Source organism: Melanostigma gelatinosum (assembly GCF_949748355.1).
Source record: "Melanostigma gelatinosum genome assembly, chromosome: 7".
NCBI lineage: Eukaryota > Metazoa > Chordata > Actinopteri > Perciformes > Zoarcidae > Melanostigma > Melanostigma gelatinosum.
The window spans coordinates 14,729,257-14,873,435 of NC_136640.1; the positions used below are offsets into that span (position 1 = coordinate 14,729,257).

The 144,179-nt window shown below is 41.3% G+C and overlaps 15 protein-coding genes and 1 pseudogene across 16 annotated transcripts; 5 read left to right on the top strand and 11 right to left on the bottom strand.

Moving 5' to 3' along the window:
* Positions 1–4,604: 4,604 nt before the first annotated feature.
* Positions 4,605–7,766, bottom strand: LOC306779637 (extracellular calcium-sensing receptor-like; the record flags this gene model as incomplete). The annotated part of the gene is made up of 6 exons (XM_079271603.1): positions 4,605–5,518; positions 5,651–5,774; positions 5,854–6,084; positions 6,178–7,002; positions 7,147–7,432; positions 7,561–7,766. 6 exons carry the CDS (start codon positions 7,764–7,766, stop codon positions 4,605–4,607), a joined length of 2,586 nt encoding a protein of 861 aa, XP_079127729.1.
* A 5,683-nt stretch (positions 7,767–13,449) lies between these two features.
* LOC306779638 (extracellular calcium-sensing receptor-like) lies at positions 13,450–16,644 on the bottom strand (the record flags this gene model as incomplete). Its single annotated transcript, XM_079271604.1, has 6 exons — positions 13,450–14,357; positions 14,738–14,861; positions 14,956–15,183; positions 15,358–16,147; positions 16,275–16,310; positions 16,439–16,644. The coding sequence occupies 6 exons, from the start codon at positions 16,642–16,644 to the stop codon at positions 13,450–13,452; spliced, it is 2,292 nt and encodes a 763-aa protein (XP_079127730.1).
* Positions 16,645–19,811: 3,167 nt separating this feature from the next.
* On the bottom strand, positions 19,812–69,175 carry LOC306779639 (extracellular calcium-sensing receptor-like; the record flags this gene model as incomplete). Its single annotated transcript, XM_079271605.1, has 8 exons — positions 68,894–69,175; positions 68,509–68,798; positions 67,909–68,204; positions 67,076–67,281; positions 66,711–66,932; positions 66,107–66,230; positions 65,169–66,018; positions 19,812–19,917 (listed from the first exon to the last, which is right to left on the bottom strand). Exons 1-8 carry the CDS (start codon positions 69,152–69,154, stop codon positions 19,812–19,814), a joined length of 2,355 nt encoding a protein of 784 aa, XP_079127731.1. The 5' UTR covers positions 69,155–69,175.
* On the bottom strand, positions 22,314–25,840 carry LOC306780017 (extracellular calcium-sensing receptor-like; the record flags this gene model as incomplete). The annotated part of the gene is made up of 6 exons (XM_079272182.1): positions 22,314–23,221; positions 23,603–23,726; positions 23,821–24,048; positions 24,223–25,017; positions 25,144–25,441; positions 25,608–25,840. The coding sequence occupies 6 exons, from the start codon at positions 25,838–25,840 to the stop codon at positions 22,314–22,316; spliced, it is 2,586 nt and encodes an 861-aa protein (XP_079128308.1).
* Positions 28,925–31,926, top strand: LOC306779532 (extracellular calcium-sensing receptor-like; the record flags this gene model as incomplete). Its single annotated transcript, XM_079271496.1, has 6 exons — positions 28,925–29,133; positions 29,213–29,501; positions 29,582–30,331; positions 30,413–30,640; positions 30,744–30,867; positions 31,028–31,926. 6 exons carry the CDS (start codon positions 28,925–28,927, stop codon positions 31,924–31,926), a joined length of 2,499 nt encoding a protein of 832 aa, XP_079127622.1.
* LOC306779533 (uncharacterized protein) lies at positions 34,062–51,913 on the top strand (the record flags this gene model as incomplete). The annotated part of the gene is made up of 16 exons (XM_079271497.1): positions 34,062–34,222; positions 34,313–34,601; positions 34,784–35,590; positions 35,684–35,911; positions 36,274–36,397; positions 37,738–38,632; positions 40,169–40,454; positions 40,599–41,423; positions 41,517–41,747; positions 41,827–41,950; positions 42,083–42,194; positions 48,855–49,125; positions 49,781–50,047; positions 50,240–50,470; positions 50,725–50,848; positions 51,000–51,913. 16 exons carry the CDS (start codon positions 34,062–34,064, stop codon positions 51,911–51,913), a joined length of 5,889 nt encoding a protein of 1,962 aa, XP_079127623.1.
* On the top strand, positions 53,211–56,270 carry olfcn1 (olfactory receptor C family, n1; the record flags this gene model as incomplete). The annotated part of the gene is made up of 6 exons (XM_079271498.1): positions 53,211–53,329; positions 53,461–53,746; positions 53,846–54,670; positions 54,769–54,990; positions 55,086–55,209; positions 55,351–56,270. The coding sequence occupies 6 exons, from the start codon at positions 53,211–53,213 to the stop codon at positions 56,268–56,270; spliced, it is 2,496 nt and encodes an 831-aa protein (XP_079127624.1).
* A 1,750-nt stretch (positions 69,176–70,925) lies between the features above and the next one.
* LOC306779640 (extracellular calcium-sensing receptor-like) lies at positions 70,926–74,964 on the bottom strand (the record flags this gene model as incomplete). The annotated part of the gene is made up of 7 exons (XM_079271606.1): positions 70,926–71,830; positions 71,919–72,042; positions 72,521–72,742; positions 72,886–73,091; positions 73,719–74,014; positions 74,319–74,608; positions 74,704–74,964. The coding sequence occupies 7 exons, from the start codon at positions 74,962–74,964 to the stop codon at positions 70,926–70,928; spliced, it is 2,304 nt and encodes a 767-aa protein (XP_079127732.1).
* A 505-nt stretch (positions 74,965–75,469) lies between these two features.
* On the bottom strand, positions 75,470–78,466 carry LOC306779641 (extracellular calcium-sensing receptor-like; the record flags this gene model as incomplete). The annotated part of the gene is made up of 6 exons (XM_079271607.1): positions 75,470–75,544; positions 76,023–76,244; positions 76,388–76,593; positions 77,221–77,516; positions 77,821–78,110; positions 78,206–78,466. 6 exons carry the CDS (start codon positions 78,464–78,466, stop codon positions 75,470–75,472), a joined length of 1,350 nt encoding a protein of 449 aa, XP_079127733.1.
* Positions 78,467–80,277: 1,811 nt separating this feature from the next.
* LOC306779642 (extracellular calcium-sensing receptor-like) lies at positions 80,278–84,854 on the bottom strand (the record flags this gene model as incomplete). Its single annotated transcript, XM_079271608.1, has 8 exons — positions 84,706–84,854; positions 84,057–84,351; positions 83,675–83,964; positions 83,075–83,370; positions 82,241–82,446; positions 81,876–82,097; positions 81,271–81,394; positions 80,278–81,182 (listed from the first exon to the last, which is right to left on the bottom strand). The coding sequence occupies exons 1-8, from the start codon at positions 84,810–84,812 to the stop codon at positions 80,278–80,280; spliced, it is 2,445 nt and encodes an 814-aa protein (XP_079127734.1). The 5' UTR covers positions 84,813–84,854.
* A 1,215-nt stretch (positions 84,855–86,069) lies between these two features.
* LOC306779644 (extracellular calcium-sensing receptor-like) lies at positions 86,070–90,108 on the bottom strand (the record flags this gene model as incomplete). Its single annotated transcript, XM_079271621.1, has 7 exons — positions 86,070–86,974; positions 87,063–87,186; positions 87,665–87,886; positions 88,030–88,235; positions 88,863–89,158; positions 89,463–89,752; positions 89,848–90,108. The coding sequence occupies 7 exons, from the start codon at positions 90,106–90,108 to the stop codon at positions 86,070–86,072; spliced, it is 2,304 nt and encodes a 767-aa protein (XP_079127747.1).
* A 1,809-nt stretch (positions 90,109–91,917) lies between these two features.
* Positions 91,918–96,494, bottom strand: LOC306779645 (extracellular calcium-sensing receptor-like; the record flags this gene model as incomplete). Its single annotated transcript, XM_079271622.1, has 8 exons — positions 96,346–96,494; positions 95,697–95,991; positions 95,315–95,604; positions 94,715–95,010; positions 93,881–94,086; positions 93,516–93,737; positions 92,911–93,034; positions 91,918–92,822 (listed from the first exon to the last, which is right to left on the bottom strand). The coding sequence occupies exons 1-8, from the start codon at positions 96,450–96,452 to the stop codon at positions 91,918–91,920; spliced, it is 2,445 nt and encodes an 814-aa protein (XP_079127748.1). The 5' UTR covers positions 96,453–96,494.
* A 1,215-nt stretch (positions 96,495–97,709) lies between these two features.
* Positions 97,710–101,748, bottom strand: LOC306779646 (extracellular calcium-sensing receptor-like; the record flags this gene model as incomplete). Its single annotated transcript, XM_079271623.1, has 7 exons — positions 97,710–98,614; positions 98,703–98,826; positions 99,305–99,526; positions 99,670–99,875; positions 100,503–100,798; positions 101,103–101,392; positions 101,488–101,748. 7 exons carry the CDS (start codon positions 101,746–101,748, stop codon positions 97,710–97,712), a joined length of 2,304 nt encoding a protein of 767 aa, XP_079127749.1.
* Positions 101,749–103,557: 1,809 nt separating this feature from the next.
* LOC306779647 (extracellular calcium-sensing receptor-like) lies at positions 103,558–108,134 on the bottom strand (the record flags this gene model as incomplete). The annotated part of the gene is made up of 8 exons (XM_079271624.1): positions 107,986–108,134; positions 107,337–107,631; positions 106,955–107,244; positions 106,355–106,650; positions 105,521–105,726; positions 105,156–105,377; positions 104,551–104,674; positions 103,558–104,462 (listed from the first exon to the last, which is right to left on the bottom strand). Exons 1-8 carry the CDS (start codon positions 108,090–108,092, stop codon positions 103,558–103,560), a joined length of 2,445 nt encoding a protein of 814 aa, XP_079127750.1. The 5' UTR covers positions 108,093–108,134.
* Positions 108,135–114,153: 6,019 nt separating this feature from the next.
* LOC306779648 (extracellular calcium-sensing receptor-like) lies at positions 114,154–119,855 on the top strand (the record flags this gene model as incomplete). The annotated part of the gene is made up of 9 exons (XM_079271625.1): positions 114,154–114,401; positions 114,496–114,790; positions 115,053–115,139; positions 115,327–115,596; positions 116,319–116,534; positions 116,618–116,893; positions 117,290–117,517; positions 117,625–117,748; positions 118,942–119,855. 9 exons carry the CDS (start codon positions 114,154–114,156, stop codon positions 119,853–119,855), a joined length of 2,658 nt encoding a protein of 885 aa, XP_079127751.1.
* An 18,707-nt stretch (positions 119,856–138,562) lies between these two features.
* Positions 138,563–141,271, top strand: LOC306779649 (extracellular calcium-sensing receptor-like; annotated as a pseudogene). Its single transcript has 6 exons — positions 138,563–138,706; positions 138,800–139,074; positions 139,339–139,425; positions 139,703–139,972; positions 140,691–140,906; positions 140,990–141,271. The product of its transcript is annotated as an extracellular calcium-sensing receptor-like (transcript).
* The last annotated feature ends 2,908 nt before the right edge of the window (positions 141,272–144,179 follow it).

Genomic DNA, 144,179 nt, shown 5'->3' on the forward strand with positions numbered 1-144,179 from the left:
GTCACATGGCCCAATTACTTGCTAAATCAGGTGTGCTAAATGTCTTACTTTGATCACTTGTCAACTGTGTAGGATTAATTGCCAAATGCAAAAGTCATAAAAAAATATTTAAAATCTAGGTTGAAATAAAACAAAATTAAATGTTAATGTGCCAAAATCATACAGTAATTCATATATATATATATACAGTATTCATTATGAAGATGTCTGATCACTGTTGCATATGATAATGAGCCTCAGGTGTACTTCATTAGACTTAGACGTACTTTTGAGTTTGGTTAGCATGTGTTGGCATGCTTACACTTTAAACCCTTGCATGCTGCTGTTACATTTTGCATGCATACATTTAGTGCCATCTGTTGGACAACACAGACATTGTGTTAAAGTATTAGAATAGAACAGAATTGATACTGTTCTTTATCCCTTTAAGGGGGAAATTTTTCTATGCATTTACCCATCCCTGTATATAGGCAAGGCAAGGCAAGGCAAGGCAAGTTTATTTGTATAGCACATTTCAACAACAAGGTAATTCAAAGTGCTTCACATAAAACCATTAAAAGCATCAAAACATAAGGCAAAAGAAAAGGAGATTTAAAAACAATTAAAGAAACAGTGTAAGAAATCAAATTCAGTCATAAAAAGTAGAGGAGATTTAAAACATACATTGAAACAATAATTGAAGTAGCCAAGGCCTCTGCTCTGGACCTGTCCTCTGCTACTTTCTTTTAAACTTCGCCCGTTATCAACGATTCATCGGTTAACTCAAGATTTGCGCTCTCGTACAGAAACTCCGTCGAGGATACTCTAAGCAGAGATATCATGTTTTTTCACTGGACGCTACCCACAATCCTGGTGTCCGGAGACTTGATGTCTTGATAAGGTAATTTTCACAAAAAGTAGAGGAGATTTAAAACATACATTGAAACAATAATTGAAGTAGCCAAGGCCTCTGCTCTGGACCTGTCCTCTGCTACTTTCTTTTAAACTTCGCCCGTTATCAACGATTCATCGGTTAACTCAAGATTTGCGCTCTCGTACAGAAACTCCGTCGAGGATACTCTAAGCAGAGATATCATGTTTTTTCACTGGACGCTACCCACAATCCTGGTGTCCGGAGACTTGATGTCTTGATAAGGTAATTTTCACATGTCTCCCTGAGACATTACGCTGCACGCAATCAACCATACACTGCCGCAATTCTGCAATTACTCGCACACAAACCACGTCAGGAAAAGATCTCTGCCGATCTGCGTTTTATAGTGTACGCCTTGCACGAACTCGGTCCCGGAGGAAATGGCGATATATTGTGCAGTCCTTTTAAAACCATTAAAAGCATCAAAACATAAGGCGAAAAGGAGATTTAACAGCAATTAAGAACAGTGTAAGAAATAAAATGCAATAGTAAAATGCAGAAATGCAGGAAATTGATTAATATATTAATTGAATGTGGTTCAGTTAAAGGCAGCAGCAAACAGAAAAGTCTTCAATCTTGATTTAAATGAGCTGAGGGTCTCAGCAGACCTGCAGCTTTCTGGGACTTTGTTCCAGATATGTGGAGCAGCAAAACTGAACGCTGCTTCTCCATGTTTAGTTCTGACTCTGGGAACAGATAGTAGACCGGTCCCAGACGACCTGAGGGGTCGGGATGGTTCGTAAGGCAGCAGCAGATCAGAGATGTATTTTGGCCCTAAACCATTCAGTGCTTTGTAAACCAACAGTAGGATTTTAAAGTCAATTCTTTGTTGGACAGGAAGCCAGTGCAAAGACATCAGAACTGGGGTGATATGATCCACCCTCCTGGTCTTAGTGAGGACTCGAGCTGCAGCGTTCTGAATCAGCTGCAGCTTTCTGACGGACTTTTTACAGAGACCTGTAAACACACCGTTACAGTAGTCCAGTCTGCTGAAGATAAATGCGTGGACAAGTTTTTCCAAATCCTGTTGAGACATAAGTCCTCTAATCCTTGATATATTCTTCAGGTGATAGTAGGCTGATTTTGTAATTGTCTTGATATGGCTGTTCAGGTTGAGGTCTGAATCCATAACTACACCTAGATTTCTGGCTTGGTTTGTGGGTTTTAACATCAGTGACTGAAGCTGAGCGGTGATTTTCAATTGTTCATCCTTGGTACCAAAAACAATTACTTCTGTTTTATCTTTGTTTAATTGAAGAAAATTCTGGCACATCCAGATGTTTATTTGTTCAATGCAGTTACCCAGCCCTTGTATGGGATTATAGTCCCCTGGTGACATCGTTATGTAGATTTGTGTGTCGTCTGCATAGTTATGATAACACACTTTGTTGCGTTCCATAATCTGAGCTAGTGGAAGCATGTAGATGTTAAACAGAAGAGGCCCCAGTATTGAACCTTGAGGAACACCACATGTCATTTTAGTCAGCTCTGATGTGTAATCAGCTACAGACACAAAGTATTCTCTGTCCTTCAAGTAGGATTCAAACCAGTTAAGTGCTGTGCCAGAGAGTCCCACCCAGATGTTTAGTCTTTCTAGGAGTATGGCATGGTCGACCGTGTCGAATGCAGCACTGAGATCCAGTAACACTAAGACTGAACTTCTGCCATTGTCTATGTTTAAGTGGATGTCGTTGAAAACCTTAACAAGAGCAGTTTCAGTGCTGTGGTGCTGTCGAAAGCCTGACTGGAAAACATCAAAGCAGTTATTTACGGCCAAGAAGTTGGTCAGCTGTTGGAAAACCGCTTTTTCAATTATTTTACTTAAAAATGGGAGGTTTGATATTGGCCTATAATTTTTCATCGTTGTGGAGTCTAAACTAGCCTTCTTTAGGAGCGGTTTAATAACTGCTGTTTTTAGGGCTTGTGGGAAGACACCTGAGAGAAGGGATGTGTTTACAATATGTAAGAGATCAGTGGTCATGCAGTTTGAAATATTTTTGAAAAAGTGTGTTGGTAGAATATCCAAGCAGCAGGAGGATGACTTCAGATGTTGTATAATGTCTTCTAGGCTTCTACGGTCGATTGAGTGGAATTGTGTCATGATATTTGAATGGATGTTATTCAGAGATCGGGACAACACATATCCTGTGGTTGGTGTGGAGGCACTGACTGCTTGTCTAATTTTCTGAATTTTGTCAGTAAAAAAGGAGGCAAATTGATTGCATGCCCAAGTGGATTGGAGCTCAGCAGCTACCGACACTGGAGGGTTTGTTAGCCTGTCGACGGTTGCAAATAGGGCGCGTGTATTGTTCTTGTTTTTGGTTATGATGTCAGAGAAGAATGACTGCCTTGCATTTCTAAGTTCCAAATTATAATTGCGAAGTCTCTCTTTATAGATGTCACAGTGAACCTGGAGATTAGTTTTTCGCCACCTGCGCTCAGCTTTCCGACACTCTCGTTTCTCTATTTTGACCAGCGTAGCATTTCTCCAAGGAGATCTTTGCTTACCCGAGACAACCTTCACTTTAGTGGGTGCAATGGCATCAATAATATTTTTAACTTTAAAATTGAAGCCATCTACAAGCTCATTGACTGAGAGGCAAGAGAGGGCTGGTGTGGAGGAGAACTTCTGAATAAATAGTTCACTGGTGTTTTCAGAGATGTAACGCTTTGTCACAACCTTGGTTTGGACATTTGTGTGCAAGGAGATTGCACTCTCAAAGAAAACACAGAAATGGTCAGAGAGTGCAACATCAGTCACAGCAACCTTGTGAGCAATGACAGGCCACCGGGGAGCCGGGGGTTCAGTGTATTGCTCAGGTACACTTCAACACGTGACATGTCCCAGTCGGGGATCGAACCGTTGACCTTCCGGTTCCCAGACGACCTCTTAACCCAGTGCGCCACAGTCGCACCATATTCTGATTATGTATGACATATTCTGTACATATATACTTATAATATGTATCTAAGTCATTCCCTTGTTGCCTTTTACTCACCTGCATGACAGGACTGGTGTGCATGACCCAACAAATAAAATACATTTGTTTCTCCATGAGATTCGTGAGATACAGTGTAAGGTTGTAAATGAATGAGTGACAGACTAGGACCTGAGTATTTCAATATATTTATGTTTATTAGGAATTCCTGAAGTCATTCTAAAATAATTATGTAATTATGTCTCTGCAATGTGAGCTGTGTTATATAGTTTACTATGTGTGCCATCTTGTACTGTAATGTGAACTACTCTAGCGTTAATGAATATTTTTTCATAGCTGTCAAAAACGACACAAAAAAGAATGCAAATTTCGTACAATATTTTATTTTGAAGTTTGAATGCAAAAACAAACATTTGTTCATTTTAAAGTTAAATATGGAGGTTAATTCTTGACCTTTGGAACTCATCTACTGTACAGTGATACAACTATTAACAGTTGAAAAGGATGCAACATTAAATGATTATTTTCTGAGCCAAATACATGAGAAAACTTTGCTACATTAAAGGGTTTATTATTAATTATTAGTTTTGAGTTGTTGATACACAGACATTATCAGGAAAGTTTTGGGCAGAGCCATACATTGCTTTTACATTTAAGTTAAAGAGTTAGTGAGTTCATTTTAATAGTATAATTATAAAACAATTAGAGACAGAAATTTAAAATAAATCTACTTCTGTGATTTAACAAATGAATCAAAGGGCTCTTCTGGTCGCTTTACTCAACAAATGTTTCTTTGTATTGTTTTCAGGCTTTAATAAAATGATGTAGCACTTTGGCAAAAACACACAAAACAGCATTCCATAACTGGAGGCCAGAATAGCAAATATCTCCACAGCCACTGTGAACTTCCCAGGAGAGCTGGCATAAGCTGGGATAAATGTGATCCAGACTGCACAGAATATCAGCATGCTGAATGTGATGAATTTAGCTTCATTAAAATTATCAGGCAACTTTCTAGCCAAAAAAGCAAGTACAAAACATAACACGGCTAAAAAACCTATATATCCCAACACAGCCCAGAACCCTACAGGTGATCCCACTGCACACTCAAGAATAATCTTCTCCTTATAGTGGTTCATATTTTTGTAGGGAAAAGGAGGGTTGATTGTCAGCCATAGTATGCAAATAAGAACCTGTATAAGTGTGAAAGCCAGAACACTGAGTCTCTGCTGTGCAGGCCCAAACCATTTCATCACATTCCTGCCTGGAAGTGTGGCCCTGAAGGCCATTAACACCACTATAGTTTTCCCCAGAACACAAGAGATACAGAGGACAAAGGTGATGCCGAATGCTGTGTGTCGCAGCATGCAGGACCACTCAGTGGGCCGGCCTATGAAGGTCAGAGAACACAGGAAACACAGAGTCAAGGAGAAGAGCAGCAGGAAGCTCAGCTCAGAGTTGTTGGCCCTGACAATAGGAGTCTGCCTGTAGTGGAAAAATATCAGGGCTATAGTCATCGCCAAGCAGGCACCAACGACAGAACAGGTGACCAACAGTATACCCATTAATTCCCCGAAGGTGATGAACTCAATAGCTTTCAAGTCACAGTTATTCCTCTCTTCGCTGGACTTGTACTCGGGAAGGCATTTGTCACATTTCACTGCATCTGAAAGCATAAATATGTTTAGGCTGTACAGCACACACATCCTCAGATAGACCAGTAAAGTGCTCACAGTGATTTTACCCGACAAAAACATGATGAGTGCTAAAGTAAAGGCTAGGAATCCTGCAGTCTCACTTGTACTGTTGCTGAACTCCCCGTCAGCACAGGTGATGCAATCGAAACAGCAGATAGGCTTGCCCTTGACAAAAGCCCGGCGGGTGCCTGGCAAACAGCTCTCACTGCAAACAGACCTCGGTACCTGTATTTAAAAAAAAGAATATTGTGCTCAGAATAAATTCAAGAAAGCTCATTCGGACAGGCTTTCGAGATTTGCTTACTTCAAGACTCTCCCCTGCCCAGATAGCGTTCACATCCGCTTTCATCTTAAACTGCTGCCCCTCAGGCTGTGAGGCATCATAGAAACCAATGGTTTTAAAGACTATGTAATCTGTCTCATCCATCTGCCAGTTTACCAGTGCATAACTTGCCACAGGGTTGCCCAACTCATCGAAGAAAACCCTTTCACCAATCTTAGTGGTGAAATTAACCTGCGTTAGGTAATGCAGAACCTGCAGGGAAACAGAGAAGTTGTTAACTAACTACATAATAATTAACATATACAGTTTTTTGACCAAAGCACAGAATTTTATTTTTATGTTTACCTGCCATGGTTGAGCATTTTCCCAATCAGCACAAGTATTGTTCTCAAAAGGCCCCTGTCCATCTTTGCAGGTAAACAACATGTGCAAAGCTTGAGCGACAGCATATGTGGCCTTGTAAACATTGTTCAGTAAACTGGCATCTGAAACATCTGTGAAGCGTGTGCTTTTGTCCCACAGAGACTCCTTCTCAGTGCAGGCAGCGACTGAACCCTGAGCTTGAGTCTCTGCTTGGAGAGTCAGGGTGCAGCCGAACACCGTCTCCCACAACTCCACCAGTCCCTGGTCTCCAGGTGTTGTGGAGGGCCTGCTGTCAGCGAGGAACTCCTGCAGTCCAGGGATGTGAGCATTTAATGCTGAAAAGCCCACCGCCCCCTGCACCACAGCGTAGTTTACTGGAGAGGCAATATAGCGATAAGTGATCCAACCCTCACTGCCCACCCACTGCAGGCCTGTCACATTCTGCGCATGAAGCTCCTTAATAAGTATGTCAAGGTCTGTGCCATCAGCAAATGCCACTATTACCTTCGAGGTGGATTTCTTAATAATGTTCACTACCTCTAAGAACCACTTCCTGGGATCAGTTCTGTAAATAGCCACTGAGTACTCAACACACACACCTTCCGTTTCTGCTGCTTCCAGGAAAGTGGCCATGCCACCATTCCCATAGTCACTATTAGTTCTGATAGCTCCTACCCAGGTCCAGCCAAAGTGTTTCACAAGCTTTGCTAGGGCTTTGCTCTGGTGAATGTCACTAGGTATGGTTCTGAAGAAAGAGGGATAGTCTCTTCTGTTGCTAAGACATGCACAAGTGGCTGAATGACTGATCTGAAACACAAGTAAAACAGAGAAATAGCTATTTTTGAGATGCCTAATATGAATGACATGTCATAAAACATTTTATCATATTAGCTAACTTCTCATTCAACGACAAAGAAACACACTTGACAGTTCATGTGTACAGAGACTCACCACGGGTATTTTGAAGGGTCCCATGGTGCGTGCAATGCCTATTGTAGAGGTAGATGTGGTTTCCCCTATGACAGCATGCACATTTGAGAGTTTGCTACAGCTGCCGTCCCCACTATCATACCTATTCATCAGGTTAAGCGATGCCCTGATGGACAGAGGGATACTGGGGCAGGAGTCAAATATCCTGTAACCCAGTGTCACTCCTGGCAGCAGATCTGAGCTGTTGTTGATCTCTCCTATGGCAAATATCATAGTGAACGCGTATTGAAGCTCTCCTGGGTCCAGGCTTAAAAAAGAAGAGGGACCATATTTTTACAATTTGTGAAAAGTAAAAAAAGATATTCAAACACACACTGGTATAAACAACACATATTGTAATGAGATTTACAGTTGTATTTTTTCCATCCCTCTTACCCTTCACACTGGATTGCTCCCGGGTTAACTTGGTGAGCTGGATTGACACTGACTGGGTTCTGATGGAAGGAGAAAATGCCTCCAATGTTGATGTCTCCCTCCTTAGAAAACTGAGACTGTTCTTTAGTCCCATATGTTTGACACACAGGCTTCCCTCCTCTGACGGCCAGAAGGGAAAGAAGTAGCAGATCTGCTATCAGCAGCATTGTAGTTCACCTCAATAGTTACCACACAAGGCCGAAAGCTAAAATCCCTTAACTCTGAGGATTTTATAGGGTTTTTCTTCTAATTATCACAAAGCCTCAGGGGCCAGGTTGCAACCTATGTGAATATTTTGTTTCTGTCCACCAATGACAGTGCTTTTAGTGTGACTGAAAGATGGATGGGCCTATTAGAGGGACTACTACATTTGTTTCACGAGCTTAGGGCCCCACCTCGGCGATTTGGCCGGCTGGAGAGTTTTAGGGATGGTTGGTGGAGGGTATTGATCTATTTAGCTTAAATCTATATCTTCTATCAAAGGTTTTTATTACAGTCCCATCTATTTGTTTGTTTACAACAGAAAGTGAGGTCCTGACTCAAAGACAAACTGGAACCAGGTATAGGTTCAGGTTTTTTTTTTCTTAAGATTTTCCAACATTACAATTTTTTCATGTAATTCTAAAATAATTTCAATGAAAAAATAAATGATACATGTACTGATTGCCATTATTGTCTTTAAGTTGTTTGTTTTATTTGGCATTTTGATGCCAACCCATATCCATATCCAAATGTTGACAACACTTGAGATGACGCCATGTATGCAATATAAACATTATCACAATACATTGTAATCTACTTACTGCACTGTATAATGATTGTTATGAGCACTCATACTGTACATATTCATAATGCACTATTACAATAATCATAATACATTTTGACTAATGACTTATCAAGTATATTATACTTCATAAGGATCGTGGTGCATAATAAATCTCATAGTTGTAATACATTATAATATTCTTTACAATGCATTAAAATAATTTCATGATGTGATTATAAGTTCTTCTAAGTGGCCGTTGTTCCTTTAAGTGCTGTAAAAAATGTTTTTACAATCTTCTGTCTGTTGATCTTGTATAGATTAAATGGTTTTTTTTCACATTACTTAAAACACCCAACGCAATATAACAGTGATCATAAGTCATTACGAAAAGAGTATAATGTATTACAACTATGGGAACTATACACGATGATCCTTGGCAAAAAAAAGGAGTGAGCAGCAATTACGAAGTATTGTGATAATAATAATGCATTATCATCATTTAAAATAAGTGCTTACAGCTATAATTATACAGCGCTATAAGCAGATTATTATGCTTTAACAGTATATATATATATATATATATATATATATATATATATATATATATATATATATATATATATATATATATATATATAGTGTTAAAGGTTTTATATTAGTTATAAACAGTTTAGAATCCAACTTTTGTATTAGTTTGCTTTTTGGGCAAACACTGGCACAGCATACCTGATCTCAGAGCTAAAAGAAAAAAACAATAACAAAGAAGGATGAGAAAGATCAAAACAAACCCTTAATTAATTTAAGGTTTAATTAATATTACATGTTGTGACAAGGATGTTAATTAGCATTGACCCTGTTTTTCTGCTTGAAGCAATATGCCACATGTTGTTTATGTTGTTGAGCAAAAGGATGAAGCAATCTGCAATGTTTAATCTCTAGTGTCCACATGTTGGTGCCCTGCTGGAGCGTTCCCACTGGAGTCGAACCATAATAAAGTCGTGCTTACTTTCAGATGGGGACTTAGTTATCTTCCATTGTTTTCTTCTGTGTTGTTTTTGTATATGTACACATGTAACCATTATTTCTGTTGTATTGCATCATAGTATATTTAAACTTGAGAGTAGTGTGAAGAGAAACTTTTAATGTATTCCCCCTTCACATCCCCTTTATCCACTATTGTTGCATTTTAACTTTTATTGATTTACTTTCCATATTTGTTTCAGAAAACTTTAGCAAATCTGAAAAGAAGCTGAGAGGAAGGACAGTTATGGATGTTGAGCAGAGAGGTGCAACTTGGAGTTAGACTGATAAGCAGAGTCCAAGATGTGAAAGAAAGGCCACCATACATACCACTGTCAGTAATATTGACAATTTTGGTTATTTTATTCCCAGTATGACAGCATGGATGATAACAGATACTAATAACTCCTTCAATGTGTATATGGGCATGTGAGAAGTTAAACAAATGTGAACCGATCCTTTAATCTGATTACATGCAATTACAAAAGATAGAAATATAAATGATCAAAGGGAAAGTAGGAAATTATTTAAATTACAGCCAACATACTTTTAAATTGAATTGAAAAAGTGGTGAACAAGAGTTGTGTGTGCAGCTTGCATATGTTGCAATTATACAGTCATTTATATTAAAAAGTGATCAGCATGCAGCGCACATATGTGTCTAAGGCCATTGCATACTAAGTTCATATCTGTCTACATGTCGATATTAAGGATATAACCTCTTGACGTGTGCATTATATTTACATACCATTTCAATGTTATACATAATGTTCTTCCTTCATATATGTTAACGATTTAAGGCAAAGTCTCTTATCATGAATGAACTTTGGTTATAGAGAAACATTCTAAAGATAGCTGTTCCTTGATGTGTCCCCTTGAGAGGCAAACAATGAGTCTTCTTATGCCTTACATACATACTGTAATTGTTGGGAAATATCCTTAATATATATCCTTTGCTGTGTGGTATATGTCAGACGCTGCAATGGTCGCAGAAGTTTCAATCAAAACTTTATTACAGGGTCAAGACATTAAATGATATCAACTACATACGAATGCACAATAAAAACACATGGTTTAAAAATAATATAAATCAGTGTATATAATGTCTAAGATATTTTATTATATTACAGACACAGGATTATTACCAGACAATTTAAAGTCAGGACATTTTACACATTATCCTCACTACTGAATATGACAACACTGTTATTGACATTGTGTTTGATATAATTTTCCACATCACACACAGAACATATAGTAAGGAACTGCTCACGACTAGAGCTGGATGAACTTCGGACCAAGATCATCTGCATACATAATATGGTTCAGAAGACAATTGAAAATCATGCACCCAGTATTACAGGCTTCTAATTGTTCGGAAAGATCATCAATATGATTATTACAAATAATTGGGGACAACCTCACCCCGCCAGTCTGACACCATTGCTCACCCCAAATGGAGCTGAGACCATATTGCCCCATTTAAGGAGCCATACCAGTAAACCAAAATTCTCCAAAAGTATTTGGGCACCCCTTTTTGACTGACAGGTTACAATTTGGTTTTAAAACAGAAACAAAAACATTTTAAGCTGTTTGGGAAATGGGTAATAACGTATGTCATTATTAGATGTCTTTCCCATTATGTGCTTCTTAGTGTTCTGCTCAGGTCTGAACAAAATGATGGAACATTTTGGCATAAAAATACAGAGAAGTCCATAGCTTGAAGCCAGAATAGCAAATATTTCTACAGCAACAGTAAACTTCCCAGGAGAGCTGATAAATGCTGGGATAAAGGTGACCCAGACTGCACAGAATATCAACATGCTGAAGGTGATGAATTTGGCTTCATTGAAGTTATCAGGCAGCTTCCGTGCCAAAAAGGCAAGTACAAAACATAATATAGCTAGAAGTCCGATATATCCTAACACCGCCCAGAACCCAACAGCTGAGCCAAAATTACACTCTAAGATGATTCTGTCCTTATGGAGCCACATATTATTGAATGGATATGGAGGGTTGATTGTCAGCCATAGTATGCAAATAAGAATACAGTTCTTAGAGCCAAGGAGAAGAGCAGCAGGAAGCTCAGCTCAGAGTTGTTGGCCCTGACAATAGGAGTTTTTCTGTATCTGAAGAAAATGAGTGCCACAACATTAGTGATGCACATTCCAAATAAGGATGCTGCAGTGAGCAGTGCTCCCATAATCTCTTCATAAGATACAAAGTCTGCCTTCTTCTTCACACAGGCATCTCTTCTCTCATTTGACCAGAACTCAGGGTAGCATCGCACACAGGTAATAGAATCTAAAAAAAAGATATAAAAGCAGGTGTTGGATTTGCTCAGTATATTTGTCTTACATTGTTACATTGAAAGAGAATATTCCCCCTAACATGATGTCCCCATCCTTATAAAGATGGGGGCTCTCAGGATCCCCTCTCCGCCTGCACACCAGCTCCTCAGTCTGAGAGAAAGACACAACCAGCAAGAGCTGTAAGATTGCCCATCCCTGCTCTGGCCACCTCTGTGTGGATGGCATACTGTCTACGAGAGCTAAACCACTGGGTGGCATCATTTGCGCCTTAATGTTAATATAAAGCTTGCACTGGTATTTATACATTTTGGTGCAGCATGGCAAATAATAATAGAACAGTGATGTTTTATCTCGCTGGACTGTTGCAAGAGGAAGGAGGTTCCCAAACCAAAAAAATGCTTTTGGGCCTTAACAAACATGCCAAGTATGAAAGCTGATACCTGGCAAACTACAAATCGATGGCCGAAGAGCAAAACCTCCTATCTGAAAAATGCCTGGATCATTTTGCAGATAGGATCTTTGCAATCTTTCCATCATTTGGTGCAAGTTGGAAGAGGTTGTACAAAATTATGTTCTAAATTAAATTTCAATAAAGGGCGGGATTATTTTAAAACAGACTGAATATGAACAGCCTTCCTTGTTCTCATCATCCAAAATGAAATCCGGCAATCAGAAAATTCTGCAGATAGGAGGTTTTGTGATTTGGCCCTCGAAATTACCATCCATGCCATCTCCGTGGATTCTCAGCCAGATCATCTGTCAACCATCTCCGCTGACGCACAATAAGATCACCAGTCCCCCATCTCCACCGTCGCCCGTCTATGTCCTCCAGATCACCAGTTGGCCTTCTCTGCCGAAGCCCAGTGAGACTTAATAACTCAGTAACTCTTTGCCGGAATTGTGAACGGCACACAACTATCCTAATCCAGGTCAAAAACTAGGGCTTCCTGCAGAAAGACACATAGTAAATTCCCCACAAAACCAGGAACTAGAGCAAAAACAATGAACCAATCCAGCGCTGGTCACAAAGCACGCAGCCAAAACAGCACAGAGTTGGACCAACTCAACTAGTCAGTCGAGTAATCAACATCATGCGCCTGCCGGCACCTGCATTACCAAACAAACTTTTTTACCAGACTAGGATTAATAGATGAGGCCCAATTTGTTACGACCTAGCTCAAGTTGCCACAACAAAAGGGACACATACTATATGAACATTGAAAAAGAGACATTTTATTGCACAAGACAAACCAAATGTCATCAGTTGAACCAATTTAAACTAAATTCAATATGCGCTGAATAATTCAAATATGAAGTGTGGACGTCAGTGAAACCTGAAGTATGTGTGAGGGTTTGACGGTACGTGAAAGCAAAAGTAAGTAACTAAGGCAGCATAACAAAACCAGACCAGAGCGGGTGCCTGATGAGACAAGCAGAGAAAGAGAGTGAAAAAGCTGCAGCCGTGGCTTATAACGTTACAAAGGTTGGCGGGGAAAGGGACATGTTGGACAACCCTTCTTAGCCTGCTGCCACCGCAACCACGCCAAGTGTAAGGAAATGGATGAATGGATGGACTGTTAATGAAACAAAACAGTAAAGATGCAGTTGGTAAAACCAAAACAGAGCAAATGGGATAGGTTGGATTGGTGAAAGGTAGACACATTAATATATCTCTTTGTTAAAGTCTCTAATATGGAAGGCATAACATGTGTAAAATGCCATTAGCCATCATATTATTTTAAGCTTTCATAATTATTTTGGTGCCCCCTTCCCCATCATATTCTTTTTTGTATTCTTCTCAGGTTTCAGTAGTATAATATAACATTTCGGAATAAAAATACAAAACAGCAGTCCAAAACTAGAGGCCAGAATAGCAAATATTTCAACAGCAACACTGAACTTCCCAGGAGAGCTGATATACGCTGGGATAAAAGTGAGCCAGACTGTACAAAATATCAGCATGCTAAAGGTGATAAATTTGGCTTCATTGAAATTATCAGGCAGTTTACGGGCAAGAAAAGCAAGAATGAAACAAAACAAGGCCAGAATTCCAATGTATCCAAGTACAGCCCAAAAGCCTACAGCTGAACCCAGAGCACACTCGAAGATGATTTTGTCCTTGAATTCCTTAAAATTCTTAAATGGAAAAGGGGGAGAAATTGTCAACCAGAGGACACATATAATAACTTGTATGAGAGTGAAAGCCAGAACACTGAGTCTCTGTTGTGCAGGCCCAAACCATGTCATCACATTACTACTTGGAAGTGTGGCCCTGAAGGCCATTAGCACCACTATAGTTTTCCCCAGAACACAAGAGATACAGAGAACAAAGGTGATGCCGAATGCTGTGTGTCGCAGCATGCAGGACCACTCAGTGGGCCGGCCTATGAAGATCAGAGCGCACAGGAAACACAGAGCCAAGGAGAAGAGCAGCAGGAAGCTCAGCTCAGAGTTGTTGGCCCTGACAATAGGAGTTTTTCTGTATCTGAAGAAAATGAGTGCCACAACATTAGTGATGCACATTCCAAATAAGGATGCTGCAGTGAGCAGTGCTCCCATAATCTCTTCATAAGATAGAAAGTCTGCCTTCTTCTTCACACAGGCATCTCTTCTCTCATTTGACCAGAACTCAGGGTAGCATCGCACACAGGTAATAGAATCTAAAAAAAAGATATAAAAGCAGGTGTTGGATTTGCTCAGTATATTTGTCTTACATTGTTTCTCTATTTTGCATATTTTCTTTGCATACATGACAGACACTACATGAGTACCAGATAACAAATAGTGTTGTGATGGTTGCATGGTATCAATATGAATGATCTGGATTGTATGAGTACAATTTTCAATGATACTGCACAAACACAATTCAATCCATGCAATGAATGCATGTATTGCAGTTTCAGAGAGAGAGAGAGAAGGTCAAATGTCAAAACCTCAGTAAGTGAGAACAAAACTATTTGCATATTCATCTACCACAATGAGGAGGTGAGAAATGTGCTATCGGCCTTTTTTATTTTCTACCTGTATAATATCACTACACCTGTAATGTTGCTTATTTCTCCCTCTGCACATCTTAAACAGTCATAGCAGCAGACTGGCTTTCCTTTCTGGAGAACCTTGTGAGTTCCTGCAGGACACTTCTCACTGCAAACTGACGAAGGCACCTGCAACAAAACAACCATGAGAAAGAAGTATGAGTAATTATACCACTTCAAATAGACCGTATTCAACAGCTTCAATGATAGCATTGTATCATACCTGTTGGGAGTTCTGTGCCCAAATCAAAGACTTATTTTGCAGATTCAGCTGTTTGTCTGCAGGTAAAGATGCATCATGAAGACCAACTGTGACAAAGTCCACAATGCCCTTTTCTGTTGGCTGCCAGTTTATAATTTCATACTTTGCTGCTGGGTCGCCATTCTCATTAAAGTAAACCTCCTCTCCTTCCTTTGTTTTGAACTGAATCTTTTTCATAAGCTGTAAAATCTAAGAAGATATGCATAACTGTAGATCATTATCTGACAAACATGCTATAGGCTTATTGGCTCAACACCATGATAGAACAAGTGCAAATGTGTATCTTTTAAAATGATTACAAAATATTTTCCTCGTTAAAGCGACTTAAAAATGATAATTCAAGTCGTTGGTAGTTCAACTCACCTTATATGGATCAAGCTGCATTGTGTTGTTGCAGGTTTTGTTACAGTTGAGAATGCTATGAAGCGTGTGAGCCACAGCATACACTCCTTTATAGACATTGTTAAAGATTGGCATGAACGACATATCCGTGAAGCTGTTTTGCACTCCAGTCAGATCTTCATGTCCAGTACATTCTCTCTGATTCCCTGATGATGACTTTGACTGCCTGAACTTACAGCTAAATAATGCCTCCCAAAACTCTGTAAACATTTCATTACTAGATGAATTGAGTGGCTTTACATCCAACATGAACTCTCTAACGCCACTGACATGTGCTTTGGGGATGGACAGGCCTATGGTACCATCCAGAATGTGATGCCTATCCATTGCTGCAGTTTGGGGATCAAGTATCCAGCCCTCACTGCCTACCCACTGGTATCCAGTCAAGTTGTGGTGAGAAAAGTCATGTAATATCACATCCATATCCATGTGGGAGAGGAAAGCGACAATAACCTTGGACGTAGAAGTCTTGATAGTGTCAATTATCTTTTGTATTTTATCTGGTGGATCTGTTCTAAAGAAAGATACAGAGTACGCCAGACAGATGCCGAGCCGCTTGGCGGTTTCTGTGAATGTGGCCATGCCATTATTGCCATAATCATCATTTGTTCTTATAGCTCCAACCCAAGTCCAACCAAAATGCTTGACCAACTGGGCCAGGGCTCTGCTCTGGTAGTAGTCACTGGGTACTGTTCTGAGGAAGGATGGGTACTTGGTTTTATCACTGAGACAAGCACAAGTAGCAAAATGGCTGATCTAAAAGAAAAATAAATAAGTATTTCCCAAGATAAAGATATGAAATATAATGCTAGACCAGCTGGAAGATTTGAAGAATCATAATATTGTTTTCACAAGTATTAACAATTAACCAATCTTACCCACCATTGGCGTATTGAAGCTCTCCTGGGTCCAGGCTTAAAAAAGAAGAGGGACCATATTTTTACAATTTGTGAAAAGTAAAAAAAGATATTCAAACACACACTGGTATAAACAACACATATTGTAATGAGATTTACAGTTGTATTTTTTCCATCCCTCTTACCCTTCACACTGGATTGCTCCCGGGTTAACTTGGTGAGCTGGATTGACACTGACTGGGTTCTGATGGAAGGAGAAAATGCCTCCAATGTTGATGTCTCCCTCCTTAGAAAACTGAGACTGTTCTTTAGTCCCATATGTTTGACACACAGGCTTCCCTCCTCTGACGGCCAGAAGGGAAAGAAGTAGCAGATCTGCTATCAGCAGCATTGTAGTTCACCTCAATAGTTACCACACAAGGCCGAAAGCTAAAATCCCTTAACTCTGAGGATTTTATAGGGTTTTTCTTCTAATTATCACAAAGCCTCAGGGGCCAGGTTGCAACCTATGTGAATATTTTGTTTCTGTCCACCAATGACAGTGCTTTTAGTGTGACTGAAAGATGGATGGGCCTATTAGAGGGACTACTACATTTGTTTCACGAGCTTAGGGCCCCACCTCGGCGATTTGGCCGGCTGGAGAGTTTTAGGGATGGTTGGTGGAGGGTATTGATCTATTTAGCTTAAATCTATATCTTCTATCAAAGGTTTTTATTACAGTCCCATCTATTTGTTTGTTTACAACAGAAAGTGAGGTCCTGACTCAAAGACAAACTGGAACCAGGTATAGGTTCAGGTTTTTTTTTTCTTAAGATTTTCCAACATTACAATTTTTTCATGTAATTCTAAAATAATTTCAATGAAAAAATAAATGATACATGTACTGATTGCCATTATTGTCTTTAAGTTGTTTGTTTTATTTGGCATTTTGATGCCAACCCATATCCATATCCAAATGTTGACAACACTTGAGATGACGCCATGTATGCAATATAAACATTATCACAATACATTGTAATCTACTTACTGCACTGTATAATGATTGTTATGAGCACTCATACTGTACATATTCATAATGCACTATTACAATAATCATAATACATTTTGACTAATGACTTATCAAGTATATTATACTTCATAAGGATCGTGGTGCATAATAAATCTCATAGTTGTAATACATTATAATATTCTTTACAATGCATTAAAATAATTTCATGATGTGATTATAAGTTCTTCTAAGTGGCCGTTGTTCCTTTAAGTGCTGTAAAAAATGTTTTTACAATCTTCTGTCTGTTGATCTTGTATAGATTAAATGGTTTTTTTTCACATTACTTAAAACACCCAACGCAATATAACAGTGATCATAAGTCATTACGAAAAGAGTATAATGTATTACAACTATGGGAACTATACACGATGATCCTTGGCAAAAAAAAGGAGTGAGCAGCAATTACGAAGTATTGTGATAATAATAATGCATTATCATCATTTAAAATAAGTGCTTACAGCTATAATTATACAGCGCTATAAGCAGATTATTATGCTTTAACAGTATATATATATATATATATATATATATATATATATATATATATATATATATATATATATATAGTGTTAAAGGTTTTATATTAGTTATAAACAGTTTAGAATCCAACTTTTGTATTAGTTTGCTTTTTGGGCAAACACTGGCACAGCATACCTGATCTCAGAGCTAAAAGAAAAAAACAATAACAAAGAAGGATGAGAAAGATCAAAACAAACCCTTAATTAATTTAAGGTTTAATTAATATTACATGTTGTGACAAGGATGTTAATTAGCATTGACCCTGTTTTTCTGCTTGAAGCAATATGCCACATGTTGTTTATGTTGTTGAGCAAAAGGATGAAGCAATCTGCAATGTTTAATCTCTAGTGTCCACATGTTGGTGCCCTGCTGGAGCGTTCCCACTGGAGTCGAACCATAATAAAGTCGTGCTTACTTTCAGATGGGGACTTAGTTATCTTCCATTGTTTTCTTCTGTGTTGTTTTTGTATATGTACACATGTAACCATTATTTCTGTTGTATTGCATCATAGTATATTTAAACTTGAGAGTAGTGTGAAGAGAAACTTTTAATGTATTCCCCCTTCACATCCCCTTTATCCACTATTGTTGCATTTTAACTTTTATTGATTTACTTTCCATATTTGTTTCAGAAAACTTTAGCAAATCTGAAAAGAAGCTGAGAGGAAGGACAGTTATGGATGTTGAGCAGAGAGGTGCAACTTGGAGTTAGACTGATAAGCAGAGTCCAAGATGTGAAAGAAAGGCCACCATACATACCACTGTCAGTAATATTGACAATTTTGGTTATTTTATTCCCAGTATGACAGCATGGATGATAACAGATACTAATAACTCCTTCAATGTGTATATGGGCATGTGAGAAGTTAAACAAATGTGAACCGATCCTTTAATCTGATTACATGCAATTACAAAAGATAGAAATATAAATGATCAAAGGGAAAGTAGGAAATTATTTAAATTACAGCCAACATACTTTTAAATTGAATTGAAAAAGTGGTGAACAAGAGTTGTGTGTGCAGCTTGCATATGTTGCAATTATACAGTCATTTATATTAAAAAGTGATCAGCATGCAGCGCACATATGTGTCTAAGGCCATTGCATACTAAGTTCATATCTGTCTACATGTCGATATTAAGGATATAACCTCTTGACGTGTGCATTATATTTACATACCATTTCAATGTTATACATAATGTTCTTCCTTCATATATGTTAACGATTTAAGGCAAAGTCTCTTATCATGAATGAACTTTGGTTATAGAGAAACATTCTAAAGATAGCTGTTCCTTGATGTGTCCCCTTGAGAGGCAAACAATGAGTCTTCTTATGCCTTACATACATACTGTAATTGTTGGGAAATATCCTTAATATATATCCTTTGCTGTGTGGTATATGTCAGACGCTGCAATGGTCGCAGAAGTTTCAATCAAAACTTTATTACAGGGTCAAGACATTAAATGATATCAACTACATACGAATGCACAATAAAAACACATGGTTTAAAAATAATATAAATCAGTGTATATAATGTCTAAGATATTTTATTATATTACAGACACAGGATTATTACCAGACAATTTAAAGTCAGGACATTTTACACATTATCCTCACTACTGAATATGACAACACTGTTATTGACATTGTGTTTGATATAATTTTCCACATCACACACAGAACATATAGTAAGGAACTGCTCACGACTAGAGCTGGATGAACTTCGGACCAAGATCATCTGCATACATAATATGGTTCAGAAGACAATTGAAAATCATGCACCCAGTATTACAGGCTTCTAATTGTTCGGAAAGATCATCAATATGATTATTACAAATAATTGGGGACAACCTCACCCCGCCAGTCTGACACCATTGCTCACCCCAAATGGAGCTGAGACCATATTGCCCCATTTAAGGAGCCATACCAGTAAACCAAAATTCTCCAAAAGTATTTGGGCACCCCTTTTTGACTGACAGGTTACAATTTGGTTTTAAAACAGAAACAAAAACATTTTAAGCTGTTTGGGAAATGGGTAATAACGTATGTCATTATTAGATGTCTTTCCCATTATGTGCTTCTTAGTGTTCTGCTCAGGTCTGAACAAAATGATGGAACATTTTGGCATAAAAATACAGAGAAGTCCATAGCTTGAAGCCAGAATAGCAAATATTTCTACAGCAACAGTAAACTTCCCAGGAGAGCTGATAAATGCTGGGATAAAGGTGACCCAGACTGCACAGAATATCAACATGCTGAAGGTGATGAATTTGGCTTCATTGAAGTTATCAGGCAGCTTCCGTGCCAAAAAGGCAAGTACAAAACATAATATAGCTAGAAGTCCGATATATCCTAACACCGCCCAGAACCCAACAGCTGAGCCAAAATTACACTCTAAGATGATTCTGTCCTTATGGAGCCACATATTATTGAATGGATATGGAGGGTTGATTGTCAGCCATAGTATGCAAATAAGAATACAGTTCTTAGAGCCAAGGAGAAGAGCAGCAGGAAGCTCAGCTCAGAGTTGTTGGCCCTGACAATAGGAGTTTTTCTGTATCTGAAGAAAATGAGTGCCACAACATTAGTGATGCACATTCCAAATAAGGATGCTGCAGTGAGCAGTGCTCCCATAATCTCTTCATAAGATACAAAGTCTGCCTTCTTCTTCACACAGGCATCTCTTCTCTCATTTGACCAGAACTCAGGGTAGCATCGCACACAGGTAATAGAATCTAAAAAAAAGATATAAAAGCAGGTGTTGGATTTGCTCAGTATATTTGTCTTACATTGTTACATTGAAAGAGAATATTCCCCCTAACATGATGTCCCCATCCTTATAAAGATGGGGGCTCTCAGGATCCCCTCTCCGCCTGCACACCAGCTCCTCAGTCTGAGAGAAAGACACAACCAGCAAGAGCTGTAAGATTGCCCATCCCTGCTCTGGCCACCTCTGTGTGGATGGCATACTGTCTACGAGAGCTAAACCACTGGGTGGCATCATTTGCGCCTTAATGTTAATATAAAGCTTGCACTGGTATTTATACATTTTGGTGCAGCATGGCAAATAATAATAGAACAGTGATGTTTTATCTCGCTGGACTGTTGCAAGAGGAAGGAGGTTCCCAAACCAAAAAAATGCTTTTGGGCCTTAACAAACATGCCAAGTATGAAAGCTGATACCTGGCAAACTACAAATCGATGGCCGAAGAGCAAAACCTCCTATCTGAAAAATGCCTGGATCATTTTGCAGATAGGATCTTTGCAATCTTTCCATCATTTGGTGCAAGTTGGAAGAGGTTGTACAAAATTATGTTCTAAATTAAATTTCAATAAAGGGCGGGATTATTTTAAAACAGACTGAATATGAACAGCCTTCCTTGTTCTCATCATCCAAAATGAAATCCGGCAATCAGAAAATTCTGCAGATAGGAGGTTTTGTGATTTGGCCCTCGAAATTACCATCCATGCCATCTCCGTGGATTCTCAGCCAGATCATCTGTCAACCATCTCCGCTGACGCACAATAAGATCACCAGTCCCCCATCTCCACCGTCGCCCGTCTATGTCCTCCAGATCACCAGTTGGCCTTCTCTGCCGAAGCCCAGTGAGACTTAATAACTCAGTAACTCTTTGCCGGAATTGTGAACGGCACACAACTATCCTAATCCAGGTCAAAAACTAGGGCTTCCTGCAGAAAGACACATAGTAAATTCCCCACAAAACCAGGAACTAGAGCAAAAACAATGAACCAATCCAGCGCTGGTCACAAAGCACGCAGCCAAAACAGCACAGAGTTGGACCAACTCAACTAGTCAGTCGAGTAATCAACATCATGCGCCTGCCGGCACCTGCATTACCAAACAAACTTTTTTACCAGACTAGGATTAATAGATGAGGCCCAATTTGTTACGACCTAGCTCAAGTTGCCACAACAAAAGGGACACATACTATATGAACATTGAAAAAGAGACATTTTATTGCACAAGACAAACCAAATGTCATCAGTTGAACCAATTTAAACTAAATTCAATATGCGCTGAATAATTCAAATATGAAGTGTGGACGTCAGTGAAACCTGAAGTATGTGTGAGGGTTTGACGGTACGTGAAAGCAAAAGTAAGTAACTAAGGCAGCATAACAAAACCAGACCAGAGCGGGTGCCTGATGAGACAAGCAGAGAAAGAGAGTGAAAAAGCTGCAGCCGTGGCTTATAACGTTACAAAGGTTGGCGGGGAAAGGGACATGTTGGACAACCCTTCTTAGCCTGCTGCCACCGCAACCACGCCAAGTGTAAGGAAATGGATGAATGGATGGACTGTTAATGAAACAAAACAGTAAAGATGCAGTTGGTAAAACCAAAACAGAGCAAATGGGATAGGTTGGATTGGTGAAAGGTAGACACATTAATATATCTCTTTGTTAAAGTCTCTAATATGGAAGGCATAACATGTGTAAAATGCCATTAGCCATCATATTATTTTAAGCTTTCATAATTATTTTGGTGCCCCCTTCCCCATCATATTCTTTTTTGTATTCTTCTCAGGTTTCAGTAGTATAATATAACATTTCGGAATAAAAATACAAAACAGCAGTCCAAAACTAGAGGCCAGAATAGCAAATATTTCAACAGCAACACTGAACTTCCCAGGAGAGCTGATATACGCTGGGATAAAAGTGAGCCAGACTGTACAAAATATCAGCATGCTAAAGGTGATAAATTTGGCTTCATTGAAATTATCAGGCAGTTTACGGGCAAGAAAAGCAAGAATGAAACAAAACAAGGCCAGAATTCCAATGTATCCAAGTACAGCCCAAAAGCCTACAGCTGAACCCAGAGCACACTCGAAGATGATTTTGTCCTTGAATTCCTTAAAATTCTTAAATGGAAAAGGGGGAGAAATTGTCAACCAGAGGACACATATAATAACTTGTATGAGAGTGAAAGCCAGAACACTGAGTCTCTGTTGTGCAGGCCCAAACCATGTCATCACATTACTACTTGGAAGTGTGGCCCTGAAGGCCATTAGCACCACTATAGTTTTCCCCAGAACACAAGAGATACAGAGAACAAAGGTGATGCCGAATGCTGTGTGTCGCAGCATGCAGGACCACTCAGTGGGCCGGCCTATGAAGATCAGAGCGCACAGGAAACACAGAGCCAAGGAGAAGAGCAGCAGGAAGCTCAGCTCAGAGTTGTTGGCCCTGACAATAGGAGTTTTTCTGTATCTGAAGAAAATGAGTGCCACAACATTAGTGATGCACATTCCAAATAAGGATGCTGCAGTGAGCAGTGCTCCCATAATCTCTTCATAAGATAGAAAGTCTGCCTTCTTCTTCACACAGGCATCTCTTCTCTCATTTGACCAGAACTCAGGGTAGCATCGCACACAGGTAATAGAATCTAAAAAAAAAGATATAAAAGCAGGTGTTGGATTTGCTCAGTATATTTGTCTTACATTGTTTCTCTATTTTGCATATTTTCTTTGCATACATGACAGACACTACATGAGTACCAGATAACAAATAGTGTTGTGATGGTTGCATGGTATCAATATGAATGATCTGGATTGTATGAGTACAATTTTCAATGATACTGCACAAACACAATTCAATCCATGCAATGAATGCATGTATTGCAGTTTCAGAGAGAGAGAGAGAAGGTCAAATGTCAAAACCTCAGTAAGTGAGAACAAAACTATTTGCATATTCATCTACCACAATGAGGAGGTGAGAAATGTGCTATCTGCCTTTTTTATTTTCTACCTGTATAATATCACTACACCTGTAATGTTGCTTATTTCTCCCTCTGCACATCTTAAACAGTCATAGCAGCAGACTGGCTTTCCTTTCTGGAGAACCTTGTGAGTTCCTGCAGGACACTTCTCACTGCAAACTGATGAAGGCACCTGCAACAAAACAACCATGAGAAAGAAGTATGAGTAATTATACCACTTCAAATAGACCGTATTCAACAGCTTCAATGATAGCATTGTATCATACCTGTTGGGAGTTCTGTGCCCAAATCAAAGACTTATTTTGCAGATTCAGCTGTTTGTCTGCAGGTAAAGATGCATCATGAAGACCAACTGTGACAAAGTCCACAATGCCCTTTTCTGTTGGCTGCCAGTTTATAATTTCATACTTTGCTGCTGGGTCGCCATTCTCATTAAAGTAAACCTCCTCTCCTTCCTTTGTTTTGAACTGAATCTTTTTCATAAGCTGTAAAATCTAAGAAGATATGCATAACTGTAGATCATTATCTGACAAACATGCTATAGGCTTATTGGCTCAACACCATGATAGAACAAGTGCAAATGTGTATCTTTTAAAATGATTACAAAATATTTTCCTCGTTAAAGCGACTTAAAAATGATAATTCAAGTCGTTGGTAGTTCAACTCACCTTATATGGATCAAGCTGCATTGTGTTGTTGCAGGTTTTGTTACAGTTGAGAATGCTATGAAGCGTGTGAGCCACAGCATACACTCCTTTATAGACATTGTTAAAGATTGGCATGAACGACATATCCGTGAAGCTGTTTTGCACTCCAGTCAGATCTTCATGTCCAGTACATTCTCTCTGATTCCCTGATGATGACTTTGACTGCCTGAACTTACAGCTAAATAATGCCTCCCAAAACTCTGTAAACATTTCATTACTAGATGAATTGAGTGGCTTTACATCCAACATGAACTCTCTAACGCCACTGACATGTGCTTTGGGGATGGACAGGCCTATGGTACCATCCAGAATGTGATGCCTATCCATTGCTGCAGTTTGGGGATCAAGTATCCAGCCCTCACTGCCTACCCACTGGTATCCAGTCAAGTTGTGGTGAGAAAAGTCATGTAATATCACATCCATATCCATGTGGGAGAGGAAAGCGACAATAACCTTGGACGTAGAAGTCTTGATAGTGTCAATTATCTTTTGTATTTTATCTGGTGGATCTGTTCTAAAGAAAGATACAGAGTACGCCAGACAGATGCCGAGCCGCTTGGCGGTTTCTGTGAATGTGGCCATGCCATTATTGCCATAATCATCATTTGTTCTTATAGCTCCAACCCAAGTCCAACCAAAATGCTTGACCAACTGGGCCAGGGCTCTGCTCTGGTAGTAGTCACTGGGTACTGTTCTGAGGAAGGATGGGTACTTGGTTTTATCACTGAGACAAGCACAAGTAGCAAAATGGCTGATCTAAAAGAAAAATAAATAAGTATTTCCCAAGATAAAGATATGAAATATAATGCTAGACCAGCTGGAAGATTTGAAGAATCATAATATTGTTTTCACAAGTATTAACAATTAACCAATCTTACCCACCATTGGGATGTGAAAGGATCCGATGACAGTAGCTACAGCCATGCAAGGAGAAGAAGAGCTTTCTCCCATAATGGCCTGCACTTGGGAAAGTCTGGTACATGGTGCCTCGGAAACGGCCGATGCTGCGTCATTACCATTAGCCAAGGCCAGTGCAACCCTCACACTTCTGGCAATGGAGCCACATGTATCATAAATCTTGTATCCCAGAGAGATTCCAGGCAGTATGTCTGTGCTGTTATTGATCTCCTCAATGGCAAAGAGCATAGCCTGGGCAAATTGGAACTCTCTGAAATTCAGACTTGATGCAGACAGTTATAAATCTTTGTAATTTGAAATATCTTTGAAATAGAAACAATAACATCATAGATAACAGTACAACAGGGGATATTTCTCATTTTAAATACTCAGTATGACATCCTCTTAGATATTCCTAAATCCAAATATATTTACTGGGTATAATTTACCTGGTGCATTGCAGTGGCAGTGGTTTTTGAATGTAGGTATCCTGTCTATTTTTCCAGCTGGTGTGGAAAGAGAATATTCCCCCTAACATGATGTCCCCATCCTTATAAAGCTGGGGGCTCTCAGGATCCCCTCTCTGCCTGCACACCAGCTCCTCAGTCTGAGAGAAAGACACAACCAGCAAGAGCTGTAAGATTGCCCATCCCTGCTCTGGCCACCTCTGTGTGGATGGCATACTGTCTACGAGAGCTAAACCACTGGGTGGCATCATTTGCGACTTAATGTTAATATAAAGCTTGCACTGGTATTTATACATTTTGGTGCAGCATGGCAAATAATAATAGAACAGTGATGTTTTATCTCGGTGGACTGTTGCAAGAGGAAGGAGGTTCCCAAACCAAAAAAATGCTTTTGGGCCTTAACAAACATGCCAAGTATGAAAGCTGATACCTGGCAAACTACAAATCGATGGCCGAAGAGCAAAACCTCCGATCTGAAAAATGCCTGGATCATCTTGCAGATAGGATCTTTGCAATCTTTCCATAATTTGGTGTTTGGTTTTGGTGTTTGGTTATGGTATTCATTGATTCTTCCCTATGGAATGTTACCATTTATGCTTTTTGTGGGAGCCTAATCCAAAAATATGTAAAAACAAATCTCCAAATTAGCTGAGGTTCTCCACAATTTGTCCATGTGCCACCTGCAGTAATACCCTACAAGGTACTAGAACCCCTGGTTGGGAATCAGTCTTTTAACAATAATTTACTTCCAACTTTGTGGCAGTTTGGTGAAGACCCTTCACTCTTTCAATATGACAATGACATCCTACATAAAACCACAGCCTTGTAAATGGCAGGTTGAAAGACTGACAGAGGGCTTGGGTTGAAACGAAAAACAGACTGAGCCAGGACGTATCACCCAACATCAGTGCCAAACCTAATCTATTTCTACTTGTACAACACACTTGTGGCTGAATGGGAGGAAATCCCTGCAGCCAACTTTCTAAATGTTGTGGACAGTCTTCACAAAAGAGTGTTACAGCTGCATTTCATGACCATGGTTTTGGAGGGAATCGTTCAGAGCGATATGTTCAACAGTTATACAGATGTGTAATGTTTGGGTAATCACATGATTTGGCCTTGTCTTGTAGAAATATAGACTGATCATCTTTAATGTGCAAATACACTGTTACAGGACAATCAGGAGCATAGTGAGAACAGGTGAAGGTTGCAGGGTTGGGTCCTTTCTTCTCTTTTTTCTTGTTGTGATTTACTTCATGTGAGCCAAATATTCAGCCATTGTGCCGAACCCTGCGATAAATGTTTTTGTCGTATTCATTAGAACTCGCCATCACAGTTTGCACACTTGTTGAATCTTGTAGATCAAGAAAAAATATCTCTACTTTTCCATGTACTGTTCATTGTGAAGTTATTGTCTAAACTAAACTGTCTATTTTAGGAATGGGTCTTACATCTAACTGGATGTTTTCTGTAACCATTCAGCACATCACATTGATTCCCATTCCCATGGTTCAAAAACAACAACCTTAATTCTATGTCTTTATTTGTCATATTCATGAGTGAAGTTTATTAAGTTCAATAAATGTTCCAGGCCACACTTTTGACATAGGCCTAATATTCTCCAGTAGAGATCATAAGGGGATCATGATGCAACAGCCCTGATGGAAATGTTCCAGTGTAAACTGAGGGGACAGGTGTGGTGTGGAGGAAGACTGGAGACACTGTGAACTCTGGAGGGAGTTTATTTGTTTGTTAGCGCACTTGTGAGTGGGAAGAGCCTGAGGTGTAAGTCATAGTCAGGCCGGAGGCACCTGTACTTTACCACATGTGTTCCAATAAGCTCCCAAAGGAGAGGTCGAAAGTGTTTCATAAACTAACAGTCATCTCTACAAACATACAAACAACAATTTATTTTTAATTAAAGAGGACCTAAGAGGCATATCAGCTGGCTATTAACATCCCTTTGACTGAAAAATAACAATAACACCAAATTAAATTGCACATGGCCCAATGACTTGCTAAATCAGGTGTGCTAAATTATTTGTTTTGATCGCTTGTCAAAAGTGTAACTTTAATTCCCTTATCCAAATGCAGAATTCACTAAAAGTAATGTGACATGTATGTTAAAGTAAAAGAAAAGAAAAGAAAAGAAAAGTGCCAAAATCATTGAACAGTAATTAATGGGTGCATTATGTAAAATACACAAATGCATTTTTTTAAATACATATTTTACGGCCTCCATTATTTACACAGTAAAAGCTTACTGGTATACTGATACAGATATATTTGAAAAAAAAGAAGAAAATTTCAGAATATGAAAAAAATAAGCCAACATTTGTAAAAGATTTATCTGATCACATGGTGTGTTGATATTTGCATCACATGTCAATATATTGTCTTAAAAGTGCATTGACTAAGGTGGTGTGGGTAGTAAATGTTATGGACCAATGTTATACAATGTAGTGAACAGATTGCACAAAACAGCATCATTTTTCAGGAGAGGAAGTTAGTATTCTTCCTCGCCTGCATGACCCGTTCATCACTGTGATCTACCAGAAGATGTTTTCAATCATCCTAATAACTCCTAACTTGACTAGATAAGTATTTCAATAAACCATATTTTTTGTATACTGTACATAAAAGAAAAAATAAAGAAAAAAGAATGCAAGAATAAGAATTTGCATCAAAACACAGACAGAATGTGTACATGGAAGTACATTTAAAACTACCATCACAATTAAAAAAATATAATATTTCGTTTTGAATTGTACCACTTATAACTTTTCAGCGGCAACAGTGGTTGAAGCTGAATATATTCATGAATAATATTCATGTGTAATGTGACATAGTGTAGGAGCTGTGGCTTCAATCATGATTGTCATTGTAAGTCCATATTATGCTGACAATACTGTCAGCGTAATATTAGTTAGATATAGTTAGAGAATCCAAAGTAAAAGTATTTCATACAAATTACGATATAAAGTTGGTTACTGTGACGCTAATATTGTTTCTATTTCCTATACTGTATACTGATATTTTATAACTTATCATGAGTTTTGAACAGATAATTTGTTCTGCAAAGTAACTAGTAACTACACCTTTATTATTTGATTCAAAAGAATCATGGCAAGACCCAATCAAGACTGTCCTATCTCACTTATCTCTGATTGGTTAATAGGATGCCAGTGACCCCTACCGTCACCCAAGATAATAAAATGTCACATTTAAGATGCTTTGATCCCGACCTGGCTGGGTAGCTCTGCACAATCAGGATTTGGGAGTGGAAAATGTCACAAGTGATGATAGGGCTGCTTTTCTTGTGGCATCTGTTGACATTTGGAGCAGCCAAGGAGAAAGCTCCTTTCTGTCAGATCCTGGGGAGTCCAGAGTTCCCTCTGCTGTCTAAGGAGGGAGATGTCATGATTGGGGGAGCCTTTTCCATCCACAGCAAAATCACACAACCTCAACTTTCCTTTACAGAGAGACCATCACGTGTCACATGTTCCAGGTAATTTTGAGCTTTGTATAAAACTATGTACTCAAGAGTTGTGTCACAGTCAGGTATAATTTTGCTCTTTTTGTCTCAGTGTGAACCTTAGGGAGTTTCGATTTGCCCAGACCATGATCTTTGCAATCCAAGAAATAAACAAAAGCAAATTTCTTCTTCCAAATGTTTCGATTGGATACCGTATTTATGACAACTGTGGCTCAACATTAACGTCAATGCGTGCTGCGATGGCCCTGATGAACGGTGATGAGTGGACTGTAGGAAAGAGCTGTTCGGGTCAATCAGCTGTTCACGCTATTATCGGGGAGTCTGAATCCTCTTCAACCATTGTGCTGTCACGCACTACTGGACCATTTAAAATACCTGTGGTAAGAGCAATGTTTGTGTATCACTGTGTATATTATGTGCAAATTCTTCTTATTGGTTCTCTCTCTTTGTGTATTCTCAGATAAGTCATTCAGCTACTTGTGAGTGTTTGAGCGATAGGAAGAAGTATCCCTCTTTCTTTCGAACCATTGCCAGCGATCGCTACCAAAGTCGAGCTCTTGCTCAGATGGTCAAGCACTTTGGCTGGACCTGGGTCGGGGCGGTCAACAGTGACAGTGACTATGGCAACAACGGCATGGCCATCTTCCTTGCTGCAGCCCAGGAGGAAGGAGTGTGTGTGGAGTATACAGAGAAATTTCACCGGGCAGAACCAGAGAAACTCGTGAAAGTTGTAGAAGTGATTCGAAAGAGCACTGCCCGGGTCATTGTTGGTTTCCTGGCCCACGTAGAAATGAACAACCTTCTTGAGAAGTTAAGTCTGCACAACATCACAGGCCTGCAGTTTATTGGTGTGGAGGCATGGATCACTGCCGACAGCCTTGTAACTCCCACCAGCTTTAGTGTGCTGGGAGGTTCGCTGGGTTTTGCTGTGCAAAAGGCCAACATCAGTGGCCTGGGTGATTTTTTAATCAAAGATTTCTGGGAGACAGAGTTTAAATGTAAGGAGACAAACAAGGACACCAAGGCAGCATCATGCAAAGGAAACCAGGATCTAATTGAGCTTCAAGACAATGATGATGATGTTGCAGAGCTGCGATACTCCAATAACATCTACAGAGCTGTCTATGCTGTGGCCCATTCTCTGCACAGCATTCTAAAGTGCTCCAAAAGTCAGGGGTGTGACAGGAGGATAAAGGTTCATCCCTGGCAGGTAAAAAGGACAGATTACGGTACGGTTTATTAATCAACTCTATTAATTGACATGGTGACATATTGTCTTGTCGTTTTTTAGGTAGCTGAATCTTTGAAGCAGGTCAATTTTACCATTAATAACGGAGACCAGGTGTGGTTTGACAGCACTGGAGCAGCTGTGGCTAGGTATGAGGTGGTGAACTGGCAGCGTGGATCAGAGGACTCTGTCCAATTTAAACCTGTCGGCTATTATGATGCCTCCCTACCTCCTGGACAGAAGTTTGTCCTCAATACTGAAGCCATATTGTGGCCTGGAGGGAAGACAGAGGCAAATATAATTTTTGACAGTAATGCAATGCAAGGTTTTGACATATTTCGTCCTGAATGGTTGTTAATAAAAATGAACATCTATCATCTTCTTTGATTTAAAGATGCCTGTGTCAGTGTGCAGTAAACAATGTCGTCCAGGAATGCATAAAGTCCTTCAGAAAGGAAAGCCAGTCTGCTGCTATCACTGCATACCATGTGCAGAGGGAGAAATCAGCAACAGCACAGGTATATGTACCACAGACCTCAGATTTGGCAATTTGCATATATTGTTTTCTTTCCACACTCTATGTATCATGCTAAAGTTTGCTATTGTACAGTATCTTATTTACATTTTTAGGATGTAACTGATAGAATCACAATAATAGTGGGAATGTTCCTGTTACAGATTCTAATGACTGCAAAAAGTGTCCTGAAGATTATTGGTCCAATCAAAACAGAGATGCATGTGTACTGAAAAATGTCGAGTTCCTCTACTTCACTGAGGTTATGGGTATAATCCTTGTATTTTTTACTTTGTTTGGTGTGTTCCTTACTTTAATTGTGGCGACTCTTTTCTTAGTGAATAAAGACTCTCCCTTAGTGAAAGCTAACAACTCTGAGCTGAGCTTCCTGCTGCTCTTCTCCTTGACTCTGTGTTTCCTGTGTTCTCTGACCTTCATAGGCCGGCCCACTGAGTGGTCCTGCATGCTGCGACACACAGCATTCGGCATCACCTTTGTCCTCTGTATCTCTTGTGTTCTGGGGAAAACTATAGTGGTGTTAATGGCCTTCAGGGCCACACTTCCAGGCAGGAATGTGATGAAATGGTTTGGGCCTGCACAGCAGAGACTCAGTGTTCTGGCTTTCACACTTATACAGGTTCTTATTTGCATACTATGGCTGACAATCAACCCTCCTTTTCCCTACAAAAATATGAACCACTATAAGGAGAAGATTATTCTTGAGTGTGCAGTGGGATCACCTGTAGGGTTCTGGGCTGTGTTGGGATATGTAGGTTTTTTAGCCGTGTTATGTTTTGTACTTGCTTTTTTGGCTAGAAAGTTGCCTGATAATTTTAATGAAGCTAAATTCATCACCTTCAGCATGCTGATATTCTGTGCAGTTTGGATCACATTTATCCCAGCTTATGCCAGCTCTCCGGGAAAGTTCACTGTTGCTGTGGAGATATTTGCTATTTTAGCCTCCAGCTATGGGCTACTTCTTTGTATATTTGCACCCAAATGCTTTATTATTGTACTCAAACCTGAACTGAACACAAAAAAACATCTGATGGGGAAAACGTGATCTGATTAAATTCAAGTGAATGTCTTTTTTTTCAAAGTTAATTCAACATTGTTGACTGGCAGTTAAACTCTTGCTTTTTTGTTGTTGTAATATATATAAGTACATGATGTAATGACTAACACAGACAGTAAAATAATGCTTGAGTAAAAAATATAACTTTTAATAAACATGTTTTGTACTGTGTTAAACTTGTACTGTTACCACTTTATTGGACAATAAGAAAATAAAAACATTCCGTGAATCCCTGCCTTTTCATTTTTATTAGCACAATTAGGGCCTGCTAAGTAGAAGGCCTTCACATACACTGTCATCACACAAGCGTAACATGAACATGTTTTACAACAATGTGGGTGAAAAGGCTTTGTCATTAAAGAAATGCTTAAAAAGAACCTGAACCTATTCCAGACAGACTGTTCTGTCTTCAGTATCCTTAAATATACAGTAGCTAATGAAATAACAAAGATCATACCTCAATTCATTCATGAAAGTTCCATTGCAAACCCGTTTCTCTTTTTCAGGAAGATCCTATTCAAAGTCAGCCACCGATAAAAATGTACATCTTGAACCTTGCCAGTGCATAGCGCCACTGAATCAGAATAGGAGTTAAAGGCCTTTCCTAAGGACACATCAGTATGCTGTGGATTGATCAAACGAACAAAAGTCACAAGCACGCATAAGATACTTCATAAAATATAAAATATTTATTGAGCGTATTTTCAGGGTTTCATTCCAACATAATGAAGTGAGAATATAGGCTGTCATTAGTGCATTAACATTTATGCTAACAACAATTGAATCAAAACATGCTATGTTTAGCATAACATTTAGCATGTTAGCCTGCTAAATAAAAGAATGTTCTTCAGTGCCGCCTGCTGGACAGGTAATATATTGTAGTTGTGATCAATCAATTCAAATAAAACTACTTCTTTAATATGTACATAAACTATACATACGTATTGTAGCCATATTAAATAACGAGTGACAATTCAGTGAAGCCCCAGATTAATTTAAATTCCAAAGTGCTTAGAATTTACAATGCAAACAACATCTGCAAAACTTAAGGGAAAGACTGAGGATAAGGTTACTAAAAGAGTAAAAAGTAAATGGCATCCAAACTCTAGTCTCCTGCTTGAAGTCAGACTTGCTACATGTCCACTCACATGTATAACATCCACACAACTAAGTACAACCTGCATTGGCACCGAACAAGCGGCATTGTACTTATTAAGGTGTACAATCATCCAATATAGATGCAATTCTTTGGAATACTGGGCTGGAATATTATGTTTATTTTGTATTTGTTTATTGATTTTTCAACATAAAGATACATTGTTTCATATTAAATAAACAAATACAGTATGATAACACATGTGCCCATCACCACACTCCCATCACCACGCACACACATAAACACGCCCAAGATTGAAAGCACAGACAGAGGTAGAGGGACTTTATTGTTGGGTTTACACTGGGCCACTGCCACCTGATTTGTGTCGATATTCTGCTCCAAAACTGTTCAAACAACATAATCTATATCTATACACTCTGTCAAAAGCTTTCTTCACGTGAAGATCAAATGCAGTGTCAGGGAGTACACACTCATACGTATACTCCTTTTAGTATCTGGGTCTGAAACCTTTACAGTGAACTGCCCCAAACAAGCATGAATCAGAAGACCGATAACAGTTTTAGTTTTGGAGATACTCTTGTAGGTATATCATTATTTTACAATCAATCCAATACAATCAATGCACTTTCTTACATTTTGGTTCAAATACTTTTCTGGATATATTAAGTAGTGTTTCTCGAGATCATCTCCTGATAATTGAGTTAGATTTCAAGCTTTTCTTTTTTTCCTTTTCATTGTTGTACATAAAGACAAATGTAAAGACAAAGGAAGAGGAGCAAATTGATCTGACGTCATCAAACAGTGACGTGTTAAGAGGCCCTCAATCATCATCACATGCAGGATTATAAAGCTCTGCCCATTAAAGGAGATACATGTTATGGTCAGTAATACCTTATTACAGAGTACAGGTTTATGTGCACATGTCACGTGTGCCTGTTAGCAGCAGATGTGGGACTGTGTCGATGTAATGTTACTCTTTGTTCTCTTTGTGGGTGTCTGTGGAGCAATGGATGACACTGCGCTCTGTGAGCTGTTGGGGAGCCCAGAGTTTCCTCTGTTATCTCAGGAAGGAGATATCACTATTGGAGGAGCGTTCTCCATCCATACCCAAATATCAACGCCTTCGCTCTCCTTCACAAATGCTCCAGAATCTCTCATGTGTTCCAGGTAATGTTTGTCGTCTCCTTTCTCGATTGTTGGTTTCTTAACCGAAAAAGTCAGAAAACTGTTGATCAAAACTGTTCTTACTCTTTTCAGAATGAATTTTAGAGAATTTCGCTTTGCCCAAACGATGATGTTTGCCATCCAGGAGATCAACAATAGCAGCTCTCTGCTGCCTAATATCTCAATTGGTTATAAGATATTCGACAGCTGTGGTTCAACACTGCCTTCAATGCGTGCAGTGATGGGTCTAATAAATGGGCAGAAAAGGACTTTGGGTAAAACCTGCTCAGGACAATCATCTGTTCATGCCATCATTGGGGCCTCTGAGTCCTCCTCAACCATTGTGATGCTACAAATTTCAGGGATTTTCCAAATACCGGTGGTAATTATTTCTCAGCAATTGTCTGTTCATTTTTGACTGATTTCACCTTGTTCCCTTTTAAAATAGGTTTGTAATGATCTTCAAAAAGTCAGATATTGAGTCAACCAACATTTTGCCAAAGTTTTACTTATACTCAAATGTTATCAGTTATGTTTTGTTTCCCTCCTTTTCTTTTTTATTAGATCAGCCACTTTGCCACTTGTGCATGTCTGAGTAACAGAAAGGAATATCCTTCCTTCTTCAGAACCATCCCGAGTGATTACTATCAGAGCAGAGCCTTAGCAAAACTGCTAAAGCACTTTGGCTGGACATGGGTTGGGGCAGTTAGAAGTGACAATGACTATGGTAACAATGGCATGGAAACATTTATCACAGCTGCGAGCCAGGAGGGGGTCTGTGTTGAGTACTCAGAGGCCATCTCGAGGACTGACCACAGATGGCAGGTTGCCAGGGTGGTCAGAGTGATCCACAGTGGCAGTGCAAGGGTCTTAGTTGCCTTCCTCGCCCAGGGAGAGATGAACATTCTGCTTGAGGAAGCTCTGAAGCAGAACTTGACTGGGCTGCAGTGGGTGGGCAGTGAGTCCTGGATTACGGCAGGTCATCTGGCCACTGAGAGGTACTCAGGAATCCTAATGGGGTCTCTTGGCTTCACCATCAGAAAAACAAAGATCACAGGCCTGCGAGAGTTTCTTTTGATGGTTAACCCAAGTCAAAACCCACATAATCATCTGCTGAGAGAGTTCTGGGAAGCCACATTTGGTTGCAGTTTCCAATCCAATCTGAATGGTCAGACCCAGTGCTCTGGCTCTGAGAGACTAGAGGACATCAACAATCATTTCACAGATGTATCAGAGCTAAGGATATCTAACAATGTGTATAAAGCTGTGTATGCTGTGGCTCATGCAATGCATAACATGTTAAAATGTGGACAAAATGATGAAGCGGTGAATCAGTCGCGTAACTGGAAAGATAATTTACAGATGAAACAGGTAAGTGGTTGCCTTCATGGTTTATGTAAATAATTTTTAATAATAAACAATTCCCCGAAACATAAGTTATTCAAGCTTGTTCTCTTTTGGTAGGTTGTGAAACACCTCCAACGAGTGAGTTTCACTCTTCAGTCAGGAGAAAGAGTGAATTTTGATGAAAATGGAGACCCTTCGGCAACTTATGAGCTGGTGAACTGGCAGAGAAACCAAGCAGGAGATACTGTGTTTGTGGCTGTAGGGAGCTACGATGCCTCTCTACCAAATGGAAAACAGTTTATCATGAACGAAATAAACAAAACATGGGCTGCTGAATCCCCAAAGGTATCATTGTGTTTAGTATTATATACTAATTGTGGAGGTTGTTTTTCAAAGTATTAACTTTTGTCTGAGCCATTTCCAACATGAAAAATAGCTAAATTCTGCATTGTTGAGGAAATCATATCAAAGTAAAAGAACGATAAAAAAACACATTCATATAATATATATTTTGCAGATTGAAACAAAGTGCCAAGAGATTTCCTTGTGATGTAGATTGATGTGTAAGAGGCATACAGCTTGAACTAGAGTTTTTGGAGACCCTAAAAAAGACCCCAATGCTGATTCAATTAAAACAAATTAAAGTAATACTAGGATGACGAGGGCAACAAACTATGAGTAACTGATGAGTGGTGGTGTTGTTACAGAGGCCACAGTCTGTCTGCAGTGAGAGTTGCCTGCCAGGTTTTCGGCAGGCTGTGATTAATGGCAAACCCATCTGCTGTTTCTCCTGCATCGCCTGTACTGCTGGAGAGATCAGCAACTCCAGCAGTGAGTAGAAGCTTTCCTATCTGTAATTTAATGTGTAATATTTGTACTAATTCAATGCTCTCCAGTTTATTATAAGTGAGTAAATATAGCAAGCAATACCCCACAGTATATACGGCAGCACACCCCGCCGCTAAATGTATACTCTCTTTTCAGTGAGCAGCGGCAGGGCAGCCTGTGCTTAAAATTAAAGTTATAACATTGAAACCTTTGCTTTAACTCAAACAGGCTCTCTGTTTGAGTGTGGACTCTATGGGTACAGTTGGTGGAGCCTGTTGAATGCACGCCCTGCCGATATAACATCGACCCAACCACATTGATCCAGAAAGACTAAAGGCTAGTCACCACAGCCCACTTACTTCTTTAGAAATAGGCCACTACAGCAACTAAGTAAGGGGCCCCAGCCAACTCAGGTCGTCCATTACTGAGCTGGGTAGAGCCCTGGCGTAACCCTGCAGTGTGCCAGTGTGCCCTGGTCAGTGTGCCTAATGGGGGCCGTGCGATCAACATAACATGCCAACGCACAAACTGTCCAAAGCAGATGTAAATTTGCCTCCCTCTGCCCTATATTGGAAGGAATAGCATCCAGCTGTATAACCCTCCACCTGAAAGAACTCCTTAATTTTTAGGGAACAAAGTAGGGATTTGGTCTGTCACAACGAAGCAACAAGCAATTACGGTGCACCGACAGGGGGGATAGTTCACACAGCAGAAAAGCAACGCAGTAAAACAACGCAACAAAGCAACGCAGCAAACCAGCACAGCCAAGCAGCGCAGGCAAGCAATGCAGCCAAGCAATGCAGCCAAGCAACGCAGCCAAGCAACGCAACCAAGCATAGCAGCCAAGAATAGCAGCCAAGCATAGCAGCCAAGCATAGCAACCAAGCATAGCAGCCAAGAATCGCAGCATCGCACAGAACCATCGCACAGAACCATCGCACAGAACCATCACACAGAACCATCGCATAGACATGCCGGAAGTAATCCCACGACTGCTAGCTTAGAATATTGGGCAGTTTAGAGATCCCAATGGATGTGAGGTTGGGACATGACGGCACTGATGGGGTTCTTGAAGCGGTGACTCCACTGGGCAAGTCAGAATTTGCTGAAGAGAAAAAGGATAGCTGAGCAGTGGGATGTGCTGCCTTATACTGGAGAGTTTGCACGTATTTTGGTAGACACATCTTGATTGGGCAACTACACTTATGCACATTATTTGTGCAAATGTGTGTTTAATTTGAGGAGAGTTACCACAGAGTCCAGTAGAGGGCAGAGGGTGTGTGAGTTTGAACCAACATATTACACCATTAATACATTTTAGTGTTCCATGTTTTTCTATTCAGGTCCGGGAGAGTGTTCCCGCTGTCCACTGGAGTACTGGTCAAATGAAGATCACAGCCAGTGTGTCCCAAAGGTGATCGAGTTCCTATCTTTTGAAGAAACTATGGGCGCCCTTCTCACCGCTTTCTCATTGTTTGGAGCAAGTTTAACACTGGTGGTGTCATGTGTCTTCTTTCGGTTTCATCACACACCACTTGTCAAAGCCAGTAACTCTGAGCTGAGCTTCTTGCAGCTCTTCTCCTTGACTCTGTGTTTCCTGTGTTCCCTTACTTTCATAGGCCGGCCCACTGATTGGTCCTGCATGCTGCGACACACAGCTTTTGGCATCACCTTTGCCTTGTGCATATCTTGTATGCTGGCTAAAACTTTAGTAGTGGTGATTGCCTTTAAGGTCAAAAGGCCAGCAAACCCAGCTCCTCTGTGTTCTGCTCCACTTCAGAGAACAAGTGTCCTGAGCTGTACATTACTGCAGGTGTTAGTTTGTGTGCTGTGGTTAATCCTTGCCCCACCATTCCCCTACAAAAATACAGCTAATGCCACTGAACGGATACTTCTAGAGTGTAATGTAGGTTCACCTCTATGGTTCTGGGCTGTGCTGGGGTATATAGGGCTCCTGGCTGTTCTCTGCTTTATCCTTGCCTTTCTGGCTCGAAAGGTGCCTGATAATTTCAACGAAGCTAAGTTCATCACCTTCAGTATGCTGATATTCTGTGCAGTCTGGGTTACTTTTATCCCAGCGTATGTCAGTTCTCCTGGGAAGTTCACTGTAGCTGTAGAGATATTTGCTATTATGGCCTCTAGCTTCGGGTTGCTCTTTTGTATATTTGCTCCAAAATGTTATATTTTACTGCTAAAACCAGAGATAAATACTAAAAAACATATGATAGGGAGAAACCAGTGAAAATCCCCATGAATTACTTTACAGAATAGTAACACTAAAAGGTCTGAATTCATATTTTAGTCCTAATTTAATAAAGGCTATGGGTTACCGTAATTATGATCTTTGGTTTAATTATGATCTTGCCGGACATGCGCCGAGCAGCATTCAGACTGGCCACATTTGCAGTTGTTTAAATGCAATTAACAATTTCACTGCATGACCATCCCTGAAGCTTAATATTCTGTATTGAATGTTGTCAGCTGCTGTGAATTAAATACCTGAAAAAGTCATAATAATAATGCATTCCATCAAATTTATTAGTGTCCAAAAATGTATTTTTCATCATTTAGTTCAAAATTAAAATCAGAAATAAAATATATGTAATACTCAAGAGCTGAGATATCCCCATGAATGCTGGTTTCTGAAATCATTATTGTCAGTCATTGTTGCTTATGCTAAAAACAATGATGGCATACAAATGTAGTAGTCCCTCTAATAGGCCCATTCATCTTTCAGTCACACTAAAAGCACTGTCATTGGTGGACAGAAACACAATATTCACATAGGTTGCAACCTGGCCCCTGAGGCTTTGTGATAATTAGAAGAAAAACCCTATAAAATCCTCAGAGTGAAGGGATTTTAGCTTTCGGCCTTGTGTGGTAACTATTGAGGTGAACTACAATGCTGCTGATAGCAGATCTGCTACTTCTTTCCATTCTGGCTGTCAGAGGAGGGAAGCCTGTGTGTCAAACATATGGGACTAAAGAACAGTCTCAGTTTTCTATGGAGGGAGACATCAACATTGGAGGCATTTTCTCCGTCCATCAGAACCTGTTGAAGAAAATCATCATATAACTTGTGAATCCAACTGTTGTTACAATCATAATTTCCATGATTGCAGTAAACACGACTATTCTTATTTCTGTAAAAGTATCCAGAATCATTTGGGACGTAAAACCTCATATCACAAGCAACAGTTTCATAATGTGTTATTCTGGTTCTCAGCATCGTTTTTGGGAAATGATTGTCAGGGCCAGACAAAAAGTAATTAATCTCTCAAGTGCACCAAAACATTTCCGTACATGGAGCTGTGTTCTGTTTGTTCTGTGTGCCCAGAACAAAATAAGAACATGCCCTAATTAGGAGTCCAGATGTGGACTGATACTTGATTCAACAGACTGGTTTGATTGGTAGAACAAAGCTAAAGGGGGCGTGAATTTTGACTATAAGAGTGATCTGTGTAAAGCAGTACATGGGAGTCGTTTCAATATACTGAACTGGTTGATGTTAGCTTGATCTTATTAAAACACTACCCGCTGGTTGCAAACTCCAGTTTGCCGTCTTTTCTCGTCATTTTGCCACAACAAACCCAGTCAGTGTCAATCCAGCTCACCAAGTTAACCCAGGAGCAATCCAGTGTGAAGGGTAAGAGGGATGAAAAAAATACAACTGTAAATCTCATTACAATATGTGTTGTTTATACCAGTGTGTGTTTGAATATCTTTTTTTACTTTTCACAAATTGTAAAAATATGGTCCCTCTTCTTTTTTAAGCCTGGACCCAGGAGAGCTTCAATACGCATTCACTATGATATTTGCCATAGGAGAGATCAACAACAGCTCAGATCTGCTGCCAGGAGTGACACTGGGTTACAGGATATTTGACTCCTGCCCCAGTATCCCTCTGTCCATCAGGGCATCGCTTAACCTGATGAATAGGTATGATAGTGGGGACGGCAGCTGTAGCAAACTCTCAAATGTGCATGCTGTCATAGGGGAAACCACATCTACCTCTACAATAGGCATTGCACGCACCATGGGACCCTTCAAAATACCCGTGGTGAGTCTCTGTACACATGAACTGTCAACTGTGTTTCTTTGTCGTTGAATGAGAAGTTAGCTAATATGATAAAATGTTTTATGACATGTCATTCATATTAGGCATCTCAAAAATAGCTATTTCTCTGTTTTACTTGTGTTTCAGATCAGTCATTCAGCCACTTGTGCATGTCTTAGCAACAGAAGAGACTATCCCTCTTTCTTCAGAACCATACCTAGTGACATTCACCAGAGCAAAGCCCTAGCAAAGCTTGTGAAACACTTTGGCTGGACCTGGGTAGGAGCTATCAATACTAATAGTGACTATGGGAATGGTGGCATGGCCACTTTCCTGGAAGCAGCAGAAACCGAAGGTGTGTGTGTTGAGTACTCAGTGGCTATTTACAGAACTGATCCCAGGAAGTGGTTCTTAGAGGTAGTGAACATTATTAAGAAATCCACCTCGAAGGTAATAGTGGCATTTGCTGATGGCACAGACCTTGACATACTTATTAAGGAGCTTCATGCGCAGAATGTGACAGGCCTGCAGTGGGTGGGCAGTGAGGGTTGGATCACTTATCGCTATATTGCCTCTCCAGTAAACTACGCTGTGGTGCAGGGGGCGGTGGGCTTTTCAGCATTAAATGCTCACATCCCTGGACTGCAGGAGTTCCTCGCTGACAGCAGGCCCTCCACGACACCGGGAGACCAGGGACTGGTGGAGTTGTGGGAGACGGTGTTCGGCTGCACCCTGACTCTCCAAGCAGAGACTCAAGCTCAGGGTTCAGTCGCTGCCTGCACTGAGAAGGAGTCTCTGTGGGACAAAAGCACACGCTTCACAGATGTTTCAGATGCCAGTTTACTGAACAATGTTTACAAGGCCACATATGCTGTCGCTCAAGCTTTGCACATGTTGTTTACCTGCAAAGATGGACAGGGGCCTTTTGAGAACAATACTTGTGCTGATTGGGAAAATGCTCAACCATGGCAGGTAAACATAAAAATAAAATGCTGTGCTTTGGTCAAAAAACTGTATATGTTAATTATTATGTAGTTAGTTAACAACTTCTCTGTTTCCCTGCAGGTTCTGCATTACCTAACGCAGGTCAATTTCACCACCAAGATTGGTGACAGGGTTTTCTTCGATGAGTTGGGCAACCCTGTGGCAAGTTATGCACTGGTAAACTGGCAGATGGATGAGACAGATTACATAGTCTTTAAAACCATTGGTTTCTATGACGCCTCACAGCCTGAGGGGCAGCAGTTTAAGATGAAAGCGGATGTGAACGCTATCTGGGCAGGGGAGAGTCTTGAAGTAAGCAAATCTCGAAAGCCTGTCCGAATGAGCTTTCTTGAATTTATTCTGAGCACAATATTCTTTTTTTTAAATACAGGTACCGAGGTCTGTTTGCAGTGAGAGCTGTTTGCCAGGCACCCGCCGGGCTTTTGTCAAGGGCAAGCCTATCTGCTGTTTCGATTGCATCACCTGTGCTGACGGGGAGTTCAGCAACAGTACAAGTGAGACTGCAGGATTCCTAGCCTTTACTTTAGCACTCATCAGGTTTTTGTCGGGTAAAATCACTGTGAGCACTTTACTGGTCTATCTGAGGATGTGTGTGCTGTACAGCCTAAACATATTTATGCTTTCAGATGCAGTAAAATGTGACAAATGCCTTCCCGAGTACAAGTCCAGCGAAGAGAGGAATAACTGTGACTTGAAAGCTATTGTGTTCATCACCTTCGGGGAATTAATGGGTATACTGTTGGTCACCTTTTATGTCGTTGGTGCCTGCTTGGCGATGACTATAGCCCTGATATTTTTCCACTACAGGCAGACTCCTATTGTCAGGGCCAACAAACCCTGTTTAACCCTTTATAATAATTACACACTATGAAGCATTAGTTAAGCATTAGTTATAAAGCATTGTTCCTACATTAACAGTCATTAGTATGCACTTCATAACAACAGTTATAAATATTTTATTATCAGTATAAACTATAAGCTTGTCTATTATGTGTTTCGTGATTGCGTTTCCATTCTTTATAAATGATGGATTCCCAATTTGTAAATGAAGTATTTTATATATTACAAAGGAGGTATATGATTAATAAAATCATTTATAAAGTGTAAGTAAATGATTAAGAACTGATTTAGATGTCCATTATTCATGCATGTATTCTTATGCTGATTTAGATATGCACTAATGGTTAGGGACTATGTTATTGCATGCTTTATAAGCGCGTAAATATGTTCATTGTTTGCAAAAAATAATGCTTTGGACGGTGATGGTTTTAGGAAGAGATCAAAGAGGTTATGATCTGATCCGCGAAATAAGTGAAATTGGGAGAAATCCCGCTTTCAATACGTCATCAACATGGGACAAACGTTTATCTCAGGAACTGGTACAGAAGTACAGACAGTTGGCTAACTAGCTGTTATATGATAACAACAATGTTAGATGACCATCTGTTCATATGAGTGCAGTGAACGTTTTATATCCAGCCATGTTCTCCTGAAGCTGAATCTTTGTTTGTATTTGACATGAATGAATGGCGGAGAGTTATGTATTTAAGAGTACATTGTTTGCATCTTGCAATAAATATTAATATACTGCATATTGCATACCAATAAGTGTTAATGTAGGAAGAATGCTTTATAAATGATGAATTTAGTGTTTACGCATACTTAACTAATGCTTCATAGCAAGTAGTTATTATAAAGTGTTACCTATACATTTAATACATTTCATATTATAGTTGGTTTTCAATCACATCTTAAATTAAATTCTTGATTGATTCCAAACAAGCTATATGTAGTCTGTATCTTTTGACTGACTTACACTGCGTCATGTCTGCTGCCATTCTTCTTCGCCCAGACAGTTTGTTGGTACATTGTTGAAGTGGGATTAAAGAATTATGCACAAATTATATATTTTAAATTTACCAACTAGCTACACTCAGAATGAGCAGAAACTGAAAATTCTGTGTGTAAGTCATCTGCTCCCACTGTTTGTGTGACATCAGGTCTGACCTCTCCAGATAGCTATAGCTACATGTAGCTTCTCGGTTATGTGGTCGTGACAGACTGAACAAAAGTAGAATCTGTAAGCAGTTCAGTCCACTTGTTCTTCTTGTAGAGTTAAGCACAAAAGCACAAACCTACATTGACCACACATGCCTTAGCCATCGCCATGTTGAGCAACATGTTGAGAGCCTTGTTGAGGCAATAGATAAGCTAAAAACTTAGTTAAATTAAATTATGACATGTGTTCTGTGTTTATGAGCACATATACATGTATTCACTCTTCAGTACTGGCTTACAGAATATGAAATAAATACTTAAAGGCCTTCACCAAGTTGATCTCAGTAAACACGCTAAACGTGTTTGGATCGTTTGGGAACAGGGCCCATGTGTATTCTTGTCAGATTTACTCTTCATGCCTGACATGTCAAGTCTTACGTACGGAAAAAAAGAAGGAATTAGTGTGAACCTCTGCGAATGGACCACTAAGTTGCCTCCTACACCTGAGTAGCAGACAGGAAGCTATAAAACACATCTTTGCAAGCATCCTGACTGTGCCAAAGGCGAGGCTCTGAGATGTCAACAGTTGCATTTGCCATCCTAACACTGTTCACTTGGATGGTGTCATCTGAGACATGGCTCAGACTGGACCAGTGTACTGAGCTCAGTCAGTATGGATGGGATGACGAGACAAGGGGCAGCAGCTTACGTGCATCATATAAAAACACTGTCATTCATGACCAAACAGAACGGACATTGACATGTGAAAGGTGAGTAACTTGTTGAAAAATTGCATTGTTTCCTCTTATCTCATCGTATGCTCATTCATTTGCTGTTTGTTTAGTGAAGGACGTGGATACCTCAGTGTTTTTTCTCACAGATTCATCAGCAATTAGCTTGTAATTTTAGGATTTCCTCAACGGGGAACTAGTTTGAATTGTTGGGGCCTAAACACCATATTGAGAGACCCCTCATTAGACAATTAGATCTCGAGAGGAGCTTTTAGGAGTCAATTACAATTTGAAGTCACTTTAATTACGGGTCATTATGGTTTCGATGTTGCACTGTTGGATTTGCAAAAAAGGAGGTTTTACTTTATTTTTTTTTGCTTTTTAAATTCCAATTTAGCTTTTGTGTGACTATAAGTGCTGTGCAGTTTAGTGATTAATGCGATGTATGGCTGTTGTGAAGGGTGATTGATATGTAATACTTTGCTCCATGATATGATCATGAACTGATTGTTTTTTTACTTGTGTAGATCTCCTGAAATGAGTGTTGCCTCAGCGAGGATTTTCACACAGAACAAGATGAAGAAAGACTGTGCCGTGTTTCCTGGTGTGTCTTTGAACTACATGATCTTTCATGACTGTGTGCACCTGTTGCAAAGAGTGAAGGAAATTGTGAAGCAAAACAGGCCCGTCTGCAAGTGTAAATTTCAGCAGTTTTTGCTGCATATCCGGTCGAAGACCTGTCGGCTACTTACAATAGAGGTGAGCGCCATAGTTACATGATAACAGTGATCATATTCATCAAATTGCATGTTAAATTAAATCTGAATTCGAATTTAGAACAGTGCACTCAGTAATTATTGCCTTTCTTGTGCGTAGAACTTGCATTTCAGCTCACACCAATTTATTATGAAACGTATTAACAATATTTTGTGTTCGTCTGTCATTTTCCTCCGTACAGACACAGATTGATAATCACAGCACACGTTTGAATTACAGAAGTATCTGTATTTTATTTGTTTTTCCAGAGAAATGTGGCTTACTGCTCCTACGTCATTACCATTGTTCTACTAGACCACTGGAAAACATTGGATTGTATCTGCAGCTGTAAAGTATGCAACCTAGAGGTCAGAATCCTGCAGGTGTTTTTCTTCCAAAGAGAACTTCGAGAGGCATTTCCGTAATTCCTTATCTTACTGTCTGAGAGTCAAGTGAGCCTGATGTCCTCATCATATGGTATTAAATAAATTAAAATGTATGTCAGGAGCTGCAAAGGGCAGGTTTGCATGTACACTTACAGTATTTCTGCGCTGTGCCTTACTTCTGCCTCAGACTGTCCATAGTGGTGTGTTACAGCATCAACAGGGCTCATCACTGACTTAAGAATACATAGAAAATACAGTCAACTTCAACAGCGAAAGTATTTCAATCATCTCAGCTATTTATTAGTTAAATTAAGAACAGGTAATACATTTAACATTTTACTGTCAGATATGGTCATGAGAAATCTGCTGATATGAGAAAAATATGAAAAGACATGTGTGCACAAAAGTACAGAATTTTGTAGTTTGTACATAAGTGTGGGCATTCTGGATATAATGTCAGTAGAAATTCTTATTTATATATATATATATATATATATATATATATATATATATATATATATATATATATATATATGTGAAATGCAGTGATGACAGTTGAAAAATGTATATTATCTCTAACATACTTTATCGTGATATAGCCTATCCATATTTGTATGCATGGCTGTGTGATGTGTGTGCAGTAATAACCTTTCACATCTTGTCATCAGATGCCATCAAAGTTCTCTGCATCACACTATCTTAAAGAAGTTCTTCTGAAACAAGCAGGTGATACTGAAAAACAAAACAAAAACGCCATTCATTGCAAGAAAAGCATGCTTTCATTTTTTTTTACAAGTTAGACAGTAATCTAACACTTTTTTTCTTGTTTACACAGGCAGGGTGAAGAGTGGGATGCCTGTAGACACCAGCCGATGGATAGCAAGATATTTTCTGGCAGCTGTGTTACTGCTTGAAACCTACATGACAAGAATTAAGAGGTCATCAAACAGAGTCGGCTCTGCTCATGGTAGCAACCCCACGATGGCGATGTTTTTCACCATGACATTGTGCTGTTTTTCACCATCAGTTACCCTCCATCAGCCCTCTGAGTGGTCCCCGGTAGCTGTCAGGATCTCCTTTGTTGTCTTCCTCTCTTGTGGTCTGGGGAAAACTGTTCATGTGTTAATTGCCTGCAGGGCTGCTCATACTGTCATGACATTGTTGTGTCTCACGCAGCAACAATTTAGGGCTCTGCCTGTCACTGTGTTGTTCATCTGGCTGACCTTCAGTTCTCCTTTTCCAAGAAAGAACAGACAACTCTTGTTTGAAGACATACTTGTGGAGGGTAGTGTGGGATCAACACTAGGATCCTGGGCTGTGTTAGGGCAGATAGAGTTACTGGCTACATTGCTCTGTGTGGTCGTCTCTCTTTCCAGTTTGCTGCAATCAATCCTGACTAGACTGAATGTTTTGAGTGTCCTTTTACATGTGCAACTGGTAACCTGTCTGCAGAACTCAAGGGTACCAACAAAATATGTGCTGGTCATTAATGTCAACAGGTTCATTTAAAAATAAAACCATTAAACATACCTACTGTATCTAACTTTGACCAGTGTACCAGATCCATCGACATCCTCAGCAGCTGAAGTGATGGCGAATATTTAATTTCTCTTCTTTTTTATTTCACACAATATAGCATACACTTGACAGTGATTGAAGACCATGAAAGTTGAATTTGATAAGCCTCTGTAGCTACATTTTTATCAGCGCTACAACACATTTCACAAGTTCTGACTGTGATAAACACTTGTAGGGAGCTCTTTATAAGTTTATTAAACATTTTCTTTTTTTATGGAGATATTGCCTTCATTTATTGTAATCCCTTATCATGGCACAACAATGTAAAACTTTACAGTGCCCATAGTGAGAGTGAATATATTATAACACATTTTAAATGATTACTCTATTTAACTGTTTAAATAACTCAATCATGAATATGCGTATGTGTAACCGTTCTTAAAAATGTATTTCATTAAATCCTGTTGTAATGAAATTAAGCCCAATTACTTTAAATGCATTTAGATATACATTAGACCAAAGTACAGAAAGAAAGAGGACAAGAAAATAGATCAATCTAAGCTACCCTCTAGTGGGCTGAGATGACATTTCATGCCATGCGAACCACAACATTTAATAGAAAATAAAAACATGCAGCTAATTAGTTTAAGTTATTGGGGTAACTTAACAACAACACCTTAACCCTCTAACAAATGCTATCTTTGACACTAAATTTTTTATAATACAGTGTATATCAAACAAATTGGGGTTGGTTATGCATTTTAAGAATGGCTTGTATCAGAATGAACTCATTCATTTATATCCTTAAACACGACATTGAACCCTAATAGCTCCTGATGGGTAGGCCAGCTCCTCACTGCGCTGTCATTAGTGTGTGATTATGTGGATGAATAGGTGAATGAGAAGCAAACTGTTATATACTGGATATAACTGTATATAAATGCAGTCAAGTAGATTATTTAATAATATAATGATGCATGAGCGAAATTGATGTTGAACTAAATCTGTTATTTTTACTAAAATGTAAACTAAGCTTGAATAATTACCAAAAAAATACTATCTGTAGTTTTGGATTTCAATAATTAATTGTCAATTTGATACCAGAGTGTAGAATAAGGTGGTAAGGTCTCAGAAACCCGAGATCTCAGAGAGATAAAACACATACATACTCTGCAAATTGAGGTGATCAAATACATGATTATATGGCACAGCTCATACAACATCATACTGTCTATTATAAACAAAGGTGTACCAATTAATAAACAACTGGGTTTCATCAACTGGCTGTGAAGACTGCATGGTATATCCACACCATCTTAACAAGTTTATACTGTAAAGTTTAAACTCTATAAAGTGTATAGAGTTCCTGAGAAATGACTGAGAAGTACTGCACAGCATAGTATGTACTCACAGCCTATTCAATACTTCACTTCCTTACTTACTCCTTACGTCCATTTTCAGATAACAAAAATGTAAATCAGAACTTCTGTCTTCATGTCAATCAGCAGGATCAGTTTCTCAGAAGTGCAGTGATGCGTAGAAAATGTCTTTCGAGAATTAAGTGTGCTCACATTGGCTGCTGATGTTTCTCATATGGTATGAAAAGCTATAAAGGTCACCTCCCAGGTCAGAATTGCTTCACTGAAGGGGAGGGTGGCTCGTGATGGGTTGGATCACTTTTATCTTGTTCTCTCTGCTGGCAAGGGCAAGGTCAGAAAACCAAACTTGCAAAGTGATCGGGCAGACAGGGTTCATGGAATTTTCCAAAGGAGGTGATCTTATGATAGGAGGAGTTTTCTCTATGAGTAGTAGACGCAAACTGATTGATAATGGCTACCAGGCACTTCCACACACATACTGCATTAAGTAGGTGGTTCAAATATGTAAAAACTGTATGCAATGTATGAAAACAGCATGGTTTATGTGTCAGTTTGATGTGTTGCAAAATTATCAGCTATAATAACTTGTTTATTAGTAATTTGCCAATACACTTAACACTGTGTTTGCAGGTTGAATGACAGGGAATTGAAGTTTGCCCGAACGGTGATTTTTACTGTGGAGGAGATCAACAGAGATACTAAGCTCCTTCCCGGAGTGAGCCTGGGCTACAGGCTGTACAACGGCTGCGGGAGTGAAAACCTGATGCGAGCAGCTGTAGAAGCAGTAAATGGAGCGGATTCAAAGGGCTGCAGTGGTCAGATCCAGGCTCTCTTAGGCCATTCATCCTCTGGAGTGAGTGAAGCCATAAACATCATACTAAGCCCGCTATCTATTCCACAGGTAAGAAGAAATACCTGCAAACTCCAATTGTCATTGTATTTTATGTTTATTCGTAATCCATCTTTGAAAGATATGTATATATATATTGTTTTTAAGATTTTATTTTTTCTCTTTGAAGGTAAGCCATCTTTCAACCTGTGCTTGTTTGAGTGACAAAAGACTGTACCCCACGTTCTTCAGAACTGTGCCAAGTGACCACTTCCAAATCCTTGGTCTGGTGCAGATTATGAAATATTTTGACTGGCGCTGGGTGGGGATTATATACTCGAAAACTTTGTACTCAGAAGAAGGCACAGCTAAATTCAACATGGAAGCACAGAAAGAGGGCATATGTGTTGAATACAGATTACCGTACTCTAAGACAAATCGAGTCAAGTTGGATGCTATTGTACAGACACTAAGGGAGTCCTCTTCAAAAGTGGTCCTGTTGTTTATGTCCTTGTCTTTCACTAAATCGTTCCTTTCAAAAATTGAAAATTATAACATCACTGGAAAGCAGTGGCTTGGAGGTGAGGCTTGGATCACGCAAGCAGACCTGGCTTCTGTCAAGAGAAACAACATTTTGCAGGGAGCAATGGGCTTTGCCGTCCCTCTGGCATACATACCAGGTCTTGGTGAATACTTACTCAACTTGAAACCGTCGGATGAACCACAGAGCACGATAATAAAAGCTTTCTGGGAGAAGTTCTTTGACTGCAGCTTCTCTCCATCAAATACCACTACTATGTGCACTGGCACAGAGGATCTCAGGACGGTATCCAGTGACTACACAGAAGTGACACAATTCAGGAATGATAATAATGTGTACAAAGCTGTGTACTTGGTGGCATATGCCCTACATGCACTACTGCAATGTAAAAATGGCTCAAATCCCACCACTGGAAAGCCCTGTGTGAACAAGACCGAAGTTCAGCCGAAGCTAGTAAGTTCTTGTGTATTTATTCAGCCATAGCATACATATTTAGTATTTAGTGATTCTGTTTCGTGATGAATGCAAAGCAATACAATCGTATGTATTCATTTCGGGTACCATTTCAATACTAATGTCTCAAAGGTTTCTCTTTTGGTTGCAAGTTAGTTTGTTTGCTAGAATGTGCTGATTGTCTCTCTACAGGTGTTGGAACACATTAACTATGTGAACTTCACGACACAGAATGGGGCCAAGGTTTTTTTTGATGAAAATGGAGACTCAGTTGCACAGTATGACTTAGTTAACTGGCAAATGAAAGAAGATGGCTCTGTTGAGATTGTCAATGTTGGTCAATATGATACCTCGTACCCAGAGGGGGAAGAATTCAAACTAAAAGACAACACCAAAATAGTTTGGGGAGGAAACAGTCATGAGGTAAAGTGAACAGAAGGTTGCATTGTAACCCAGGACACCGACCTCCATAGGGACAGCTGATGAGAGTACTCTGTGGCCAGCACAGGTAAATGTCTTAAAGAGTATTCAGGTCAGCTGCCAATGTGGTCGTCAGTCCCCGCACATATGCAACATGTACAGTAAGATGGAGTCTTGACATGAATCACTTTAAAACTTTATACAACATTGCAATGTCTGACATACTAACATTTTTGACATGTGTTTTGTCTAATCAGGTGCCAAGATCTGTCTGCCGAGATCCATGCCCAGCAGGGACCCGTAAGGCCATAAACAAGTTTAGGCCCGTGTGCTGCTTTGACTGCTTTGAGTGTCCTGAGGGATCAATAAGTAATCAGACAAGTGAGTAACATATTTCAAATTGGAGTCATTCATGTATTGTATCGAGGATAAATGAAAAACAAAGTATTATACTGATAACAAATATAATTTTGGATTATATTTTATTTTGGTTTAATGATTGTATTTCTGTATAATTTCATTTATTTTACAGATTCTCCACACTGTTTGATCTGTCCACCTGAATTCTGGCCAAATGAAAAGAAAGACATGTGTCTTCCAAAACCGACTGAATACCTTTCCTACAAAGAGATCCTGGGAACCGTTTTAGCTGGATTTGGCTGTGGTGGCGTCTTTTTATCTCTTCTGACGTCGATCATTTTTTTGACTCATAAAGAGACTCCTATTGTGAAAGCCAACAACTCCGAGCTGAGCTTCCTGCTGCTGTTCTCATTAAAGCTGTGTTTCCTGTGCGCTCTGACCTTCATAGGCCGGCCCACTGAGTGGTCCTGCATGCTGCGACACACAGCATTCGGCATCACCTTTGTCCTCTGTATCTCTTGTGTTCTGGGGAAAACTATAGTGGTGCTAATGGCCTTCAGGGCCACACTTCCAGGCAGGAATGTGATGAAATGGTTTGGGCCTGCCCAGCAGAGACTCAGTGTTTCAGCTTTCACACTCATTCAAGTTATAATTTGTATTCTTTGGCTGAGAATTAACCCTCCATTCCCAAAGAGGAACATGAAGTACTATAAAGAAAAGATAATCTTAGAGTGTGCCCTTGGTTCAGCTTTTGGGTTCTGGGCTGTGTTGGGTTACATCGGACTTCTTGCTCTCTTGTGTTTTGTACTTGCCTTTCTTGCTAGAAAGCTGCCAGACACCTTTAATGAAGCCAAACTGATCACCTTCAGCATGCTAATATTCTGTGCAGTCTGGATCACATTTATCCCAGCATATGTCAGCTCTCCTGGGAAGTTCACTGTGGCTGTGGAGATATTTGCCATTCTGGCCTCCAGTTTTGGTTTGCTGGTATGCATTTTTTTCCCGAAATGTTACATTATTATCTTCAGGCCAGAACGAAACTCAAAAAAACATTTGATGGGCAAAATACCACCAAGAAGTCTTTAATCTGTGATCACGAAGTGTCCTGCAAAACAAATTACATTGGTAATTTGTGCAACAACAAATGAACCCCTGTTATTGCATATTAAGATTTAGAAAGGCAAGACATTCCAATTCATGTTTTTTTTACTTGTTTTGATGAGTTGAATAAATTTAATACTGTGACTCATGTCTTTTTTTCTCATTTTTATTTGATCATAAATACTGTTGAGTATATGATATATAAAATGTAGTTTGTAACTGTGATATATGTATTTGTTTAATTTGTGGTAAGAATGCCATTTCGTCCAAATCTATGCTGAATCCTGTTGTATACCCATTGGTTTCTTTAGTTTGCATGAGTAACTCATTTTATACTTCAATGTATGTAATGTCCAAAACGGCCAGCAACAATGCACAGACATCCCCCTGAGTTGTGAAATGACATCATCGTCATCCTGTGGGGTTTGTCTGTGCATTGTATTCACTAGTAATACATAGTAACTTCCAGTTAATATGTATTTATTTTGTGATTCATTCATTGTGCATCTGTCTATATGTAAATGTTAAATATTTCAGTTTATGTTAATACTATTAAAATATATATTCAAAATCAAAGGAAATTGACATGATAATCCTATTTAGGCAAGTTTCATAAGAAAGCAAGTTAATTTATAGCACATTTCAGCAACAAAGCAATTCAAGGCGCTTTACATAAAACATCAAAAGACAGAGTGCAAAATAAACACATTCATGTAAATACAGTCATGATAAAAAAGTGGCACAGTGATGAATACAAAGCAAGTGCACACACACACACACACACACACACACACACACATTTGTGCATATTGGTATATTTAGTTAAAAATAAACCTATATTCTTTTTCCACATCATGTTTTCACACTTCACAAAGTGTTCTTGGCCCTGCAATTAACTTAACAACCTCCAAAAATGTAAAGCCTCCAAATTTCTCCAGTATGCCACTAACTTTCTTCATTATGAAGTTCAACGCACATCATCAAAGTATCTTACAAAATGTAACTGTGCCCAGTAGGTATGTTAGCGAAGTGTACGTAGTGCACTGAATATAACAATCACCCTTCCCTGATATATTAATCCTAACCATCTAAGACTATCATGCCCTGTGGGAAATGAATCAACCTTTTATGAAGAGAGCAGATCAACCTAACGCACTTGTTGTAAGGGCTGTGTCCTCATCACTATTAAAACATGCATGAGCTGCAGAGAGCTATTCTCTTGTCTCTCTTTGTTCTCTGCCCGAACACAGTATCTGGCTGTGAACTGTTCAGGAAGTTTGACATGCCTAGTTTGTTCAAGCAGGGAGACATAATGATAGGGGGGATTTTCCCGGTTTTCAACAAAGAAATCAGTAGCACCCCCACGTTCGAGAGCGAGCCACCTAGAGTGAAGTGTGCAGGGTAAGTTTTAACATGTCTGACTTACTTCATACATGCTCCTTATCTTACAAGCTTGCCATTGTACGATCATGCACTGTACAGCTGTAGCTCTGTCATTTTACAATCTATTTCAATCACCAAAACCTTTTTAGATTTGACTTGCGGGCTTTTCGATGGACCCAAGTGATGATATTTGCAACTGAAGAAATCAACAATGATCCTGCTTTCCTGCCAAACATATCTCTTGGCAATAGGATCCTTAACTCTTGTGCATCTCCCACAAATACTTTACGTGCTGCACTAACACTGGCTGGTGGACCAGAGGAGAGAGAACTCAATGCCTCGTGTCCTCCCGCTATATCTGCACTCATAGCAGAATCAGGATCATCTCAGTCTTTAGCAGTGGCAGGAACTCTTGGACCGTTTCAAGTGCCAATAGTAAGAGATTAAATCAGATGTTTTATTGCATTCGTGTTTTGTGATATTTTGTGCTAATGTAGTGTTTGTTTTGTGACACTGTTGGTGTTCTTTTTATAGGTAAGTTACTTCTCAACATGTGCTTGTCTGAGCGACAGAGCTAAATATCCAACATTTTTTCGGACAATCCCCAGTGACTATTTCCAGGCAAAAGCTTTGGCAGCACTCGTAGAACGTTTTGGCTGGCAGTGGATTGGGGCTATACAGTCAGACAATGACTACGGGCGAGGTGGGATCCAAGCTTTTACTGAGGAGGTTAAGAAGCTTGGGGTTTGTATAGCATTTGTCGGGACAATTCTACGTACATATACTATGGATAAAATTCTGGATGTTGTAGAAATGATCAAGCAGTCAGCTGTCGAAGTCATTCTTGCTTTTGTTCCAGAGGGTGACTTTTACCCTTTGATGAAAGAGGTCGTGAAACAAAACATTACAGGAATTCAGTGGATTGCCAGCGAGGCCTGGATAACAGCAACTCGACCCTCCACACCCAAAATCTATCGAGCTTTTGGTGGAGCCCTAGGATTCGTGGTGAAGAAGATGGCTATTCCAAATCTACGACAATTTCTGACAGGCATCAGTCCTTATACTGATCCGAGTGCAGCCTTTGTGAGGGATTTCTGGGAAATTATGGTTGGCTGTCGTCCTCTCTTACCTGGGGAACAAACAGGGACTGAGGCAACAAATGAAATATGCACAGGCTATGAGACACTGTTGAATTCCCAGGATGTATTCTTTGATGTCACACAGCTCAGAGTGTCCTATAATGTGTATAAAGCAGTTTATGCCATTGCACATGCCCTACATCAGCTGATATTCTGTCAACCAGTCGGAGAAAACACAGTGAGGCCATGTTTGAATATATCGGAAATTCATCCCAAAGAGGTGAGAAATGGTGCAAGTTAAGTTAAGAATGTGTTTGTATCATTATCTTGTCAATATGAACATAGAATATGTAATACATAATCTGTTCCTTTTCTCAGGTCACTGATCACCTACGAAGGGTGAATTTTAAGAATCAGTTTGGGGATCATGTGTTTTTTGATGTCAATGGTGACCCTCCTCCCTCTTATGATATTATTAACTGGCAACTTATAGATGGGCAGGTGCAACACGTCACAGTGGGTCATTTTGCCTCTGCGGCTGATGTAAATTATAAGCTCAGGATCCAGAAGGAAGACATTGTGTGGAGGACAGGCAAAATGGTAAAAAAAAAACTTCTTTTATAAAAAAATGTTGTTGAAACATAAGATCAGTAGATCAGAACAATACATATATTTGAACCTTGTTCTTTTCTCAGGTTCCAACGGCGATGTGCTCTGATGTTTGTCCAGTAGGAACAAGGAAAGCTCAAAAAAAGGGAAAACCCCATTGCTGTTTTGACTGCATCCCATGTGCTGATGGAACCATAGCCAACTCAACAGGTATCAAAACCATGATTGCCAAATTTGAAAACATCCAAAATCCAACACCATAGCATGTTCTTAGTGTTTGCGTATATATTCTGTATATAATATATCATTGCCAGTGTCCCTGCACCAATTCTTTCTGATCATGTTCAACAGGTGCAGCAGACTGCACACCCTGTTCACGGGAATACTGGTCCAATGCGGGGAAAGATGAGTGCATTCCAAAAACAATTGAGTTCCTGACATATCACGAGCCGATGGGAATAGCTATTACAGTTGTATCCCTGCTAGGGGCCTCCCTGTCGCTGGCTACGATGATGGTCTTTATCCGCTACAGAGAGACTCCTGTGATAAAAGCCAGCAACTCTGAGCTGAGCTGTTTCCTGTTGCTTTCTCTTTGTTTGTGTTTTCTCTGTCCCCTCACATTCATCGGCAGACCTACAGTCTGGACATGCATGCTGCGCCACACAGCTTTTGGGGTTACGTTTGCACTTTGTATTTCCTGTGTCTTGGGAAAAACTATTGTTGTCGTTACAGCTTTCAAAGCGACATTTCCTGGCAACACATTTGCAGGAAAGTTTGGTCCTGCACAGCAAAGGATCATAGTTTGCTCCTGCACTTTGATTCAGATCGTGATATGTGTGTTGTGGCTTAAGTTAAATCCACCTTTTCCAGACATGGTTTTCAGAGACAGCAATAAGAAGATTGTTTTAGAATGCAATACAGGCTCTGAGGCTGCTTTCTATGCAGTGCTGGGGTACATAGCGATCCTTGCATTAATATGTTTGGTCCTGGCATTTCTAGCAAGAAAGTTGCCTGATAACTTTAATGAAGCCAAATTCATCACATTCAGCATGCTGATATTCTGTGCTGTCTGGGTCACCTTTATCCCAGCGTATGTCAGCTCTCCTGGGAAGTTCACTGTAGCTGTGGAAATATTTGCAATTTTGTCTTCAGCATTTGGCTTATTTACTAGCATTTTCGCACCTAAATGTTACACAATATTGATCAAGCCAGAGAAAAATACCAAGAAACATGTCATGGGAAAAAGTCTTCCAGAAATTAGGATTTCTTAATTTTTTAAGATAGTCCTGCTGTTACTTCCTTTAATGTATTGTTATGTACTGCATAGTTTTCAACAATAGGTCTAATATTTAATTAATGTCTTATGTTTCATACATATTGTGATGGTTAAAAATGCACAAGATGTACTGTGCTGTAGGCAAAAATCATGAATGGAGGCGATTACTTGTCTATATGGATATATATTAACTGAATGCATCATTACTAGAAATTGAATCATTGTATCTTTGTTGAAAAATGATTAAATGATGTGACATCATGCATTGTTCATTGTTTAATAATAGAGGATTTACGGTAAGTGTGTATATAAGTACTGTGTAAAGCTAATGTGCAAATGTTAATTACAAAAAATAAAAACCTTTGTGTGATAAGAATATGAATGACTCATATGTTTGATTTAATAAAATGCATAGTTCGATATTTAGTTTAAAAAGCACCTCAGTGTTCTAAACCACACAGGCTCCGCTGGCATTTCACATTCCGCTTGCCCTCTCAGATTGACATTCTTGCAGGACATAATATAACAGATGAGAAGCAATCATCTACCAGTCACTTTGTTAGATGCAATGACGGAACTGGTTGTGTACTAATGGGCAATGGTACGCACTACTGGGCAAACATTGCCAGAATAATTAAATGTGCAGACAAAGACTGTGATATGTATTTGACTGTACTCATTATCTGTCTCACCCACCCTGCTTGTATTCGCAATGTCATTATTTCGGTCACATCCCAAAGCTCACGACCACAGGTCAGGGTCAGAACCTAGATGGACTGGTAAATTTAGACTTTGCCTTCCAGCTTGGCTCCCTCTTTATCACAACGGTCCGGTACAACGCCTGCATCACTGCTGACGCCACACAAAACCGCCTGTTCATGTCATGCTACATTTTACCCTCGCTGTTGAACGAGACCCCTTCGTGATTGAACTCCCTCGCTTGGGGCAGTGACTCACTCTCAACCTGGGGACTGCCATTCATAATTTTACAGAAGAGACGCATTGGCCTCAGATTTAGAGGTAATGACTTTCATCCACTTCACACTCGCATGTAAACCACCCCAGTGCTTGCTGAAGGTCACGGTCTGATGGACCAGATGTGTACAGAACATCATCATCTACAAAGAGCAGAACTGCAATTCTGAGGCCCCCAAACAAGACACTCTCCTCCCTCAGTTGCGCTTTGAGATCCTGTTTATAAAAGTGAAAAACAGAATCGACGACAAGCTTGTTTAGGGATTGAACCACCAACCCTGTGATTAGTGGACAACCAGTTTGTCTGGAATGGTCAACCCATTGTTTGAAATACCTCAGTATAAGGCAATACCATTCAATATTGCCACAATCTATGTCCTCTAAAAATACCATAGATTTGAATTAACACTTCTATGAAACAGTTTAATCCAGATTGAATGAATATAACCCACAAGTAGGTAAGAGTAATCACATTTGACTAAATTAGTTTGAACTATTATGAAGTAGAAAGTAGTAAGTTGAAAGTCTTTTTTGATAGGAAATCCCATCTCTTGCATCAGTGCCCTGTTATATAATTTATTTGCATAATTTGCAGCATTACCTCTCTTTAGTAAATCGGGCGGGGCTGCTGATATCCAATCCAGTGCTACTTTGCCATTAATAAGATGCAAGAATAAGAGGGTCACATTCTGCATATATCTTGCCTAGTATCTCTCTGTCTCTAACTCTCTTTAGGGATGTGTGAACAATATGTCTCTACTTGTGTTATTTCCCTTGCTTTACTCTCTCTGTGCCCTCACTATAACTTGTAACCCAATTCCCAGCTTTACCTCTTCACCACCATCTGCAGCCAAAGTGTGCACACTTCAAAACAGCTTTCAGCCAAGCTTTGCGGCCAAGGGTGACTATGTTATTGGAGGGATCTTCCCACTGCACTATAACCAGGAGATGCCAGACCTCAACTGCACTTACAGAGCACTGCCAGTGAAGTGCAATGGGTGAGTTTGATAGATGTGGAGATCATAGTGGGTGTATGTAACTTACTTTTTCTCACTCAAATGGTGTCTGATTTTGTACTTTTGCTTCCAGCCCGGTCGAAGGCTGGCTTGCAGTCTTATCTGAATCGATCCGCAGTAACTCACATGGACAGTGTAGTCCGTCGCTCCGACTATCATTTGGTTTTATAAGAGTCCAGTATTTACTTGTCTCTTTTATTTACTTTTGTTTAGATTTTTCTTAATCCTTTCGTAATTGATAAGATCCTGCTTGAGAGCCCAAACAGATATAAAGCTCTTTCAAACGCAAGCGGGTCTCTCCCGGTTGTCCTCTCTTACACTAGAGCGAAACTAATTCGAATAAGTATCAGTGTGTTTGGAGCATATCAAGAATGCAATCAGTAGTGTGCCGTGCTGGAGGTCGCTCAAACTCACCTCAGGGGCTGAGGATGGTCCGGCGAGGTGTGACCACTTCCTTATGGCTTCTCTGGAAATTTGAAGAAATGGAGTCGGTCGAAAATACCAATTTGTTATTTATTTATTTGTATTCAAATCAAAGTATAATCTCTTGGTCCAAAATACAGAGAAAAAATTGTTAACTGAAAAATATACGGAAAAATCACCTAAGTATTCAAAACCCCTTCAAAGTAGTTTACAGACAGAGTTCAATCTTCTGAGAAAAGTTTAATCATCAACCAACACCGCTCTCTGGCTTCCCCAACACGCTCCGTTTGGTTTGAAACCTGTCACTATTTATACTCTTCTGGGGCTCAGGACCGTGAACACTTCACACATAACTTGATTGATGACACATAAATTCTCCCTTTCTCCCCCGTGACCTTAACCCCGGGTATGCTTTGATATAAGTACCCGCTTCTATATGATTAATTATCCTACATTCCTACGACTGCCGACTCGGTCTAGTGACTTTGTCTTTGAAGTCTCTACTACCCTAATGTCCCACACCTGTTCAAGGGCCTCTCTCATCTCCGGCCGCCTTGATGGCGCCTCAGTCCTCGCCCTCTGCTTGAACTTCAGGCTTCCCCTTGCCCTCGGCATGAACCGAGAAGCGTGCATGCGTGTGTGTGTGTGTGTAGGTGAATGAGACCATCCTGACCTTGATCTGACCGGGTGGGTGTAATAGTGTGTGTGTGTGTGTGTGTGTGTATGTGTGAGTGTGCGCCCACCCGTACACATCAGTGCATCAGGGGGTTTTGGACAACAGAAGCTTGTCTGTCTAACAGGTGCAATCTTATACGAGCCTTGTTTTAACTCTGGATAACCGGGACCTGGCTGTGTCGAGGCCTCACAACTTCGCAACACCTCCACCCTGTTCAACAATATATTCAGTATACAGAGACATTAGATAATCCATTATTAGTCCACAGTGAGCCCTGACATAGAGCTGAGATGGAGCTGTCATTAGTTGTGGGTGTTCTGTAGTTCTGCTAGTTTTAACCCTTTATTGCTCATACACACAGAAGATAATAATGTGTTTCCTCTCTTAGGCAAAGAGAACATTGATCAACATCTGTGCTTTGGCTGGTAAGTACGGACATGCTGTAACTGAAATTGACAATAGACCACATAACTTGATGTGTTTAACTGTTAAGTATCTTAAACTAGGGCTGCAACTGTTAAGAATGAAGAACGAGTTAACAGACTGAGATCGAGGCGTTTAGCTCAATTCAAGCAATAAGATTTATTTGTGACAGAAGTATTATGTCCAGCAGTTAAACGTGCACGGACTCTAGCAAAAGCAAAGAGTGCCAAAAGTGAAACCAAAGAGCGCTTATAGCAGAGTGCGCAGGCGTGTCCATCTGGTTCTCCTTGTGGAGCCATTGGTCAAAATCAAAGCAGAGGCGGATTTGTTTCTAGCATTCAAATGGCCTGATGGAGCTCTGGACAGCTTCATCCACACTGGCTCACGTCCGAAACCTGCCTTCTCTGGAACGTCAGTGTGTGTGAAATGTTGATCTACAGCATATTGTTAACACTTAAGGTGAAGAAAATGAAAGGAGTGCAGTTCTAAACTATTTCGAAGTCTCTGTGTGAATAGATAAAAAGAGCTCTTTTCTTACTCTAAGATGGCAGTTTCTGCCCTAATCTGGTGGTTTAAGCAAGCGTTACTTTCAGGGCCACTGTATCTGTTCCTATCGTACGAACGGGTGACGGAATGCCCCATTCTGCGTTTTTGACCTACTTACAGTGACCTCACAACTCCGCAATATAAGCTTTACAATTATAGCGCATATTATTTAACAGTAAATGAATATATTTTATTTAATAATCGATTAATTGGGTGATTCTTTTTTCGATTAATCGGATAAAAAAACAAAAGCATTAATTTCCAACCCTTTATTCAAAAGCAGAACTGATCTTCAGAAAGTGCACAAACAGGTTGCTTCTTGAATATCCCTGAGCTGTTAAAGTAATAATTAAAAAACAAAAAAAACAAATGGACTAACACAAAAAAACATACATGTTATGTATATTTTTGTTTAAAGGGACCTGAGCTGTCGGAACAATAAATCATTTATAAAAAATAAAGAAAAATACAAATCAGAAAACTTAACAGGATTTGTTTGAACGTCAGAACTTGTTCTCTACACTACACGCACAAACTGAATCATCGCCGTGGTGCTCCTGTGCCATATCATGTCGCTTTTGCATATCTTGCAATGAACACACTTTTTCAATTTATTAAGTGTGAAATGCTCCCACACCTTGGCCGACTTAGGTCGTACTGATTCCTCTGCCTCCGCCATTTTTCAGAACAACGTTACGGGTCCGATGGTCTTTCCTCTGTTGTAAATTGTTTGATCGCATGTTTACTTTTATTGTGAAGAGCATGAAAACGGAAGTGATTTTACTGTGAAGAGACAGGAAGTAGCATGATGCATGCAATGTGCTATGATACGACAACAATGATAACGATAAGTGAAAACCTAACGTATATGTCGGGTGCAAGAGCGCGGTCTGTTCACTGTAACAGTTGTTAAACTGCAGTTTTCAGGAAGTAAAGTGTTCCGTTCAAAACCAGACGTGTCTTGGTCGTCATTAGAAGCTCCACTTCACACAACAACTGCTGTGCTCCGCTCTTTTTTCCCCTTTTGTTTTTGTCAAACATCTCCGCGACTTATTGAGTGGCGTAATAATCGCGCGACACAACGAATCGATTATGAAATTTGATAATCGATAATGAAAACTATTTTAAAAATCGATTATCGATTTTATCGATTCGTTGTTGCAGCCCTATCTTAGACCTTTTCCTTTTGTTTAGATTGACACCAGATTAATTTATTTTGTGTGATTTATTCTCTCTAAAGCAACTTAAATATATATATTGAAGACTAACATAAGTTCCTGGGAAATTCTAGATCTTGAATGAGACTTTGATAATTAACAAGGAAATAAAATGAGCTGTAATGATGGTTTTCTGAAATTAAACTAAACATTTCACCCTCCCGCTCCTCCTTCTATCCCCCTCCTTTCTGTCTCTGATTGCAGACCATCACTGTGACTCCTTGCATCTCTGAAGTGTAAGTTCACACACATGAATTATGATTTTGCTGTTACTAAACTAATATTACATTGGTTTACATTAAGAATGACTTCCCATCCTAATGTAGTCTCGACAGGAATTACATCCATCCATTACGTACTCAACACTAAATGACCCACCCTGAATAACAGTTTGATCTAGATTGAAATGAGCTGTGACACACTGGTTTTCTGAGAGGAAAGTAAAGATCATTTCTTTCTCTCTCTCCACTTCTTCTGGCCTCCTCCTTCCCGTCTCTAACTGTAGATCAGAGTTGGTGTCTCCGTGGTAACTTGACACTAAGTTCACATGTGAATCAACACTTTTACTTAAAACACTTAATACTGCAGGTTTTAAACACACTGTAGTGAAGTTGTAGTTAGTGAAAATGTGAGACTTCTAAACAGCTATACCATCATTTCATACCATCATATACATATCATTTCATGATATTTCACATAAATCTGTGCACTATTACCTGTTATACTGTCATGATGTGTTTACATTATGATCATATGAGCAGACACTTCACTGAACTTTTCGCTTAGGGTAGAAGTTACTTAGTTTGTTATTCAGACTGCTGTCTAATGTGTGTCTTTATTGTGACTTACAGGTGTCCTGCTGTCTCCCCTCTCCTCTATCATATTGGCTCTCTGTCTTTCCTATACCTTCTATCAACTCTGTCTAAGCATTGGTTCCTCTAGCTTTCCTGTCAATCTACCACTCTGTCTTTGATATTGGAAAACATCTGAACAAATTACTGGAAACTGATTTCTGAAATCCTATATTCTGAAGTAAATTACATGGTTATCACAACCTGTCTGTTGAACGAAAACCTGAGAGTCTCTCATCTCGCCCACTCTCTGTCTCTCCACTGATCCTCTGATCCACTCACTTGCTTTGGGTTACTGGTACCTGATCTATCTTTTAAGAAATCTGAGAGATTCTCCTCTCTCACGCTCACCTCTTTCGATCTTCTATCTACATCATATACATCTATAGAATACTATTACTGTTTGTACAAACAGTACAAAACATTTGAAATATACTAAGAGATTTTTTCAACAAAATTGAACATATAATTGAAAAAGACATGCACATAATTGTGTTGTGATTGAAAAAGTTACACTTCTATCACAAACATTTGGTAAAATAAATTATAATTTCGAATTAAATCTGGTCAATTTCCAAATATATAATTTCTTGTAAAAGTTCATGATTATGTTAACATAATTAAAGGAAACTGCATTCTGGTTAATATACATAAAAAACAACTACCGGTAGTGAAAATCAACATTAGAGAATAAGTCTAGTTGTTCCTGATCTTTGTTGCTGTGGAGTTCTGTTGGTTTGTACCCAGAGGTTTGTTTTGGGAACAGATATTTCACATTTCACATTGTTGTTTACTTGACTAGTCTACATACGAGTAAAAGTAATACCACTACATACATTGTATTCATTATTATTTCATTTATTTAGATTATTTTCCATATAAATTATAAATATAATTGTTTGAATCATTCAGTGTTTTGTTGTTGTTTAACCTGTTCCTACTGAAATAAAATACAGACATCTATGAGGAACTGCATTCATTTGGAGGGGCTGTTTCCTGTCTGCAGACCAACGTTCTTCAGAAGCATTCATTCCACTATTTCTTCCGTCTCCCCTTTTTTGAAACTCTTCTTCATTATTTAAGCTACAGAAACCGTTCAACTATCACAATGTTCAGCTCCTTCAACTCATCTCTGCTATGACTTTTTCTATTTCTAACCTTTAAACTACTTGAATTATTAAGCTTTTAGCAACTTCTTTTGAATGGGTTTCTATGGAGAAGATTTTCAAATCCTCTTACACTTCAACTTTCAAATCCTTCAACTTCCTCATACTTTCAGCTAAAGACACCATTTCAACTTTCAAATGTTGAGAAAACCCTGAACTATTGCCGCATTATTCAGCTTTTTGATATATTGTATACTTTTTGAACTGCAGCAATTTAACTTTTATGATTTTTCAGCACTTTTCTGACTTTATAATGGGTGTGTATTGCGCAGCTTAGAGTGCGTGATGTCTCTAACTGAATTCTAATTGAAATGCTTGTGATGAAGCCTGTCATTTAATAACCTCTGTTTATGTGTGTCAAACATGATGATTATGTCTCCTCTCCCCCACCCAGCACCACCCTTTCAAAATAAAAGCCTCATGGATTAACTGTATTTAAACGCTGAGCTCAAAATTAGGCTTTTTTGTTGAAATAATGAATGCTCTTACTAATACTGCGACAACTACTACTACTGCTAATATTTCTAGTATTACTACTACTACAACTACTACTTCAACTTTTGCTGTTGCTACTATTACTGCTACTTTAATAATATTTGTAATATTTAAACTTTTTGAATTAAGCTTTTTGCAATTTTCTTTTGAATGGGATCTCTATGGAGAAAATCTTCAAATCCTGTTATACTTCAACTTTCAAAGCCTTCTTCTTCCTCATACTTTCAGCTACAGACACCATAGTTAGACATTTCAACGAGAAGGTTTTTCAGCAGTGCAGTTTAAATGCTTTCGGGCTTCAACATTTTTCAGACAGATAGTCTCCCATTTCTTAATTTTCAGCAATTTTTTCACAATTAATTTCAGCTTTCAGCATTCCAACGCATTTTCAGCAGGAAATGCTTTTTCTAGTATTTTAATTGTTTTACTTCATTTATTCACTTTCTTCTATATTTTCAGAACTTGATAAAAAAATGATTGTGAATTAAGAAAAAAATAATTTAAAAAATGACTTTCACAAAACATTACAATTAATAAAACATTTAATGTACAACAACTTAAAATGTAAATATTTAAACGAGGTGAAACTGAATGTTTTATCATGAACTTTATACTGAACGTTGCAATTGGAGCATAATCTAGTCTTTTGTCTTTATTGTATCCTTACCTAAAACACAGGGTGATTGTATACATGCAGTTCTGACATTGATCACAGATTGGAGTATAAATGTATGAAGTGCACATAGGTAAACTGCAGGTGATGAGAATCAGGTGTGTAGAACAGTTCTTTGATGTGTTGGAGTGAGAGCTTGACTGGAATGTTTAGATTCTGAATTTGATGAATTGAAACAGATTGATTATCGACAATGCTGATATTTACATTATGCTAGTGAGCATATATGTGAAACTGTACCAACTGGACATTGATTTATTTTTAGCCAAGAATACACATGCGAGACAAATTCTCCCTGTTTGGCCTCTGGGGCTTATGTATGTTTATTAAAAGTCCCTTCAACTGCCATCTTTGTTTTTACAAAAAGTCAGATTTTTTTAGAATTGACCTTTGTTCATTAAATATTTCTTGGTGTTTTTCTCTGGCTTAAACAATATGATGAAACACTTTGGAGCAAATATACACAATATGAGTCCAAAACTGGAGGCCAGAATGGCAAATATCTCCACAGCCACAGTCAATTTACCAGGAGAGCTGACATATGCTGGGATAAAGGTGACCCAGACTGCACAGAATATCAGCATGCTGAAGGTTATAAGCTTGGCTTCATTAAAATTATCAGGTAGTTTCCGGGCTAGGACAGCTAACACAAAGCAAAAGACAGCCAGCAGGCCGATATACCCGAGCACAGCCCAGAACCCAATCACTGAGCCCAATGCACACTCCAGGATGATCCTCTCCTTGTATGTGGTTAGGTTTTTCATTGGAAAAGGAGGACTAAGAACCAACCAAAGAGTACATATTACAACTTGAATGAACGTGAAAGACACTACAGTCATTCTTTGCTGTGGAGGACCAAACCATTTCATGACATTACGACCTGGGAGAGTGGCTGTGAATGCCATTAACACTACTATTGTTTTTCCAAGAACACAAGACATACAGAGGACGAAGGTGATCCCAAAAGCTGTGTGGCGCAGCATGCAGGACCACTCAGAGGGTGCTCCAATGAAAGTTAATGAGCATAAGAAACAGAGAGTCAGAGAGAAGAGCAGCAGGAAGCTCAGCTCAGAGTTGTTGGCTCTGACAATCGGGGATGTCCTGTGACGATGGAACACAGCCGCTGTTATAATGGTAAGACAGGCACCACCAACTGAGAATGCTGCCAGAATGATTCCCAGGGCCTCATTGAAGGAAAGAAACTCTACAGGCTTGGGGAGACAAGTGTCTCTCTTTGCATTAGGCCAAAATTCCTTGGAGCAAGGGAAACATTCAGGGGAATCTGAAAAAATACAAACAAAAAATGTCTTTTAGCTGTCGTACTCGTTAGTTGATGTTGTCCAGTAGATATGCAGTAGGAAAAACAATACCTGTAGCATTGCTAATCTCTCCCTCAGGACACAGAATACAATCATAACAGCAGATGGGTTTTCCTTTCTGCAGCACTTTACGGGTTCCTGCAGGACAGCTATCAGAGCACACTGACAAAGGCACCTGGCACATAGACACAAACAAATTCACACATCTTCAAGTGTGCTTCGAAGCGCCGATGATTAAAGGATAGGTTCAGATCTGTCTAAATACAACACTTGCATGTCAATATGTGTATTGTGTACATATGTTTTGTCAATGCAGCCACTGGTGGAAAAAATCCACAGTTGTGGAAAAATGCGTTGTAAAGTTCAACTAAAGCCAAAATGAGGCTTCAGCAGTCTGGCTTGGACAAAGCAAGTGGTTTTCTTCCAAAGTTCGTCTTTATGGATAAAGTCACGTTTTTTGTTCCTATTCCTCTGCCGCAACTCAGCAAGGGAACTCTTTAGTTGAAACTATTAAGTGGAATGTGAGACTGAAAATGCTGTAACTTTAGAACAGATCTCTTCACAGCCAGTATGGACTGGAGGAACAGGGACCAAGAACACTTATCACCAAATTTTAAATTGGAATATGTTATAACATTCATTTTGGGGTCCCTACTTGTGTGCGACCCTCCACCCAGGTGAGGTTCCTATTGATATGGAATTCCTGGCCCTCCGGCAGTGATGCATCGTAGTGCCCTACTGTCACCAACTCAATGCTACCACTCTCACTTTGTTGCCAGTTAATCAGCTCGTATGTGGCCACAGGATCCCCGTTGGCATCAAATGACACATCATAACCATTTTGGGAAAACTTTACTTTCTTCAACTCAGTGAGAACCTGTGAGGACGAAGTAACGGAAGACGGTGAGGGCGAGAAATAAAACAATGTACTGTATACTAAAATGAGTACTTCATTTAGGAAACAGTTCAGTATAGCAAAAAAGGGACATTGGGGTTGTTCACTTAATTGTTCTGACTGACCTGTTTGGACTTTATGCTGGTGAATTTGTCACATTGAGTTATAGAGTGTGTTTCCTGACACATTGCATTATGAATGGCATGTGCTATTGCATAAACAGCCTTGTACACCATGTTAGTGATTCGGAGCTGAGATGTGTCAGTGTACGGGCTCTGGATCATCTCTATGTCTTCAGTTCCATCGCACGCATTTTTATTTGTGGCTGATCCTAAAAACACACAAAGACAGGAAGGTTTTTTTTAGCCTTGACACTTACATCATTCTTTCTTTTGTATAATGTTCTTCTTTAGTTTAATTGAACCTGTTAAACGTGTTTTGTAGAAACTCGTATATATATTATTGTAATTCCCTTATAAAACATGCTTATTTTCCATTACATTTCAAAGCACTTTTAAATGTCTTTTAAACGAATAAATGATTTGAAATCCACGTCAATACAACAGTATATTTAGACCAACATACATATTTACATATATTGTAACTGATACATACTTGAAAGTACAATTTATTGGACTTTTTTTAGCTTGGTGGCCTAAAGATTGTCTATATAGTTTGTGCTTGTGTTCAGGACTTTAGTGTTGACATCTCCTTCAAGCCAGCAGAGTGCCTTAACTTGACCTGAAAGATCCTCATTTCAAGTTAGACTATTGACAGAGATGCACCTTATTTTTACTCCATGTCTTTGTTCCATAACAATAGATTTCCCTTTATATCACTCTGGGGTTGGGTTGTTAAAGCAGCTGCTGCTCCACTCAGACAGAATAAAAAAACACAACACAGACAAAGACCCATCTGTGAGTGTCAGTTATGTTAAAGATCAGCCAAACTTTCCTACTTTGTCCCAGCCTGCAGTTGAATTCATCCTCCCAGAACTCAGTAAGCACTGGAGAGGCCGCCACTTTAGAGGGAGACAGGTCCAGCAGGAAGTCTCTCAGACCAGGGATGACAGATTTCTCAATGCCAAATCCGATTGCTCCAGCACAGAAGCTGAACCTCAGCAAGTCTGGGTTAGTTACCCAGGCCTCACTGCCTATCCACTGGCGAGGTGGAGAGGGCTTGAGTGACAGCTCCTCCAGCAGAATCCTCATGTCTCCAGGAGCTGTAAATGCCACAACAACCACAGCTGTCGACCTGGAGAGAAATTACAGAAGATTGTATAATACCAATATAAACAAAATATATTGCAAAATATTTATACATATGTATGGAGATAGTTAAAATAGTTTTTGCTCCCACTGAGTATTTTCATAATAAAGATCATTAACAAATATGAGATAAATACACGTGACAGAAAAAAAAGATACATTTCCAATGTGCCTGTAAAATGAGAAAATGCTCTTCTGTCTTATATTCACAGAACATTGTTGTGGATTTGTGTCCAGAAGATCAGTGTCACCACAGGGAACAAGAGCACATAATCAGTGAATGTAGAAACCTGCGGATAATGTCAGCTACTCTCTGGATCCTGCTACGTGGGTGGGTCTGATGGAAAGATTCGGAGTATTCCACACAGATCCCCTCTTTGTGTGCTGCGTCCAGGAAAGACGCCATGCCATTGTTTCCATAATCCGAATCCGATCGGATGGCACCTATCCAAGTCCAACCAAAGTGTTTTACCAGTTTGGCCAGAGCGTCAGCCTGGAACTGGTCACTCGGGATTGTTCTGAAGAAACTCGGGTACTGCTGCTTATCGGACAGGCATGCACAAGTGGCAAAGTAACTCACCTAAAGGAACACAACAGTATAATGTTTTAACAGGAAGGGCAAAAAATAGCAGTGTTTTCTGTTCAACACGGTTTGCCGAAATACAAAATATTTACTTGAGGAATGTTAAAGGGCCCGATGATGCGTGACATGCTGATGGATCGTGTGGACCCAGACTCACCAACGATGGCCATCACCGTACCAGATTGTGAGCAATTGTCACCTGTGTAAAACACTGGGTCCAGGCCGCTTGATAGCTGGAATGTCACATGCACCGCAACAGGCATAGAGGAGCACGAGTCGTAGATCTGATAACCGAGTTTGATGCCCGGCAGCAGCTCCGTGTTGTTGTTAATCTCCTCGATGGCGAATATCATGGCGCGTGAAAAGCGCAAATGACGGGAGTTAATGCTGTACAAGGACAAACACACACACACACACACTGTGATATGGGGACAATACACAATTTTACCAAAACACATAATATGGGAGAACTGAACACCAACAAGCACAACACGGAATAAGATATCAGTCCCAATTGCACAGTAATCTTCATGCACGCATTAACAATAGTTTGCTATTTTAAACTCTAATTTTACTTTTCATAATGTTCTCAGTTAACAAATACAAAAAATCGACTCCAATCTTCTACTATTTTGTAAATATAATACGTTCTTATTTTATGGCCAAATACTAATGCATTACAATTAAAATGAAAGTATAAATACATTTCCATCCCCACAGAGTAACATCCTCTTAGCCCCCACTTCTCCCTCTTACTAACCTCCCTGAGCATCTCATTGGAACAGGCATGGTGGTGTAGTTATACTTCACTGTGTGCGCATAGTGGTGTATGGGCAAAACACCACCAATAACGTAGTCACCATCCATTGAGAATGCAGGCAGACGAGTGGTACCCTGGAGCTTGCATTTAACCGATGAAGCCTCAGTGCTGAGCCCAACACCAGTCCTCTCCTCTGTAAGCCCAGCCCTTTGTTTCACACCATCCCCAGAACCATTCAAGGCAACAGCTGAGTTCAGCTCACACAAACCCAGCGACAGCATCAGACCAATAAAGAGAGCTGACATCTCCATCCCTCAACTGTCCTCATGTGGGCATACTGTGTTTTCACAGGTTAATATAGATTTTCAGATTGAAGCTTCCATCCGACAGTACGTCAGCTTACTGTACGTCAGAGAGAGGATGCTCTTACCCAGTGGTCTTTGATTAACTATTGTCCAAGTTGAATTTTGTGAAATGTGTTCACAATATACTCTGCTCTCAGTGCTATATTTATTTTCTCTTCTGTTAATTTTACCATTGTAAACACTAAATATCTTCTTAATTATCCCTATACGCTTACACCTTTTTGCTGTGTTTTAGCTCATATTACAGTTAAGCCTAACAAATGGGTTGTTTGTGTTGTTAAATCACATATTCAATAATGCCAACACATAAAAATTAACAAGGTAGGACTGAGTTTATGAAAGAGAGAGAAACACACATTCATATTTTAATTGTTTTACTTCATTGATTCACTTTCTTCTATATTTTCAGAACTTGATAAAATAATATTTGTGAAATAAGAAAACAATAATTAAAAAAAGGACTTTCACAAAACATTACAATTAATAAAACATTTAATGTACAACAACTTAAAATGTAAATATTTAAACAAGGTGAAACTGAATGTTTTATCATGAACTTTATACTGAACGTTGCTGTTGAAGCTACAATCTAGTGTTGTGTTTTTTTTGTATCCTTACCTAAAACACAGGGTGATTGTACATGCAGTTCTGACATTGATCACAGATTGGAGTATTAATGTATGAAGTGCACATAGGTAAGCTGCAGGTGATGAGAATCAGGTGTGTAGAACAGTTCTTTGATGTGTTGGAGTGAGAGCTTGACTGGAATGTTTAGATTCTGAATTTAATGAATTGAAACAGATTGATTATCGACAATGCTGATATTTACATTATGCTAGTGAGCATATATGTGAAACTGTACCAACTGGACATTGGTTTATTTTTAGCCAAGAATACACATGCGAGATAAATTCTCCCTGTTTGGCCTCTGTGGCTTATGTATGTTTATTAAAAGTCCCTTCAACTGCCATCTTAGTTTTTACAAAAAGTCAGATTTTTTTAGAATTGGCTTTTGTTCATTAAATATTTCTTGGTGTTTTTCTCTGGCTTAAACAATATGATGAAACACTTTGGAGCAAATATACACAATATGAGTCCAAAACTGGAGGCCAGAATGGCAAATATCTCCACAGCCACAGTCAATTTACCAGGAGAGCTGACATATGCTGGGATAAAGGTGACCCAGACTGCACAGAATATCAGCATGCTGAAGGTTATAAGCTTGGCTTCATTAAAATTATCAGGTAGTTTCCGGGCTAGGACAGCTAACACAAAGCAAAAGACAGCCAGCAGGCCGATATACCCGAGCACAGCCCAGAACCCAATAGCTGAGCCTAATGCACACTCCAGGATGATCCTCTCCTTGTATGTGGTTAGGTTTTTCATTGGAAAAGGAGGACTAAGAACCAACCAAAGAGTACATATTACAACTTGAATGAACGTGAAAGACACTACAGTCATTCTTTGCTGTGGAGGACCAAACCATTTCATGACATTACGACCTGGGAGAGTGGCTTTGAATGCCATTAACACTACTATTGTTTTTCCAAGAACACAAGACATACAGAGGACGAAGGTGATCCCAAACGTTGTGTGGCGCAGCATGCAGGACCACTCAGAGGGTGCTCCAATGAAAGTTAATGAGCATAAGAAACAGAGAGTCAGAGAGAAGAGCAGCAGGAAGCTCAGCTCAGAGTTGTTGGCTCTGACAATCGGGGATGTCCTGTGACGATGGAACACAGCCGCTGTTATAATGGTAAGACAGGCACCACCAACTGAGAATGCTGCCAGAATGATTCCCAGGGCCTCATTGAAGGAAAGAAACTCTACAGGCTTGGGGAGACAAGTGTCTCTCTTTGCATTAGGCCAAAATTCCTTGGAGCAAGGGAAACATTCAGGGGAATCTGAAAAAATACAAACAAAAAATGTCTTTTAGCTGTCGTACTCGTTACTTGATGTTGTCCAGTAGATATACAGTAGGAAAAACAATACCTGTAGCATTGCTAATCTCTCCCTCAGGACACAGAATACAATCATAACAGCAGATGGGTTTTCCTTTCTGCAGCACTTTACGGGTTCCTGCAGGACAGCTATCAGAGCACACTGACAAAGGCACCTGGCACATAGACACAAACAAATTCACAGATATTCAGGTGTGCTTCGAAGCACCGATGATTAAAGGATAGGTTCAGATCTGTCTAAATACAACACTTGCATGTCAATATGTGTATTGTGTACATATGTTTTGTCAATGCAGCCACAGTTGTGGAAAAATGCGTTCTAAAGTTCAGCTAAAGCCAAAATGAGGCTTCAGCAGTCTGGCTTGGACAAAGCAAGTGGTTTTCTTCCAAAGTTCGTCTTTATGGATGAAGTCACGTTTTTTGTTCCTATTCCTCTGCCGCAACTCAGCAAGGGAACTCTTTAGTTGAAACTATTAAGTGGAATGTGAGACTGAAAATGCTGTAACTTTAGAACAGATCTCTTCACAGCCAGTATGGACTGGAGGAACAGGGACCAAGAAGGGACAAGGGACCAACAATTATCACCAAATTTTAAATTGGAATATGTTATAACATTCATTTTGGGGTCCCTACTTGTGTGCGACCCTCCACCCAGGTGAGGTTCCTATTGATATGGAATTCCTGGCCCTCCGGCAGTGATGCATCGTAGTGCCCTACTGTCACCAACTCAATGCTACCACTCTCACTTTGTTGCCAGTTAATCAGCTCGTATGTGGCCACAGGATCCCCGTTAGCATCAAATGACACATCATAACCATTTTGGGAAAACTTAACTTTCTTCAACTGAGTGAGAACCTGTGAGGACGAAGTAACGGAAGACGGTGAGGGCGAGAAATAAAACAATGTACTGTATACTAAAATGAGTACTTCATTTAGGAAACAGTTCAGTACAGCAAAAAAGGGACATTGGGGTTGTTCACTTAATTGTTCTGACTGACCTGTTTGGACTTTATGCTGGTGAATTTGTCACATTGAGTTATAGAGTGTGTTTCCTGACACATTGCATTATGAATGGCATGTGCTATTGCATAAACAGCCTTGTACACCATGTTAGTGATTCGGAGCTGAGATGTGTCAGTGTACGGGCTCTGGATCATCTCTATGTCTTCAGTTCCATCGCACGCATTTTTATTTGTGGCTGATCCTAAAAACACACAAAGACAGGAAGGTTTTTTTTTGCCTTGACACTTACATCATTCTTTCTTTTGTATAATGTTCTTCTTTAGTTTAATTGAACCTGTTAAACGTGTTTTGTAGAAACTCGTATATATATTATTGTAATTCCCTTATAAAACATGCTTATTTTCCATTACATTTCAAAGCACTTTTAAATGTCTTTTAAACGAATAAATGATTTGAAATCCACGTCAATACAACAGTATATTTAGACCAACATACATATTTACATATATTGTAACTGATACATACTTGAAAGTACAATTTATTGGACTTTTTTTAGCTTGGTGGCCTAAAGATTGTCTACATAGTTTGTGCTTGTGTTCAGGACTTTAGTGTTGACATCTCCTTCAAGCCAGCAGAGTGCCTTAACTTGACCTGAAAGATCCTCATTTCAAGTTAGACTATTGACAGAGATGCACCTTATTTTTACTCCATGTCTTTGTTCCATAACAATAGATTTCCCTTTATATCACTCTGGGGTTGGGTTGTTAAAGCAGCTGCTGCTCCACTCAGACAGAATAAAAAAACACAACACAGACAAAGACCCATCTGTGAGTGTCAGTTATGTTAAAGATCAGCCAAACTTTCCTACTTTGGCCCAGCCTGCAGTTGAATTCATCCTCCCAGAACTCAGTAAGCACTGGAGAGGCCGCCACTTTAGAGGGAGAGAGGTCCAGCAGGAAGTCTCTCAGACCAGGGATGACAGATTTCTCAATGCCAAATCCGATTGCTCCAGCACAGAAGCTGAACCTCAGCAAGTCTGGGTTAGTTACCCAGGCCTCACTGCCTATCCACTGGCGAGGTGGAGAGGGCTTGAGTGACAGCTCCTCCAGCAGAATCCTCATGTCTCCAGGAGCTGTAAATGCCACAACAACCACAGCTGTCGACCTGGAGAGAAATTACAGAAGATTGTATAATACCAATATAAACAAAATATATTGCAAAATATTTATACATATGTATGGAGATAGTTAAAACAGTTTTTGCTCCCACTGAGTATTTTCATAATAAAGATCATTAACAAATATGAGATAAATACACGTGACAGAAAAAAAAGATACATTTCCAATGTGCCTGTAAAATGAGAAAATGCTCTTCTGTCTTATATTCACAGAACATTGTTGTGGATTTGTGTCCAGAAGATCAGTGTCACCACAGGGAACAAGAGCACATAATCAGTGAATGTAGAAACCTGCGGATAATGTCAGCTACTCTCTGGATCCTGCTACGTGGGTGGGTCTGATGGAAAGATTCGGAGTATTCCACACAGATCCCCTCTTTGTGTGCTGCGTCCAGGAAAGACGCCATGCCATTGTTTCCATAATCCGAATCCGATCGGATGGCACCTATCCAAGTCCAACCAAAGTGTTTTACCAGTTTGGCCAGAGCGTCAGCCTGGAACTGGTCACTCGGGATTGTTCTGAAGAAACTCGGGTACTGCTGCTTATCGGACAGGCATGCACAAGTGGCAAAGTAACTCACCTAAAGGAACACAACAGTATAATGTTTTAACAGGAAGGGCAAAAAATAGCAGTGTTTTCTGTTCAACACGGTTTGCCGAACTACAAAATATTTACTTGAGGAATGTTAAAGGGCCCGATGATGCGTGACATGCTGATGGATCGTGTGGACCCAGACTCACCAACAATGGCCATCACTGTACCAGATTGTGAGCAATTGTCACCTGTGTAAAACACTGGGTCCAGGCCGCTTGATAGCTGGAATGTCACATGCACCGCAACAGGCATAGAGTTGCACGAGTCGTAGATCTGATAACCGAGTTTGATGCCCGGCAGCAGCTCCGTGCTGTTGTTAATCTCCTCGATGGCGAATATCATTGTGCGTGAAAAGCGCAAATGACGGGAGTTAATGCTGTACATGGACAAACACACACACACACACACACACACACACACACACACACACACACACACACACACACACACACACACACACACACACACACTGTGATATGGGGACAATACACAATTTTACCAGAAACACATCATTTGGGAGAACTAAACAACACGCCCAACACGGACTAAGATATCAATCCCAATTGCACAATAATCTCAATGCATGGATTAACGATTGTTCGCTATTTTAAACTCTAATTTTACTTTTCTAAATGTTTTCAGTTAACAAATACAAAAAATCTACTCCAATCCTTTACTATTTTGTGAATATAATACATACTTTTTGATGGCCAAATACGAATGCATTACAATTAAAATAAAAGTATAAATACATTTCCATCCCCACAGAGTAACATCCTCTTAGCCCCCACTTCTCCCTCTTACTAACCTCCCTGAGCATCTCATTGGAACAGGCATGGTGGTGTAGTTATACTTCACTGTGTGCGCATAGTGGTGTATGGGCAAAACAAGGACAGCTATCAGAGCACACTGACAAAGGCACCTGGCACATAGACACAAACAAATTCACAGATATTCAGGTGTGCTTCGAAGCACCGATGATTAAAGGATAGGTTCAGATCTGTCTAAATACAACACTTGCATGTCAATATGTGTATTGTGTACATATGTTTTGTCAATGCAGCCACAGTTGTGGAAAAATGCGTTCTAAAGTTCAGCTAAAGCCAAAATGAGGCTTCAGCAGTCTGGCTTGGACAAAGCAAGTGGTTTTCTTCCAAAGTTCGTCTTTATGGATGAAGTCACGTTTTTTGTTCCTATTCCTCTGCCGCAACTCAGCAAGGGAACTCTTTAGTTGAAACTATTAAGTGGAATGTGAGACTGAAAATGCTGTAACTTTAGAACAGATCTCTTCACAGCCAGTATGGACTGGAGGAACAGGGACCAAGAAGGGACAAGGGACCAACAATTATCACCAAATTTTAAATTGGAATATGTTATAACATTCATTTTGGGGTCCCTACTTGTGTGCGACCCTCCACCCAGGTGAGGTTCCTATTGATATGGAATTCCTGGCCCTCCGGCAGTGATGCATCGTAGTGCCCTACTGTCACCAACTCAATGCTACCACTCTCACTTTGTTGCCAGTTAATCAGCTCGTATGTGGCCACAGGATCCCCGTTAGCATCAAATGACACATCATAACCATTTTGGGAAAACTTAACTTTCTTCAACTGAGTGAGAACCTGTGAGGACGAAGTAACGGAAGACGGTGAGGGCGAGAAATAAAACAATGTACTGTATACTAAAATGAGTACTTCATTTAGGAAACAGTTCAGTACAGCAAAAAAGGGACATTGGGGTTGTTCACTTAATTGTTCTGACTGACCTGTTTGGACTTTATGCTGGTGAATTTGTCACATTGAGTTATAGAGTGTGTTTCCTGACACATTGCATTATGAATGGCATGTGCTATTGCATAAACAGCCTTGTACACCATGTTAGTGATTCGGAGCTGAGATGTGTCAGTGTACGGGCTCTGGATCATCTCTATGTCTTCAGTTCCATCGCACGCATTTTTATTTGTGGCTGATCCTAAAAACACACAAAGACAGGAAGGTTTTTTTTTGCCTTGACACTTACATCATTCTTTCTTTTGTATAATGTTCTTCTTTAGTTTAATTGAACCTGTTAAACGTGTTTTGTAGAAACTCGTATATATATTATTGTAATTCCCTTATAAAACATGCTTATTTTCCATTACATTTCAAAGCACTTTTAAATGTCTTTTAAACGAATAAATGATTTGAAATCCACGTCAATACAACAGTATATTTAGACCAACATACATATTTACATATATTGTAACTGATACATACTTGAAAGTACAATTTATTGGACTTTTTTTAGCTTGGTGGCCTAAAGATTGTCTACATAGTTTGTGCTTGTGTTCAGGACTTTAGTGTTGACATCTCCTTCAAGCCAGCAGAGTGCCTTAACTTGACCTGAAAGATCCTCATTTCAAGTTAGACTATTGACAGAGATGCACCTTATTTTTACTCCATGTCTTTGTTCCATAACAATAGATTTCCCTTTATATCACTCTGGGGTTGGGTTGTTAAAGCAGCTGCTGCTCCACTCAGACAGAATAAAAAAACACAACACAGACAAAGACCCATCTGTGAGTGTCAGTTATGTTAAAGATCAGCCAAACTTTCCTACTTTGGCCCAGCCTGCAGTTGAATTCATCCTCCCAGAACTCAGTAAGCACTGGAGAGGCCGCCACTTTAGAGGGAGAGAGGTCCAGCAGGAAGTCTCTCAGACCAGGGATGACAGATTTCTCAATGCCAAATCCGATTGCTCCAGCACAGAAGCTGAACCTCAGCAAGTCTGGGTTAGTTACCCAGGCCTCACTGCCTATCCACTGGCGAGGTGGAGAGGGCTTGAGTGACAGCTCCTCCAGCAGAATCCTCATGTCTCCAGGAGCTGTAAATGCCACAACAACCACAGCTGTCGACCTGGAGAGAAATTACAGAAGATTGTATAATACCAATATAAACAAAATATATTGCAAAATATTTATACATATGTATGGAGATAGTTAAAACAGTTTTTGCTCCCACTGAGTATTTTCATAATAAAGATCATTAACAAATATGAGATAAATACACGTGACAGAAAAAAAAGATACATTTCCAATGTGCCTGTAAAATGAGAAAATGCTCTTCTGTCTTATATTCACAGAACATTGTTGTGGATTTGTGTCCAGAAGATCAGTGTCACCACAGGGAACAAGAGCACATAATCAGTGAATGTAGAAACCTGCGGATAATGTCAGCTACTCTCTGGATCCTGCTACGTGGGTGGGTCTGATGGAAAGATTCGGAGTATTCCACACAGATCCCCTCTTTGTGTGCTGCGTCCAGGAAAGACGCCATGCCATTGTTTCCATAATCCGAATCCGATCGGATGGCACCTATCCAAGTCCAACCAAAGTGTTTTACCAGTTTGGCCAGAGCGTCAGCCTGGAACTGGTCACTCGGGATTGTTCTGAAGAAACTCGGGTACTGCTGCTTATCGGACAGGCATGCACAAGTGGCAAAGTAACTCACCTAAAGGAACACAACAGTATAATGTTTTAACAGGAAGGGCAAAAAATAGCAGTGTTTTCTGTTCAACACGGTTTGCCGAACTACAAAATATTTACTTGAGGAATGTTAAAGGGCCCGATGATGCGTGACATGCTGATGGATCGTGTGGACCCAGACTCACCAACAATGGCCATCACTGTACCAGATTGTGAGCAATTGTCACCTGTGTAAAACACTGGGTCCAGGCCGCTTGATAGCTGGAATGTCACATGCACCGCAACAGGCATAGAGTTGCACGAGTCGTAGATCTGATAACCGAGTTTGATGCCCGGCAGCAGCTCCGTGCTGTTGTTAATCTCCTCGATGGCGAATATCATTGTGCGTGAAAAGCGCAAATGACGGGAGTTAATGCTGTACATGGACAAACACACACACACACACACACACACACACACACACACACACACACACACACACACACACACACACACACTGTGATATGGGGACAATACACAATTTTACCAGAAACACATCATTTGGGAGAACTAAACAACACGCCCAACACGGACTAAGATATCAATCCCAATTGCACAATAATCTCAATGCATGGATTAACGATTGTTCGCTATTTTAAACTCTAATTTTACTTTTCTAAATGTTTTCAGTTAACAAATACAAAAAATCTACTCCAATCCTTTACTATTTTGTGAATATAATACATACTTTTTGATGGCCAAATACGAATGCATTACAATTAAAATAAAAGTATAAATACATTTCCATCCCCACAGAGTAACATCCTCTTAGCCCCCACTTCTCCCTCTTACTAACCTCCCTGAGCATCTCATTGGAACAGGCATGGTGGTGTAGTTATACTTCACTGTGTGCGCATAGTGGTGTATGGGCAAAACACCACCAATAACGTAGTCACCATCCATTGAGAATGCAGGCAGACGAGTGGTACCCTGGAGCTTGCATTTAACCGATGAAGCCTCAGTGCTGAGCCCAACACCAGTCCTCTCCTCTGTAAGCCCAGCCCTTTGTTTCACACCATCCCCAGAACCATTCAAGGCAACAGCTGAGTTCAGCTCACACAAACCCAGCGACAGCATCAGACCAATAAAGAGAGCTGACATCTCCATCCCTCAACTGTCCTCATGTGGGCATACTGTGTTTTCACAGGTTAATATAGATTTTCAGATTGAAGCTTCCATCCGACAGCACGTCAGCTTACTGTACGTCAGAGAGAGGATGCTCTTACCCAGTGGTCTTTGATTTACTATTGTCCAAGTTTTTTTTTGTGAAATGTGTTCATAATATACTCTGCTCTAAGTGCTATATTTATTTTCTCTTCTGTTAATTTTACCATTGTAAACACTAAATATCTTCTTAATTATCTCTATACCCTTACACCTTTTTGCTGTGTTTTAGCTCATATTACAGTTAAGCCTAACAAATGGGTTGTTTGTGTGGTTAAATCACATATTCAATAATGCCAACACATAAAAATTAATAAGGTATCACTGAGTTTATGAAAGAGAAAGAAACACACATTCATATTTTAATTGTTTTACTTCATTTATTCACTTTCTTCTATATTTTCAGAACTCGATAAAAAAATTATTGTGAAATAAGAAAACAATAATTAAAAAAAGGACTTTCACAAAACATTACAATTAATAAAACATTTAATGTACAACAACTTAAAATATAAATATTTAAACAAGGTGAAACTGAATGTTTTATCATGAACTTTATACTGAACGTTGCTGTTGAAGCTACAATCTAGTGTTGTGTTTTTTTTGTATCCTTACCTAAAACACAGGGTGATTGTACATGCAGTTCTGACATTGATCACAGATTGGAGTATGAATGTATGAAGTGCACATAGGTAAGCTGCAGGTGATGAGAATCAGGTGTGTAGAACAGTTCTTTGATGTGTTGGAGTGAGAGCTTGACTGGAATGTTTAGATTCTGAATTTGATGAATTGAAACAGATTGATTATCGACAATGCTGCTATTTACATTATGCTAGTGAGCATATATGTGAAACTGTACCAACTGGACATTGGTTTATTTTTATCCAAGAATACACATGCAAGACAAATTCTCCCTGTTTTGGGGTTATGTATGTTTATTAAAAGTCCCTTCAACTGCCATCTTAGTTTTTACAAAAAGTCAGATTTTTTTAGAATTGGCTTTTGTTCATTAAATGTTTCTTGGTGTTTTTCTCTGGCTTAAACAATATGATGAAACACTTTGGAGCAAATATACACAATATGAGTCCAAAACTGGATGCCAGAATGGCAAATATCTCCACAGCCACGGTAAATTTACCAGGAGAGCTGACATATGCTGGGATAAAGGTGACCCAGACTGCACAGAATATCAGCATGCTGAAGGTTATAAGCTTAGCTTCATTAAAATTATCAGGTAGTTTCCGGGCTAGGACAGCTAACACAAAGCAAAAGACAGCCAGCAGGCCGATGTACCCGAGCACAGCCCAGAACCCAATAGCTGAGCCTAATGCACACTCCAGGATGATCCGCTCCTTGTATGTGGTTAGGTTTTTCATTGGAAAAGGGGGACTAAGAACCAACCAAAGAGTACATATTACAACTTGAATGGATGTGAAAGACACTACAGTCATTCTTTGCTGTGGAGGACCAAACCATTTCATGACATTACGACCTGGGAGAGTGGCTTTGAATGCCATTAACACGACTATTGTTTTTCCAAGAACACAAGACATACAGAGGACGAAGGTGATCCCAAACGTTGTGTGGCGCAGCATGCAGGACCACTCAGAGGGTGCTCCAATGAAAGTTAATGAGCATAAGAAACAGAGAGTCAGAGAGAAGAGCAGCAGGAAGCTCAGCTCAGAGTTGTTGGCTCTGACAATCGGGGATGTCCTGTGACGATGGAACACAGCCGCTGTTATAATGGTAAGACAGGCACCACCAACTGAGAATGCTGCCAGAATGATTCCCAGGGCCTCATTGAAGGAAAGAAACTCTACAGGCTTGGGGAGACAAGTGTCTCTCTTTGCATTAGGCCAAAATTCCTTGGAACAAGGGAAACATTCAGGGGAATCTGAAAAAAGACAAACAAAAAATGCCTTTTAGCTGTCGTACTCGATAGTTGATGTTGTCCAGTAGATATGCAGTCGGAAAAATAATACCTGTAGCATTGCTAATCTCTCCCTCAGGACACAGAATACAATCATAACAGCAGATGGGTTTTCCTTTCTGCAGCACTTTACGGGTTCCTGCAGGACAGCTATCAGAGCACACTGACAAAGGCACCTGGCACATAGACACAAACAAATTCACACATCTTCAAGTGTGCTTCGAAGCGCCGATGATTAAAGGATAGGTTCAGATCTGTCTAAAAACAACACTTGCATGTCAATATGTGTATTGTGTACATGTGTTTTGTCAATGCAGCGACTGGTGGAAACAAATCCACAGTTGTGTAAAAATGCGTTCTAAAGTTCAACTAAAGCCAAAATGAGGCTTCAGCAGTCTGGCTTGGACAAAGCAAGTGGTTATCTTCCAAAGTTAGTCTTTTTGGACAAAGTCCCATTTTTTGTTACTATTCCTCTGCCACAACTCAGCAAGGGAACTCTTTAGTTGAAACTATTAAGTGTGATGTGAGACTGAAAATGATGTAACTTTAGAACAGATCTCTTCACAGCCAGTAAGGACTGGAGGAACAGGGACCAAGAACACTTATCACCAAATTTTAAATTGGAATATGTTATAACATTCATTTTGGGGTCCCTACTTGTGTGCGACCCTCCACCCAGGTGAGGTTCCTATTGATATGGAATTCCTGGCCCTCCGGCAGTGATGCATCGTAGTGCCCTACTGTCACCAACTCAATGCTACCACTCTCACTTTGTTGCCAGTTAATCAGCTCGTATGTGGCCACAGGATCCCCGTTAGCATCAAATGACACATCATAACCATTTTGGGAAAACTTAACTTTCTTCAACTGAGTGAGAACCTGTGAGGACGAAGTAACGGAAGACGGTGAGGGCGAGAAATAAAACAATGTACTGTATACTAAAATGAGTACTTCATTTAGGAAACAGTTCAGTACAGCAAAAAAGGGACATTGGGGTTGTTCACTTAATTGTTCTGACTGACCTGTTTGGACTTTATGCTGGTGAATTTGTCACATTGAGTTATAGAGTGTGTTTCCTGACACATTGCATTATGAATGGCATGTGCTATTGCATAAACAGCCTTGTACACCATGTTAGTGATTCGGAGCTGAGATGTGTCAGTGTACGGGCTCTGGATCATCTCTATGTCTTCAGTTCCATCGCACGCATTTTTATTTGTGGCTGATCCTAAAAACACACAAAGACAGGAAGGTTTTTTTTAGCCTTGACACTTACATCATTCTTTCTTTTGTATAATGTTCTTCTTTAGTTTCATTTAACCTGTTAAACGTGTTTTGTAGAAACTCGTATATATATTATTGTAATTCCCTTATAAAACATGCTTATTTTCCATTACATTTCAAAGCACTTTTAAATGTCTTTTAAACGAATAAATGATTTGAAATCCACGTCAATACAATTGTATATTCAGACCAACCTACATATTTACATATATTGTAACTGATACATACTTGAAAGTACAATTCTTTGGACTTTTTTTTAGCTTGGTGGCCTAAAGATTGTCTATATAGTTTGTGCTTGTGTTCAGGACTTTAGTGTTGACATCTCCTTCAAGCCAGCAGAGTGACTTGGCTTGACCTGAAAGATCATCATTTCACGTTCGATTATTAACAGAGATGCACCTTATTTTTACTCCATGTCTTTGTTCAATAACACTAGATTTCACTTTAAATCACTCTGGGGTTGGGTTGTTAAAGCAGCTGCTGCTCCACTCAGACAGAATAAAAAAACACAACACAGACAAAGACCCATCTGTGAGTGTCAGTTATGTTAAAGATCAGCCAAACTGTCTCACTTTGTCCCAGCCTGCAGTTGAATTCATCCTCCCAGAACTCAGTAAGCACTGGAGAGGCCGCCACTTTAGAGGGAGAGAGGTCCAGCAGGAAGTCTCTCAGACCAGGGATGACAGATTTCTCAATGCCAAATCCGATTGCTCCAGCACAGAAGCTGAACCTCAGCATGTCTGGGTCAGTTACCCAGGCCTCAGTGCCTATCCACTGGCGAGGTGGAGAGGGCTTGAGTGACAGCTCCTCCAGCAGAATCCTCAAGTCTCCAGGAGCTGTAAATGCCACAACAACCACAGCTGTCGACCTGGAGAGAAATTACAGAAGATTGTATAATACCAATATAAACAAAATATATTGCAAAATATTTATACATATGTATGGAGATAGTTAAAACAGTTTTTTCTCCCACTGAGTATTTTCACAATAAAGATCATTAACAAATATGAGATAAATACACGTCACGGAAAAAAAAGATACATTTCCAATGTGCATCGAGAATGAGAAAATAGTCTTCTGTCTTATATTTACAGAACATTGTTGTGGATTTGTGTGCAGAAGGTCAGTATGAGCACAGGGAACAAAAGCACATAATCAGTGAATGTAGAAACCTGCGGATAATGTCAGCTACTCTCTGGATCCTGCTCCGTGGGTGGGTCCGATAGAAAGATTCAGAGTATTCCACACAGATCCCCTCTTTGTGTGCTGCGTCCAGGAAAGACGCCATGCCATTGTTTCCATAATCCGAATCCGATCGGATGGCACCTATCCAAGTCCAACCAAAGTGTTTTACCAGTTTGGCCAGAGCGTCAGCCTGGAACTGGTCACTCGGGATTGTTCTGAAGAAACTCGGGTGCTGCTGTTTATCGGACAGGCATGCACAAGTGGCAAAGTAACTCACCTAAAGGAACACGACAGTATAATGTTTTAACAGGAAGGGCAAAAAATAGCACTGGTCTGTTCAACACAGTTTGCAGAAATTCAAAATATTACTTGAGGAATGTTAAAGGGCCCGATGATGCGTGACATGCTGATGGATGGCGTGGACCCAGACTCACCAACAATGGCCATCACCGTACCAGATTGTGAGCAATTGTCACCTGTGTAAAACACTGGGTCCAGGCCGCTTGATAGCTGGAATGCCACATGCACCGCAACAGGCACAGAGGCGCACGAGTCGTAGATCTGATAACCGAGTTTGATGCCCGGTAGCAGCTCCGTGCTGTTGTTAATCTCCTCGATGGCAAAGATCATTGCGCGTGAAAAGCGCAGTTCACGGGAGTCAATGCTGCACACAGACACACGTGTCACTGTTTAAAATAATGTCCGACATATGAGGACAATTCACTATTTTCATACAAATACATAATATGGGAGAACTGAACACCAAAAAGCACAACACAGAATATGTCAGTCCAATTTGCACAATAATATTAATGCACGGATTAATAAAAGTTTGCTATTTTAAACTCAAATTTTAGTTTTCATATTGTTTACAGTAAACAAATAAAAAAATCACAACAATTCTCTTGTATTTTGTGAATATAATACATACTAATGAATTAACATTAATAAAAAGTATAAACATTTCCATCCCCACAGAGTAACATCCTCTTAGTCCCCACATCTCCCTCTTACTAACCTCCCTGAGCATCTTATTGAATCAGGCATGGTGGTGTAGTTATGCTTCACTGTGTGCATGTAGTTATGTATGGAGAAAACACCACCAATAACGTAGTCACCATCCATTGAGAATGCAGGCAGACGAGTGGTACCCTGGAGCTTGCATTTAACCGATGAAGCCTCAGTGCTGAGCCCAACACCAGTCCTCTCCTCTGTAAGCCCAGCCCTTTGTTTCACACCATCCCCAGAACCATTCAAGGCAACAGCTGAGTTCAGCTCACACAAACCCAGCGACAGCATCAGACCAATAAAGAGAGCTGACATCTCCATCCCTCAACTGTCCTCATGTGGGCATACTGTGTTTTCACAGGTTAATATAGATTTTCAGATTGAAGCTTCCATCCGACAGTACGTCAGCTTACTGTACGTCAGAGAGAGGATGCTCTTACCCAGTGGTCTTTGATTAACTATTGTCCAAGTTGAATTTTGTGAAATGTGTTCACAATATACTCTGCTCTCAGTGCTATATTTATTTTCTCTTCTGTTAATTTTACCATTGTAAACACTAAATATCTTCTTAATTATCCCTATACGCTTACACCTTTTTGCTGTGTTTTAGCTCATATTACAGTTAAGCCTAACAAATGGGTTGTTTGTGTTGTTAAATCACATATTCAATAATGCCAACACATAAAAATTAACAAGGTAGGACTGAGTTTATGAAAGAGAGAGAAACACACATTCATATTTTAATTGTTTTACTTCATTGATTCACTTTCTTCTATATTTTCAGAACTTGATAAAATAATATTTGTGAAATAAGAAAACAATAATTAAAAAAAGGACTTTCACAAAACATTACAATTAATAAAACATTTAATGTACAACAACTTAAAATGTAAATATTTAAACAAGGTGAAACTGAATGTTTTATCATGAACTTTATACTGAACGTTGCTGTTGAAGCTACAATCTAGTGTTGTGTTTTTTTTGTATCCTTACCTAAAACACAGGGTGATTGTACATGCAGTTCTGACATTGATCACAGATTGGAGTATTAATGTATGAAGTGCACATAGGTAAGCTGCAGGTGATGAGAATCAGGTGTGTAGAACAGTTCTTTGATGTGTTGGAGTGAGAGCTTGACTGGAATGTTTAGATTCTGAATTTAATGAATTGAAACAGATTGATTATCGACAATGCTGATATTTACATTATGCTAGTGAGCATATATGTGAAACTGTACCAACTGGACATTGGTTTATTTTTAGCCAAGAATACACATGCGAGATAAATTCTCCCTGTTTGGCCTCTGTGGCTTATGTATGTTTATTAAAAGTCCCTTCAACTGCCATCTTAGTTTTTACAAAAAGTCAGATTTTTTTAGAATTGGCTTTTGTTCATTAAATATTTCTTGGTGTTTTTCTCTGGCTTAAACAATATGATGAAACACTTTGGAGCAAATATACACAATATGAGTCCAAAACTGGAGGCCAGAATGGCAAATATCTCCACAGCCACAGTCAATTTACCAGGAGAGCTGACATATGCTGGGATAAAGGTGACCCAGACTGCACAGAATATCAGCATGCTGAAGGTTATAAGCTTGGCTTCATTAAAATTATCAGGTAGTTTCCGGGCTAGGACAGCTAACACAAAGCAAAAGACAGCCAGCAGGCCGATATACCCGAGCACAGCCCAGAACCCAATAGCTGAGCCTAATGCACACTCCAGGATGATCCTCTCCTTGTATGTGGTTAGGTTTTTCATTGGAAAAGGAGGACTAAGAACCAACCAAAGAGTACATATTACAACTTGAATGAACGTGAAAGACACTACAGTCATTCTTTGCTGTGGAGGACCAAACCATTTCATGACATTACGACCTGGGAGAGTGGCTTTGAATGCCATTAACACTACTATTGTTTTTCCAAGAACACAAGACATACAGAGGACGAAGGTGATCCCAAACGTTGTGTGGCGCAGCATGCAGGACCACTCAGAGGGTGCTCCAATGAAAGTTAATGAGCATAAGAAACAGAGAGTCAGAGAGAAGAGCAGCAGGAAGCTCAGCTCAGAGTTGTTGGCTCTGACAATCGGGGATGTCCTGTGACGATGGAACACAGCCGCTGTTATAATGGTAAGACAGGCACCACCAACTGAGAATGCTGCCAGAATGATTCCCAGGGCCTCATTGAAGGAAAGAAACTCTACAGGCTTGGGGAGACAAGTGTCTCTCTTTGCATTAGGCCAAAATTCCTTGGAGCAAGGGAAACATTCAGGGGAATCTGAAAAAATACAAACAAAAAATGTCTTTTAGCTGTCGTACTCGTTACTTGATGTTGTCCAGTAGATATACAGTAGGAAAAACAATACCTGTAGCATTGCTAATCTCTCCCTCAGGACACAGAATACAATCATAACAGCAGATGGGTTTTCCTTTCTGCAGCACTTTACGGGTTCCTGCAGGACAGCTATCAGAGCACACTGACAAAGGCACCTGGCACATAGACACAAACAAATTCACAGATATTCAGGTGTGCTTCGAAGCACCGATGATTAAAGGATAGGTTCAGATCTGTCTAAATACAACACTTGCATGTCAATATGTGTATTGTGTACATATGTTTTGTCAATGCAGCCACAGTTGTGGAAAAATGCGTTCTAAAGTTCAGCTAAAGCCAAAATGAGGCTTCAGCAGTCTGGCTTGGACAAAGCAAGTGGTTTTCTTCCAAAGTTCGTCTTTATGGATGAAGTCACGTTTTTTGTTCCTATTCCTCTGCCGCAACTCAGCAAGGGAACTCTTTAGTTGAAACTATTAAGTGGAATGTGAGACTGAAAATGCTGTAACTTTAGAACAGATCTCTTCACAGCCAGTATGGACTGGAGGAACAGGGACCAAGAAGGGACAAGGGACCAACAATTATCACCAAATTTTAAATTGGAATATGTTATAACATTCATTTTGGGGTCCCTACTTGTGTGCGACCCTCCACCCAGGTGAGGTTCCTATTGATATGGAATTCCTGGCCCTCCGGCAGTGATGCATCGTAGTGCCCTACTGTCACCAACTCAATGCTACCACTCTCACTTTGTTGCCAGTTAATCAGCTCGTATGTGGCCACAGGATCCCCGTTAGCATCAAATGACACATCATAACCATTTTGGGAAAACTTAACTTTCTTCAACTGAGTGAGAACCTGTGAGGACGAAGTAACGGAAGACGGTGAGGGCGAGAAATAAAACAATGTACTGTATACTAAAATGAGTACTTCATTTAGGAAACAGTTCAGTACAGCAAAAAAGGGACATTGGGGTTGTTCACTTAATTGTTCTGACTGACCTGTTTGGACTTTATGCTGGTGAATTTGTCACATTGAGTTATAGAGTGTGTTTCCTGACACATTGCATTATGAATGGCATGTGCTATTGCATAAACAGCCTTGTACACCATGTTAGTGATTCGGAGCTGAGATGTGTCAGTGTACGGGCTCTGGATCATCTCTATGTCTTCAGTTCCATCGCACGCATTTTTATTTGTGGCTGATCCTAAAAACACACAAAGACAGGAAGGTTTTTTTTTGCCTTGACACTTACATCATTCTTTCTTTTGTATAATGTTCTTCTTTAGTTTAATTGAACCTGTTAAACGTGTTTTGTAGAAACTCGTATATATATTATTGTAATTCCCTTATAAAACATGCTTATTTTCCATTACATTTCAAAGCACTTTTAAATGTCTTTTAAACGAATAAATGATTTGAAATCCACGTCAATACAACAGTATATTTAGACCAACATACATATTTACATATATTGTAACTGATACATACTTGAAAGTACAATTTATTGGACTTTTTTTAGCTTGGTGGCCTAAAGATTGTCTACATAGTTTGTGCTTGTGTTCAGGACTTTAGTGTTGACATCTCCTTCAAGCCAGCAGAGTGCCTTAACTTGACCTGAAAGATCCTCATTTCAAGTTAGACTATTGACAGAGATGCACCTTATTTTTACTCCATGTCTTTGTTCCATAACAATAGATTTCCCTTTATATCACTCTGGGGTTGGGTTGTTAAAGCAGCTGCTGCTCCACTCAGACAGAATAAAAAAACACAACACAGACAAAGACCCATCTGTGAGTGTCAGTTATGTTAAAGATCAGCAAAACTTTCCTACTTTGGCCCAGCCTGCAGTTGAATTCATCCTCCCAGAACTCAGTAAGCACTGGAGAGGCCGCCACTTTAGAGGGAGAGAGGTCCAGCAGGAAGTCTCTCAGACCAGGGATGACAGATTTCTCAATGCCAAATCCGATTGCTCCAGCACAGAAGCTGAACCTCAGCAAGTCTGGGTTAGTTACCCAGGCCTCACTGCCTATCCACTGGCGAGGTGGAGAGGGCTTGAGTGACAGCTCCTCCAGCAGAATCCTCATGTCTCCAGGAGCTGTAAATGCCACAACAACCACAGCTGTCGACCTGGAGAGAAATTACAGAAGATTGTATAATACCAATATAAACAAAATATATTGCAAAATATTTATACATATGTATGGAGATAGTTAAAACAGTTTTTGCTCCCACTGAGTATTTTCATAATAAAGATCATTAACAAATATGAGATAAATACACGTGACAGAAAAAAAAGATACATTTCCAATGTGCCTGTAAAATGAGAAAATGCTCTTCTGTCTTATATTCACAGAACATTGTTGTGGATTTGTGTCCAGAAGATCAGTGTCACCACAGGGAACAAGAGCACATAATCAGTGAATGTAGAAACCTGCGGATAATGTCAGCTACTCTCTGGATCCTGCTACGTGGGTGGGTCTGATGGAAAGATTCGGAGTATTCCACACAGATCCCCTCTTTGTGTGCTGCGTCCAGGAAAGACGCCATGCCATTGTTTCCATAATCCGAATCCGATCGGATGGCACCTATCCAAGTCCAACCAAAGTGTTTTACCAGTTTGGCCAGAGCGTCAGCCTGGAACTGGTCACTCGGGATTGTTCTGAAGAAACTCGGGTACTGCTGCTTATCGGACAGGCATGCACAAGTGGCAAAGTAACTCACCTAAAGGAACACAACAGTATAATGTTTTAACAGGAAGGGCAAAAAATAGCAGTGTTTTCTGTTCAACACGGTTTGCCGAACTACAAAATATTTACTTGAGGAATGTTAAAGGGCCCGATGATGCGTGACATGCTGATGGATCGTGTGGACCCAGACTCACCAACAATGGCCATCACTGTACCAGATTGTGAGCAATTGTCACCTGTGTAAAACACTGGGTCCAGGCCGCTTGATAGCTGGAATGTCACATGCACCGCAACAGGCATAGAGTTGCACGAGTCGTAGATCTGATAACCGAGTTTGATGCCCGGCAGCAGCTCCGTGCTGTTGTTAATCTCCTCGATGGCGAATATCATTGTGCGTGAAAAGCGCAAATGACGGGAGTTAATGCTGTACATGGACAAACACACACACACACACACACACACACACACACACACACACACACACACACACACACACACACACACTGTGATATGGGGACAATACACAATTTTACCAGAAACACATCATTTGGGAGAACTAAACAACACGCCCAACACGGACTAAGATATCAATCCCAATTGCACAATAATCTCAATGCATGGATTAACGATTGTTCGCTATTTTAAACTCTAATTTTACTTTTCTAAATGTTTTCAGTTAACAAATACAAAAAATCTACTCCAATCCTTTACTATTTTGTGAATATAATACATACTTTTTGATGGCCAAATACGAATGCATTACAATTAAAATAAAAGTATAAATACATTTCCATCCCCACAGAGTAACATCCTCTTAGCCCCCACTTCTCCCTCTTACTAACCTCCCTGAGCATCTCATTGGAACAGGCATGGTGGTGTAGTTATACTTCACTGTGTGCGCATAGTGGTGTATGGGCAAAACACCACCAATAACGTAGTCACCATCCATTGAGAATGCAGGCAGACGAGTGGTACCCTGGAGCTTGCATTTAACCGATGAAGCCTCAGTGCTGAGCCCAACACCAGTCCTCTCCTCTGTAAGCCCAGCCCTTTGTTTCACACCATCCCCAGAACCATTCAAGGCAACAGCTGAGTTCAGCTCACACAAACCCAGCGACAGCATCAGACCAATAAAGAGAGCTGACATCTCCATCCCTCAACTGTCCTCATGTGGGCATACTGTGTTTTCACAGGTTAATATAGATTTTCAGATTGAAGCTTCCATCCGACAGCACGTCAGCTTACTGTACGTCAGAGAGAGGATGCTCTTACCCAGTGGTCTTTGATTTACTATTGTCCAAGTTTTTTTTTGTGAAATGTGTTCATAATATACTCTGCTCTAAGTGCTATATTTATTTTCTCTTCTGTTAATTTTACCATTGTAAACACTAAATATCTTCTTAATTATCTCTATACCCTTACACCTTTTTGCTGTGTTTTAGCTCATATTACAGTTAAGCCTAACAAATGGGTTGTTTGTGTGGTTAAATCACATATTCAATAATGCCAACACATAAAAATTAATAAGGTATCACTGAGTTTATGAAAGAGAAAGAAACACACATTCATATTTTAATTGTTTTACTTCATTTATTCACTTTCTTCTATATTTTCAGAACTCGATAAAAAAATTATTGTGAAATAAGAAAACAATAATTAAAAAAAGGACTTTCACAAAACATTACAATTAATAAAACATTTAATGTACAACAACTTAAAATATAAATATTTAAACAAGGTGAAACTGAATGTTTTATCATGAACTTTATACTGAACGTTGCTGTTGAAGCTACAATCTAGTGTTGTGTTTTTTTTGTATCCTTACCTAAAACACAGGGTGATTGTACATGCAGTTCTGACATTGATCACAGATTGGAGTATGAATGTATGAAGTGCACATAGGTAAGCTGCAGGTGATGAGAATCAGGTGTGTAGAACAGTTCTTTGATGTGTTGGAGTGAGAGCTTGACTGGAATGTTTAGATTCTGAATTTGATGAATTGAAACAGATTGATTATCGACAATGCTGCTATTTACATTATGCTAGTGAGCATATATGTGAAACTGTACCAACTGGACATTGGTTTATTTTTATCCAAGAATACACATGCAAGACAAATTCTCCCTGTTTTGGGGTTATGTATGTTTATTAAAAGTCCCTTCAACTGCCATCTTAGTTTTTACAAAAAGTCAGATTTTTTTAGAATTGGCTTTTGTTCATTAAATGTTTCTTGGTGTTTTTCTCTGGCTTAAACAATATGATGAAACACTTTGGAGCAAATATACACAATATGAGTCCAAAACTGGATGCCAGAATGGCAAATATCTCCACAGCCACGGTAAATTTACCAGGAGAGCTGACATATGCTGGGATAAAGGTGACCCAGACTGCACAGAATATCAGCATGCTGAAGGTTATAAGCTTAGCTTCATTAAAATTATCAGGTAGTTTCCGGGCTAGGACAGCTAACACAAAGCAAAAGACAGCCAGCAGGCCGATGTACCCGAGCACAGCCCAGAACCCAATAGCTGAGCCTAATGCACACTCCAGGATGATCCGCTCCTTGTATGTGGTTAGGTTTTTCATTGGAAAAGGGGGACTAAGAACCAACCAAAGAGTACATATTACAACTTGAATGGATGTGAAAGACACTACAGTCATTCTTTGCTGTGGAGGACCAAACCATTTCATGACATTACGACCTGGGAGAGTGGCTTTGAATGCCATTAACACGACTATTGTTTTTCCAAGAACACAAGACATACAGAGGACGAAGGTGATCCCAAACGTTGTGTGGCGCAGCATGCAGGACCACTCAGAGGGTGCTCCAATGAAAGTTAATGAGCATAAGAAACAGAGAGTCAGAGAGAAGAGCAGCAGGAAGCTCAGCTCAGAGTTGTTGGCTCTGACAATCGGGGATGTCCTGTGACGATGGAACACAGCCGCTGTTATAATGGTAAGACAGGCACCACCAACTGAGAATGCTGCCAGAATGATTCCCAGGGCCTCATTGAAGGAAAGAAACTCTACAGGCTTGGGGAGACAAGTGTCTCTCTTTGCATTAGGCCAAAATTCCTTGGAACAAGGGAAACATTCAGGGGAATCTGAAAAAAGACAAACAAAAAATGCCTTTTAGCTGTCGTACTCGATAGTTGATGTTGTCCAGTAGATATGCAGTCGGAAAAATAATACCTGTAGCATTGCTAATCTCTCCCTCAGGACACAGAATACAATCATAACAGCAGATGGGTTTTCCTTTCTGCAGCACTTTACGGGTTCCTGCAGGACAGCTATCAGAGCACACTGACAAAGGCACCTGGCACATAGACACAAACAAATTCACACATCTTCAAGTGTGCTTCGAAGCGCCGATGATTAAAGGATAGGTTCAGATCTGTCTAAAAACAACACTTGCATGTCAATATGTGTATTGTGTACATGTGTTTTGTCAATGCAGCGACTGGTGGAAACAAATCCACAGTTGTGTAAAAATGCGTTCTAAAGTTCAACTAAAGCCAAAATGAGGCTTCAGCAGTCTGGCTTGGACAAAGCAAGTGGTTATCTTCCAAAGTTAGTCTTTTTGGACAAAGTCCCATTTTTTGTTACTATTCCTCTGCCACAACTCAGCAAGGGAACTCTTTAGTTGAAACTATTAAGTGTGATGTGAGACTGAAAATGATGTAACTTTAGAACAGATCTCTTCACAGCCAGTAAGGACTGGAGGAACAGGGACCAAGAACACTTATCACCAAATTTTAAATTGGAATATGTTATAACATTCATTTTGGGGTCCCTACTTGTGTGCGACCCTCCACCCAGGTGAGGTTCCTATTGATATGGAATTCCTGGCCCTCCGGCAGTGATGCATCGTAGTGCCCTACTGTCACCAACTCAATGCTACCACTCTCACTTTGTTGCCAGTTAATCAGCTCGTATGTGGCCACAGGATCCCCGTTAGCATCAAATGACACATCATAACCATTTTGGGAAAACTTAACTTTCTTCAACTGAGTGAGAACCTGTGAGGACGAAGTAACGGAAGACGGTGAGGGCGAGAAATAAAACAATGTACTGTATACTAAAATGAGTACTTCATTTAGGAAACAGTTCAGTACAGCAAAAAAGGGACATTGGGGTTGTTCACTTAATTGTTCTGACTGACCTGTTTGGACTTTATGCTGGTGAATTTGTCACATTGAGTTATAGAGTGTGTTTCCTGACACATTGCATTATGAATGGCATGTGCTATTGCATAAACAGCCTTGTACACCATGTTAGTGATTCGGAGCTGAGATGTGTCAGTGTACGGGCTCTGGATCATCTCTATGTCTTCAGTTCCATCGCACGCATTTTTATTTGTGGCTGATCCTAAAAACACACAAAGACAGGAAGGTTTTTTTTAGCCTTGACACTTACATCATTCTTTCTTTTGTATAATGTTCTTCTTTAGTTTCATTTAACCTGTTAAACGTGTTTTGTAGAAACTCGTATATATATTATTGTAATTCCCTTATAAAACATGCTTATTTTCCATTACATTTCAAAGCACTTTTAAATGTCTTTTAAACGAATAAATGATTTGAAATCCACGTCAATACAATTGTATATTCAGACCAACCTACATATTTACATATATTGTAACTGATACATACTTGAAAGTACAATTCTTTGGACTTTTTTTTAGCTTGGTGGCCTAAAGATTGTCTATATAGTTTGTGCTTGTGTTCAGGACTTTAGTGTTGACATCTCCTTCAAGCCAGCAGAGTGACTTGGCTTGACCTGAAAGATCATCATTTCACGTTCGATTATTAACAGAGATGCACCTTATTTTTACTCCATGTCTTTGTTCAATAACACTAGATTTCACTTTAAATCACTCTGGGGTTGGGTTGTTAAAGCAGCTGCTGCTCCACTCAGACAGAATAAAAAAACACAACACAGACAAAGACCCATCTGTGAGTGTCAGTTATGTTAAAGATCAGCCAAACTGTCTCACTTTGTCCCAGCCTGCAGTTGAATTCATCCTCCCAGAACTCAGTAAGCACTGGAGAGGCCGCCACTTTAGAGGGAGAGAGGTCCAGCAGGAAGTCTCTCAGACCAGGGATGACAGATTTCTCAATGCCAAATCCGATTGCTCCAGCACAGAAGCTGAACCTCAGCATGTCTGGGTCAGTTACCCAGGCCTCAGTGCCTATCCACTGGCGAGGTGGAGAGGGCTTGAGTGACAGCTCCTCCAGCAGAATCCTCAAGTCTCCAGGAGCTGTAAATGCCACAACAACCACAGCTGTCGACCTGGAGAGAAATTACAGAAGATTGTATAATACCAATATAAACAAAATATATTGCAAAATATTTATACATATGTATGGAGATAGTTAAAACAGTTTTTTCTCCCACTGAGTATTTTCACAATAAAGATCATTAACAAATATGAGATAAATACACGTCACGGAAAAAAAAGATACATTTCCAATGTGCATCGAGAATGAGAAAATAGTCTTCTGTCTTATATTTACAGAACATTGTTGTGGATTTGTGTGCAGAAGGTCAGTATGAGCACAGGGAACAAAAGCACATAATCAGTGAATGTAGAAACCTGCGGATAATGTCAGCTACTCTCTGGATCCTGCTCCGTGGGTGGGTCCGATAGAAAGATTCAGAGTATTCCACACAGATCCCCTCTTTGTGTGCTGCGTCCAGGAAAGACGCCATGCCATTGTTTCCATAATCCGAATCCGATCGGATGGCACCTATCCAAGTCCAACCAAAGTGTTTTACCAGTTTGGCCAGAGCGTCAGCCTGGAACTGGTCACTCGGGATTGTTCTGAAGAAACTCGGGTGCTGCTGTTTATCGGACAGGCATGCACAAGTGGCAAAGTAACTCACCTAAAGGAACACGACAGTATAATGTTTTAACAGGAAGGGCAAAAAATAGCACTGGTCTGTTCAACACAGTTTGCAGAAATTCAAAATATTACTTGAGGAATGTTAAAGGGCCCGATGATGCGTGACATGCTGATGGATGGCGTGGACCCAGACTCACCAACAATGGCCATCACCGTACCAGATTGTGAGCAATTGTCACCTGTGTAAAACACTGGGTCCAGGCCGCTTGATAGCTGGAATGCCACATGCACCGCAACAGGCACAGAGGCGCACGAGTCGTAGATCTGATAACCGAGTTTGATGCCCGGTAGCAGCTCCGTGCTGTTGTTAATCTCCTCGATGGCAAAGATCATTGCGCGTGAAAAGCGCAGTTCACGGGAGTCAATGCTGCACACAGACACACGTGTCACTGTTTAAAATAATGTCCGACATATGAGGACAATTCACTATTTTCATACAAATACATAATATGGGAGAACTGAACACCAAAAAGCACAACACAGAATATGTCAGTCCAATTTGCACAATAATATTAATGCACGGATTAATAAAAGTTTGCTATTTTAAACTCAAATTTTAGTTTTCATATTGTTTACAGTAAACAAATAAAAAAATCACAACAATTCTCTTGTATTTTGTGAATATAATACATACTAATGAATTAACATTAATAAAAAGTATAAACATTTCCATCCCCACAGAGTAACATCCTCTTAGTCCCCACATCTCCCTCTTACTAACCTCCCTGAGCATCTTATTGAATCAGGCATGGTGGTGTAGTTATGCTTCACTGTGTGCATGTAGTTATGTATGGAGAAAACACCACCAATAACGTAGTCACCATCCATTGAGAATGCAGGCAGACGAGTGGTACCCTGGAGCTTGCATTTAACCGATGAAGCCTCAGTGCTGAGCCCAACACCAGTCCTCTCCTCTGTAAGCCCAGCCCTTTGTTTCACACCATCCCCAGAACCATTCAAGGCAACAGCTGAGTTCAGCTCACACAAACCCAGCGACAGCATCAGACCAATAAAGAGAGCTGACATCTCCATCCCTCAACTGTCCTCATGTGGGCATACTGTGTTTTCACAGGTTAATATAGATTTTCAGATTGAAGCTTCCATCCGACAGTACGTCAGCTTACTGTACGTCAGAGAGAGGATGCTCTTACCCAGTGGTCTTTGATTAACTATTGTCCAAGTTGAATTTTGTGAAATGTGTTCACAATATACTCTGCTCTCAGTGCTATATTTATTTTCTCTTCTGTTAATTTTACCATTGTAAACACTAAATATCTTCTTAATTATCCCTATACGCTTACACCTTTTTGCTGTGTTTTAGCTCATATTACAGTTAAGCCTAACAAATGGGTTGTTTGTGTTGTTAAATCACATATTCAATAATGCCAACACATAAAAATTAACAAGGTAGGACTGAGTTTATGAAAGAGAGAGAAACACACATTCATATTTTAATTGTTTTACTTCATTGATTCACTTTCTTCTATATTTTCAGAACTTGATAAAATAATATTTGTGAAATAAGAAAACAATAATTAAAAAAAGGACTTTCACAAAACATTACAATTAATAAAACATTTAATGTACAACAACTTAAAATGTAAATATTTAAACAAGGTGAAACTGAATGTTTTATCATGAACTTTATACTGAACGTTGCTGTTGAAGCTACAATCTAGTGTTGTGTTTTTTTTGTATCCTTACCTAAAACACAGGGTGATTGTACATGCAGTTCTGACATTGATCACAGATTGGAGTATTAATGTATGAAGTGCACATAGGTAAGCTGCAGGTGATGAGAATCAGGTGTGTAGAACAGTTCTTTGATGTGTTGGAGTGAGAGCTTGACTGGAATGTTTAGATTCTGAATTTAATGAATTGAAACAGATTGATTATCGACAATGCTGATATTTACATTATGCTAGTGAGCATATATGTGAAACTGTACCAACTGGACATTGGTTTATTTTTAGCCAAGAATACACATGCGAGATAAATTCTCCCTGTTTGGCCTCTGTGGCTTATGTATGTTTATTAAAAGTCCCTTCAACTGCCATCTTAGTTTTTACAAAAAGTCAGATTTTTTTAGAATTGGCTTTTGTTCATTAAATATTTCTTGGTGTTTTTCTCTGGCTTAAACAATATGATGAAACACTTTGGAGCAAATATACACAATATGAGTCCAAAACTGGAGGCCAGAATGGCAAATATCTCCACAGCCACAGTCAATTTACCAGGAGAGCTGACATATGCTGGGATAAAGGTGACCCAGACTGCACAGAATATCAGCATGCTGAAGGTTATAAGCTTGGCTTCATTAAAATTATCAGGTAGTTTCCGGGCTAGGACAGCTAACACAAAGCAAAAGACAGCCAGCAGGCCGATATACCCGAGCACAGCCCAGAACCCAATAGCTGAGCCTAATGCACACTCCAGGATGATCCTCTCCTTGTATGTGGTTAGGTTTTTCATTGGAAAAGGAGGACTAAGAACCAACCAAAGAGTACATATTACAACTTGAATGAACGTGAAAGACACTACAGTCATTCTTTGCTGTGGAGGACCAAACCATTTCATGACATTACGACCTGGGAGAGTGGCTTTGAATGCCATTAACACTACTATTGTTTTTCCAAGAACACAAGACATACAGAGGACGAAGGTGATCCCAAACGTTGTGTGGCGCAGCATGCAGGACCACTCAGAGGGTGCTCCAATGAAAGTTAATGAGCATAAGAAACAGAGAGTCAGAGAGAAGAGCAGCAGGAAGCTCAGCTCAGAGTTGTTGGCTCTGACAATCGGGGATGTCCTGTGACGATGGAACACAGCCGCTGTTATAATGGTAAGACAGGCACCACCAACTGAGAATGCTGCCAGAATGATTCCCAGGGCCTCATTGAAGGAAAGAAACTCTACAGGCTTGGGGAGACAAGTGTCTCTCTTTGCATTAGGCCAAAATTCCTTGGAGCAAGGGAAACATTCAGGGGAATCTGAAAAAATACAAACAAAAAATGTCTTTTAGCTGTCGTACTCGTTACTTGATGTTGTCCAGTAGATATACAGTAGGAAAAACAATACCTGTAGCATTGCTAATCTCTCCCTCAGGACACAGAATACAATCATAACAGCAGATGGGTTTTCCTTTCTGCAGCACTTTACGGGTTCCTGCAGGACAGCTATCAGAGCACACTGACAAAGGCACCTGGCACATAGACACAAACAAATTCACAGATATTCAGGTGTGCTTCGAAGCACCGATGATTAAAGGATAGGTTCAGATCTGTCTAAATACAACACTTGCATGTCAATATGTGTATTGTGTACATATGTTTTGTCAATGCAGCCACAGTTGTGGAAAAATGCGTTCTAAAGTTCAGCTAAAGCCAAAATGAGGCTTCAGCAGTCTGGCTTGGACAAAGCAAGTGGTTTTCTTCCAAAGTTCGTCTTTATGGATGAAGTCACGTTTTTTGTTCCTATTCCTCTGCCGCAACTCAGCAAGGGAACTCTTTAGTTGAAACTATTAAGTGGAATGTGAGACTGAAAATGCTGTAACTTTAGAACAGATCTCTTCACAGCCAGTATGGACTGGAGGAACAGGGACCAAGAAGGGACAAGGGACCAACAATTATCACCAAATTTTAAATTGGAATATGTTATAACATTCATTTTGGGGTCCCTACTTGTGTGCGACCCTCCACCCAGGTGAGGTTCCTATTGATATGGAATTCCTGGCCCTCCGGCAGTGATGCATCGTAGTGCCCTACTGTCACCAACTCAATGCTACCACTCTCACTTTGTTGCCAGTTAATCAGCTCGTATGTGGCCACAGGATCCCCGTTAGCATCAAATGACACATCATAACCATTTTGGGAAAACTTAACTTTCTTCAACTGAGTGAGAACCTGTGAGGACGAAGTAACGGAAGACGGTGAGGGCGAGAAATAAAACAATGTACTGTATACTAAAATGAGTACTTCATTTAGGAAACAGTTCAGTACAGCAAAAAAGGGACATTGGGGTTGTTCACTTAATTGTTCTGACTGACCTGTTTGGACTTTATGCTGGTGAATTTGTCACATTGAGTTATAGAGTGTGTTTCCTGACACATTGCATTATGAATGGCATGTGCTATTGCATAAACAGCCTTGTACACCATGTTAGTGATTCGGAGCTGAGATGTGTCAGTGTACGGGCTCTGGATCATCTCTATGTCTTCAGTTCCATCGCACGCATTTTTATTTGTGGCTGATCCTAAAAACACACAAAGACAGGAAGGTTTTTTTTAGCCTTGACACTTACATCATTCTTTCTTTTGTATAATGTTCTTCTTTAGTTTAATTGAACCTGTTAAACGTGTTTTGTAGAAACTCGTATATATATTATTGTAATTCCCTTATAAAACATGCTTATTTTCCATTACATTTCAAAGCACTTTTAAATGTCTTTTAAACGAATAAATGATTTGAAATCCACGTCAATACAACAGTATATTTAGACCAACATACATATTTACATATATTGTAACTGATACATACTTGAAAGTACAATTTATTGGACTTTTTTTAGCTTGGTGGCCTAAAGATTGTCTACATAGTTTGTGCTTGTGTTCAGGACTTTAGTGTTGACATCTCCTTCAAGCCAGCAGAGTGCCTTAACTTGACCTGAAAGATCCTCATTTCAAGTTAGACTATTGACAGAGATGCACCTTATTTTTACTCCATGTCTTTGTTCCATAACAATAGATTTCCCTTTATATCACTCTGGGGTTGGGTTGTTAAAGCAGCTGCTGCTCCACTCAGACAGAATAAAAAAACACAACACAGACAAAGACCCATCTGTGAGTGTCAGTTATGTTAAAGATCAGCCAAACTTTCCTACTTTGGCCCAGCCTGCAGTTGAATTCATCCTCCCAGAACTCAGTAAGCACTGGAGAGGCCGCCACTTTAGAGGGAGAGAGGTCCAGCAGGAAGTCTCTCAGACCAGGGATGACAGATTTCTCAATGCCAAATCCGATTGCTCCAGCACAGAAGCTGAACCTCAGCAAGTCTGGGTTAGTTACCCAGGCCTCACTGCCTATCCACTGGCGAGGTGGAGAGGGCTTGAGTGACAGCTCCTCCAGCAGAATCCTCATGTCTCCAGGAGCTGTAAATGCCACAACAACCACAGCTGTCGACCTGGAGAGAAATTACAGAAGATTGTATAATACCAATATAAACAAAATATATTGCAAAATATTTATACATATGTATGGAGATAGTTAAAACAGTTTTTGCTCCCACTGAGTATTTTCATAATAAAGATCATTAACAAATATGAGATAAATACACGTGACAGAAAAAAAAGATACATTTCCAATGTGCCTGTAAAATGAGAAAATGCTCTTCTGTCTTATATTCACAGAACATTGTTGTGGATTTGTGTCCAGAAGATCAGTGTCACCACAGGGAACAAGAGCACATAATCAGTGAATGTAGAAACCTGCGGATAATGTCAGCTACTCTCTGGATCCTGCTACGTGGGTGGGTCTGATGGAAAGATTCGGAGTATTCCACACAGATCCCCTCTTTGTGTGCTGCGTCCAGGAAAGACGCCATGCCATTGTTTCCATAATCCGAATCCGATCGGATGGCACCTATCCAAGTCAAACCAAAGTGTTTTACCAGTTTGGCCAGAGCGTCAGCCTGGAACTGGTCACTCGGGATTGTTCTGAAGAAACTCGGGTACTGCTGCTTATCGGACAGGCATGCACAAGTGGCAAAGTAACTCACCTAAAGGAACACAACAGTATAATGTTTTAACAGGAAGGGCAAAAAATAGCAGTGTTTTCTGTTCAACACGGTTTGCCGAACTACAAAATATTTACTTGAGGAATGTTAAAGGGCCCGATGATGCGTGACATGCTGATGGATCGTGTGGACCCAGACTCACCAACAATGGCCATCACTGTACCAGATTGTGAGCAATTGTCACCTGTGTAAAACACTGGGTCCAGGCCGCTTGATAGCTGGAATGTCACATGCACCGCAACAGGCATAGAGTTGCACGAGTCGTAGATCTGATAACCGAGTTTGATGCCCGGCAGCAGCTCCGTGCTGTTGTTAATCTCCTCGATGGCGAATATCATTGTGCGTGAAAAGCGCAAATGACGGGAGTTAATGCTGTACATGGACAAACACACACACACACACACACACACACACACACACACACACACACACACACACACACACACACACACTGTGATATGGGGACAATACACAATTTTACCAGAAACACATCATTTGGGAGAACTAAACAACACGCCCAACACGGACTAAGATATCAATCCCAATTGCACAATAATCTCAATGCATGGATTAACGATTGTTCGCTATTTTAAACTCTAATTTTACTTTTCTAAATGTTTTCAGTTAACAAATACAAAAAATCTACTCCAATCCTTTACTATTTTGTGAATATAATACATACTTTTTGATGGCCAAATACGAATGCATTACAATTAAAATAAAAGTATAAATACATTTCCATCCCCACAGAGTAACATCCTCTTAGCCCCCACTTCTCCCTCTTACTAACCTCCCTGAGCATCTCATTGGAACAGGCATGGTGGTGTAGTTATACTTCACTGTGTGCGCATAGTGGTGTATGGGCAAAACACCACCAATAACGTAGTCACCATCCATTGAGAATGCAGGCAGACGAGTGGTACCCTGGAGCTTGCATTTAACCGATGAAGCCTCAGTGCTGAGCCCAACACCAGTCCTCTCCTCTGTAAGCCCAGCCCTTTGTTTCACACCATCCCCAGAACCATTCAAGGCAACAGCTGAGTTCAGCTCACACAAACCCAGCGACAGCATCAGACCAATAAAGAGAGCTGACATCTCCATCCCTCAACTGTCCTCATGTGGGCATACTGTGTTTTCACAGGTTAATATAGATTTTCAGATTGAAGCTTCCATCCGACAGCACGTCAGCTTACTGTACGTCAGAGAGAGGATGCTCTTACCCAGTGGTCTTTGATTTACTATTGTCCAAGTTTTTTTTTGTGAAATGTGTTCATAATATACTCTGCTCTAAGTGCTATATTTATTTTCTCTTCTGTTAATTTTACCATTGTAAACACTAAATATCTTCTTAATTATCTCTATACCCTTACACCTTTTTGCTGTGTTTTAGCTCATATTACAGTTAAGCCTAACAAATGGGTTGTTTGTGTGGTTAAATCACATATTCAATAATGCCAACACATAAAAATTAATAAGGTATCACTGAGTTTATGAAAGAGAAAGAAACACACATTCATATTTTAATTGTTTTACTTCATTTATTCACTTTCTTCTATATTTTCAGAACTCGATAAAAAAATTATTGTGAAATAAGAAAACAATAATTAAAAAAAGGACTTTCACAAAACATTACAATTAATAAAACATTTAATGTACAACAACTTAAAATATAAATATTTAAACAAGGTGAAACTGAATGTTTTATCATGAACTTTATACTGAACGTTGCTGTTGAAGCTACAATCTAGTGTTGTGTTTTTTTTGTATCCTTACCTAAAACACAGGGTGATTGTACATGCAGTTCTGACATTGATCACAGATTGGAGTATGAATGTATGAAGTGCACATAGGTAAGCTGCAGGTGATGAGAATCAGGTGTGTAGAACAGTTCTTTGATGTGTTGGAGTGAGAGCTTGACTGGAATGTTTAGATTCTGAATTTGATGAATTGAAACAGATTGAATATCGACAAAGCTGCTATTTACATTATGCTAGTGAGCATATATGTGAAACTGTACCAACTGGACATTGGTTTATTTTTATCCAAGAATACACATGCAAGACAAATTCTCCCTGTTTTGGGGTTATGTATGTTTATTAAAAGTCCCTTCAACTGCCATCTTAGTTTTTACAAAAAGTCAGATTTTTTTAGAATTGGCTTTTGTTCATTAAATGTTTCTTGGTGTTTTTCTCTGGCTTAAACAATATGATGAAACACTTTGGAGCAAATATACACAATATGAGTCCAAAACTGGATGCCAGAATGGCAAATATCTCCACAGCCACGGTAAATTTACCAGGAGAGCTGACATATGCTGGGATAAAGGTGACCCAGACTGCACAGAATATCAGCATGCTGAAGGTTATAAGCTTAGCTTCATTAAAATTATCAGGTAGTTTCCGGGCTAGGACAGCTAACACAAAGCAAAAGACAGCCAGCAGGCCGATGTACCCGAGCACAGCCCAGAACCCAATAGCTGAGCCTAATGCACACTCCAGGATGATCCGCTCCTTGTATGTGGTTAGGTTTTTCATTGGAAAAGGGGGACTAAGAACCAACCAAAGAGTACATATTACAACTTGAATGGATGTGAAAGACACTACAGTCATTCTTTGCTGTGGAGGACCAAACCATTTCATGACATTACGACCTGGGAGAGTGGCTTTGAATGCCATTAACACGACTATTGTTTTTCCAAGAACACAAGACATACAGAGGACGAAGGTGATCCCAAACGTTGTGTGGCGCAGCATGCAGGACCACTCAGAGGGTGCTCCAATGAAAGTTAATGAGCATAAGAAACAGAGAGTCAGAGAGAAGAGCAGCAGGAAGCTCAGCTCAGAGTTGTTGGCTCTGACAATCGGGGATGTCCTGTGACGATGGAACACAGCCGCTGTTATAATGGTAAGACAGGCACCACCAACTGAGAATGCTGCCAGAATGATTCCCAGGGCCTCATTGAAGGAAAGAAACTCTACAGGCTTGGGGAGACAAGTGTCTCTCTTTGCATTAGGCCAAAATTCCTTGGAACAAGGGAAACATTCAGGGGAATCTGAAAAAAGACAAACAAAAAATGCCTTTTAGCTGTCGTACTCGATAGTTGATGTTGTCCAGTAGATATGCAGTCGGAAAAATAATACCTGTAGCATTGCTAATCTCTCCCTCAGGACACAGAATACAATCATAACAGCAGATGGGTTTTCCTTTCTGCAGCACTTTACGGGTTCCTGCAGGACAGCTATCAGAGCACACTGACAAAGGCACCTGGCACATAGACACAAACAAATTCACACATCTTCAAGTGTGCTTCGAAGCGCCGATGATTAAAGGATAGGTTCAGATCTGTCTAAAAACAACACTTGCATGTCAATATGTGTATTGTGTACATGTGTTTTGTCAATGCAGCGACTGGTGGAAACAAATCCACAGTTGTGTAAAAATGCGTTCTAAAGTTCAACTAAAGCCAAAATGAGGCTTCAGCAGTCTGGCTTGGACAAAGCAAGTGGTTATCTTCCAAAGTTAGTCTTTTTGGACAAAGTCCCATTTTTTGTTACTATTCCTCTGCCACAACTCAGCAAGGGAACTCTTTAGTTGAAACTATTAAGTGTGATGTGAGACTGAAAATGATGTAACTTTAGAACAGATCTCTTCACAGCCAGTAAGGACTGGAGGAACAGGGACCAAGAACACTTATCACCAAATTTTAAATTGGAATATGTTATAACATTCATTTTGGGGTCCCTACTTGTGTGCGACCCTCCACCCAGGTGAGGTTCCTATTGATATGGAATTCCTGGCCCTCCGGCAGTGATGCATCGTAGTGCCCTACTGTCACCAACTCAATGCTACCACTCTCACTTTGTTGCCAGTTAATCAGCTCGTATGTGGCCACAGGATCCCCGTTAGCATCAAATGACACATCATAACCATTTTGGGAAAACTTAACTTTCTTCAACTGAGTGAGAACCTGTGAGGACGAAGTAACGGAAGACGGTGAGGGCGAGAAATAAAACAATGTACTGTATACTAAAATGAGTACTTCATTTAGGAAACAGTTCAGTACAGCAAAAAAGGGACATTGGGGTTGTTCACTTAATTGTTCTGACTGACCTGTTTGGACTTTATGCTGGTGAATTTGTCACATTGAGTTATAGAGTGTGTTTCCTGACACATTGCATTATGAATGGCATGTGCTATTGCATAAACAGCCTTGTACACCATGTTAGTGATTCGGAGCTGAGATGTGTCAGTGTACGGGCTCTGGATCATCTCTATGTCTTCAGTTCCATCGCACGCATTTTTATTTGTGGCTGATCCTAAAAACACACAAAGACAGGAAGGTTTTTTTTAGCCTTGACACTTACATCATTCTTTCTTTTGTATAATGTTCTTCTTTAGTTTCATTTAACCTGTTAAACGTGTTTTGTAGAAACTCGTATATATATTATTGTAATTCCCTTATAAAACATGCTTATTTTCCATTACATTTCAAAGCACTTTTAAATGTCTTTTAAACGAATAAATGATTTGAAATCCACGTCAATACAATTGTATATTCAGACCAACCTACATATTTACATATATTGTAACTGATACATACTTGAAAGTACAATTCTTTGGACTTTTTTTTAGCTTGGTGGCCTAAAGATTGTCTATATAGTTTGTGCTTGTGTTCAGGACTTTAGTGTTGACATCTCCTTCAAGCCAGCAGAGTGACTTGGCTTGACCTGAAAGATCATCATTTCACGTTCGATTATTAACAGAGATGCACCTTATTTTTACTCCATGTCTTTGTTCAATAACACTAGATTTCACTTTAAATCACTCTGGGGTTGGGTTGTTAAAGCAGCTGCTGCTCCACTCAGACAGAATAAAAAAACACAACACAGACAAAGACCCATCTGTGAGTGTCAGTTATGTTAAAGATCAGCCAAACTGTCTCACTTTGTCCCAGCCTGCAGTTGAATTCATCCTCCCAGAACTCAGTAAGCACTGGAGAGGCCGCCACTTTAGAGGGAGAGAGGTCCAGCAGGAAGTCTCTCAGACCAGGGATGACAGATTTCTCAATGCCAAATCCGATTGCTCCAGCACAGAAGCTGAACCTCAGCATGTCTGGGTCAGTTACCCAGGCCTCAGTGCCTATCCACTGGCGAGGTGGAGAGGGCTTGAGTGACAGCTCCTCCAGCAGAATCCTCAAGTCTCCAGGAGCTGTAAATGCCACAACAACCACAGCTGTCGACCTGGAGAGAAATTACAGAAGATTGTATAATACCAATATAAACAAAATATATTGCAAAATATTTATACATATGTATGGAGATAGTTAAAACAGTTTTTTCTCCCACTGAGTATTTTCACAATAAAGATCATTAACAAATATGAGATAAATACACGTCACGGAAAAAAAAGATACATTTCCAATGTGCATCGAGAATGAGAAAATAGTCTTCTGTCTTATATTTACAGAACATTGTTGTGGATTTGTGTGCAGAAGGTCAGTATGAGCACAGGGAACAAAAGCACATAATCAGTGAATGTAGAAACCTGCGGATAATGTCAGCTACTCTCTGGATCCTGCTCCGTGGGTGGGTCCGATAGAAAGATTCAGAGTATTCCACACAGATCCCCTCTTTGTGTGCTGCGTCCAGGAAAGACGCCATGCCATTGTTTCCATAATCCGAATCCGATCGGATGGCACCTATCCAAGTCCAACCAAAGTGTTTTACCAGTTTGGCCAGAGCGTCAGCCTGGAACTGGTCACTCGGGATTGTTCTGAAGAAACTCGGGTGCTGCTGTTTATCGGACAGGCATGCACAAGTGGCAAAGTAACTCACCTAAAGGAACACGACAGTATAATGTTTTAACAGGAAGGGCAAAAAATAGCACTGGTCTGTTCAACACAGTTTGCAGAAATTCAAAATATTACTTGAGGAATGTTAAAGGGCCCGATGATGCGTGACATGCTGATGGATGGCGTGGACCCAGACTCACCAACAATGGCCATCACCGTACCAGATTGTGAGCAATTGTCACCTGTGTAAAACACTGGGTCCAGGCCGCTTGATAGCTGGAATGCCACATGCACCGCAACAGGCACAGAGGTGCACGAGTCGTAGATCTGATAACCGAGTTTGATGCCCGGTAGCAGCTCCGTGCTGTTGTTAATCTCCTCGATGGCAAAGATCATTGCGCGTGAAAAGCGCAGTTCACGGGAGTCAATGCTGCACACAGACACACGTGTCACTGTTTAAAATAATGTCCGACATATGAGGACAATTCACTATTTTCATACAAATACATAATATGGGAGAACTGAACACCAAAAAGCACAACACAGAATATGTCAGTCCAATTTGCACAATAATATTAATGCACGGATTAATAAAAGTTTGCTATTTTAAACTCAAATTTTAGTTTTCATATTGTTTACAGTAAACAAATAAAAAAATCACAACAATTCTCTTGTATTTTGTGAATATAATACATACTAATGAATTAACATTAATAAAAAGTATAAACATTTCCATCCCCACAGAGTAACATCCTCTTAGTCCCCACATCTCCCTCTTACTAACCTCCCTGAGCATCTTATTGAATCAGGCATGGTGGTGTAGTTATGCTTCACTGTGTGCATGTAGTTATGTATGGAGAAAACACCACCAATAACGTAGTCACCATCCATTGAGAATGCAGGCAGACGAGTGGTACCCTGGAGCTTGCATTTAACCGATGAAGCCTCAGTGCTGAGCCCAACACCAGTCCTCTCCTCTGTAAGCCCAGCCCTTTGTTTCACACCATCCCCAGAACCATTCAAGGCAACAGCTGAGTTCAGCTCACACAAACCCAGCGACAGCATCAGACCAATAAAGAGAGCTGACATCTCCATCCCTTCAACTGTCCTTATGTGGGCAAACTGTGTTTTCACAGGTTAATATAGATTTTCAGATTGAAGCTTCAAACCTTTTATTGTACGTCAGTTTACTGTACGTCAGTGAGAGGATGCTCTTACCCAGTGATTAAAATATTTATTGTTCCATTATTATTTATTTCAATTTACTCTGCCAAACTTAATTTACTGAAATGAATCTGACCAAACTGCAAATAATCAGCATTGAACAGTTAATAGTTGACTGCATTTTCAAACAAACCTTGCTCTGACAGATTACAGTCTTTACTCCTAGTTGTTGAGAAGGCACTGAATATTTAGCATGACATGGTATATCTGAATTTGAAAAAGAACTGTGGCTGAGTCTGGATGATAAACTAAGCCATACAAAACTCATACAGTTTAGATTGATGAAACTAAATTGTAATCAACATCCAGCAAAGTAGAACTGGCCCTGACAAGCCAGAGGTGTCCTGAAATATTGTATATGTTGTATATTTTCTTTTCTTTTTTTTTATTAGCAATACAACATTTTCTTTCAGTAGTCTTCCATTTGTTGTTCGTGAAATGTATTATATGCAATTTATTGTATTGTATTTTTCAATGCTTAAGTGGTTGCATGCATGCACACAAAATCAAATCTGTTTGTAGTTTTGCTAAGGGATTAACTGAGCAACAACAAAACATCTATTGAGGTAACATGTCTCTCATGCTGATGTGTGCATATCTGCTATCTACTGTACCGAATTCCCAAACTCAAGGATCCACCCAGGTATACCGTACTGTCATTTTATGGCTCACTCTGCTACTACCACCTAGTGGACATTTTAGCTAGACTGAGCGAATATATGTTCACAGATGATATACAACCCTGTGGTTAGTTCAAATGGATGTGACTGATATAATGTAAAGCACACCTCATAACAGCATTCTAAAAGCATCCTAACATACAGTAACATGAATCACAATGGTAGCAAACGCTTCAAAACGAACAAAAATCTAAGTTACTTGTATTTATAATGAAAATCACACAACATAACCATGTGCAGGGATTATTTAGTGCTTGACTGCTTGTGATATCAACACTGGGGATGGACCTGAAAAAATCCCTGAAATGTCCCACATAAATAATCCAATCAGTCAATGGTCGACCTTTCACACTAGTGCCTAACCAATAAGCAACACGTTTATAAGCCCTTGCTGTTTGTTGGAAGTCGTGAACCAGACATGTGCTGCTCCTGGGATTTGCATCTGTGTGAACCTTCGCACAGAGGCTCCTGCAAAGAATGTCTCCTTCCTGGACGGATAATACAACTATTTTGTGCCAATGAATGGTGAGAACACAGTGCAGCTGTAACAAACAGCACAGACACTGAACAGACTATAGGTGGGCACAGGCCCGGAGGCCCAAGAGATCAGGGAATCCCTAAATCAGAGCTTTAGTGATTAGCATATTCTCGTAGCTAACATTTTTATCTGTCAATACTAATTCTGAAAAAGCTAAAGGAATAGCCTCTGCATTCATATTGAAAAGGTCATGCAGAGCTGTAATAAAAGGTTTTCATGGATACTTTCTTTGTGGCTCAGTAGCTGTCACATTTTACCTCAGATGTTTTAGATGTACACCCCTGCACGTCTACAGTACAAGCACACACTCGAATCTCCACCAAGAAACATTTTACAGGTCATCTCTGAATGTAAGGTGGGCTCGACACAACTGTTATGCAATTATAAAAAAAGCTAAAAGACAAAACAAAAACTGCATTGAGAGGAAACTAATTTGACAAAAGAAGAGAGAACAAGTTTAAATTGCCAGTAAACCAGTAAAACAGCCCAATAGAAACTTACTCAAACTACATGATTGAGGTTCATATACAATAATTGTTTTGTTTTTTGTAAGAAAAAAGGGAACAAACCAGTTCAATCCCACTTCGAAACGATGGTGTGAGCTGACATCATTACAGTGGTGGCTGAAAACAGTATTCCTGCTCAACAGTAAAAACGTAGTAATAATTTTTGATCAGAAACACAACTATTTATCATTATACCTGTTCAACAAACTGGTAAATACCAACAAAAATGCATTTTTGTTGTTGTGCTAGTGCTTTTCTCACTATAATTGAGATTTTGTTCTTTTGGAACTCAATATGTATTTGAAGTACTAAGGAAACTCCTGTAGGTGTGTGGAAACAAACAAGGAGGCGAGTATTCCCTTTGGCTGCACCTTGTGGCCGTTTATTTCCATCCATACAAAACATACACACATTCACTTCCTGCCACCCTTTACCCCCCCTGTCACCAGGGTTACGCCCCTTTCCTTAAAGGGGCCCCATGAATTCGGTCGTCCCCTACATGCGCACCCCGCAGAATTTACTAACTCCCGAGATTAGTCCCAACCATTAATGTCTCGGGGCCCGGATCAACCAACCAGCCCGACACCGTGTCTCTGGGGCCGGAGGCAGGACCACCGTTGAAGGCCCCCCTGGGTCTTGTCGTGCTGAGGTGGGAGGGCCCGAGGCCGCCCCCGCCGTGGGGGTTCAGCCAACCGTACCGGTTGGTCCAGGTCCAGATGTGCTGGTTTAAGGCGGTCAACCGACACGTATTCCAGCTTGCCGCCCATGTTGACCTTCCAGGTTTTGTCTCCGGTCTCCAGCACCCGAAACGGCCCGACGTAGGGGGTTGAAAGGGTCCACGGTGGCCGTCCTGGTGAACGAACACATACTCCGCTGACCTGAGGCTGGACGGGACATATGACTGTGGAAGGCCGTGCTGTGATGTGGGCACTGTTTTAAACAGCCTAGCTTTTTCCAGGAGCGTTTCCCGCTGCTGGGTTGCAGACCAAGGGTCTGTGACTTTGGGGATGAACTCCCCCGGGACCCGCAGTGGCTGTCCATAAACCAGCTCAGCCGATGAAGCCTGCAGATCGTCTTTGGGGGCTGTCCTGAGCCCCAACATGACCCACGGAAGCCTGTCCACCCAACTGCTGTCTTTGAGACTGGCCCGGAGAGCAGCTTTCATCGACCGCATAATCCATTAGCCTGTGGGTGGTAGGCGGTAGTGCGATGGAGCTTCATCCCTAGGCTTCCTGCAACTGCATTCCACAGCTCTGATGTAAACTGTGGGCCTCGGACCGAGGAAACGTCAGCTGGGTCTCCGAACCTGGCGACCCAAGCCTGAATAAACGCACGAGCCACCTCATCCGCCGTTGTTGATGACAACAGGATAGCTTCTGGCCAACGAGTGGTTCGGTCCACCATCGTGAGGAGATGTGTGAAACCACGGGATGGGGGCAAAGGTCCTACCAAGTCCACATTTACGTGATCAAACCTCCTTTCTGGAACCGAGAACTGTGCTAAAGGGGTCTTTATGTGACGGTGCACCTTGGAGCGCTGGCACACCACACAAGTCCTGGCCCACTTCCGTATATCCTTTTTCAGCCCACGGCAGACGAACTTTGCTGAGACCAACTCATGCGACGCCCTCTTACCAGGGTGTGACAGACCATGAATAGTATCAAAAACCTGTTGTCTCCATTCGTCGGGAATAACCGGCCGCGGCTGGCCTGTGGAGACGTCACACAGGAGCGTAACGCCAGTTTCACCAAACGGGACCTCCTCCAACCGCAGTCCCGTAACTGCCGTCGTCAACTCCTGGACGCCCAGGTCTGTAACTTGATCCTCTGCCATCTTGTTATAGTCCAAGCCTAACTGGACAGCCCCGGTGACAGCCCTGGAGAGATAGTCTGCGTCCAGGTTTTCCTTGCCCGCTACATGCTGTAGATCGGTGGTAAACTCTGATATGAAGGAGAGCTGCCGCTGCTGCCGTGCAGACCATGGTTCGGTGCTCTTACTCATGGCAAACGTCAGTGGCTTGTGATCCACAAACGCAGTGAATGGCCGAGCCTCCAGCAGGAACCGGAAATGCCGAATGGCCAGAAAGAGGCCGAGGAGCTCCCGATCAAAAGTGCTGTATTTCCGCTCATTAGGCCGCAACTGTCGACTGAAGAAAGCCAGCGGTTGCCACGCCCCTTTCACCCACTGCTCGTGCACTGCGCCCACCGCATAGTCCGAAGCGTCCATGGTGATGGCAATCGGAGCCTTAGGTGACGGGTGTGCCAGCATTGTTGCGTTTGCCAAAGCTGTTTTCGCATCAACAAACGCAAGTTCCCTCTCTTCAGTCCAGTCCACCTGCTGTTTGATGGCCTTGCCTTTCAGGGCTTCGTACAGGGGCCGCATCACTTCCGCTGCTCGGGGAATAAAGTGATGGCAAAAGTTCACCATGCCTAAAAACTCCTGCAGGGCCCTCACCGTGAGTGGGCGTGTAAAGTAAGTCACTGCCTCCACCTTTGCCGGGAGGGGGAGCGCCCCATCCTTTGTGATGCGGTGTCCCAGAAAGTCAATGGTGGTCAACCCAAACTGGGACTTAGCCGGGTTGATGATCAACCCGTGCTGGCTGAGTCGCTCAAATAGAGTCTGGAGGTGAGACCTGTACGCCGCTCTCGACGAACTGGCCACCAGGATGTCATCCAGGTAGACAAACAGGAAAGGCAGGTCCCTCAGCACCGTGTCCATTAGACGCTGGAACGTCTGCGCTGCATTTTTTAGGCCAAATGGCATCCTCAAGAACTCAAACAGGCCGAATGGAGTGATCAGCACAGTCTTGGGAATGTCCAGTGGGTGAACGGGCACTTGATGGTAACCTCGTACCAGGTCCACTTTCGAAAACACCACACTATCTGATAAGTGGGTAGAAAAGTCTTGAATATGTGGAACCAGATAGCGGTCCGGGATCGTTGCATCGTTGAGCCGGCGATAATCTCCACACGGGCGCCATCCGCCCCCAGGCTTCGGGGCCATGTGCAGGGGTGAAGCCCACGGACTGTCGGAGCGGCGAATGATGCCCAGGCGCTCCATGTTTTCAAACTCTATCTTGGTGATGGTGAGCTTTGCTGGATCTAGGCGCCGGGCATGTACCGGTGGGCCGGTGGTAGAGATGCTTGACCGTGGAGAAGGTGGCTGCGAGAGGTCTGGGAACTTGGCCAGCAGACTCAGAAACTCATCAGCCGCTGCAAGCATGTTAGTCAACCTGGTAGAGCCCGCTCCACTTAGTGTACATGGGTAAGAGCAGAAAGTCACAGCATTTATCAGGCGGCGGCCCTTGACGTCCACCAATAGTCCATAATTGTGTCGGGATGCCCGACTTGCTGCGACGCAAATTCAATATACAGAAATGTCCCTTAATTAACAGGTCCCATGAAGTGACTCCTAGTGGAATGTGTTTGCATGCCTCATGGAGGCTGTAAACCACATCTGACAAAAGCCAGCACAATAGCGGTTAGTTCTTAAAACAGCTTGCGGGAATTACCCAACATGCTGCACTGTTCATCTACCTTCATTTAGTGTTGTACTGATAGCTGGGTTACTGTAATTAATATTACAGCATTTGGAACTTTATGTTTAGACCTTTTAAGTTGAATTGACCTCTACAGTGACATTAGTTGATGTAAGTAAAAATTATCTTATATTGCTTTGTTCTTGTTTATATTTTACATCCACTGTGCTTTCAGAGTTTACCCCTTGATGTGTATTTGAGGTAAAGAAAATCAATAAAAAATAAAAATTAAAGATGAGCTTCAATAGCACAAAAATAATTAAGACCTCAAAACTTTAAGTGAAGAACAGACAATACATCACATAATTGATGTTATCACAATGATGTGAGTTTGTCCTGCCTCCCACATGCCTGTGCCCTGATGGGTGGTGTCAAACTATGACCAAAACCACCAAAGGGGATGACACAGACCTGCATATAAAGGTAAACAATTGTTCATGAAGCTCAGAGGGTGAGGAGGGCAGATATGGGGGCATTTCTGGACCGATATTTGTTGTTGTATGTCTACCTGATCTTGATTTTGTCCTCTTCCTCCTTTTTCGTATCAGAGTCTTCCTCTGTTTTCTCATCTTGTAAATTAAGGAGACAATTTTATCTGAATGGGATGCACAAGCCTGGTGATGTGGTTTTGGGTGGGCTGTTTGAGGTCCACTACACCTCTGTCTTCCCTGAGCTGTCGTTCACCTCAGAACCAAATCAGCTCACCTGCCAAGGGTAAGTGTCACACTCATATAGCAGACAACATGCGTGGGCAATTATAAATCATGAATTGCTTTTTAGTGGTTAACCGTAACATTTTATGTATTAGTTTTGCCACTGTAGGGTTCAGGCATGCCATGACCATGGCCTTCGCCATTGATGAGATCAACAAAAACTCCCATCTTTTACCTAATGTGACTCTGGGATACAGTCTTTATGACAACTGTGGCACACTTGTACTTGGATTCAGTGCTGCATTGTTGCTGGCTAGTGGTCAAGAGGAGCAGTTTCTGCTTCAGGAGAAATGTTTGGGGACCCCTCCAGTCCTGGGGATTGTGGGTGATTCCACGTCAACATTTTCTATCGCCACCTCTGATGTGATAGGTTTATTCAATTTGCCCATTGTAAGTTCACCTTCTTCAGTCTTGCTGTAGCTGAGCTTTTGATGTGCCATATTTGAATGTATTTAGAAATTTAAAATGATAGGACAGGAGATGGACATTAATTCTCAGCTCCAGCGTCTCAAACAAGCTTTTATTTGGTAAGAAGGGATCATCTTCATTTAGATTTGAAAAAGGGGAATCGTTAAATACGTGACATTGTTTGCATGTTTCTGCTAATTTGCATGAGAAGTAAAACCTGCGTACATACTATGTTTCTTTATAGGTGAGTTACTATGCCACATGCTCCTGCCTGAGTGATAGGCGACGGTTTCCAACCTTCTTCAGAACGATCCCAAGTGATGCTTTCCAGGTGAAACTCTGGCCTACAAATAACAAATGCAAAATGTGTTTCCGATGAAGTGTATTGAGCTTTAAAACATGTTCTGCCAAATTAAATGCCAATTAACTTTATTTTATTGTGTGACATGAATGGATATGTTTCCTCTGAATGATCATTCAAAACTCTGCTTTAATCCGCCCGCTCTCCATTCATAAAGGTGCGTGCTATGATTAAGATTCTAAAGCGATTTGGCTGGACTTGGGCTGGTCTGCTGGTCAGTGATGATGACTATGGACTCCATGTTGCCCGAACCTTCCAATCAGACTTGGCTCAGTCTGGTGGAGGTTGTCTAGCTTACTCAGAGATTTTGCCCTGGGGTGAAGACCGTGCTGAACTGAAGAGGATTGTGGAAATAATGAAGAAATCAACAGCTCGTGTGGTCATTGTGTTTGCGCATCAGATCCACATGATTCAACTCATGGAAGAGGTATCTTATCTTCTCAACCTGGTCTCACTCCCAACATTTTAAATACTGTCACTTGGTCAGTGCCCCTCTGCACCTGATACTGATGCATGGAGGCAACCTTTAGCTTCTGTATGCCATGAACCAAGCTTTCAACTAACTCTAATGTAAACCGATCTGCTTCAATATTAGACGATTAAAACAAATGATGTAGGATAAAGTGAGCGATAGTCCACTGGGTCAAACAAATACAGAAAATTTACCAAGGAGACCACTGACTGTATCCTGTTTGAAACAAAAAGTCAATGTTGACTTTTTGTTTCACGTCAGTCCCGTGACCCAAGTGAGTGAGTCAAGTAACTCATCGGGCACTCGCTCGTCACATGAGTCATTAATCACTTGGTAGTCACGAGTTGTTAGTCAGTCAAGATAATTTCAACCACAAACTTTTCCTAACCGGCCTAAGTGGTTTTGTTGCCTAAACCTAACTTTCTGTTAAGACGTAAGTTTGTTTTAAAAAGACACTTTGCATGTAGAGAGTGGAAACTGATATTCTGTCCCTGACACATCCAAAGCTGATGCCAGAGGGGTACCTGGAGTTTCATAGTTTAAAGCTTAGAGCCAATGACCAATTATTTAACGAGGTGGGGGAGAGAACGTGTTCATCTCTTTTCTAATTCAGCCCTACAAAGTAGACTATATTTGTTGTATGAAAATGAATGAATTTGATTAAATGAAATACACAGGTGGTGAGGGAGAATGTGACAGGCCTTCAGTGGATGGCCAGTGAAGCCTGGTCAGCAGCTGCTGTGCTCCAGACCCCACGCCTTATGCCATACTTGAGTGGCACTCTGGGCATTGCCATCCGCAGAGGAGAAATACCAGGCATCAGGGATTTTCTATCAAGAATATGTCCTGACATACATATAAGTAGTAGTGGTAATAATTATGGACATAGCATGGTAAGATGGTAACCTTACAATCAGATCTGTAATTCCAATAACAATGTAATTTCTGTTAAGACTTTGTTTCAAATACATTTCAGGTCATGCAGTTTTGGGAATACACATTTCAGTGTAGATTTGCACCACCTCCAGCAGGTTGGATGGAGGCTGGTGGAGAACTATGCACTGGACAGGAAGATCTAGAGAGTGGGGGGGCTGAGTTGTTGGATGTTTCTGATCTCAGGCCTGAGTACAATATTTACAAGGCGGTGTATGCCCTGGCGTATGCTCTTGATGACCTGCTGCAGTGCAAGGCAGGGAGAGGTCCTTTCAGCAGACACAGCTGTGCCACTTTGCAAACATTGGAGCCATGGAAGGTGTGATATCAGTTTACACTCAAGCTGTTTAGTCTTTGAAAACAGACGCTGTATTTTGAGGTGTAACTGAAATATATTCTGTGGAAAGAAGAAATTATTAACTCTGCCATTAGCAGGCCAGTTTGACCCTCCTGATTGTCTTTGAACAGAAGACTAAATGTTTCTAGAAGTTTCAAGACAAGATAAAATTCCTTTGATTTTTTTCTGTCAAACATACTTAATCAATGGCGACAGTGGTTGATCAAATTTAGAGACCTTATATTGCACTATATTTGAAAGCTTGCATGACTAAATCCGCAATCTATTCCACAGAGCATTTGAAAGCATATGCAATCAACAACAGTATATTTTCATTTGAGTCTCCCCTTCTTTATTTTTATTGTACCCCATTTATAGCTCATGCATTACCTGGAAAAGGTCAACTTCACCACATCATTTGGTGATCAAGTTTCCTTTGATGAGAACGGTGATGCCTTACCAATATATGATGTGATGAACTGGCTGTGGCTCCCTGATGGAAGAACTAAAGTTCAGAATGTGGGGCTTGTTAAGAAGTTGGCCTCCAAAGATGAAGAACTCACACTTGATGATGACAAAATCTTCTGGAACTTTGACTCCAAACAGGTTACACCTTTTTATTGTACCTTTTTCCTTTACCGTAGTACTGTATGACACAATAACAGAATCAAGCAGTGTAGATAACTGTGATAAAACTCTTACAATCCTATCAGTCACCCCTGTCGGTGTGCAGTGAGAGCTGTCCTCCAGGTACCCGCATGGCCAGAAGAAAGGGGCAGCCTCTTTGCTGTTTCGACTGTGTACCATGCTCTGAGGGAAAGATCAGCAATGACACAGGCTGGTATCATTATAAAAACATATGTTACATTTTTGAAAATGAATTTGTTTTCGGGAATCTTGCCCTTATTGCCTAGGTCAGGGATTCCCAAAGTGGGGTGCCTCTAGGGGGTGCGCGAGAGGAAAAATGTAATGGCGGTGCAGTCCTGTCTCCTAAAAATTACGTTCCCCCAAAACTAAAATGCATTCTCAATTACGTTTTACCACGAACGTATTTTCTCCCTGATTACGTTTGTGTTTGACGTACAAATACGCTTCTCATCAACATATCTTTGCCATACTCTAGTCTTTATTATTTTTCTGTGATCTGCCTCGCCTCTACCCCGCCACCCACGAGTTGTTGACCCGCGGCCTGTTCCGAGGGTTGACAGACCTGACGATCGGGTGCCTCACGGCGGGGACGGCTGGAGACCTCGCGTCCCAGCGCCAACGAGTGAGCGCCCGCCACTCGGAACCATAAAACCAAGTCCCGGATTTCACCCGGGGGACATTCTGGAGGTATTGTGACCGGGTGATGTGCCTCGTTGCTGGGGAGGTATGAGCCGAGAGTGGCGGGGTGTTATGGAGGTATATATTACAACTCGGTGTTGTTCCTGTGCGTGGATGAGCACATTTCTGCCGGAGACAGGCGGCGTGTTGTGGTAGTATTCTGACCGTGTAATAGGGAGGAGAGGCGGTGGTGGAGAGGGAACAATGTTAAAGAGATGGTGGAATGTATGATTGGAGAGAGAGAAGCGAAAAAGTTGGACGTGATCCCGGTGTCCAACAACACTGTCGCGCGCATCGATGCTTTGTCCGAAGACATCCTGGCTACATTGGTCGGTCGCGTGAAGAAGAGTGAGTTTTACTCTCTGCAAGTAGACGAGCCTACAGATGTGGCCAATCTGGCCAATCGTCCGTTACCTTCGTAACGTTACGTCCGTTACCTTTTCGAAGGCACGAAAACAAACGCCACACGCGAGCAAGCTGTTCTCTCATTCGTCCGATTTTTATGCGGCTCTGTTGCTTTTTTTTTTTAAGGTGTGTGTGGGGGGGGGGGGGTTGGGGGTGCGTGAAGCTGGTCGGGATGTAGAAGGGGGTGCGTGCCCTAAAAAGTTTGGGAACCGCTGGCCTAGGTGATGCACATCCAATGTCAGTGTTCACAGATGGGAGAGACAATGTCCTTGATGCTCTGTTATCGTGTTTTCATGCAGATTCAGTGGAGTGCACCAGTTGTCCAGAGAACTTCTGGTCCAATGCCAAGCGTGACCACTGTGTTCTTAAGAAAACTGAGTTTCTCTCCTACCATGAGCCTCTGGGTATCTGTCTGACAATGACCTCATTGTTGGGAACATTTATCTGTGCTGTTGTCCTGGGAATCTTCACCTATCATCGCAGTACACCCATAGTACGCGCCAACAATTCAGAACTAAGTTTCTTGCTCTTGGTGTCACTTAAATTATGTTTCCTTTCTTCACTGCTGTTTATCGGCCGGCCCAGGCTGTGGACATGCCAACTGAGACATGCAGCATTTGGGATCAGTTTTGTGCTTTGTGTCTCATGTATTCTGGTAAAAACCATGGTGGTGCTGGCTGTGTTCAAGGCCTCCAAGCCAGGAGGTGGAACCAGTCTAAAGTGGTTTGGTGCTGTGCAGCAGAGAGGGACAGTTATGGTTCTTACTTCTATTCAGGCAACAATCTGCACTGCTTGGATTGTCTCTGCCTCACCAGCTCCCCATAAAAACACTCAATACCACAACGACAAGATAGTTTATGAATGTGTAGTTGGGTCCACCGTTGGTTTTGCTGTTTTACTGGGCTATATTGGCTTACTGGCTGTCCTCAGCTTCCTGTTAGCATTTCTGGCAAGGAATCTTCCAGACAACTTCAATGAGGCCAAGCTCATCACTTTCAGCATGCTGATCTTCTGTGCTGTGTGGGTGGCCTTTGTCCCTGCTTATGTCAACTCTCCAGGCAAATATGCAGATGCAGTGGAGGTTTTTGCCATCCTGGCCTCCAGTTTTGGTCTCTTGTTAGCACTATTTGGACCCAAATGTTATATAATACTGTTGAGACCAGAGAGGAACACAAAGAAAGCAATCATGGGCTGCAGCATCACCAAGACATAAAGCAGCACTTATAACAGGCCTACTGTCGTTAATTCACGTTAATTTAAGATTGATCTGCTTGTAATTGATCTACATTGCAGCTGTTGTTTTAAGATCAGAACTTTCTTCATCCTACATGAAAGAAAAAAGTAGGAGGAAATGGAAAGGAATAAAGCTGTTTATAAAGAACTGAGTCGACCATCAGGATTGCCTCTTTTCTGGTTCTTTACTCTTTCCTGGGATTTGACAGAAACATAGTGTTCTACTGTCTGACTCTCTGGGATAGTTGTACCGTCATGTTGACACAATATATGACATACTTTCATTCCACATGGCCTGGCACCAGTATTTTACTCACTTACCTTTTGATTCATCTTTACTCTTTCTGAGATATAGTCCACTCCCTAATTGCATGCTCCGAAGCCCATCATGCGTCAACCCAATAAGGTGAACACCATGAACCCTCTTCATGGGCTTGTACATGACTATGAAGAACCCACACTAAAGACTGAATCCTAATAAAGGCGCCGTCACATCCTACGTCTAAAAACAAATAATTGTGTCGGGATACCCAACTTGCTGCGACGCAAATTAAATTTACAGAATATGCCGCTTAATTAACAGGTCCCATGAAGTGACTCCTAGTGGAATGTGTTTGCATGCCTCATGGAGGCTGTAAAGTGTAAACCATAGCTAACAAAAGCCAGCACAATGGCAGTTAGTTCTTAAAACACCTTTCAGGAATTTCCCAAAATGCTGCACTGTTCATCTACCTTCATTTAGTATTGTATTGCTAGCTGGGTTACTGTAATCAATATTACAGCATTTGGAACTTTATGTTTAGACCTTTTAAGTAACCGAGAGCCCCCCTTGAGGGGGGCTACGGAGAAAGTTTAGCGTACAGCATGTCATACAATGCACTTCTGAGAAACGAATATAATGAATGATACACACATGTTATATACCCACTTAACAAAGAGATTATTGGCAAAAATATCATGTAAGCCATTGTAGCAGAAGGGAGCTTTTACCATTCGCAGGGCCTCGGTGTCCCTTTTAATTACAAGGCCAACACTAGCCAATCACGGTGGGCGGGCATCATATGAATGCGATGGGGATTCCCTTTGCTCCCTCCTGACGTCAAACGTGTGTCCCGCTTCTGGTCTGCCGGACATCCGCCGCTGTGCAGGTATGCAAGAATGCGGCAGCATTGTTTCTCCCGGTCATACTGTTCTGGTGTTATATTGGCTTTCATTATTTTGTAGACTATCTCTGGGGCTCCCCTCGTCCTGTACTGGTGATTCACCTGTGGATCTGTTGCTGCCGGTAGCTACACTACATGCCCTCCTCCCCCCTTCTGGAGTCGACGAATATTGCCTGATCGGGGACTTTTGATTGGGTTCGAGCGGAACGCCGCCAGAAAGCGGCTACAGCTAACTCGGCTGATGTTCAGGGACGCTGCTGTTTTGTTTACCGGTGTTTTGCCTACGGCCGTGTTCGACGAATGGCTTTGGCCTACTGGGTTCGTCTACAGGGTCTGACGCTGCTATTGTCAGCACTGCGCCCCTGTCTTGTGCTATTTGCTGTCAGCAGCACCCTTGTTTTAATGAGAACAACCTCTTTTTAGCTTGAGCCATTCTATGTGTATTCTGACCAGGGATGTTAAGGCCCACTCTGGCCTTTAGTTTATATAAATTGGGCTACTGATCACCCCCCCTGGCTGATCAGTTAACCCGAGCTATTTTTGTTCTTTTGTCTTTTCTTATTTTTTCCTTTTGTTTAATTTTCTCTTTCTCTGATTTTCTTTCCTGAGAACCAGAGCCTTTTAGTAATTGTGTCCTTTGTCCCTGTAAGAGCTGCCAAGCCAAGGTGGTGGGGTTGGTGCCTCCTGGTGTTGGTGTCTCCCTTTGTGTGCGGTATAGTTTGGTGTGCCCCTGGTTAGGAACCCTCACGTGTTGTTGTGTGTGTGAGTGTTGTGTACACGTGTGATCGGGGTGCCTCCTCTTTTGGGATCCTCACCTGCACTGGTCCACCTCGCCACTGGTAAGCCGCAGTCCTACTCCTCTTTTAAATAAATGTATACGGCTCTTTTAGTCATTTGTGTGTAAACCGTAACGGTGAATTAATCCTGTAATATAATAAATATTATTTTTGTATTTGAACCATGTCTCATGCTAATATGTATCATGAACCTGAGTGTCCTATGAATCCTGATACTGTGTAGGAAAAACCTAATCTTCAGGTGAAATTCCTAAGGTGGCGTTGTTGTGCTCCAACTATTGGCTAATGTCCACGTAACTTTAAACGACATCCCATCTTCCTCTCGCCACACGATTTTACACACTACAAACACAATTATACAGAAACTAATATCATCAACTAGAAGATCTACAACAATATCACGTATATTTCGCCATGGCACGGCGAGCCATGCACTCCGGACAAAGCTACGAACAAAAATCTAACGGCTAACACGGCCGACCAATACATCAGAAAGCACGAGAATTCGACACAGAATCCAGAGATATCTTCAGAATTTCTCTCCATGAAACCAGTACAGAGCTGTGAGCAAACAAACGGCAGAACAACAAACCTCTTCACCGGAAAAAACTATTTTGCAGCACCTCAGCTGTACGCTGAATCATAAAAAGTATGCCATAATTCTTTGTTTCCCTCCTAAATACACTGTTGCTACATATTTCCTGTGTTTTGTTTAAGTGTTTCCTGGAGGAAGGGGGGCCAGACAAGCCTGGGGGACCGTGGGGAAAGGGAATTCACTTTCGGCGAATCCGTTTTCACGCAGGGCGACGCACGGCGCAGTTTTTTTTTTTTCCGGCTAACGATTCTGTCAATCAAGCCCACTTGTCCCCCAATGCATTCCTGAGACTCTGACGCGTCATAGTCTGGAATTGGCCAATCATAGGCTGAGAAAAGCCTCACATAGACACAGGCAGACGAGAGTGGATCCATGGTTCACAGACACAGAAAGGGTTTAGAGAGGATTATAGCTCTCGAGATGATGAACCGAAGATGATGGAGGGTGAAGAGGAGGAAGTACAAACCTTCGGTACCGGTGATCATAACGGGGAACGTGAGGTCTTTGGCGAATAAGACGGACGAACTCGGCGAGCTGGTAAAAACTGAGAGGGACTTCCATAAGTGCAGTGTCATGTGTTTCACCGAGACATGGCTGCACGCGGATTTTCCGGAACACAGTGCGTCGCTTCCCGGCTTCAGGACTGTTCGGGCAGACATAGACGTTGTACAGAGCGGCAAGAAGAGAGGTGCCGGGATTGCAGTGTATGTGAATGAGAGGTGGTGCAATCCCGACCATGTGTGTGTGAAGGAATGCTTCTGTAGCCCGGACATTGAACTGTTGGCCGTGGGGATGCACAACATCATGCAACAGGTCCGACTCGCTAGCTTCTAAGCTAATTTTAACATTACCGCCAATAGGGAAATGCTAACCGCGATTAGCATTAGCGAATATAATATATCTTCGTACATATTTTCATGAAGAAATACTTGCAGACTAAGGTCTCTCAAGGCTACCAAACGGAAAAAGTCAAACGAATCAGCATTGATCACTCGTCTCTCACTAGTTTCCCTCTGTGTTGTCTGTTTGTAGCTGTAGCTCTGAATAGCATTTATTGCTAACTGTAGCTTCAGACAGCCGCTCCGTGGGGGCTGATCGCCGATGGTCAAGCAGCTCGCTCATCGCTCGAAGAACAGCTCGCCTCCTCCGCATGTAGGCATTAGCAGCATTGTAAAATGATGAATTTAACTCCACAATAGCTGCTACTACAGACAACAAAGCAAGCAATCCATGTTGAAATGAATCGCTGCTGGTCGCCCGGCTGTTTTGTTTTCTTCCGGGTATGGGTCACGTGATAGTGAGTGTGACGAATCAGGGACGGAGACGTCATGGCTGGCAATAATCAATCCAGTAGCGAGCACGGGTGTGGGCTCATTTTTTTCTCACAGACATCCGTATCCGACGTCTACACTGAACCAAAACCCCGGAGTTCTGAAATACCTCCAACCTCGGCGGAGTTTTCAGGTTCCTCCCTTAAGGCTGCTCCAAAACTCCGGCGTGGTGTGGCTGCTCAGTGTAAATGTAGGAAAACTGGACTAGTGTGGATATAGCCTGAGCCTGAAGCAGGATGAAGTCCCGGTGCTGTGGAAGACGTCGTGCCTGGTTCCTGTACCGAAGAAGATGACACCATCTGGCCTCAATGACTACCGACCAGTTGCCCTCACATCCCATGTGATGAAGGTGCTGGAGAGGCTGGTCTTGGCCCACCTCCGGCCGCAGGTGAAATCCTCACTGGACCCTCTGCAATTTGCATACCAGCCTTGTGTGGGGGTGGACGACGCCATCATCTACCTGCTGCAACGAGCTCAGTCGCACCTGGATGGATCCGGTGGCTCTGTGAGAATCACTTTCTTTGATTTCGCCAGTGCATTTAACACCATCCAACCAGTGCTGCTGAGTGAGAAGCTGCGGGTGGTGGGGGTGAACGCGTCCACCGTCTCCTGGATCACTGACTACCTCACAGGCTGATCACAGTTTGTCCGACTGGGCAGTGTGCTGTCTGGTACGGTGGTCAGTGATATTGGAGCCCCACAGGGAACTGTTCTGTCTCCCTTCCTGTTCAGCTTGTACACCACTGACTTCCAGTACAACTCTGTGTCATGCCATCTGCAGAAGTTCTCTGATGACTCTGCAGTGGTCGGGTGTATAAGGGATGGACGGGAGGAGTACAGGGCAGTAGTGGATGACTTTGTGGAGTGGGACGGTAGAAATCACCTGCGTCTGAACGTGGCCAAGACCAGAGAGATGGTGGTCGACTTCAGGAGGAAGACGACGACTCTGTGTGTCGACTGGTGTCTGGCTCATCGTTGAAGCAATAAACCCCTGTAGAAGTCCACGGATGCAAGGTAACCCCCATCCACAGACAACTACGAGGCCTACGACGACAGCACACAGAGTAATTACGATTGACAAAAATGTATGTTTCCACTGGCCAAACATACTTCCCAACCAGTCGGTGAATGGATTTGTGACACCAGAGTTCTCCGCTAGCTCTTGGCTGAGTGCTGTCAGTCACTCCAGAGCCCTGGTCACCGATCCATCAGGAGCTGTGGTATTTGGAATTAGAGTACAGCACGCAGACCCAAACATCTGGCAAACGCCACCTTTCTCTGCTAAATCATATCTAATGCCATTCTGTTCTGCAAGGTCATAAAACTAGTCTTCGCCAGCTGTGCATGCAGTCCTGATATGGCGTCCCTGGTGAAGTTTACAAAACGCTGTTGGTTATAGTAAATGTAGTTGATCCAATCGACATTTTTATTAATCGTCACCCTCTGAGAGAAAACAGATTCTAAATCTGCTGATATTTGATTTCTGGCTTGAAAGTCGTTAGACACCCCCCTTGGTACTCTTATGACATCTTATGTACACTTGGTCATCAAAAGCTCGCTTCGGGCCACCGGCATCTCTTTTGGATCTTCTGTTAGCATGTGGGCGTGGAGAGATGAGTTCTCTATAAGTTGCATCAGTGACAGGCAAGATATAGAATGACAATATAAGTTGCACCAACGCCCATCTACCTGTCCAATCTTTAGGCAGGATTGGATATATGGTTCTTCCTCCACACCACCACCATAAATCAGCTCTAGGTGCTGTCTGTCTTAACACACTGTTATATAGATAGTCGCTAGCATTGTGACTGTGGCTACAATTTGCTACAATTTGCAATAATACTACCTACATTGGGCCCCTTAGCTGTATCTGAGACTATACAATCAAATGGACCCTCTGTAACTTTGAACAGAGGTGGGGTATTATATTCTACAGGTGGGTAATCCCAGTGTAGCCCCTGACAAGTGTGATGGAGGGGCAAAGTGTCATCAGTAAACAGAGTTAAAATACAACTAAATTCAGGACTTAGGAGTCTGAATCTTGAAGGAACTGTTGTTGCTAGGGGTCTAGATCCTAAACACACAATACAATCTGTACTTCTGACTTGAAGCCGTATATTGTACCCACCATAAATTCCCATCTGCCATTCCAGTTTCCAACCCCCGGTACCTCATTCTCTGCGTCAGTCGTATGTCGAACCTGGTCTTTTTGACAGGCTTAACAATAATCCTAATGAGCCCTTGTGGGGCAGGACTATCAGTAGTTGCCTTTCCCTGTACTACGTAGAGTCCTCAGTCAGTCAATTTTGGGTCTGTTAAGGTAAGTCTTAAAGGATTACATCTACCCACCCCCTTTGTACACATCACAGGCATAATATGATAACAGCTTCCCATACTTATGTGTGGCGGGCCCACACTGGTCAGTTATGATGCACAAGGTTTTGGACATCCAACCGTAGGTGTGTTCATACTTGGGACAGGAAACTACTTCACAGAAGTCGAACTGGACCGTTGACGTTGTACCTTCTTTGAACATAAGAGTGAGAGTTACATTTTCATAGGTGAGTGTCGTCAGAGAAGCCTCTCTACGTGGTCTAAGATCGGTTTGATTAGCTACTGAGGCTAAATGTCGAATCTTGATGTAGTCATGCATGTGTTCTGGTTCCTGTCTGTGGTTAATTCCCCATACTAAGAGGGAAACTACTGAAATCAGGAAGAAAATAATTACAGACTTCCATAACCCACTGAATCTAGAGTCTCCTAATGGACGCCATCGCTTAAACTGTGGGGGAAACGTCATCTTCAGTACTGTCTAAACCCCTCTATTGAGGTGTCTTTGGCTTCAAATTTTTCCTGTTTGATGTTCAATCCTGCCCTGCGAGTGTCTCACTCGTTACCTTCGCTGCTGCACAGTGAGTGAGGTGGTGCCAAGTCGCTCCCATTTTACCTTTTCTGCATGTGAGGTTGCCAATACTACCTCCCATGGACTGTCCACCTTGGTTCACTCCACCTGCGCTCGTGGACTTTTATCCACACCAGACTGCCTGGTGACACGTCAGCCTGCTTCCTTTCGTCAGCTGCTGCTTCTGCGTTTGTCACCTGAGAAAACAACACTCGGCTCATGTTAGTTAGAGCTCCAGTATATTTCACAATTTCTAGAGTTAGCAAGTCTAGGCTAAGACCTATCACTGAGTTAGAGGACTTGGATTGTGCTGTATTTAAATTCAAAGTTGTGGTTTATCATGACGTCATTAAATCTCAAAAATTGTGAGTAGCACCTTTACTGAAAACTATTCTAAATGTGGATCTACAAAAAATGTTTGACACCTTACCATATCTCCCCTTCACCACGATATCTCTGCTATAAGAGATCACATGGCAACCATCTATGTATCTTGGCTATACACTGAACCTCCCCATGGTCCTGGTGACAGCATGGGCATCTGTTGATGTCTCACGGGAGGAGGTCCAGATGGACCTGGTCGTAGGTACTGCTGATGTTGTGGTGGGAACGGAGCATGTTGTGGTGGTGCATTGGGCTGTCTTCCTCTTCTTTTATGTGGGCAATCTCTCACCCAATGACCTTCTCTCCCGCATACGTAGCATTTCCCTCTACCTACAGGTCTTTCATACCCCCCTCTGTAGTTACCTCTCCCTCTGTTGGATGCTCGTGCACGTCCTCTGCCTCTATAATGTGGTGGAGGTTGGTAGTACACCACTGTGGGGGCCGGTTCTGCTGGATTTGGTTGGTATGAGGTCGGGGGTGCAGCTGGATATTGGGGCTGTTGTGAGGCCTGAGCCTTGGCTACGGCCATCTGTTTCTTGGCCAGATGTTTTCTACTTATTTCTCTGTCGGCCGCCGCTATTTGAAGTTTCAGCAGCCGCCGCGTCATTCTCTCCAGATCTTCCTGTCCTCTTGTCTCCTCAGTTAGATGTCTCTGGTTGTAGTGAGTTAGGTGTTCCCTCCACATGGCATCTTCCATGTTGCTCAAGCCTACCACTCCTCCCAGCGCTGTCTGTACTGGTAGGGGCAGGCCCTTCTGCACAGTGTGTCGCCATACTACAGTGGTGGCTTCATTGCCGTCATGTCTCCCCCCTGTGGCCTCATGCCACTCTTCTTCAGCTCTTTTTAGATACCGATGCAGCTCTTCTTCTGGTTTTAGCTTCAATCCACTGAGGGAAGTCATGTTTGGCTTCGTGGGCCAGATGCTTCTCATAGTTTCCCAGTAGATTCCTCGGAAGTTGTCGAATGGGGTCTGGTCCACTCTGCGGGCCGTTCCCGTTCCTGCTTCTAGGGCATTTAACTTTATTGTCCCCTCTGTGCGGATAATCATGGCCCGTATGTCTCCCAGTGCCAATTTATCCGCTGCCGTGAGTTTTTCAAAGAGACGGATCCAAGGGCTGGCTCCTCCTCCCAGCGGTGGCAGTGCCTTCTCCAGTGTGTCCATGTCTCGATGTCCCCATGGCACATACTCAGCTTGTCCGTTGTATTTCACCAGTGTTAGATCCTGGGATACTTCTGGCCCGATACGGGGCTACTTACTGACTCAGCTTTCTATTAAAAGATTGTCGAGCTGGTGTTCTTGCGAGGGAACTCGCCTGGCTCTTCTAACTGCCGTTACTCCCGACGTCTACCCTGCTTCCTCCGGTCTGAGTGCACTCGGTCGAGGGGCCACCCTGACCCCGGGCGCTCCTACCAGTCGCGTCGGTTATGGCAGCTTCCCTCTTATGGATCCGTGCTCTTGGTAAATGCCAGGTTAGGTTTTAACGGCTAGGATTACTTCTTGCTAAAACCGTAAGGGGTTGTTAAGTGGATTCGGTCTCTAGGATAACCTTTCAGAACTCAGTTGTTAGACATACAATGGCTTTAACTTTTTACTGCCACGAGGAACTTTTTACTACTTGAGCAAATGAATGCACTTGAGAAATTTACTTTAAATGCAGATTAGATATTTATTGCAGGTTATATTTGGTTAGTTTGCAAGGGTTAAAGCTACAGCTCACATAAAATGTCACTACACTTGATTCGTTACGTTAATTTTCTTTTCTGATTATACTCATTAGTTTTAGTTGCCGAGACGGCTCGGTTGGAGCTGGATGTTCAATGGTGCGATGAAAAGGTTCTTTTGGAGTTGTTAGGAGCGAAGGTCCGGCCGGACCCTCGGTCCTCCTGCTCTGCAGCGGAGTCCGTTCAACAGTCCTCAAAACTCAGTACAAAGTCTTTCTCGGGCTGCTGCGTCTTCTCCGTTGTCCAGTTGGTAAAGGCGAGCAGGGGGGAGAGGTGATTCTCCGTCTTTCAATTTTTGTCCACGAACGGCGGTCTTCTTTCCGTGAACAGAGACGAAGTCCTTGGACTCGGCTGTCGAACGAGGTCCAGTGTTTCTCCATGGATGGCTCGGTCGGTGTCCCATCGTGAATTCGCCTCTTGCTGTTTGCAAGTTACTTCTTTTATAACACTTTTGGGCTGCCTCTCGCGTCTCTCCCCCCTCTTCCTCAACACGGGGTCCCTCAGCCCGTGATTAACATGACATCATTGATCTGGTGCCTGTGCTTCGAAAATGACCTAACTTTTGTGTGTGTGTGCATGAGGAAATCACCCCAACTTCCCTGTCTGGGTGTTCAACATCTGTTGCACTTCCCCTTTCTCTTTTTTCCAACTCATCCTGACAAAACACTTTTCTTACATCGCAGCTCCGGTCACACAGAACATTTGTTAATCAGTTTTTACATTTGTTAAATCGGTTTGGTTAGTACACATTTGCTTATAAAATGATTATTGATCTCATCCTTCATCATTATTGTGCTTTGTGTCTTTTCTTCTCAACCATCATTATTTCCCCATCCCTTGAAGCCAACACCCTGCTTACTTCCTCTTTCTCCGTACTTTCTACACTCAGACTGTACTATACTCAGATACACATATTATTATTATCAGGTTTACATTTGTTAAATCACTCTATGTATTAAACATTTGTTATGTAACGATCATACACTTTATCTTTAGATTACACTTTAACTATTGATTTCTGATTATATGCTTTTTATATCCTGACCTTCCCCTGATCGTGTATGCATGTTTTCGAGGCAGCTCTGTGGGCTCAACTCTTCTTGACATCCCCTTCTTGAGGTCACAGGCTGCCTCGCCTTAGCTAGTAGGAATCTCACAGGAAGGTTTCGTCGGCCAGGGCAGTGATGACGAGCACGCCGTCCTCTGGTGAAGACGGTCCTGATGCCTGCTCCCAGCTGTCGATCACCACTAGGTGATGAAGGTTAACCTTGTTAACTTCTCCACACGGCATGTACCGCATATGCATGCATCCATAACCTTCACCGGTTTATGGCGCATGCGGTTAAACTCTTTTCTTTTTCCTGTGACCCGGAGTGGTTTCTGGTCTCCGGGTCCCTGCCATGCAACGGCTAGGGTGGTCGGCAGCAGGCAGACCACACAGTCATTCTTAATTTCTCTCCATTGCAACACTTCTTTTTTCTCCGGAGAGAAATCACTTCTTGCATAACCCAACTTCCTCAGGGCTCTTCCTGCCTAGAGCCCCGTAGTACTCCTTCTCATGGTAACCATCCCTTTGACATTGGCCACTCTGACGTAGGGTGGTAAATCTTGTATGTTGGTGGCCATTCTTGAGTTCCTGGTTTTCTCCTAATACGGAACTGGCTTCAGCTGCCCCACTCCTTGGATTCCTCTTTTCTTAATGGTGAGTCCTCCCCTCCCTTTGTCCTCTCCTTCCTGCGTTGTATCGACCACACAACTCACAGTTTTTTTAGGATTCTGCGGACTTCTTTTTCAGGAATCCAGAGTCGCTGCTTTTCCAGTTCCCTTTGCGTTGGAACGGTGCCTGCAAATCCTAGTGCGCCATGCACTGCCTGCACCACCTCCTCCACGCTCTCTTCTGGGACTACCCTTCCTTTGGGCAATTCTTCCCACTTCTCGATCCCAACAAAGACAATTTGTGTCATCTGGACGAAACGATCCACTTCTTCGTTTCCTTGCCAGTGAATTTCTTCTCGCGTGTGGGCCCTCTGGTGCACCACTTCGAGCTCCATGCTTAGCCGTAATTCGGCTATTTTTCTCCATAGGTCTTGATGAGCCACTTTTTTACTTTTAGCGCTCTCAAACCCATTTTCCTCCCATATGGACAGGTCTTCGTTAAGGGCCTGAGCACAGTAATAACTATCAGTTATGACTCTAGCTCTTTTCACCCTTCTCTTTGCACTGCTGTTCTACTTCTCCTTTAACCGACGCCCTACTTTCTTCTTGATGTAGGTTGGTTAGGTGTTGTTGGATGGCAGCGTCCCAGGTGGTCCATCCTCTTCCGTACAGGATGACCTGATGTGGGACGTTGCCTCTGTCGTCTTTATCCAGCGTCAGTCCTCCCGATGCCGCTCTGCATGCTCCAGCGCCGTCCTCCTCCTGGTCCTCGCTGCCGTCTGCTGCCGGGTCCTGGGTCGATGTCGCTGGCACGTCCTGCTGAGTCGTCGTCGTCTGCGGGCTGCCTTCGTCGCCATCGGGTCCTCGCTGCCGTCCGGTGGCGATTCCTTCATCAGGGCCGCTGGCTCGTCCCGCTGGGTCGCCTCCGTCTGCCGGCCGGTCCCTGGAACATCTGGTCCGTTCTGCTGCACTTGCATCTTGGACTTTGTCTTTGTCTTTGTTGTCTCGAGTCGCCTTCCTCCCAAAGCCTCTCGTCGCGCGTTGAGGAAGGGATGGGATCAGGCTCTGGCCCCTCTACAGGTCGGGCGAGTCTGGTCGATGCTCCCCGTCGCCTGCGGCTTCTCCTGTGCTGGCTTGTAAATACCACACACAGCTTCGATGCGTGGATGTCTCGCAATCGGACTTCTTCGTGGCTTGGGCAGCTTTACTTTCTACCCCAACGCCTCACCTCAGGTATTTTCGTACACGAACGACAGCCTCTCTTGGCTGCCGGGGTTCTTCTTTTGGACTCAACGTACTCCTTTTCCGTCGAGCCCCACGTTATGGGCGCCACATGTTAGATCCTGGGATACTTCTGGCCCGATACGGGGCTACTTACTGACTCAGCTCTCTATTAAAAGATTGTCGAGCTGGTGTTCTTGCGAGGGAACTCGCCTGGCTCTTCTAACTGCCGTTACTCCCGACGTCTACCCTGCTTCCTCCGGTCTGAGTGCACTCGGTCGAGGGGCCACCCTGACCCCGGGCGCTCCTACCAGTCGCGTCGGTTATGGCAGCTTCCCTCTTATGGATCCGTGCTCTTGGTAAATGCCAGGTTAGGTTTTAACGGCTAGGATTACTTCTTGCTAAAACCGTAAGGGGTTGTTAAGTGGATTCGGTCTCTAGGATAACCTTTCAGAACTCAGTTGTTAGACATACAATGGCTTTAACTTTTTACTGCCACGAGGAACTTTTTACTACTTGAGCAAATGAATGCACTTGAGAAATTTACTTTAACTGCAGATTACATATTTATTGCAGGTTATATTTGGTTAGTTTGCAAGGGTTAAAGCTACAGCTCACATAAAATGTCACTACACTTGATTCGTTACGTTAATTTTCTTTTCTGATTATACTCATTAGTTTTAGTTGCCGAGACGGCTCGGTTGGAGCTGGATGTTCAATGGTGCGATGAAAAGGTTCTTTTGGAGTTGTTAGGAGCGAAGGTCCGGCCGGACCCTCGGTCCTCCTGCTCTGCAGCGGAGTCCGTTCAGCAGTCCTCAAAACTCAGTACAAAGTCTTTCTCGGGCTGCTGCGTCTTCTCCGTTGTCCAGTTGGTAAAGGCGAGCAGGGGGGAGAGGTGATTCTCCGTCTTTCAATTTTTGTCCACGAACGGCGGTCTTCTTTCCGTGAACAGAGACGAAGTCCTCGGACGCGGCTGTCGAACGAGGTCCAGTCTTTCTCCATGGATGGCTCGGTCGGTGTCCCATCGTGAATTCCCCTCTTGCTGTTTGCAAGTTACTTCTTTTATAACACTTTTGGGCTGCCTCTCGCGTCTCTCCCCCCTCTTCCTCAACACGGGGTCCCTCAGCCCGTGATTAACATGACATCATTGATCTGGTGCCTGTGCTTCGAAAATGACCTAACTTTTGTGTGTGTGTGCATGAGGAAATCACCCCAACTTCCCTGTCTGGGTGTTCAACATCTGTTGCACTTCCCCTTTCTCTTTTTGCCAACTCATCCTGACAAAACACTTTTCTTACATCGCAGCTCCGGTCACACAGAACATTTGTTAATCAGTTTTTACATTTGTTAAATCGGTTTGGTTAGTACACATTTGCTTATAAAATGATTATTGATCTCATCCTTCATCATTATTGTGCTTTGTGTCTTTTCTTCTCAACCATCATTATTTCCCCATCCCTTGAAGCCAACACCCTGCTTACTTCCTCTTTCTCCGTACTTTCTACACTCAGACTGCACTATACTCAGATACACATATTATTATTATCAGGTTTACATTTGTTAAATCACTCTATGTATTAAACATTTGTTATGTAACGATCATACACTTTATCTTTAGATTACACTTTAACTATTGATTTCTGATTATATGCTTTTTATATCCTGACCTTCCCCTGATCGTGTATGCATGTTTTCGAGGCAGCTCTGTGGGCTCAACTCTTCTTGACACCAGCAAGGGGTACTGTTGGGTCTGGGCTAATGGTGGCATCTCACCTTTTACAGGATAAAGACATTCTCGATAGTGTTCTGGTGCCTTCCTTTTCCTGTTGAACCGTCTGGGAAGTGGACAACCTCCGGCTGCTCCACTTACCTCTTCTCTTCTGTCCTCATCAGTGTCGTCAAGGGTGTCGTCATCACTTGTGGCTGCTCTCTGTCTGTTTCTGGGTTTTGGGAACACATAACCGTCTGTCTTATACTCACCACTCCCCATCTTCCACTCCTGTTTCATCTTTTTTCCTCTGCACCCCATTTGCCCTGCTTCGTCCTGGCAGCCCCCTGGAGTCTCCACGTCCATGTCCAGTGTTCCCCCTTTACTCTGTACACAGGTGCCCGGAACTGCGTTGTTCCTGTAGTCAGTGAAGTGAGTCCGAGTGTGGAATCTCCCCCCTTGACAACTCAGATTGTGGGGGAACAGAGAAACAGAGACAGCAGCAGTATATTTTGTCCAATAAATGCTCTCAATGTGCTGTGCAGTGAATCAGCCTGCATGTGACATTCTAAACACTTTACCATAATAGTTAACGTAACTTGCTGTAACTTCCTAAATCCTTCAATCACATGTGTTATGTGGGTGTGCGTGGTGTTTGTCTAGTTTCTAATGTGTGTGTTAAATGTACACACTTGTCATTGAAGTCAAAGTCAACTCACCCTCTGTGTTGTATTGTGTGCGGTCGTTTACCCCAAAACTGGGATCCACTGCTCCACTTCCCAGATCTGGATCCACTCAACCACGCACCTTGACTAAAACAAACACAAAACTGCCCAAAGTTCAGCAGTAAATGTTAGCGTACGTCTGTAGTGTAAGAGAGGTCAACGATCTCTCAAATATGTTTGCGCCGTCCGTGTCAAAATTGATTCTTAGGATCGATGTAAAACAGTAAATGTACCAAAATTAGTCAATACTGGATATGTGAAGGAATCTCAAATCCAAAATTGAAGTTAGAATTCCTAAATCAAACTCAACATCTAAATCAGAATCAAAATCACAAATCTAAATTCAAATTCCATCACTGTGTTCAAAAATATTCAATCAGAATCTCATTTACTAATGAATCACAATTAAGTTCAAGAATTGAATAAGCACAACTGAAACCAATAATCTTTGTTAAAATGCTGTATTAGAACCAAGTCAACAACTAAAGTTATAATGCTTAATTAAAACTAAGGTCAGGATATAAGCTCACAGGTCATAGACAATGAATCTCTAAAAACTGTATTGTGTAAATTATCTATTAATCCACTGGGTGGCGTACTTATATTATAAAACCATGCTGTGATTGTCTCTCTAAGCCACCAGATGTCAGCCTGTTTTAGTACTAATGTAATTACAGATTCTAAACACTAGGTTTATCATGATCTAGTAGTTACTCCTCCTGGCCGCTAGTTGGTTTTCTGGCGTTTTGCATTTATTCTACTATTTTTCTAGCTTCCTGTTGACGTTCTAACTTGCCAGAAGATATGCTAACGGGAATGCTAACGGCTAACAGCAAAAACGGAGCTTCTAATAAAGCATACGCACACACAAGTTTCACCAAAATCCCACACATTAATTCCACACATACGCCTCTGTCTCCTCTCACAACCCACCGGTTATTTTCTTTTATAAACACTTTTATTTTACATACAGAGTACCGCAAAACCGGAGCTACACGTAGCTAGCGTTAGCTCCTCACGGCGGCTACAGATCATGCAATGTTATTCATCATTTTAAACGTATTTCCACGCTGCTAAAACACAGACTAGACACACGTATTATTGGACTTAATGTCCGTTTTTTTAATAACCTTAAATCCTCTGGTTTAACCAGACCCTACGATCGTCGTATACAACCTTTCACCCAGTGTGTTCTCACAATCGGATCTCCCCACAACGCTATCGCCAACACGGCAACCACGCACATGACAAGACACAATTGTTACCGGACTTATTTATATTTTACCCACCCGAACGTCCTTTAATATCTTGCATTCAAAAGCCTCACAGCACCCCGCGGCAATCCTACCTTTGCAGACTCGATTCCCGGCAGCAGTGCCTGGCTGCTCCCAAATGCTACCGAAGCTGTCCTGGCTCACCAGCTCCTTCTTGTCAGTGTCTTTATTCCATTTTGAACCACACCATCCAAAACTCAAACTCTAGGCAAGGCCGGCGAGGTAGTCCGCGGACATCGGGCTCTGTTAGTGCAGGAATCCCCGACCCCCGACGGTCTAACTCCGCCGGTCCTACCTATACCGAGCAGTGTTGGTCCACCACTCCCAAAAAATACGCAGTTCGGCCCATCAGGGCTGCCGCCCATCAACGCTTATCGATTCAACGCTCCCAGTCCGCGCAGCTTACCAAACGCTCTGAATCTCAGTATTCACTGGACTAGTCCCCTCTGCTCACCATGCTAGTATACTTCAGACTACAAATCATAGCTTACCTCAGTGGAACTCGGCCTTCTCCGTGGAACGTCCTCACCGGCAACGCAGAGCTAGCTGTTAGCAACGCTTAGCCAAGCAGAAACTCCCCTAAATTTCCTAAAAGCTACCTCACAGATTTCATGAAACGGCTCTGCCTACCGATATTATGGGCCCAGGATGTCTGCTTGACCAACGCTGCCTTCAGCACACACAGCGAGGCCGGCAAGAATGTCCCTTCGTGGTACAGCCAAATTTGTGGAGGGAGAAATCTCCTCACAATGAAAGTGGAGCAGGCCAGCACACGTGGACTGATATCTTTTCAGTCACACGGCGCTAAAAACGTTACTGAAACTGATTTACAATTATAAGGAATTTAATTCCACTGATGCAAGTACGATTACAGTTAAACATTGGAGTACATACTCCTATGAAATATTAAAACAATAAAACCCCATTTGCAAAAAACTCTACTCAGCTCCTCAGGTATAAAACACGTCTGTCCTCCGAGGGCCATCACACACGAGAGAGAAAAAGGCTTGAAATTAAACCACCCACATCTGTTCGAAACACCTCCTCTTCCGTCTATCCCGATTCCTATTGGCTAACTTCCAGGAGTGTATTCGCCTGTCTGCCCCTGAGTTTACTAACACATTCAATGACTGTCAGTTACGTTTTAACCCCTTCTATAATAATCCTTCAGTGTGAAAGTTAAACTTCTGCAACTTGGCAGAAGCTTCATGTCTTTTAGCTACTATTCCTACATCACTTTATGTTTATCTTAATTATGCATTCCCAAAACCCTTATGATTATGACTAATTATGAATTATTAATTATGAATTATTAAACACTTTTATTATATCTACTAACTACAGTTTTTTACTCAAATTTCTTACAACTCCACTACCGCTGAGAGTTCTGGGAGAGGATGTAGACATGGTGGAGGAGTACAAGTACCTGGGTGTCTCCATCGACAGCAGACTGAACTGGAAGAACAACATCAACGCTGTGTACAAGAAGGGGAGGAGTCGACTCTTTTTCTTGAGGAAACTTCGATCCTTCAACGTGTGCAGCAAGATGCTGGAGATGTTCTACCAGTCTGTTGTGGCCAGTGCACTGTACTTCGCCGTAGTCTGCTGGGGGAGCAGCATTGGAGCCGGAGACACCAACAGACTTAACAAACTAGTTAAGAAGGCCAGCTCCATCATTGGCTGCAAACAAGACTATCTGGAAGAGGTGGTGGAGAGGAGGACACTGAAGAAACTATTATCCATATTGGATAACCCGGACCACCCTCTCCACCACCTCCTGCAGGGACAGCGGAGCACTTTCTCCAACAGACTGATCCAGCTCCGCTGTCACAAGGACAGATTCAGAAAAACATTCCTGCCCACTGCCATTAGACTTTATAATAAAACACCTCGGGCTTGATCATCGTCCTTCACATGACTACAACAACGCTACACGGTTGTTGCTTGTTGTTGGTGATCCTGGCTCTACTGTCTAGGTTGTTTAGTTTAGTTTACTAGTTGTTAATTTAATTAATACCACTATATTCATGGTATATACTGTGCATTTCTATTTTATATTCTATTCTATTTTAGCTTATTTTTTATTAATCTATTCCTTCAATTCAATATCTGCTCTGTTATTTTATTGTACTGTATATATTGTGCATTCCATACGTTATATTTTACTGTAAATTGCTGCTGCTACAAACGAATTTCCCCCTGGGGATGAATAAAGTTTATATCTATCTATCTATCTATCTATGATGCCAAACTGCTGTATTTGGATAGATGGAATACTATTAGTGATAAAACAAGTGAAATATATAGTTATATTATATAAAGGTACAATGGAACAGCTGGAACAGCTGGTTCCAAAATGACAATTCTGCTTGACCTCGCGTGACCTCTCTGTACTAAAACCTCTCTAACTTGTATTTGCTTCTCTGTATCAAAGCAACAATTTGAAGAGACTTTGAGGCTTTCAGCTGCAATATATCAATGAAATAATATCAATAAAAGTGCTTTTTTTTCAGGTGAACCTGAAATTTTTCAATTTGAGCTGTGTGCCATCTTCATTTACCATTAACCAGTAACATATACACAATATTTACACATCTGAACAAATCTCACAAGTGTTACCTGTATTATAACATCACAATTATTAAAATAGACCTTGTAGTTACAGAATTACAGTCTTGTTAGTATGGATATGCAATTTTCGAGCAGAGGCCTAAAAATAGGGCTAGGGCCCAGCAGTTGACCTCTACAGTGAGATTAGTTGATGTAAGTAAAAATGATCTTCTTCTTGTTTATCTTTTACCTCCACTGTGCTTTCAGAGTTTACCCCTTGATGTGTATTTGAGGTAAAAAAAAAATCAATTTTTAAAAAATTAAAGATGAGCCACAAAAATAATTAAGAATTCAAAAATTAAAGTGATAAACAGACAATACATCACATAATTGATGTTATCACGATGATATGAGTTTGTCCTGCCTCCCACATGACTGCCTGTGCCCTGATGGGTGGTGTCAAACAATGACCAAAACCACCAAAGGGGATGACAAAGACCTGCATATAAAAGTAAATAATTGTTCATAAAGCTCAGAGGGTGAGGAGGGCAGATATGGGGGCATTTCTGGACCGATTTATGTTCTTGTATGTCTACCTGATCTTGATTTTGTTCTCTTCCTCCTTTTTCGTATCAGAGTCTGCCTCTCTTTTCTCATCTTGTAAATTAAGGAGACAATTTTATCTTAATGGGATGCACAAGCCTGGTGATGTGGTTTTGGGTGGGCTGATTTGAGGTCCACTACACCTCTGTCTTCCCTGAGCTGTCGTTCACCTCAGAACCAAATCAGCTCACCTGCCAAGGGTAAGTTTCACACTCATATAGCAGACAACATGCGTGGGTAATTATAAATAATGAATTGCTTTTTAGTGGTTAACCGTGACATGTATGCATTAGCTTTGACACTGCAGGGTTCAGGCATGCCATGACCATGGCCTTCGCCATTGATGAGATCAACAAAAACTCCCATCTTCTACCGAATGTGACTCTGGGATACAGTCTTTATGACAACTGTGCCACACTTGTAATTGGATTCAGTGCTGCACTGTTGCTGGCTAGTGGTCAAGAGGAGCAGTTTCTGCTTCAGGAGAAATGTTTGGGGACCCCTCCAGTCCTGGGGATTGTGGGTGATTCCATGTCAACATGTGATAGGTTTATTCAATTTGCCCATTGTAAGTTCACCTTCTTCAGTCTTGCTGTAGCTGAGCTTTTAATGTGCCATATTTTAATGTGTTTAGAAATTTAAAATGATAGCACAGGAGATGTACATTAATTCTCAGATCCAGCGTCTCAAACAAGCCTTTATTTGGTAAGAAGGGATCATCTTCATTTAGATTTTAAATTGGGGAATCGTTAAATACGTGATATTGTTTGCATGTTTCTGCTAATTTGCATGAGAAGTAAAACCTGCCTACATACTATATGTTTCTTAATAGGTGAGTTACTTTGCCACATGCTCCTGCCTGAGTGATAGGCGACGGTTTCCAACCTTCTTCAGAACGATCCCAAGTGATGCTTTCCAGGTGAATCTCTGGCATAGAAATAACAAATGCAAAATATGTTTCAGTTGAAGTGTATTGAGCTTTAAGACATGCACTGCCAATTTCAATGCCAATTTTGTATTGTAAAGTAAAGTTCTGTATTTTCTTTGTCCTTCGTTGAGGAAACTATATGAATTCAGGAAAAAGAGTGTAATTAGATCAACTAACTGTAATTTTATTGTGCAACATGAATGAGTATGTTTCCTCTGAATGATCATTCAAAACCCTGCTTTAATCCCCCGGCTCTCTATTCATAAAGGTGCGTGCTATGATTAAGATTCTAAAACGCTTTGGCTGGACTTGGGCTGGTCTGCTGGTCAGTGATGATGACTATGGACTCCATGTTGCCCGAACCTTCCAATCAGACTTGGCTCAGTCTGGTGGAGGTTGTCTAGCTTACTCAGAGACTTTGCCCTGGGGTGAAGACCCTGCTGAACTAAAGAGGATTGTGGAAATAATGAAGAAATCAACAGCTCGTGTGGTCATGGTGTTTGCTCATCGGATCCATATGATTCAACTCATGGAAGAGGTATCGTATCTTCTGGTCTCACTCCCAACACGTCAAATACTGTCACTTGGTCAGTGCCCCTCTGCACCTGATACTGATGCATGGAGGCAACCTTTAGCTTCTGTATGCCATGAACCAAGCTTTCAACTAACTCTAATGTAAACCGATCTGCTTCAATATTAGACGATCAAAACAAATGATGTGGGATAAAGTGAGCGATAGTCCACTGGGTCAAACAAATACAGAACATTTATCAAGGAGACCACTGACTGTATCCTGTTTGAAACAAAAAGTCAATGTTGACTTTTTGTTTCAAGTCAGTCCCGTGACCCAAGTGAGTGAGTCAAGTAACTCAGCGGGCACTCGCTAGTCACATGAGTCATTAATCACTTGGTCGTCACGAGTTGTTAGTCAGTCAAGATAATTTCAACCACAAACTTTTCCTAACCGGCCTAAGTGGTTTTGTTGCCTAAACCTAACTTTCTGTTAAGACGTAAGTTTGTTTTTTAAAAAGACACTTTGCATGTAGAGAGTGGAAACTGATATTCTGTCCCTGACACGTCCAAAGCTGATGCCAGAGGGGTACCTGGAGTTTCATCGTTTAAAGCTTAGAGCCAATGACCAATTATTTAACGAGGTGGGGGAGAGAACGTGTTCATCTCTTTTATAATTCAGTCCTACAAAGTAGACTATATTTGTTGTATGAAGATGAATGAATTTGATTAAATGAAATACACAGGTGGTGAGGGAGAATGTGACAGGCCTTCAGTGGATGGCCAGTGAAGCCTGGTCAGCAGCTGCTGTGCTCCAGACCCCACGCCTTATGCCATACTTGAGTGGTACTCTGGGCATTGCCATCCGCCGAGGAGAAATACCAGGCCTCAGAGATTTTCTGTTAAGAATACGTTCTGACATACATATAAGTAGTAGTGGTAATAATTATGGACATAGCATGGTAAGATTGTAACCTTCCAATCAGATCTGTAATTACAATAATAATGTAATTTCTGTTGAGACTTTGTTTTAAATACATTTCAGGTCATGCAGTTTTGGGAATACACATTTCAGTGTAGATTTGCACCACCTCCAGCAGGTTGGATGGAGGCTGGTGGAGAACTATGCACTGGACAGGAAGATCTAGAGAGTGGGGGGGCTGAGTTGTTGGATGTTTCTGATCTCAGGCCTGAGTACAATATTTACAAGGCGGTGTATGCCCTGGCGTATGCTCTTGATGACCTGCTGCAGTGCAAGCCAGGGAGAGGTCCTTTCAGCGGAGACAGCTGTGTCACTTTGCAAACATCGGAGCCATGGCAGGTGTGATATCAGTTTACACTCAAGCTGTTTAGTCTTTGAAAACAGATGCTGTACTTTGAGGTGTAACTGAAATATATTCGGTGGAAAGAAGAAATTATTAACGATGCCATTAGCAGACCAGTTTGACCCTCCTGATTGTCTTTGAGCAGAAGACAAAATGTTCCTAGAAGTTGCAAGACAAGATAAAATTCCCTTTATTTTTTCTGTCAAACATACTTAATCAATGGCAACAGTGGTTGATCAAATTTAGAGAGCTTATATTGCACTACCGTACTTTTCGGACTATAAGCCGCTACTTTTTACCCCACGCTTTGAGGCGTCGGCTTATAGTGTGCTTTATATACGGATTTTTCTGTAGCTTTTCTCCGCGCAACAACAACCGCAACTTCCGGTTCCGGTCTAACAGCAGCAAGCCAGTTAGCCGTAAATGCTATTCAGAGCTATGAGCAGAGAAGATCAGCTTTTTCTCAAGTCTGCCAGTGGATCCTAACAGCTCAGAACAGTGTGACAGAATCCACCTTCACCAACGGGTTCTGAAAGTGTGGGATAGTACGAGATTAAGGGGACAGCGTAATGAGGACGACAACGCAAACTCAGGGGCGGATTTTCCCCGGTTCATGATGTGGTGTGTCCAATGACCCAAATGCAGACTCGTTTTTTCGAGTTTTTATTTTTTTCCAGTTTTTTTTTTCCAGTTTTTTTTTTCCAGTTTTTTTTTCCAGTTTTTTTTTCCAGTTCTACAAAACTTGTTCAAGAGATTTTTTGTGTGCGTGTTTTTGAGCGAGAGAAATAAATGTTTTGTATGATCTTAGTTCATGTATAATTGTGTGTACAATGGCTGGTATGATGATGTTGCGCGGACCTTGTTTTCTGACTTTTATTTTAATATGTCTGGGCTATTTCCGGTGATCATATCATAAGATCATATCTGGAAGATATCTAGAAGATTTGCCACAATTGTGGCCAACAATCGACGAACTATGATCGCTGTATGGCGCCGTCTCACCACGGAGCATATGGCGGATGAATACATAACACACCTGTATTCGCACTGGGCGGAGCCGATCGCACACGGCGGATGAATGCATGCTCGTGATTTGACCCCAGACGGATAAAAGCGTGTCCAGCCACTGTGAGTTTCATTCATTCCACGCATCTCTCCTCACTCGCCATGGAGAAAACCGGTACACGAAGAAATGCGTATGATGCTGCTTTTAAGTTAAAAGCGATCCGCCTGGCTGTCGAAGAAGGAAATAGAGCTTCTGCACATTCGCTCGGCGTCAATGAATCGATGGTGAGACGCTGGAGACGCCAGGCCGAAGAACTGAGCTGCTGCAAAAAGACGACAAAAGCCTTCAGAGGCAGGAAAAGCAGGTGGCCTGATCTTGAAAACACTCTTGAGGATTGGGTGAACACACAGAGAGCAGACGGTCGAGGTGTTTCCACCGTGCAAATCCGACTGAAGGCTAAAGCCCTCGCCACCGAAAAGAACATTGGAGATTTCAGAGGTGGACCGTCTTGGTGTTTCAGATTCATGCAACGAAAGGGCCTGTCGATTAGAACACGGACGACCGCTGGTCAGCAACTCCCTCCCGACTTCAAGGAAAAAATGACAAACTTCAGCGAATACACGCAAAGACATATAACCGACAATTCCATTGGACCAGACGACATCATAAATATGGACGAAGTACCTTTGACGTTTGACCTCCCTCTCACTAGGACTGTTAACAGAAAGGGTGAGTCTTCCATCACGCTCAAAACAACTGGCCATGAGAGAACGCATTTCACGTGTGTTCTGGGCTGCACAGCATCCGGACAAAAGCTTCCACCCATGGTGATTTTTAAGCGGATGACAATGCCGAAAGAAAAATTCCCGAAAGGAATCGCCGTGCAAGTGAACAAGAAAGGGTGGCTGAAGGAATGGCTGACGGAATGCTACGCGAAGTGAACAGGGGGATTTTTTCACAGAAAAACGGCATTGCTAGTTTTGGACAGCATGAGAGCCCACATAACGGATTCTGTTAAAGTAGCCATCAAGACGACAAACTCTATTCTAGCTGTGATTCCTGGGGGCACAACAAAGTATTTGCAGCCCCTTGACATTAGTGTGAACCGATCATTTAAGGTGGTACTCAGAGTTCAGTGGGAGGCTTGGATGACTGACGGAGAGAAATCCTTCACAAAAACTGGCCGCATGCGAAGAGCAACTTTCTCTCAAGTCTGCCAGTGGATCATAACAGCGTGGAGCAGTGTGAAAGAATCCACTATCACCAACGGCTTCCGAAAGGCTGGACTACTGCGAGATGATGACAACGGAAGGGCGGATTTGCCTCGGGAGCAAAGTGACACTGACGAAAGATTGACTGAAAGCACGACCGAAGCAATTCTGAGGCTGTTCAATTCCGACACTGAAGAAGATGACTTTGATGGTTTTAGTGTACAGGAGGACGAAGGCGACAGCGACAGCGATCAATAGCGATCCTGTGTCTATCCAGCCACTTTCCGGCTCGGATCAGAGGGATTACTGTAAGCCACTTCCCGGCTTGGACCTGTGCGGAGCACGTGAAGACGCCTCCTAGTTGACTTACGGCAGGGATTCCCAAAGTGGGGTGCGCGCACCCCTGGGGGTGCGCGAGCTGCCTCTAAGGGGTGCGCGAGAGGAAAAATGTAATGGCGGTGCAGTCCTGTCTCCTAAAAATTACGTTCCCCCAAAACTAAAATGCATTCTCAATTATGTTTTACCACGAACGTATTTTCTCCCTGATTACGTTTGTGTTTGACGTACAAATACGTTTCTCATCAACATATCTTTGCCATACTTTAGTCTTTATTATTTTTCTGTCATCTGCCTCGCCTCTGCCCCGCCACCCACAAGTTATTGACCCGCGGCCTGTTCCGAGGGCTGACAGAC